This window comes from Symsagittifera roscoffensis, chromosome 3 (assembly GCF_963678635.1).
Source record: "Symsagittifera roscoffensis chromosome 3, txSymRosc1.1, whole genome shotgun sequence".
Lineage (NCBI taxonomy): Eukaryota > Metazoa > Xenacoelomorpha > Acoela > Convolutidae > Symsagittifera > Symsagittifera roscoffensis.
Genome location: NC_087064.1, coordinates 81,394,344 through 81,538,522, shown reverse-complemented (window position 1 = coordinate 81,538,522; position 144,179 = coordinate 81,394,344). Strand labels below are relative to the sequence as shown.

At 35.0% G+C, this 144,179-nt stretch overlaps 6 protein-coding genes across 9 annotated transcripts in view; 4 read left to right on the top strand and 2 right to left on the bottom strand.

Annotated features, from left to right (window-relative positions):
- Nucleotides 1-12,451, top strand: part of LOC134841280 (glucosamine-6-phosphate isomerase 2-like) — a 27,392-nt gene extending 14,941 nt beyond the window's left edge. The window contains exons 4-5 of the mRNA XM_063857161.1: nucleotides 9,975-10,104; nucleotides 12,198-12,451. Of these exons, the coding sequence (XP_063713231.1) occupies nucleotides 9,975-10,104; nucleotides 12,198-12,346 (279 nt within the window). The 3' untranslated portion in view covers nucleotides 12,347-12,451. The remainder of the gene's footprint in view (nucleotides 1-9,974; nucleotides 10,105-12,197) is intronic.
- Nucleotides 1-27,644, bottom strand: part of LOC134841170 (calcium-dependent secretion activator 1-like) — a 570,701-nt gene extending 543,057 nt beyond the window's left edge. For all 4 annotated transcript variants that reach the window (XM_063856973.1, XM_063856974.1, XM_063856975.1 and 1 more), the window contains exon 1: nucleotides 27,619-27,644. The gene's annotated coding sequence lies outside the window, so the exon portion shown is untranslated. The remainder of the gene's footprint in view (nucleotides 1-27,618) is intronic.
- Nucleotides 18,186-20,651, bottom strand: LOC134841862 (uncharacterized). The gene is made up of 2 exons (XM_063857903.1): nucleotides 20,306-20,651; nucleotides 18,186-18,895 (listed from the first exon to the last, which is right to left on the bottom strand). Exons 1-2 carry the CDS (start codon nucleotides 20,649-20,651, stop codon nucleotides 18,186-18,188), a joined length of 1,056 nt encoding a protein of 351 aa, XP_063713973.1.
- On the top strand, nucleotides 20,264-40,402 carry LOC134841172 (tubulin polymerization-promoting protein family member 2-like). Its single transcript, XM_063856979.1, has 4 exons — nucleotides 20,264-20,815; nucleotides 37,011-37,178; nucleotides 37,771-37,862; nucleotides 40,139-40,402. The coding sequence occupies exons 1-4, from the start codon at nucleotides 20,695-20,697 to the stop codon at nucleotides 40,328-40,330; spliced, it is 573 nt and encodes a 190-aa protein (XP_063713049.1). The 5' UTR covers nucleotides 20,264-20,694; the 3' UTR covers nucleotides 40,331-40,402.
- A 12,610-nt stretch (nucleotides 40,403-53,012) lies between these two features.
- Nucleotides 53,013-126,147, top strand: LOC134841130 (mitogen-activated protein kinase kinase kinase kinase 3-like). Its single transcript, XM_063856919.1, has 20 exons — nucleotides 53,013-53,343; nucleotides 73,431-73,582; nucleotides 73,848-73,915; nucleotides 76,856-76,959; nucleotides 86,816-86,931; nucleotides 87,285-87,419; nucleotides 88,492-88,817; nucleotides 92,597-92,687; nucleotides 93,237-93,562; nucleotides 93,788-94,065; nucleotides 96,760-96,844; nucleotides 97,301-97,416; nucleotides 97,795-97,984; nucleotides 98,420-98,514; nucleotides 111,320-111,423; nucleotides 112,773-112,870; nucleotides 115,230-115,298; nucleotides 116,268-116,363; nucleotides 121,843-121,913; nucleotides 125,751-126,147. The coding sequence occupies exons 1-20, from the start codon at nucleotides 53,203-53,205 to the stop codon at nucleotides 125,898-125,900; spliced, it is 2,811 nt and encodes a 936-aa protein (XP_063712989.1). The 5' UTR covers nucleotides 53,013-53,202; the 3' UTR covers nucleotides 125,901-126,147.
- A 13,873-nt stretch (nucleotides 126,148-140,020) lies between these two features.
- Nucleotides 140,021-144,179, top strand: part of LOC134841861 (choline transporter-like protein 1) — a 70,561-nt gene continuing 66,402 nt past the window's right edge. The window contains exon 1 of the mRNA XM_063857902.1: nucleotides 140,021-140,228. Coding sequence (XP_063713972.1) covers nucleotides 140,211-140,228 — 18 coding nt within the window. The 5' untranslated portion in view covers nucleotides 140,021-140,210. The remainder of the gene's footprint in view (nucleotides 140,229-144,179) is intronic.

Here is a 144,179-nt window from a genome sequence, read left to right as displayed (position 1 = left end):
GACTTTCTCATCTCTGCTTTGACGTAGGCAGCGAGGATGGTCTCGTCTATTCTTAATCTCAATTCACCATATCGTTCTGCATCATCCTCTTGTGTTTTTGCTTCGGATAAGCACTCGCTCTCTCTCTATCTCTTTCACATGAGCTGGAGGCATTCGCATCTGTCTAAATATCTTCACATAATGCCCAGTGAGTGCCCGTTTTGTCACGATTTTCCCCGGTCTAGTTTGCTCACCGTGATTCTTCCTTACATCTTGCAATGGTCTGGCATTCACAGGACCCAAGGCGTTGTCTGAGGGCAGTCCCTCAAGGTCTCAAGGTCAGCCATCCGTAATGCTGTCGTAGAGCTGAAATTGATTTCTAAACTCCTACGATCGAGTACAGTCAATTCACTGACAGTCTCGCGCCATTCAGCATTCTCTTTGCATCAGCTGCAAATCTTACTGTCTTAAGTTTCAATTTCATCAAAACTTGCTTGCAAATGTGCCAAATGGACAGTATTGGTCTTGACCACATCAGGGAACTTCTATCTGGACGTTGATCTTCCCTGCTCGCAGTCCTGGTCGTCGTCACGGATCTGAGGTTGTATCTGTCGTCTGATTGACTATCCCAATGTTCGTCGGGGATGAATGGTCCTTCTCGCTGGTGCTTCAACTAGTCCGTCTAATACGTCAGACCTTTGTTCGTACTCACTTGAGCTCTGCATTTTTTGCGGCACGGCTGGAACTGATCCCAAGCATGTCTCCAGATTAGGCGGCGCAAAGTTGAAATTGCTTGCATGCTTGTCGCTCCTTGCTTTCTCGGTGCTCCACTGTCAAATAGTTCAACCTCTAACACATTTAAACGCTCCTGGAAGACACGGCCCATCCAGGCTTGTTCTTTGATACACCTGGGCTACTGCGGAACCTCCGAATGTGGCACCTTCGTAGTGATCCATGAGGTTCTCAATTTCTGCAAAACTCTCACTCGGCTGTCGCCCAATACCAAATGGGACGTTCCAAGAAGTGTCTGCTGCATTTTCATCGCTAGACTCCAAGTTGATCTATTGAAACAAGCTTGCATGTCCGTCTCCGGGTCTCCCGTGAAGCTGTTTTTGATCTGATTCATCTTTTGTATATCTAGCACACGCAACACTTTCTTCGTCGACATCTCCCTGATCTTCCTGATGGAGGTTTTTCCTGATTTCGTCATCGCAGCAGCTCCTGTCTTCTTCACCACTTCTGAGGAGAGCTCTACTCTGCCAGTATCATAAAATTCTCCATAGGGTGCAGACACCCCGGAACCTGACCCATTCCTGTTAGCCACGAGTCGACCAGCGGCTTCCACCAGCTGCCTCTTCGTTTTCTCCACAAATGGATTGCCTAGGGTGTCGCCTGGGTCAGGGATTGTCACCTTACCGAGTCATGTTGGGGCTCGCACTTCCGTTGTTTGATTCAGTTTGCTAGTTCAGAAGCTACGTCGGCAATTGCCCACGAGGAACGCTTCTTGCAGATAACGGTCGTTCCTTTTTCGCTATTCCCAATCGTTCAGATTGCTCCTTACACTCCTGCCTCAAGTGTTCTAACTCTTGTCCCTGCTTTTTTGCAGTTATTAAACAGTCTCGTCCACATATCTCTATTTTTTTCAGTTCTAGCCAAGTTTCCTTCACTCGGTCCAACTCGTGTCTCGTCTCGTTTAGATCTTCCATGGTTTCATTCGTCTGTACTTCTTCTTCTACCGTGGTTGTCATGGCGAGCACTGCAGCTTTCAACTGTGAGGTAGAGGAGGCAGCCTCGCCTCTCGTTTCTTGATGGAAAGCTTGATGTCTTCTCCGCAAACGGGGCCTGAGCCTGGTTGGGAGAGGCATCTCTCCAGGCTGGTACATTCTCGTGATACCCACCTAGGTTTGAGCGCCTAGTCAGTTCTCGAGAGTGCTCCATTTCTCCATCTCATAACACGCAGACTTCGGCGCTGCAACACTCTTTGCTCGCCCAAAACTGCCATCAGCAAGCTTTCCGTGGAGCGGTCCTCACGGTTGTCATGCCCTAGAAAATTCACCAGAGCAGCCGTCAAACTGACTACCTCTGGGTCATCCTGTGCGTAGTTTCTTTCCAAGAGCCTACTATAGAGCTCGTCCATGAGTGGCCCCACCTGAACTTAGGCTGAATCCATGAATCCATCAGTTTCATGAAGATTGTCCAGCTCGTTTCGTTTAATGTATTTGATAAATTGATCGCGCAACAGGTTGAAGTTCAAAATTTATATTAATCAATCAAGATATAGAAACAAAGTCACGAATATCACAAATGTCATTTTTGCTCCAAAATTATATTGAAACGTATTTAAAAACAGTCAGATAAAAAGATTTCGATCTCAAGACATTTTAAAAATCAAACCACTCTAAAATCTTGGAAACTGATCAGAGAGTGGACAGTCCACATTTTGTTTCTGTTCCTAGAAAAATTGTTTGAGAATTCGTGATCACCACTCCTTCCAAACCCGAGATCCTGATTAAATAATAACATAACACATAGCACTCAACCTAAATTTAAATAAAATTTCTTATGTAGATACACCTTTTTGTTGGTATCCAAAAAAATTTCACGTATCAGCGCGTATAGCTCCCGAGGATGCAGTCGTCGTCTGTTTGGGTCATACACCGGAAGCGAGAGTTCTTTTACCCCCTCTCTAGCAAGGAGTCTCATAGTCTCGTCAGTGAAAATGTCAAACCTTCAGGGTCCACGTGCTGCTTGTCCGTCGGCCTCGTAACCAAGAAGCGTAAATACTTCCCTGGTATCTGCGAAGCCGCCGGTGGCCAAGCTGCCAGACCCCCTATTCCTGGTCTTTGCACACGTCCTATCTGTAAGTATAAAATCGCTATCTGTTAATATTATACTACTTGAGTATTCATTTAGCAAGTTAAAATATGACTGTACTACTCTCCCTATCTCTTTCATCTGTTTCTGCCTCTAAGTTACTTGTTTCTCCTCAATTTTCATTTTTTAAAGTTATTTTGTCGGTGTGGGTAAGTCCTAACCTCACTCCACGGAGTCACCGTCAATTGCATACCGGATGTTCAGTTAAAATTAGACGCAGGAATGAATAATGGGCTGCCCAGGAAGGTTCATGTTTGTAATTTTTTTTGTATTTCATGCTCTTGCGGTCCACGTCATGAATTGCAACACTGGGTTCCTTGAGTTAAGTCTGATGTCATTTCTTTCAACCACTCCAAGACGCAAACGTTTGTCAATTCTTGTTCGTAAGACTGCTGCTGTTCGTCGTCAAAATCCACTTCGGGTTTAGACTGAACGTCGATCCACTCTTTGTCTTGGTCATCGACAACGTCTACATCCTGTGAAAAGGTTATTCCTCCAGACCCACTAGGTCTTCTACTATCTTTTTCAATTTAATCGTGTCCACTGCGAACTCGTCTCCGTAAGGATTTTTTTTTGCTGGCTTGACCTGTCATTTTATCGTGTCTGAATTGAAAAGGGTAGATCCGGTTGCATGTTCTTGGGAACTTCTATCTGCTCGGGGTTTTCCCAGTTCTGTTCTGTTTTAAGGTTTTTGCATTCGCCTCAATTTTTCACTAGGATCCAGGTCCAACGGTGGACTTGTTCCTTATTCCAGTGCCTTCGCAAGCAGGGCCCATCATCAGGTAATTGTCCTCCTCCATGTCTTAAGCTATACACCAGTCTTCTGTGGATGGTTTATGTGGTTTAATATTTTCAAAGTGCGCAGCTCGGCTTGTACTCAGTCTGTAAAATTGTCCCGCCTGATGCACTTTCGTTATCATGAACGGTCCCTTCCATTTCTTTAGGAATTTCTCCGTTCCGTTCGGTAGGCTAACGTTCTGAAAAACCCACACGTAGTCTCCTATCAAAAAATCTTTTCCACCAGCTGCTTTCTCGTCATATTTTCCCCCTGCCTCGCCTGAGCTAATTGCGTATTGTGTCTACTCAAGCCGTCTAAATCCTGCTGACGTCTGATCACATCTCTAACAAAGATTTGTGGCGATGTCTTGTGGCGGTCTCTTTCCTTCATACTCCGAGTAAAAGAAATGCCTTCACATGCCCAGTCAACATCACGTGCGGACCAATTCCTGTGATGGAATGTTGCGTACCGTTGTAAGATAACAATAATTGTGGCAAATATCTGTCCCAATCTAGCAAGTATCGGGAACAATAAACCCTCAGCATCGAAACCAGAGTCCGATTTTGTCTTTCTACTAAGCCATTTTTCTGGGGGTGGTTCGTCGTAAAGTTAGCCTGCGCTACCTGAGATTTTCTCATGAGCTCCCTAGTTGGCTTCCCGGCAAAAAAAGTTCCAGTCTCTGATTGGAATGTCATCGGGCATCCGTGTCTGGCTATCCAATTATTGATCAGATGATGGCAAGTCGCCTCAGCTGAAGCAGTTTTGCAGGGCGCGGCCTCTGCATACTTTGTGATGTGGTCGATCATCACTAAGACCTGATTGTAGCCACTGTCTGTCATACATATCTTCTGGTGATCCAACTGCACCACTTGTTAAACTCGGAGGGCTCGGTTGACTGAATGGGAATCGCAATTTCCTGGGATCTTTCTCACCCACTTCTAGCATGCCTTCTTCATTCGGGGCCATGTAAAGATTTTCAAGTTCCTCTGGTATACTTTGTCGATTCCTTGATGGCCCATTTGATCATGGGACCTGAATAAAAATTGTTTGATAGATGCGGCAACACTTTTGGGTTATATTTGTATAGGACCTTGTCCTGTTCTCTCCTCTTGCAAGCATCGAAATCAACCTTATTCAGTTATAACCGTCCTTTTTTCTGCACATAGTACTGTCTCAAGATCCGGTTACTATCTTCTTCTAGAATTCCTTTGTCGGTTGCCCCATTTTCGATTCACCTTTTGTAAGCTTATTGTCATACGGTCATAATGGTTTTGTCTCTTGTTTGAATGGTTCTAGTTCAGTCCTGACTGCTTCCTTCTGTGGTAATAGGTTCATCGAACGTTTTGACACCGTTTTCATCTCCAGGCCATCTGCCGCATTATCACAGACTTTTTCACTGGAGAACAGGTGGCAATCACTATCAGTGTCTTTATGCACCTTACTGTATAAGTATCTTGCTCGAGTCTCCACCAGCAATGTGTGAATAGCCAACTCTGACAATTCAGATCCCGACCTCGAATTCCTGTCTGAGTACCTGTTAACTCCGTTTTCATTAAGTGGTCTTCTAAAGATGAGTCGAACGTAGAGCATATCTCAACTTCAGATTTTGACGTGCATGATCTACTCATCCATCTAAACCCCCGGACAAAATTTTGGTCCACCTAGTTTTGTCCATCTTCCAATCCGTTTTCTTCAGAGTTCGACTCACCGGACAGTTTTTCTTGCTCCGAGTTTTCCGACTCTGCTTTTATTAGTCCTTGATCAGGCAACTAAAAAGTGACTGCCTTCTTCTGAGTCCTGAACTCTTATTCCCTCATCTTGTACAATTTTTTCTTTAAAACGCTTTGAGGAATTGCGGAAACTAGTAGCTGAACTACTGTTCTACAGTCCCTTCAATTTCCTTGTGTTGGCGTCTTGATGGCTTTACCCACACTTTCTCGCTGACCGTCAACGATTCTATGGCTGCTGCACATTCAGGATCATCTCTAGTACTTTTTTGCCTAATAATCAAATCACCTCTGGTGCGACCTGCACCGTTTTATCTTAAATGATGCTTATGTTCATGCGAGAGTGTTCCTGTTGAACCAGGTTAGATTGTAGCAACAGATTCAAAGGCTCCAGGTCCTTCTTGGACAAGATCTGAATCTCGGCCGCTTTCTCAATTGGTAATTCACGATGTCCTGGTATAGGATACCCTGACTTGTCCAGCCACCTCATCAAGGGAAGTGCTTGATAAGTCCCACTATCTTAAAACCAAAATCGTTCCTTACTTTCCACCTGATTGGCCTGCTTCTGTTCCAACCTTTCGTAAATTTCAGTTTTGTTGCTCAGGCTGTCATCATTCTATTGCTTTCAGGCATCATGTGCTCGATTATCAAATGGAAGCCAATTAACCTGACTATCCATCAACCAATGTAACTCTGGTTCAACGAGTACGTTTAAAATACCGATAAGGCTCGGTTGTCCACTCGCAACTTAAAGGGAGCGATCCTCAATTAGGCGCGATAATTCTCCTTGAACGTGCCTACAGCAAACATTTCTGCTATTGGCGCACCGTATATCATCTCAATGTCGCTCAATTCCTTACTGCCGTATAGAATGGAACGGAGAAATGTTCACACATTCCATTCTTGCTCTTGATGCAGTATTCCGGAAATGGCTACCACTGAAGGATCAGTGTCGAGAACGCAGATTCCTTTCTCCATTGGCATGCCTTGAAATGGCGCTTCGCTCAGCTCCCGCTATGCATTCTCGAAGGATTCCTGAGATCTTTCTTTCCATTCGAAAGTCTTCCCTTCGTTGCGCATCAGTTGCTGCATCGGGTAGACTTTGTCTGCGTATCCTTTTATGAACTCTCGATAATAATTCGCAAATTCTAGAAAGCTCATCATCTGCGTGTCCGTTTTGGGTGCCTTCTATGTTAACACGGCATGCTTATCTACCATTCTTCTCAGGTAGTTTATTGAGTCCCTAAGGATCTCACATTTCGAGTGTTTGCATTTCAAGCCAGCTCGCTTCATGCAGTCAAAGACTTCATCAAGTCTGTCAATGTGGTCTATCTGGTGGGTTTCGCTATCACTACGTCATCAACATAGCACATCACGAGATTCCAATACTTCTTTGTTATGCTGGTCAAAGCCTGAGCCATCATTCTTTAAAAGGTCGCCGTCGCATTGCACAAACCGAAGGGCATCCTCTTCCACTGGTACAAGCCTAACTCAGATGCGGATCCGGTCCTTTCTCTATCCTGTTTCCGAAAGGAAACCTGCCAGTAGGCAGAACCCAGGTCCAGTGTGGTATCGCCAAGTTTCCAAGTTTCCAAGTTTCCAGAGGCTTCGCCAAGTGTGGCATCGCCAAGTTTCCAAGTTTTCAGAGGCTTTCGTCTATGCGTGCTATTGTTTAAGCGTCCCTTATGGTCACCGCGTTAAGGTAGCGAAGTTCGCAGCAGAAACTTAGCTGTCCTTCTTTCTTTTTGGCTATATGAACCCCACAAGCCCAAGGTGACTTCGAGGTTTCTATCATCTCGTATTTGAGCAGCATTTCTATTTCCGCTCAGAACGCTTCCGATTTATGAGGTGTTATGCGTCTCGCTTCCTCCCTGTGGGGAACGGCGCCTTCTTCTTGCTCGATCTCGTGCTCGACGAAATTACAGCAACCAATATCCGCTTTATGTTTTGAAAAAACGTCTGCTTTCCGGTTTAAAACCGCTCTTAGCAACTCAAACTCTTCACTATCTTTTCTCTTAATATCAGTTTCTGGCAAAATTGGTTTGTTAGACTAGGGGCATTCGGGAAAATTCGAGCAGCTCGATAAGCCGTCATTTGTTTCAGATTTCAATGAAAATACTTTGTTTGAAGATATCAATTAACAGTTTTCACTGTTTTCTTCTCGCACTATAAGTCATGCTGAAACTCCTTTGCTCGACTCGAAGATCTATCTCTAATTCAGCTAATGTTTTTTTTTAAACTATTTGTTTTAAATTTTGTTTTCGCAAACTAGTTATTTTGAAACATTTAACCACTTTCGTAAAACATCCAAAGCTTTCCTTCCTTGATCCTTGTAAGGCCTTGTCAACAAACTGATATCTTATTCAGAGAGTGTTTAAGAATGCAACAGAATCACAAATAAGAAATGTTGTTTTTCAGACATCTCTTCTCGTTCATCTATTGCAGCCTGTTTTTGTTTCGAAATTTTAGGTTTGTTTATTTTTGTTTAAGTCAAAGTTTTCTCATCGCTTCTGAAAAAAACCAATAAACAACTTATATATCTCCGAAAATAAAAGTAAATGAGCAGTCACATTCGGAGGCAGAATTTGCAACCTCTGAGAGTATCCTGACAGCCCCTAATTACAAATTGAGAGTTTTGAATTGAAGGGGGACTTTTGAAGTTTCAACCTATTTTGTAAACTACATTTGAATCCCTTCCAGTCGTTCTAGGATATGAAATATTTCAGAAATCCTCTAGTTTTTAAAGCGTGAATTTAACTCAGTAGAATGGGAGCGTTTTTTAAAATGAAAACATCAAAAAAAATGTCAAATCTAGGAAAACAGAGACATTTCAGCAATCACATATGTAAAATTTGTAAAATCTGAGACTACTTTGGCAGCACCCGACTATAAAACACCCAGCTATAATCAGCGATTGCATTGACAGCACTCAACTACAGGGTTCAAAAACAGAAATTAAATTTTCAAACTGAATTTTTCTGAACATTTAAAAATCAGAAAAAAAAAAATAAGTTAGAAACTCAAATTATTTGATCAGTCAGGGTTGGTAATTTATGTTTTTGTAAGTTTTTTTTTGGTCCTTTGAAAAAATTGAAAAGGTCACCAAAGACGTAATAACTCGAAACCTCAACACTTGTGGATGTTAGAAGTCATAAATGGCGGAAAAGAGTTCAACGCCCGAGAATACGCTGAGATCTCCCAACTACAGGGTTGGAAAATTCAAGTTGGAATTTTTTTTGATTGTTTTTTGATAGTTTTTTTAAAGATAAAAACGTCATATATAAGAATATAAAAAACTTTGAGCAGTCAATTTTGAAGGCAAGAGTGGCAACGCTTGAGATGAGCCAAAAAACGACTCACTTATGTGATTGTAATTTTACACTTTGTGGCACCTTTCAACTAAGTTATTCAAACATTTTTACAAAAACATATAAAAACATTATATCACCGAAACAAAAGCAGTTCTGCAGTCACATTTTGAGGCGAGATTTGCATTCGCTGAGAGTAACTTGACAGCACCCAAGTACACGTTTGAGAGTTTCGGAGCACAATTACCCAAACTAAATTTACTGAAACTAAAATGCAATATACGAATTAGCTTAGGCATGAAAAATATTACATCGAAAAAAAACTTTAACCTGGCGAAATAGTAAAGCATTTATTTAGACAAATGAAAGTTAGATAAGTAACAATTTCGTTCGCATTTATCACTAACTATTTTTTATTTATCTAACTTTGATTCTGAACTTAACAGTTATGGAACCGAAAACATATCAGCGAATTAGAACAGCTGAGATTCTTCTTCAGATTTCATCCTGAGTTTAAAAAAATTAGCACTAAAGAGTTCCATTATTTTTTGGGTATCAGTTTTGTAGTTTATGATTCAAAATTTCCTTTTGAAACTTCTGTTCCAGATTGAATAAATCGCATTAAATTGAACTTATCCCTCCGCAAAAGACTGGTACTAAACAGTATTTTATACAAATATAACACGTAACTTATCAGTTTGTTTCCGTTTTTTTTTCACTCTGCGTTATCTGTCTTCTTGTGCTGTGTTCACTCAGTGTCCCTTCGTGCAGCTTTTGACTCCTTTTCTTTCAAGTTATTTTTTTTTTGCGGTGAGTGCTTCCAAAGCCCTGTCGTTCCTTCAAGTTGTGTTGCCCATGTTTCCATCGCCTGATTGCCTATCTCTGCAAGTTGTGTTGCCCTGCTCCCATCTTTGACTTGTCTATCTGATCAGTGGTCTCTCTCAAGTTGTGATTTTTTTTAAAAAACCTCACATCAAATCTTAGTTTGTCTGTTTGAATAATCAATCAATCTTGACTCTTGACTTGTAACTGGTATTTGTGATTCTGGGCCCATAATCTTTTAAGATTAATAAAGCGACAAACGGTTTTCTAAAAAAGAGCTAATGCATGAGAATTTAATGGAAAATCCAGAAGTTATTTTGAGTAACTTTATGTGATAAATCACCCGCACAAAGTTGCTCGAATCAAAGACTAAAGGTCATTCTGACTGGCTAGTTTCAAAAAAAGTAGGGAAATGCTGTTTCTGATTGATTCGAATAAAAAATTCAATTTTAGTTCAGTTAAGATAAAAGTCACTAATACCTTTAGGAATCTGGAGTGGATGTTCCAAAACGTGCACTGACAGTTGGGGTGGGGACAGTAATGGATGCTTCTGAGGTGATGATTCTCATCACCGGTCACCACAAGGCACTCGCTTTACACAAAGCCATCGAACAAGGTTAGATGGAAGACCTTCCCGAGTCGATATTTTTCACCTAAATTGAAGCAAGATTTGAGCAGTTTGAGCGGTTTTTTTTAGACAATTACGCTCAAAATCTTGCTTTAAAATGAGCGGTTTGAGCGGTTTTTGAACGGTTTATCTAAGAAAACCGCTCAAAAACCGCGCAAGAATTGAACGGGTAACCAGGGGAATCATATAGTAACCATGGGTAACCATGGGCAACCATGGGTAACCAGGGGAAATATATAGCTCCTGATTTAAAGTACGTACCTGATTTCATAAACTAATGAGGAAGTCTGCCCTGGATTCATCTGTGAAGATACTTCGATTGTTGCAAAACAACAATAATTGCAGTTCAATGCAAGACATGGATGAAACGTGAGGTTAAAATTAGGACTTTTGAAGTTTCAACAGTTAAAACTTTTCCAGTCCTTTAAAAACCCTAATTTTTAAAGCTTGAGTTTCATTCAGTAGGGGCGTAAGATTTTTTTACAATTCATTACAATTTTTCAAAACTATTCAATTCGCACCACTCACTGAAAAACAGAAACCTGGCCATATTTTCAAAAAGCAATTGATGCCAACAAAAAAAGCCTATCAAATATGAGACTAAACTTACGGCCACCAAATCTAATTTTTAGTCCCATATTTGAAAGTTTTTATGCTGGCATCACAATTGATTTGAAGTTTTGGTTATCGCGTTACTTTCACGGCAACTAAATGTAACTTTTAAAGATATACGACAAACCGCAATCAAAATAATCTAAAAATCATCATTCAAGCAGAAGCGCGTAATTGCTCACAGCTGAGAGCACCCTGACAACGACTTCTAATACCAGGACCAAGCCTATGGCGTTCCCACCGCCCTTTAGTTTTCCAATAAGTTTTACTCCCCCAACAGCTCAAAAAAACTAATAAAATTCCAACCAACAAGCTTGGATCCAAGGTTTTTCAAACACTTAACTTAAACCAGAAAAAAAGCAATTCCTCTCATCTCAAAAACTGTCTTACTGTTGTGAATTGACTCTCATCCAATCTGAAATACTGCCCTCATGGTTTGAATTCTTTCTCATCTCATGTCGAATACTACCCCCGTGAATTAAAATCATTCTCAACTAACCCACCAATCCCAAATAAAGGTTACAATCGGTACTTGTATTTTCATCGGTCCCTAAATATAAAGAAGTGAAGTTTGAGAAAACTTTTCGGGTGATCGATACTAAAGGTTGACATACAACGATTTATTTTAACCAATGTTTAAATATTTGTCCGTAGACTCCGATGATAAAGATTAAGTCTTTGCTTTCAAATTCCGCGTTGGTATGAATAATTCCAAGCTCTTGCTTTTAATTGCTCAACATCGGTAAAAAACAAAACTTCGGAATTTACGTACAAATTTCGGAATCGGCTTAGAAAATTTGCGAACTTTGAGATCACCTACATTTGCGGAATCCACGTATATTTCGCGGATTTCTTTTACAGTTTTGAATGCAGAACAACTAGCTATATTCGCTTATTGCGGATTCTGCAACAAAACAAATGTGCCGACAAAGTTTACGTTACAAGTATTTGTACGCGGAACATTTTTGAACCTGTTTAAATATTTGTCTCTGGAATCCAGGAACATACAGACATAAGATTGTGCGCATATCCGGTGCACTTTGGCCTTGTAAAGGATCACGACTGAAACTTTTTCCAATTAACTAAAACTAAATTGTTTAAATGAATATATGTTAATCTGTTAATCAAAACAATCATATTGGCAATTAACAGGTAAACCAACTGAAATGCATTTTAAGTGATTTGATCCCAATCAACTTTGAAGTCACTTCGATTAGGAACGATTTTTGAACGGGAGTCAGTCGCTGGCCTTGCCTACTTGTGTACAAAAAGAAAAAACGGCGCTCATTGCTTAAACTCATTGCTTAAAATAACTATCATAAAACCGATTAAAAAAATTGCAATTGAAATTTCGCTATATTTTTCGAATTGTGGGCAACTATATCTTTCAGATGGTTTTAAAAACCTTCCTCAAAAAAAGAAAAAATAATCACTTTAAAGTTTAAATTCAGCTTCGACATATATTTCAGGGGTCAATCATATGTGGACTGTATCTGCACTTCAACAGCATCCAGGAGCCTTGTTCATATGCGATGAGAGCTCAACAGACGAGCTGAGAGTTGGAACTGCGAAATACTTTAAGGGACTGATGGAGGAACATGATAAACTCATTGAATGAGAAAATTAATTCTTCATTCAAAATGAAAAAGGTAGTCCGCCGCTGTCCAAAAGGCAGAGACTGTTCCGACTACCAAATACACAAGTTTGAGTTAGAAAGTTCAATTGATGAAGAAAGAGAAAAAAAACTGTTTACAAAACTCAATTTTTTCTTAATTTGAGGTTTTATGGTTAATTGCTAATTGTTGGCAATATCAGTGACCTTGGGCAAATTGATCGAACAGGAAGGTAGCATGTTAGGTTATCTAAATTTTGGAAACAACTTTTTTGCATGAAAATCAGTCATTAACAAAAATCCGGCAACAAAATGAGCATTTTAAAATTAACTAATTTCGATTAGAATCGCTGATCGAAAAAAATTGCCACAATTTGGCATATGTTAAAAAACGTAGCACCAAAAATTTTATGAACGCAATGCTTAAACGATTTTTATAGTGGACAAAAAAATATGTTATAGACAGTGTTTGAGCTAATTTTTAATCCAATTTCTGGGTAAATTTCATTTTTAATTTGGTCTTTTTTGTGGTCTTTTTATTTGGGTCAAGGTCAAATGTCTCGAAGTAGCTTTCCTGTAGCTTTCTTCCCTTTCCTGTTCCAAGCCTTCTGGGTTCTTTCCACGAAAGGGCAGTTCATCGTATTCCTTTCTTTCTTTGGTATAAACTTCTTCAGCTATCACTCAGCTTAGATATCCTAGACTTGTCTATACTCAACTTAATCTTTTACTAGTTGTTGCTCATTCACTTGATTTGCTTATGATAGTGTTGTTGTTCAACAACAAATTATAGTTAGACAACACAAAAATGTACTGGAGTTTAAACTAATATGTGATCGCGAATCTGATTAAATTATCACGGTACAGTGTATCTTCAATTTAAGCACAGCACTGAATCATGGATCATGTCGGATGTCAAGATATCTAAAAGATAGTGTACTCATTGTCCATTTGTTGAAATAAAAATTTATTCAGTTTCAAAAAAGAAGAGAAAAAGACTGTATGTGCGTTGCGATCGGTCTGTCGCAATATGATAGGCCAACTGGTTTTTTCCCAAAAAAGAGCTATCCTTGTTTAGTGCCGAACTAATCTGAAAAAACCTAAAGGCAGTTATCTTTCTCTAATTTGGGCGACTGTTGCACCCAGCGAGTTTTTTATTACCTGTCTGCTTTCGGATTGCCCGAGCTACACCTTTACACCGTGGCTCCGACATCTTTGGGGCTGCAGTAAATAGTTCTTGAGGTTCCTATTTCCAGTTCCCTGCTCCACTTGGGTAGCCAATTTGGACTGTACTTCGGAACAAACATTCACTAAATTCGTTACAAAAGAGGCAAAACTAGAAAAAGATTAGATTGTAAAATGGATTGTAGAATAATGGATTTTAAAAACAAACAACAAAAAAGAATTGAAAGTGATTACAACATGGTTTTTCACGGGTGGAGGTGTCGGCGGGGTGTCCGGGTAGAAGAGGAGTATCGCGTCTCAACGAGCGTTTCTCTAAAATCCCGTCCCGGGCCTTCTACTTACAAGTGTACCATTATGAGTGTGGGTACCAGCCCGTGGTGTGCAAGCTTACATGTAGTACAAGCATACATAGACTATAATTTTAGTGTTAATTCCCGGCTCCTGAATTCATCGCGTGTGTTGATCTTCGGCCTCGCCCTCCAAATATGCGACGCCTCTAGTGTCAGTAGCCTATGAGTGTTGGCTGTTTGGTGTACATCGACCCTCGCGGTTAATTGTCGGACTGTCTGGCCGACATTTAGCCACGAGGGTCGATGAACACCGCAAAAGGGACTCCCCAGTAGGACAACACTTGTTAGAATGTAATAAGGAGATGGATGGTACTGCTGAGCTGAAGTCAGAGATTATAGACCAAACAGCCAACACTCATAGGCTACTGACACTAGAGGCTTTGCATATTTGGAGGGAGAGGCCGAAGATCAACACACGCGATGAATTCAGGAGCCGGTATTAACACTAAAATTTTAGTCAACATGACTAAAAGTTAAAAACCTGACATTTCAGAATTAAAAGTATTCCCATATCGAAATTTTATAACCATGAAAGAACAAAAAACTAAAAAATCTCAGAAATTTACAGGAAAGTGTTATTCATGATTACGTAATTATATTATCTAATTACAGTTGTTCAATTTTGATTGGTTAGAAAGTTTTAGAGCCTTTTTAGACATGTTTCTCATTTTTCAGATCTTTGATCGTTTTGTAAATATTGTAAAAATTTTTAATCCTGATGATGCACAAAATGTGCGAAAACATTTGAATTAACATTTTAAATTTCTTATAAACATTATGAGTGTGCCATATCACATGAAACTATTAAATAAGTTTACCACAACAATCTTAATCTGGAATAGTTTTTTTTCCATAAAGTGTTCTCACTATACTTTTTCAGGTTTTGCAATTGTTGCCTTTTGCTTTTTACACTCTCGGTAAGCAAAGGTTATTGAATGGGATGCTCTGTTTTCTCCATATAACATCTAGTCATAGAAAGCCGTTTTTGTTACACTTGAAATAACTTTTTCTGTTTGCGGTTTGGTTTCAGTTTCAAAGAAGATTGTTTTTTTTTAACGGCTAGGAGGCGCGTTTTAAAGTTAATATTGTGCTGAAAAACCAGTGTTTGTGTTTAAATGTACAGAAAATGAATAATAATGGAAAGTCTGGTCATGGTGGAATGAGTTTATTAGCTATGAACAAGAATTTTGACATCGGTATCCTTTTTAGTTTATGACGTATAGATTTGCTTCTTTCGATGACCTCGGATTGCAATTAGGACAGTTCTTAATCTTGTGAAGGACAGCTTCTTTCTGATGTTGGTTCATGGTGTCGGCATACGAACTATCGGTCTTTTCACTCATCTTCTCGCCAAGCACAATGAAATCGCTCTGCTTTCTCACTCATCGCGGCACCTGCAGTACACTTTCTTACGGTTTTCATGGGACTTCAGAAGAGTGCTCAGTTTCCGTGTTCGGTTGCTGGGAGCATTGGGATGGGTGAAACGTTTGTCCAGAATTATCTGGAGTGGTGCCCAAAAACCGCGGCAGCCAACATCAAGCTTTGCGTTGTCTTCTAAGTTGCTCCCACTCGCCAAACCTTCATTCCCTGTCAACTGCATTAGTCCGTGCTCGATGCTCACATCTTTGCACACAGCTCGTAGAAAATCTGCTTCAACGCCGCGAACCGAGTTATGACGCAGTTTGACAGAGCCACCTAACTTGCAGGTCAATGCTTGATCAACGTTTAAAAACTATACTCTAAAAGATTATGGTTTTTAGATTACTTGATGCACTATAAAAAAGCGATTGATCTATTTTTCTCAATCTCGAATAAATTTTCAAAGGTAGAACTCATAAACTTCTCAGGTACTTTTTCGCAAAAACAAAAAGTTCTAAAAAAACTTGAACTGTCTAACGTGTTAACATAAAGATTAACATCGTCTAGTTAGTGGTATAAAAAATCTATCCTATTACGAACGACTTAAAGAACTGAATCTATCATCGCTGGAATTCAGAGGGAAAAGAGGGACAATGATAGAAATGTATAAAATCTGCTATGGTTTTTATGACAGGAATGCCACTGCAGGACTATTCGAACGGAATGATAGGGATTCTAGAGGTAACGCATAAACAAATCTAGAAAAGCGAAAAAAAGTCTTCACGATAAAAGCACTTCTCGACTGGAACAATCTGCCTCAGGAAACAGTGCAAAGCAAGACCATTGACGAATTCAAGTGGAAACTGGACAAACATTGGAAAGCGATTGGAATTGACATGTACGAATTCGAACGGAGATAGGAAAAAACATTTGAAATGACCACAAGAGGCACTGCGTAACGGTCATAAAAAACTTGAATTGACTTGACTTGACTATAAGTAGCAGAATTCCTTAATTTAACATAGCACGTTGGAGCGGGAGAGCTAAACTCCCTTCAAGAATTAATTAGCTGACGGAGAATGCTGACCTCTCTACAGCACAACAAAAAGCGAGAACCATTCAGACTAGTCCAAAGTTAAAACGACACTCAAGTAACCGACATACGTGGCATGCCCAACATATCCCGTCGAGGGCCCGGCGAGGCTACTCAACAACACCAACTTGTTAACTACGTCTTTGTTCCGAAAACAATAACTTCCTTTTCCAATAAAACGCTTAAGTGAATGCTGGTTGAAATGGGTTTTGGCTTGAAAGAAAGAAGAATATGTTTTTGAAATATCTGAAATTTTGTTTTTTTAATTCTCTCATTTTTGAATCCTAAGTTATCAGAAAAGTTCTAGAAACTACTCTTTCTTTTTACTCATAGTTTTTGAAAAAAAAATTTTTTGGATTTTTTTTCATTCTTTGTTATCAAGCAAATCCTCCTGTCCATGTGTAGAGAAATTTAGCTCAATATCTAGTTCTTAGTATTTATAGTGCCAATCAATAAAACTGATGCTAAAAGAAATCAGAAATTGATTTAAGTTCTGGAGAGGAGCGCCTTTCAGCTTCAGGGGCAAAATCATTCTCGTCTAGAAATCTAATCCAAATTGAATCTAAGGAACATAAATCTGATTATAATATTAATCAAAAGTGCTATCGGAGTTTTTAATTCTTTTTGTGATTCTATAGCAGAAATATTGCTAAAACAAAATAAATCTAGTCTGCTGAAGGTTTTATGGTTTCAAAAGTTGTTGTGAAGGTGGCAAATAAATTATTGTGTTCATTGCTTGTTTTTCGCTGTTAGTGACAACTATCACTTTTTTATTCTTGGTTATTGATTACGTAGATTGGTAGCTTATTAATGAAGCTTTTAGTAAAACTCGATTTCAGTTTCTTTCACACTTGTCAGAGCAAGTGTCTTGTCATCAGGAAATTGACTTTTTTCCCCGTAAACAACTTCTGAGAAATCTTACAGGCTTTTTGCTGAACTTCTAAAACTTGTAGGTCCGTTTCACTTGGACTAGAGGTAACGCTGCTACTTTTGTATCATTAGGTTTGGGGTTTGAGTCCCGGCCGGACCTTGTTTTTTTCAGTGTGTGGAAAAAAAATTCGGGAAAAATTGAATTGTCGGACTTTCAGTTGTTTTGTCGGCTTATTTGCTATACATCAGGGATTTATTGGGTGCTCTCAAAAATTTTCATTTTAGATGCAAGTGTTTTTGATTTACTCCGGTAATTTGTAAAAATCAATAGCCCTAGCGTTGTATATATATATATATTTTTTTAGTTTTCCTTTCTGTTTTTTGTTAAAGCTTTATTTGGCCTAAATGGTTTCTGCTTATGTTTAATCGGCTTTTTTTTATTTGGTGTAATTTCAAAGGCGAAAATGGTGGATTCTTTTTGAAATTTTCAGGTAGATAGTGTTGGAAGATTTCAAAGTTTTCAGTTTTAGTTGCTCATTTTTTTGCCGTTTTTTGTTTTCGGCTCACTGGAAGTCTACGACTTAGTTACCGCTCTGTTATAACTGAAAGCGTATTTAATACTGGTAGTTGTGTTTCTCAAGTTATTTACATTTTTCCTATTTTCAATTTAAATTTAATTTGTTTTTATGAAGTGTCCTTTTCTGAGGTTCTAAATTGCCATTGACAGGATTTTAGATTTGTAGAAATATATGAATGGCATTTTTGATTTCAATGCCAATAATAATAATACCAAGACTAACACACATTAAATAGTACTTAACTTCGATGCTACAAAAAATCCACAGAAATTTGAATTATCCGAAATTTTGCAATGGAAAAATATCAATAATTTTGCTGCTATTAGCTGAAAGTAAATCTAAAACATAAATATACATATAGTTGAAAACACTGATGGGATAGTTCAGTTGACACCGATGAGTTTTTTTGCATTTCACATGGAGTCATTGAGAGAGACTTGACAGGAGCCCAATCTGTTGATCAAAATTTTGGTTTCATTTCTGAATCTGGGGGAGGTGAATGCGTAGATGACTGGGTTTGCGGGAACGCTGAACCAGAACAGGCCCAGTAGAACTTCCACATTATGCTCCCCGATGTCTTCTAGACCCAAGTCGATGCCCCAAGCATTTAGATCCAAAAGTGCACTGGGAATATAACACACCATGAATGTGAATGTAACGAAGAAAAGAGTGAGTGCTATTTGGACCTGTTTGCGCAAGCTTCGATTGCGTTTCATCTGCATGTATTTCTCGATTTCAGCCAGTGAAGGATTAGAGTTGTCGGGACAGCGGCTAGTGCTGGGTCGGGGGTTCCTGGAAACGTTGGTTACCTCAAACGAAATTGCAGAAGCCGCGGTGTTTGTAGTTGGCGGTGACCCGCATGCTGAAGTTATTGCAACTCCCTCGCCGCAATCAACCAAGTTGGATTGAATTGAGCGATGAGTTGGCGCATTTCGTTTCGAGTTGCCAAGTGTTATGGATAGTCGGGATGTTTTGGAATTGGAGTCGCATTCCTCCATTGCGGGACGATCGGTTTTGCTGTGTGTTTTGTTCAGATGGCTGTAGCGCACGGTCGAAGATGTTGTCTCAGTGTTTTTGCTGGCCACTGCATGACAGGCAACCACGAAAACATTGGTGTAGCTCACTGAAGAAAAATAATTTACTAGCTGTTAATAAATTAACTGTCAGGGATGTCATTTCAATTTCCTATTTTACGGTGGAAGACGGAATATTAAGAGTAAGCTGCGAGCTGCTATTACAAAATGACCTAATGAATTATAGAAATGAAATGAAAAAAGAAGTAAAACATTAGCACAGAAAAACCATCTGACCCAATTTTTGTAATTGGTATGCGAAATCCTCTTAGAGAACGGGATAAGATGCATTGATTTGTTGGTTTTGATGCTTTTACAGTGCTTTTTTAATTGGAAAATGCTCCGAAGAGCAGCTGAATATAATTCCTAACCCCTGTTAAGTAATCCGATCGAAGATGGAAAAGACGGAGCAAATGGTCCCCTGAAATTAAAAAGACTGCCCAATTTAACTTTGCAAGTCATAAATGGTTACGGCTGAATTAATCTTCATTCGAACACACCATCGGATGTGTGAAATATAATCAGACGAAAGAGCAGATTACCGGAGAGGATGTGGTGTTTGTTCTTTTTCTAAACGGCCCCTTTGGCGCCAATATAAGAAGGGAAGCGCGCGCTGGAAAAATGACCTTTTGGCCAAACCTACGAAAAATTCCAAAAATTTTATGTGCAAATGGTTTTTGTTTGGAATTCCATGAGTGCTCAAAATGTTAATCTTTTTTTTTCCAAATCCGCTCGCCCATGTTAATAAGAAAGTATTTGTATTTTGTATTCGAACTGGAATAATGGCTTTGAAGACCAATATCTTAGAACCTTCAGGTTACTTTTTAAATTAAGTGCATAGAAAATCGATTTAGTTAAAAAGGAAAAAATTGGTGAAGTTCATTTCATTATCTTTTCTCGGAGGCTTTTTTTGAGCGCTCAAAAGTATTTACACCTTTAAGGCATAATTTATACCTGAATGAAATATCCTTTCTTAACAACCTAATTGGTTGCTCAAAAAGTTTAATTAAAAACTGGCCATAGTCTTGAAGTTCTGGCATTAATGAAAAGCTAACTTTTGGTTCTGAAATTACTGAGTGTTTACATCATTGAGAAATTAATTTTAAGCCTATTTTCGTTGTTTTTTGGGCATTCTGATTCTAAACTGTTTTTGATTGGGTTGCAAACGTAGACATAAACTGCTCCCATTACCATCATTACTCTTAAAATTTGCAAAAAAAAAACAATAGTTCACACATGTTCAAATCAATCGATGCTTAAACTCTGAAAGCACTTATTTTTGATTAAGTCTTAATCGCGTTTCATGTTCGATACATAATGTGAGAATGAGCGGCTGATGTTTTCTTTTTCCTTGTGTTTTTTTTAAAATCAAAAAGCCTTAAAAAGCGAATAGCATTGTTTCTTGGTTGGTTTAGTCGATAGATTTTTTTTCATTTCAGATAATTGGAGAAGGTACTAACCTATGAATAGGACAGCGAGAATGATAACAGCTGCCGAGTATGCTTTCATCAGTAGTTGGATCTGCCGAGAGTCGTCGATTGTCGTCTCGGTTAGACACGACTTGCTGATAGGAAACGAGCAGAAAGTTCCGAACAGAAAGCAGAATCCTACTAGAAACTTGGCGCGTCTTGCACTCATGATAGTTTTGTAGTCGTGAGGTTTGTTCACTGCAATGAGTCGGTCCAATACTATGCAAATAAATATGGCGAAGCTTGTAGTGACGTAGGCGAAAGATCCTCCTTTGTCAACTACACAGACGATCGCTGATTGGCTGAGAGTGAGTATTTCATATATACTCACTGGCATGTAGCACACAGAAGTAGCAAAGTCGAGACAAGCAAGGGCGAATATGAAGATATCACTGGAATTTGTGAATGTCTTGTTGCCATATACCATAATAACTAATGAGTTGCCCATGGATCCGAAAATGCAATTGAAAACGAGAATAATGACTGAACGCCACATCGAAGGTATTTCTTGCATTATAACTCCTTCTAATGTTTCGTTTGAGAAGTTTTGAGAAGAGTTGTCAAAATGCACCATTTTGAAAGATAATGTAGGTAATTTTTTCAATACTTTTTTTGAGGTTTTTTTAAGCGTTCTGGCGTCAGCTTTCAAAAATGCACTGCAAATAAATAAAAAAGAATAAATTTTTTTGTAATTTTCATATCAATTGATGTTTGTTTAGTTTTAAATATTGATCCCTTTATTTTTTCGAGCACACTAAAAGTAAGTAAACAGCTCTGCTCTTTCTTTCGATCCAACTGTCCAACATTTAATTTGTTTTTTTTTTTGAGATAAAGAAAAAATAAATCTGAATTTGAGGATCGTCGATTCATTCAGTGCTTAGCAAAAAATAAAAACCTGGTTAGCTATGCGCCTATTTTTTCATTGGCTCACTGCTTATTGGTTTTTTTTCAGTGCAACTATCAGTTTTTTATATTCTGTTCCAAATTCGGTCTTTTTGATTGGTAGTTCAATGTCGAATATTTATATTTTTCGAGGTAGACAGGAAATTATCCTGGCAAAGAAAACGAATGGACATTGTTTGAGAGGATGGTAGGTAATCAGAGTTGAGTAATCCACCATTGGAGGAAAGAAATCGAACGAAAACGCTAAAGTTCTTTCGACGATCTTTCTTTCCTTTTGGGGTTAAATGGCAAATGATCCTGTGAAGGGAACGTGAATTATTGTAACTAACTATTTGTTTGATCAATTTGTCGAAATACTTTCTGCTGACTTGCCTAAGTGTATTTTTGCCATTGAGTCTGGTTCAAATAAATTTTGCGCTTTAAACTGAACTGTTGCGCAAATTAATTGCTAAGGGAATCTGTCCTGGCCAAAAAGTAATGCCATTAGATACGAAAATTGTAGTAAAAAATAATGCAATGCAGTTAGAGAAGCTTGACCAAAGGTTAGCCGGAGAATATGCGGTGGTCTTAATTTAATATCGTTTTTAGGATTTGACAGGAAATACGTCTCCAAGTTGTATTTGAACATTAAATATTTATGCATTAAGGAAATCATGTGTATTAATGCATTTGGAGTTAGCTCAGACCAGTGACTGTGAATTTGGCTGGTGAAAGATCGTCGTCTTGTATTATTGTTCCGACCATTTGAAAAATGGGGAGGAACTTTGTATTCGGGTGTTTTAGTTTTTTTCGCTTACTTTCTGTTTTTTACGCAAAATCAGGTATCACGAATAATTATGAGAATTTGTCGAATCTTATATCATATTAAAGACCTTTCAGTCGTATTTTGGACATTAAAATTTTCCTTAAAATGTCCCAGTATCGAGAAAAGCAGTCCAAATTCGAGCGAGCAGGCTTAAAGTAGCGTATTTTTGTTTAACTTAGGCCGCGCAAACGTAGCTTTACGAAAATAAAGTTGTTGTTTTTGGATGGAGTTTTTTAAGCGCCATTTGGGAAGTAAAAACTTCATAAGTTCAAAAATTTTGGCCATTTTTTTGATATTTTTGTTTTTTTTTTGGTCATTTTTCTGCAGAAGTGTTGTCCAATTTGCCGTTTTTGCTATGAATGTCGAATATTCCTAATTTCCAGTTTTTCGCTCAGATACTTTTATCACACGGAAAAAAACGACTCTAATTTGAAAAATAAGTTTCATTTTCTTAGACTATGGTCGGAACATTCTGTGCTAGTTGAACAGTCACCGGCTATCCTTTTTTTTGTATTGCATGCTATTTGTTAATAGTTATTGAACAAAGTAAAAACATTTTTTCAGCCGTGTTTTGTCAGGAAACCAAACCAACCTTGATCACGCTTAATTTTTTTGTGGTTTGATTTTTAATTTACTTTCAAGTTTTTAGTTCAAATGGATTCCTCAAAAAAAGGCGAAACACACTATCGATTAACAAAAGTTCAATTGGCGCAAAAAACTTCAATATCTAATTTTCGAAAGTTGATTCAAGTTTTAGATTTCTCAGACGAATAAATTAATAACCCATATGTCCATATAACCCTTTATTTCGGTTAATCTTATGAAAAAACGGTCAATCATAAAATATTCATTAACTTGAAATCAGCGCTAACGTAATGTATTTTTTTTCGTTATAAAATGTTAATTAATTTTTTTTTCGGTTTCTTCGAGTTCGTTGACACCACTTTTCAAACTTTTTATTGGCTATGTTTGTCTGATAATTGTAAGAAAGAAAGAAAGAATAAATTTCTCCGGTCATTCATTACATAAATTTGGCAATTCATCGTTATAAGTAATTATTAAAATGAGACTCGGAGAGGATAGACAACGGGGCCATATGGCACACAAACGCCTACCCTAGCTATGCATGCTTCTTTCACTATCAGGAAAAGATTTTTTTTTAAATGTTTTTTTTTGAATTTGTTGAAAATTTGTAATTTCATCCATATCTCCTTAGCTACGAGCATTTGGACGGTCAAGTATTGTCATTTTAATCCGAAGCCTATATTATACCTTCGTTAGCAGGCAACCGCGGGTAAAAAGAAAAAAAAACATAATTTGGATTTTTTTTTGATTTTTTTTTGAAATCGTAAAATCGTCCATATCTCCTAAGCTACGAGCATTTGGACGGTCAAGTATTGCAAGTCTAATCAGAAGCCTATATTATACCTACGTAAGCAGGCAACCGCCGGTAAAAAAGAAAAGAAAAACAAAAATTTAAAATTAGATTTTTTTGAAATTTTTTTTTTTAAATCGTAAATCGTCCATATCTCCTAAGCTAGGAAATTCTGTTAGGTCAACTTTTAGCGTTAGAACCTCCATCTTAAGATACACAACATCAGCATGCAACTACGGGTTCAATAAATTTTCTATTTATAATTTGAATTTTTTTTTTTTTTCTTAGTTTTTGAGTATTTTTTTAAAAATCGTAAAATCGTCCATATCTCCTAAACTAAGAGTTTCTGGAAGTTCAAATTTTAGCGTTAGAACTTCAACCCTAAAATACACCCCCGTCAGCATGTAACCACGGGTTCAATAAATTTTTTCTTTTTATAATTTGAATATGTAATCGATTAACTCTTCATTTTGCACCAAAAATACAGTTTTAAATGTATGATAAAATGTTACTAATTCTGTTTTCGAATATCCTCGGGGATTAACTTTTGCGCTGTGAGAAGGTTGAAAAGCTTGGTAGCACGATTTTGAACGGAAAACCGATCGATTTTTTTCTTACATATGGGTTCAGCTAATAGTTTTGTTTTCGACAGTCTCGTGGCCCTTGTTTTCTTTTCAAAGGAGAACAGATTGTTTAAAAAATTTTGAGATAGAGACTTTGTGACAGCACGAAGCACGAACTTGAGTAGTTCGTAAACATGAATTTCAAACACCGATAAGAATTTATCCTCTAGAAAAATATCACGAGAACTATCGCTACGCTTTCGAAAATAGATGAATTTAAGAATTTTCTTTTGCAGTAGAAATAAACATTCAAGCGAACTGTAGCTACAACAACCGTATATCAAAATTCCGTATTGAATGATAGGAACCACATTACTTCTATAGTATTCAAGCAATTAGTTTCGTGGCGCATAATGTCTTAGTTTCGATAAAATCCCGCATTGTTTTCCGAGTCTCATTTTCACCGAATCGATATGACTTCGAAATGATAATTTAATGTCAATATATAAACCTAGATATGTACAAACAGGTTTATTAATCACCTCTGAGCAATTAAGTGTGAATTTTGAATTGGAAGCACTTTTTATGTTCATTTGTATTGTCTTATCATTATTTATAATTAGCTTATTTCCATGTAACCAATGGTCAAGATGACAAAGATCATCTTTAATATCTATAATCTGGCAGCCTATAGCAGTTATATTGGTGTCATCTGCAAATAAGATTACTTCTGCTGTTTTACATGTCACGGGCAAATCATTAATGTATATAAGGAAAAGCAACGGTCCTAAAATCGATCCTTGTGGGACGCCGCATTTTATTTTTTTTCCAATCTGAAGAAACACCATTTACTTCAACTCGTTGTTGACGATCGTTGAGGTAGGACCTAAACCATTTTAAGCAATTGCTTCTAATGCCATATGCATCAAGTTTCGTCAGAAGTATTTCATGATCAAGAGTATCAAAAGCTTTTTTTAAATCAAGGAAAAACTATAAGCCTCCTTAAACGAGTTTTTAAGTCCTATTTTTTCAGTTAGCTCAACAACTGCTTCTATTGTACTTTGTTTTGATCTGAACCCAAATTGCTTGCTATACAACAAAGCGAATTTTTCCATGTATGCGTAGATTCGATTATACATTGTTCTTTCGTATACCTTGCTCCATACAATAAGTAAAGAGATTGGCCGGTAATTATTTTCATCTAATCGGGAATTGTCTTTATGAACAGGAATTACTTTTGCTTTACGCAAAGCAGAAGGAAATATGCCTTTTTCAAATGAAAGGTTGACTAGAAACGACAGAAATGGGGAAGTAACGTTTTTAGATGCTTTCACTATTTGATTGCTAATATAGTCATCCCCGGATGTTGATTTGTTGTCTAATTAACAAATAATATCGTTGATTTCTGATGGCGTTGTTCTGTATAGAAACATTGACCGATTTAATTTAGGTACAGGAGGTGGAGATACATTTGGAATATCTCTTTTCAAGTTTTCACCAATGTTGATGAAAAAATCATTGAATCTATTTGCTACATCTTTTTCAGTTGGATTATCATTTAGTTTTTGGCTTGATTCAAGAATGGGCACTTTAAAACGAGATATAGATTTTCCATTTAGCTCATTAAGTAATTTATATGTTTGTCTTGAGTCACCAATACAATTCTTAAATTTAATCCAATAAAATTTTCGTTTATTCATTTTGACCGCTTGTTCGAATTTTTTTCTTAGATTAGTAAAAGTTTTCAACAAAGTACTATTTTCAGTGTTTTTTTTTTCAGTTTCTGTGGGCTTTGTTCCTCTTTGTTCTAAGATTTTTTAACGCGTTGTTGAACCATGGTGGATGTGGTTTCTTGCTAGGGTTAATTTTCTTGATTGGCGCATATCGGTTTAGCACTTTTTCGCTTCGAATGATAGTTTTAAATCTTCGAGAAAAAAACTCAGCTTTGATTTGTATTTTAGAAAATTGGTATCTCTACAAGTGTATATAGAATCTGAAGAAATTTGTTTTACTGGCCAGATGATTAGGATCGGATAATGATCAGCAATTTCTTCATACTGCATGACTTTCGTTCTAGCATCCGATAAATTCTTATAGATAAAGTGGTCGATACATGTAGATGATGTTGCTGATACGCGAGTCGGTTCTATACCAAAAATTTCAAACCCATTAGAAATGATGCTATTTATGTAGCTAGTTGAAAGCTGATTGTCCAGTAGCGTATTGATGTTAAAATCTCCACATATGAGGACCTTTTCCGATGTTGAATTATTCATTCAAGCTGATTAACGAACTGCAATTTGTTCGTTCTAGGTGGGTTGTAAACAACACCTATTTTCAACCGAAAAAAGTTTTTCTCGACCTCAGCGAAGATCGATTCTTCAAATGGTGTTTCCAGTTGCCTGAGTATCTTCACGTTTTCCTTAACTTGGATCATAACCCCTCCTCCCCTTACATTAGTGCGGTTTTTTACTGAAAAATCATAATATCCATTAACAAGATATCCTTTAGAATTAACATTATCATTAAGCCAAGTTTCACTTAAGCAAATTATATCTGGTGGTGACTCAAGACTTAGTATAAGTGCTTCCAATTTTTCAAAGTGCGGTTTTAGTGACATGGTATTCAAATGCAGAACTGAGAAATCATTATTAGCATCAGATAAATTAGATGACACAGAATTATGGTTAGGTACCAGTTGACTGTTCGACGCGAAAAGCACCTTCTGACATTGTGCCTGGTGTTGGCAAAACATTGTAATTAAGGGCTGGGGTAGTTGGCTTTAAAGCTGCAAGGATATGAGGAACAATTGCATTTATAATTTCACTTGCAATCGATTGAGTTTCTTCCTTCTCAAGGGGAGAAAGATTTATCTTTCGCTTTTTTACGGATCGTCGCATAGGATTGTTCGCTTTTGCTTCGTCATTGGAAGTAGACAGTTTTGGTGTTTCTATAACTGCATGCAATTCGGCTTTGGTTTTCACTTTTACGGGGTTAGGATGTGGATTGTTAGGGTTATTGGCATACACATCTTGTTTGTGAGTATAATCTGGGATACGATTGGCTATCGCTTCTGATCGAATTGCTCTGTCGCGAGGGGATAAGCATTCTTCGATAAACACTGGTTGTCCTTTATTGTTCCGGAAATTTTTCAACCATGATCTGCGCCTCCAAACAACGTCACGATCCGCATGATATATGAATTTCACAATTACAGGCGCATTTGTTCCAGGTTTCAAAGGATGACAGGCGGCAATATTATGTCTGGGAATATTAATCGACATGATGTTACTCATAATTTGCAGGATATCGCCCATTGTGTCTGCTGTGATATCAATGTTGGAGAAAGTCAGGCATAACTTACGAGAGTACTTCTCAAGATCTACTACTCTTTCGGATACATCGTAAATTTCGTTCTGATTTTGTATGATCCTTTTCTCAAATTCCGATTGATCCGCCTTCAAGTTTTTGATCTCTTTGTTTTGCTTGACTACTATATTGACTAACTGTGTAATTACTTCAAGCAATTTTGGATCTTCCGATAGTCCTTGTATTTTCCCCAATAATTCATTTGTTTCGTCTCGTTCGCAAAGGTCAACTTGGTCAAAAATAAGATCATCATCGAAGATAGATTGATTATCATTCATTATCTCAAACTATTTAATAAGTTTATCACAACAATTAGGCTATGTGATGATAAAAAGTTCAAATTTCATTTTTGTTCGCAAATGTGATAAAACCTTGATTAACAAATAATTTTTTACAAGGTATTCTTAAGACAATGTCTGTGCAAGCTTTGAAAATTTATGTTGTTTTTATATTGATTTTTAGTTCGATTGAATTTCATGCACTGCATTGTATCTTAATTTTAGATTAAAGGTATTGAAACGTTTTTTTTTGTTTACGCAGTATAGTTCGTGGCGTATTTTTAATCAAAATTCAGGTTTTGCAAATAAAACTAAGTCAGGTTCGAGCAATATAAAATTGAATTCTAATAGTTGTAATTTCAATTGCAAAAAAAGACCCGCACAGAAATAAAGGGTTTAAATTATAAAAGTTAGGGCTATTTGCAATCGTTAACAAATTGAATTAAGAACTTTTTTTCACGTAAACAATTATTTTAACAAAATCATTTGAAACCTGAGTTTATATCTAACCAAAATTAAGGCAGTATTCTGCACATGCGGTGAAGATGTGATGCAAATGCCTGCAAGAATGCCACGGTAAGTTGTTCGAATCCTGCCAGGACTTAGTTTTTCTAAACGGAATTTTTTGCCGCGTAGCAAAAGTTGTCGTCGGGCTTTTGTTTACCTGCTTATATTTTCTCGTATTAGTTGCCATTGCATGGAATTTGTTTTATATTTGAGCATTTTTTGCTTTTATTGAAACTATTTTCCTTGTGTTCCGTTTGTTTGCAAGTAATTGTGTGACAAGATATTTTGTAATTTTTTTTGAATTTTTGAAACTTTCAATTTTTATTCAAAATTCTCATTTTTTTGTCTTTGCTTTCTTCTTTTATTCAGAAAAAAATAATAAATAGTGGCTTATCAAAAGTAGACTAGATCTTGTATACTTTTGTAACATTTTGATTTTTTTGAAATCACTTTTTCGCTTCAGCTCCGCTTCACCTCAGTGTTAAAAAGTTTTGTCCTCTTTTTAAAAATTTTTGATAGGTTTTGTGCGTAATCATTGCAAATTACAAGGCACAAATGGTGTGGAGAAAACATATCGGACTTATGCGACCTATTAACTTGGCAAATCAGACGAATTTTTCAGCAGTTTTTTTTGTCGCAATTGTTGTGTCACCTCTGTGTAAAGCTTGTTCCTGCCGGGTTTTTACTTGTTTTTGTGAAGTGCGATGAAGTGCAGCTTCGCCTCTTTTTTTACTCAAGTGGTACGAAGCATGACTTCATTCTGTATCAAGTATTAGTCATCATGAAATTAAACCGGAGGGATAGAATCAAACCTTCGCTACTGTATCCTGATGTCTGAAATTCGTGAAATTTAGTGTACAAATGACATATTGTGGTTAATGTGAGCTTGATATTGCTTGTTTTTGCGAAATGGAAATCTCTCAACCTGCTTGCTATTTAAATCATCTACCATACAAACCAGCCCAAAATACTGGCTAGTTTCATAATAACTATTTTAGTGTCAATTAATGGAGTGTAGAGACTTTTATAACTTGTGATGATTTTCGTTTTTTTCAGGAAATGGTCTTAAATTTCGTTCACGCTCAAATTTAATTTTTCGAGGTTTAACATAAAAGAAGGCAAACTCTACTATTGATCAGCAAGAGTGAAAAGTGCGCAAAAAACGTGAACTACCTAAGCTCCGAAAGTGGATCTTAATTCTTAGAATTCCCAGCTGAATAAATTTAACTATTGACCCTGTTTTTTATCAAAAAAATGTCAATCATGAATTGTTTTTGAAATTCGAGAGTTTTACGGGCTTATGTTTTGTGAAATTTGGTAGTCAGTATTTTTTACGTTTCCTTGTGCCCATTGACTTTTTTCTATTGAAAATTAAGCAAATTTCATCGAACCTCTACGGATTCATAAAATCGCTCTTTTTCTTTTCGTTTATACTTCGGCTCGTTTATTCACCCGCTTGCAAATGTGAGTTGATTTTAAGACAAGCAAAATATTGTTGCGACAAAATGTGTTCATTTTGATCAATAACCAGCTATTAAGTACATCCAATGCTAAGGATATTAACACAGACTATTCTGTTTTAAAAACCACTTTAGCTTCAAGGTATCATGGATCTGTAGCGAAGATGTAGGGAAAGCGACCAGCAACAAAATAAGAGGGTTCGAACCTTGGCAGGGTCGGATGCTTTTAATGAATTTTTTCGTATACTAGTTAAAATGCGTCCGCTCTATAAATTGAGGCATGTTAGTTGGTATTTTTTTTCAAACTGGCTGCTGATGCGTCAAAATTGGCTTGCGTCACTTAACAATTATATAGACTCATAATTCTCGTGCATCATCTAAGAAATTTTGTAGACTCAAAGTTTTATTCAATTAGTTTTTCCCAGGCGTTATCGGTCATATTTTTGCTCGTGTATGCGAAGTGCAACTTCGCCTCTGTATAAATACTTGGCTCATGCCAAAGATTGATTTATACTCTGGCTCAGCTAGCTCATTTATGATCAAATAAAACTATGATAATTCAACTAGTATGTCTCGGCATTAGCTCTTTTGTCACTTTACTTAGATAAATTAAAAAATACTCCAATTTATGAAGTGCAGATCTCTTTCGTACATATAACGAATTTTTCGGCTTCGAGGCATGCAATTAAGTTTTGTCGAAAATCTACTTATTAATTGCCCCCCCTTTTTGAAAGTAGATCCTTGCTTTTAATTAAATTCTTTATTTATTGTTTTATGAGATTTTGTCAGCCTAAGATTGTCAAAATTTAATGAAATTACTTTTCATGTTTTTAACTTTCTTGGATTTTTCAAATTACATTTAAAATTGTGTTTTTGATTGCATTGTTTCATTAAGTTTCATTTTTAAACCTGACCCACGATTTTTTTTCAGATAATTCGTACCCCCTTACTGATTTTTAGCGCAAGATACTTTCAATTAGTTTGACCGAAACCTCAAGAAAGCTTCTGCATAATAGTTTCTAGGCTTTTAATTGCTTAGGATTCCGATATTAATAACAAGCCGATGAACGTAGTTCAGTCTTTTATATAGGTCGCTATGATTTTTTTGTTGTTTTCTTTTCAGGAAAAGTTTTAAAATTTGTTCAGGCTCAAGTTTACTTTTTTGCTATGGGACATTTGATTTATTTTTAGTTCATTTCTTTTCCTTTGTTAAAAGGAAGGAAAAGTTCCTTATCGTACCACAAAAATCTGAAGGACACGAAAAAGTGATCGAATTCTAGTTATATATGATTCCCAGCGAAAAGAAAAAAAAACCTATTGATCGAGTTTTCTCAAATTGAGTTAGCTTTATCAAAAAAGTGTCACTAATAAATTGTTCCAGAGTTTCAAGCAGCTTTAAAGCCGTCCTTTTTTTCTTTGAAGTTCGAAAGTCAGTGCTTTTCTGTTTATTTGCGTTCATTGACTCCCCCAACTGTCTGTTGGCTATGTTTTTCTTGCCAGTGAAAGATCCTCGAAATTTGGGTAGCTTCAAAATTTCAAATTTTATCACTGGAATAGAAACTTGTTCTTGTCCTGATTTCTACAGTTGGGTTAAATTAGTCAAGAAGTGTCTATCATGAGTTTTTTCAAGTTCAATTAGGTTTCATGCGAATGAAGTTGTTGTTTTGAGATCGATTTTGCCGTATCGACTCCTGTCTTCATCAAAGCCCCCGTTGATGCGTTTGTTCAACAGCTAAAATTAAATTTAAAATGATTGCTGACGACATTGATTAGGAAGACTCTTTCCGTCGACCACTGACTCTAATTAGACTGCTGATAAGAGACAAACCAGAGTAACCCTTCCTGTCTGGAATTGTAGATGAACAATTACTGATGACAGTATCCTGGCTTAGCTTTAGATACGTCTCTTGATAAACGGCCTTCTTTTTGGTGTGACGCCAAGTTGTCGAAGGCCGTAAAATATATAGGCTTCCCTCTTTGTTTTCAACTATCGCTATTCAATTGAGCCATTTCGCAAGCCTTCAATTTTTGCAAAACTGATCTGCTTTGTTACAAAAATTCGTATATCAAATTTGGCTTAATGAAATTTCATGGCAGAATTCGCGTTATTGGTAAAGTTTTGATTTTTGGTTGCAAAAGCAATAGTTGCGGACGTGCGGGAAAATTGCTGTTTTTGGTCGAAAACTTTAAAAAAAAAAGTGCGCATTAACAGTGTTTTTGCCCTATATTTTCTTAAGCTCGCTTCCAAAATGTTCATTGCATTATGACCATCCTAAATTAGTTTTTTAGCGTTGTGAATTTTAAATGTGGGATGGGGGAGTGGAAATGTGAAGAGCTCGGATTTGTTTTGAAAAACTGCCCCTCCCTCGAACAAGTCCTAGATCTGCGCGTCCATTGATGTCCAGTTAACAATGTTCAACCGATTTTTTTAAACATCAATGAATTATTATTTTTTAAACCAAGTTGGTTAACCAAGTTTGCTTTAAAACAATGATAACAAAAAGTTTTAAAAAACCTCCCATATTTATTGCAAAAGACGCTAGCTTAAGGGCAAAGAACTTAAGGGCAATGTTTTTTTTGGACTTAAACAAAGTGTATTAAATGACCTAAATTGTCGCATATTGTTATTATTGATGTTTACTCGACTCAAAAATTCATTCTCTTAAAAAGCTATTGAATGAGACAAGACTAATTTTTCAAGTAAGGTTGTTTTGTAACGCAATCGGTCAAACCATTTGATTATTAGTTAAGTAGTTATATCAGACCCCCCCCCCCTTTTTAAACCAATTGTTTGAGTCAATTGTTAAACGAATGGTCATATTGGACATTTATTGCGCTTTTGACCTATATTTTCAGTCAGGGATTTTTGGCCTCAATTAAATTGTTGCTCATGTGAAGGTGGTGAATGGGCCAAAGAAAGTTAAGTTTCTAAATCAAATCGATGATTTACTCAGAAACATAGTTAGTAATTAAATTAAAGCAATAACTATCATTTTTGAACCAATAACAACAAATATTGAACCAATAACTAAAAGTATGGCCCATACAATTCTGAAGTAATTTTTTGACATCAGTATTTGTCGTATCAATACCAATTTTTCCTCAGGCACTTCTTGCGTGTCAAAACCTTCTTAAAAAGCCAAAAATGGATTTTTTGAAGCATTGTCTGAGCAGCGGATCTTCTGAAGTTTTCCCGCACCTGAAGTTAACATTAACTTTACAATGTATCCAGTGTGTTCACAAGATAACGCAACGTATGAAGACAATATTGTTTGAAATTAACTGCTAATAATTGCCAATTTTTTTTTTTAATATTGAAATGCTTGATTGAAATTTTTGTAGAGTGGAAGCGGGAGCGAACAATAAGTGAGGCTTTAAAAAGGTCTTTAGTTGCAGAAAGTTTAGTCTAGATCAATTTTTGCGCTCTTTTGCAACTTTCCCGCGACTAGATGCAGTCTAAATGTGTTTGTATGTCAAATTTCGAAAAGATTGGATGATGTATACGCAAGGTTCATTTGGTAAAACCTCAAAGGATGGTACGGTCCTCTTCTACCGTTTGCCCGCCCACCTGCATGTCTCATGTTCTCAATTTTTGTTCACAAGTTTTTTTTGTCATGAAAATTAGCGGCACTTCTACCGTCCCACACTGGCGTTCTTTAAAAAGGTTTAAACTTTATTCACCCGGTCCAATTGTATTATTTGACATAGAAGTTAATTGCACTATTACATTACAATTTGTCCTATGTTCAACTCTTCAAATCAATATTTACACCGTGATTTTATTGTTTATATCTGGTGGGGGAGGGGAAGTGGAAGGGGGCGGGGGCGGGAACGGTAAAAGAGCCAAATTGGCATACGATTTAATTATCCAATTCCACTTGTAATTTGGCTTTTTTCCGTTTCCCACCCCTTCGTATGATTACAAGCTGTTGAAAAATTGTTCATTTTTTTATTTCACTGGGAAATCTGATGATTAAATTCCATTTTCGAAATTAGAATTCGATCATCTTTTTCGCTACCTTTATAAGATTCTGAACTCTTGGCAACTCATCGACTCGTAAAAACTCCTTCAACAAGTTTTTATTTTTATATCCCGTCGGCCTGATATCCGGCATCTCTTTGAATTGTTTCATGCGCTCTTTGAGAATTTTCTTAGTTTTGGTACTTTATATTTGATAATGTCAAACTTTTTGATTTCCAATATTTTCTTTGCCGAAAAATATTCGATACCAATAATTGGGCATTCGGAACATTGAGGGCGTTGCCCTGATATACGAGCAGTCTTGTTGCTTTTCAGAATAACAAAAAAACAATTTAAACGGACGTTTTTATTCAAGTTTCAAACAAGAAATGCAGGAGGGATTTGGAAAAGGGCCCATGTTTTGTCCTCAACGTCGCTAAACCAATAATTACTTATGTAGACACAGCTCTTTTTCACCCACTTTTACCCTCTTTTGATTTTTCTAAAATTCGTTTTGTAGTCTCTTGAATTACTTTTGATGTCCTTGACTTTTGATGGCTTTTTTCTTCTTTCCTCCGTTCTTTGAATTTCAGTTGTGAAATGTTATTTCACGGGTTTTTTTTCCCATTATAGACCCTCCAGTAAAATATCGCCCCTCCAGTAAATAACTCAGACGAAACACCTAAACATGCACAGTGAAATAGAATGTGCTCCTTGAATAATTTTTGCCTTACTAATAACGCTATGCAGCGCTAAATTCAGTACCAGCAAAACATGGATACCATTTTGTATGAATGCCTTAACGAATGAAAGCGCAACAACTGTTTTGAAATCAGTTAAATATTGAAAAACTGGAGGGCTATGATCTTCAACTTCCAAGTTAGAGGGAATACATATAATAATAAGACTGCTCGTATCAGGGCGAAGCCCTGAATGTTCCGTCAGCCTTTTAAGGTTTATGGAGCAGTAATAACATTAAAAAATGAATGTAATAAAACAAAATGAAAAAAAAAAAAAAAATTCTGAAATTTGAACAAAAGTACAAAAGAATAGATTTCGCTGCTTGTAACAATCAATTATGGCGAATAAGCTTATTTCAACCAATTTAGAACGATTTCTAGAACGGATTAAATCTCCGCTTACGCGTTAAAAGCGCGAAATATATCGCGCGTTAATTGTCCCAAATTGGCCAAAATGCCTATCTTTAAACCCCCATAACTTTACGAAAAAGATCACAGGTGAAATATCTTTTCAAATTTAAGCTCAGGACAACAATAGCTTTCGAATGATATAAAAAAGTTCTGTCAAAAATGGCTAGTTAAAAAGTCGAAATTTGTCTGAAGAAAAAAAAACCCACCCCGAGCACAAATATTCCGTTACTTTCGTATCGAAAGTCGGAACAATAAAGACGCTATTTTAGTGTTGTCATAATGCAGGGAGATTCTGCATGTCGGAAAAACGGCTCTTCGAGTTTCCCTCCACATTTGAATGAATACAATACGACAAGTTCGAAAAACTATTTTTAACGTTAACGTCATTGCGATAAAGATTTGCAGTGTGAACAAACCAACTGTGAACAAATTTATTCTTCACACTTTACATCGTAATATTGCGCATTTAGCCATAATAACATTGTAAAAGAACTATAAAAAAAAATAAAGTTTGAAATGTGAGGGGAAAGTGGGATCAAAGTGGGCTAATTTATGCTCTTTTAAAATTTTTATCTTTGATGCTTTACCCAAATTTTTTAATAACAATAATGTGGCATCCGAACATTCACGGCTTTGCCCTGATATGCGAGCACTCAGTCCTGTTGCAGTTGAGACGTATTATAAACATTTTAAACATGCTTTCGTTAATCGAATTTCAGAAAAAATATAGAGATTTTGAAAAGAGCTCATATTTTGTCCTCGTGTACAAAGCCGCTAAATCAAAAACCAGGGTAACCGGTTGCTGTGGAAGTAGCACAAACTGTTCCGACAATTTAAAAAAAACTAACAAAGTTTTCTCAAATTGCGTCGTTTTTGTTTTTGGTGTGATGATAGAAACTGAATGAAAGCCTAAAACTTGGATAGAAAAGTAAATTAGGTACTTTTGTCAATAATTTCCCATTGAAAGTTATCTAAGTTGAAAAATCAAGAAAATTTAAGAATTTTGTCGATAAAGGTTTTTTAATTTTTTGCAGAAAATTTTTTTTTTTTCGTTCTGAAAATTTTATTACCACGAAAACGCTAAAATAGTTTTCAATAACTAATTTCAAATGAGTAAAAAATTAAGTTATACTTATTATAGCTTATAATAACTAACAATAATAAGCCTATTACAAATTAGACGAAAAATATTTATACGCTCGAAATTAGACTTAAATCAAAAACTTCAAAAACTGGTTTTTCTCGTTTCGGGAATTTTTTCAGACGACACATTTTCGAGAATCGACCCATTTTTTGATATTTTTAATGTCCATCGAATCAGGACTGAAAGGGCTTTTACATAATATTTCACGCAGCCCAGTCTGATTTTTTATGATACCTATTTAACGTGAAAAATTAAAGAAATAAAACACACCCGAATGCTATGGTGCTCCCCGTTTTCAATGATCGGAACAATTACATATCAAAACATAGCTCGTTTTTTATTGTAAAAAAATGCTTTTTTTCTACGTATAAATACAAATTTAGACAACTTGGTATTTTAATTTAGCTCTTCTATCGCTGTCTGTCTCACCTTCCCCCATTTCCGAATTTCTATAAGTAACCTCTCCGGAAGAAAAAAGATCCTGTAAAGTTACGAAAGTTAATACTTCATTAACTCCTTTGTTAAAATTCAACAGTCCCCCCACCCCGCACACACACATTGATTTTCACAGAGTCAAAAGAAGCCCAATTCAGATATTCATGAAGAAAATTGGGGCTCTTTTCCCTCCCCCCCCCCCCCCCCCCTCAACCTCGCACGAGCTTCAATATATTAGTGTAACAGGTGGTTTTACGAGGTTGAGTATGAAAACCAAATATGTTTGTCGTGGCCTTATTAGTCTGTATGTAAATTTTCATAACAATCGGACAATGTGGACAACAAATTTACATGTAAAAAGTTGCAGGTGGGGGGAAAAGGAAAAAGAGCCAAAATTGGCATCGGTTTCATGGACAATTAAGAGTTTGTTTCTTGGTAAAGCTAAATGGTAGGGATTGGGCAGTGATCAAATCTATTTAGTTTTTGGAACTTGTATATGTCTGTGTGGCTATTTATCTTGACACTGGAGTTATGACTTTTGACTTCTTGTGAAAACTGGCGGTATTTTTTTAACTTCTCCTTTCATTTTTGCGGTAACGAAGCCAGGAATCATTGTCTAAAAGTCAAAAAATAGCAAAATAAAACCCAACATTTCAAGTGCTGAAAAAAAGACTGTGAAAGAAAGCAAAAATGTCTGAGGCTGAATTGAAGCAGGCTTTCAACGTGTACTGTAACTTTGGTGCAGGTAGTGTGAACAAGAAGACGGAGCTGGAGTCGAGGAACTTCAAGAAGATGGTGGAGACTGCCGGTTTGTTCAAAAAGGGACGATTGGATGGGGCTGAGATGGATATGATCTACACTAGGTGTAAAGGACCATCCAGAAACATCCCGTGGCCAAATTTTCAGCAGAAAGGTTAATAACGCATTGATCTACAAAAAATCGTAAGACCAATTTGAAGAAAATTTTTTGATCCGTTTCTACAATTTATTTAATCGACTAAAGCATTTATTGGCTCTTTTTTCTCTCTCACGCTCACAAGCGATATTTTAATTGTGTAACCTTTGTTGGCTCTTTTCCAGTTTCCCCCTTTCAAATTCAATTTTGAAAAGCTTATTTAACGTTGTCATAATGCAATGAAATTTGGCGTGGTGAACAAAGCAACAATTCTGAACAGATTTGTTCTTCATACTTTACAGCGTAACATCACGCATTTAGCTGTAATAACACGTAAAACAAACATAAAACTCGGTATTTTGAAAGGGGGGAACTGGAAAAGAGCCCCTTTGTTCACTATGATTGTAACGAAATTAGACAATTGGACCAATCATCATAACAGAATATCCAACCTCGCAAAAGCATTGATTACAGCATTAAAATGAGGGTTACGTTAGGTGACAAGAAAAAAAGAGCCAAGTTATCAAAGTTTTAGAATCGAGAGTTCTAAGTTGAAGTTTTCTATGCTCATTCTTGAAGCGACCGAATTGTTTTCACTTTGTTCTTTTAGCTGTTCCTCAACTAGCTCAGGCTTGTTTCGGGAGCGCCAGCGAGGAGAACCAGAAGAAAGTTGTCACGGCCATTGTCACTAAAGCTCCAGGGGTAAGCTGAATGCACGAGAGTTTGACTCAGTCCTTTAATAGCCCTCCAGCATATTATGGCCTCCCTTAATATTTCAAAATCATAGTGGGCGATACGTTTGGGCTCTTTAAGGGAGGCTATGAAATTTTTAAACCAGATTTGAGTTTTCGGCTCTTTTCCAGTTCCCCCCCCCCTTTCAAATTCAATTTTGAAAAGTCTATTTAACGTTGTCATAATGCAATGAAATTTGGCGTGGTGAACAAATCGACAATTCTGAACAAATTTGTTCTTCATACTTTACAGCGTAACATCACGCATTTAGCCGTAATAACTCGTAAAACAAACAAAAAACTCGGTATTTTGAAAGGGGGGAACTGGAAAAGAGCCGAGTTTTCAAAAATCGGCCGTTTCCAGTCCCCTCTTGGTTTCTTCTGAAATACAATAATGAAAATCTATTTAAAATGATTTTCTTTTATAAAACAACGGGGTGGGAAATTGGAAAAGAGTCCAAAAATTGGCTCTTTTCCAGTTTCCCACACCCCTAGTCAAAATAAAGCTGTTTACACAAGCAATGCTTGTGTTATAGTATGAACTATAGCAAATATTGTTGCGACGCAAATATTGTTGCGATGAAATGTGTTGATTTTGAAAGTGTTCATTTTGATCAATAATCAGCTATTAAGTACAACCAATGCTAAAGATTTTAACACAGACTATTAGTGTTCCGACTTTCCTAAGGAAAATAACGGATTATTTGTGCTCGGGGTGTTTTTTTTTTCAAACAAATTTTGGTCAATTTGGGACCAATTAACGCGTAGTATATTTCGCGCTATTAACGAGTAAGACGAGATTTAATCCGTCATAGAAATCGTTCTAAATTGGTTGAAGGAAGCTTATTTGCCATAATTTGTTTGATACTAGGAGAGAAATTTATCACTTTGTACTTAGCGATATATATGGCGTAGCTCTTTTTCCTTCCCCCCAACCTATAAGCGTCATTTTTATGGTGTAACGATGAGTTTTACAAGGATAATCATGAAGAGCAAATATGTTTGTCATTCCTAATTAGTTCGCATGCCAATTTTCATAACATTCGGATAACGTGAACAAAATTTCACTATATAATTTTGCAGGGGGGGAGGAGGAAAAAGAGCCTATGGCGTATGGGGTAATGATTTTTACAAAAAAATCTCAAATTAAAAAAAACTTCATTTTATTTTTATTACATTCAATTTTTTCATCTTATTACTGCTCCATAGACTGCTCTATAAATTGAGGCAGGTTAGTTGGTAAATTTCAAAGTTTTTTTTTTCAAATTGACTGGTATATCTAGATTTATAACCACTGTATGCATCATCATAAATCTTCGATTTCAAGGTTTTCGACTTAAGTTCAGTTCAGTTCATTCTGACCATATAGGCGATTTTTTGTCCCTTTCGATCAGCTCGTGCTGTATTCCCTTTCAATTCTTCGTTTCGAATTTATTGATTCCAGTTTTTCTCCAAAAATTGTGTCCAGTTTATTTTTGAAATCGTTCGTTGTTTTAGAGTTTATGACTTCACTTGGCAATGCGTTCCAGTCTCTTGCTGCTCGAATTGTAGTAATGTTTCCGTACTTCTAGACTGATTTTCTTCAATAAAACTTTACTGTCGTTTGTCCAGGTGTCTCGTTTGTTTAGGTCAAACATTTCTTTCGTCGCTTTCGGGTCATAGCTCTAAGATCTTTTCCACCCCCGCCCCCACACACACATTTGAGTTTGTTTTGAAAAACAAACTTTACGTTGTCATAATGCAATGAAATTTTGCATTGTGGACAAACTAAACTATTGTGAACACGTTCTTTCTTCATACCTTACTTCTTATCATCACGCGTTCAGCAATAATATCACGTAAGACAATTGAAAAAATGAGAAATTTGAAATGTGGGGGAGTGTAAAAGAGCCAAGCTCTGTCATATACTTATTATAACAATAATACCAGCTTGCATATACTTCGTAGAGTTAACGCCGATACCCAATAAGATTATTGGGTATTAACTTTGACTGCTTATTTACCTCAAAAACTTTCCTGAAAAACACCGGTGTTTTTTTAGGTCGATAAATTTGGCCACTTTTACTCTTTTGCACGTTTACCCTTTTGCGGCCGTGGTTGTTTTTCAACCCACCTTGCAGTTTTTATAAATAAAATTACTGTTCACATAGTCTAAATGTAGAAAAGGACGATTGAATAATTAGACGCTCATGTTCACTGATATTTTAAGCCGTTTGCCATTTAATATTTATTTTTTTATCTTTGCAGCTAAACACCAACTTAAACATGTCCAAGGATGACGTAGTGAATCGCTTGACAGACACTAGGGGCTACACAGGAGCTCACAAAGAGAGATTCGACGAATCAGGGAAGGGGAAGGGAATGGATGGTCGAGTGGACAGGGGCCCAAACACTGGTTACGTCCAGGGATACAAAAACCAGAACACTTACCAGAAATGAACCCAACAATGGACACTCTGGCAATTTAGTACGTTCAAGCGGAGCTATGTAATTTAACTACTTACGTAGAATTTTTGGCCAATCAGTTTGTTAATTAATGATTTGATTCATTTTATTATAATAGATTATCTCAACGGCTCTCATAAATTTAGTTTCGTGCCTGGAAGCAGATTAGCTTAAATAAAGGAAGTTTCGATTTCAAAAGGTTTGACTAGGTTGAGCACCGTTAAATGTTTGTATCAGATTTGCCTCCGATGACCTCTCATTTGGTTCGAGCATAATCTGTGCCTGTTAATTTTCAGGCTAGTCGAGGTTTGTTTTACCGCCTTTAGTTGAGTGTCATTCGTAGGAGCTGCGCAGATTTTGTTTCATTTCCAGCTCTAATTTGTTATCTTTGTCAGTAGATTCCGGTATTTGTGAATTGAGATTGTAGTGGTTAATTTTTCGTAGTCTCCTCAGTTAAGCTGGAATTGAATCTCTACCAGGGTTTGCAGAAACGAAAAATCCGTGTAATCCGTGTTTTAGCACTTCTGTTTGCAGGAACTGCTCATATTTTGCTCAGTACACAATAGGAGCTTTGTCATAGTACTTGTTCACTGTTTTCCGATCCAAGTAGATTATTGTTTGAAAGAGGAAACTTTTGCGTGCTCAGTGTGATGTCTTTCTTCAGACATTTAAACTAGTTGACATTTCGACTTTTTAATTAGCCAATTTTGTCGTACCCGGTTTACTGTTTTCTGATTAGCTTGCTAAAAGTCTAAAAGTCTGTTCAAAAAAAGTCTTAAAGTCTGCAGGAAAAGTTTGTTCAACCTCAAATTTGCTTTTTCGCGGCTGAACTTTAAATTTCTTAAGCTCAGCTTATTTCCTTTGATAAAAGAAAGGCAAACTCCACTATCCAACGACAAAAATCAAAAGATAGCGAAAACGTGATCGAACACTAATTCCGAAAATGGAATTTAGCTTGGCTCTTCCTTTTCTCCCACCTGCAAATTTTTGTAAGTAAAATTACTGTTCCCACCAACCGATTGATATGAAAATTGCCATGCAAGCTAATTAGGCCATGAAAAACATATTCGGTCTTCATAAATTACCTTGTAAAAACGCGTATTACACCATAAAATTGATCCTGATGTGAGGTGGGGGGTAGGGGAAGAGAAAGCCTTAAGTTTTCAGTTTTCCCAGCGAACTTTACTCTTTTCTCAAATTGTCAAATTGTGTTATCTATATCAAAAAAGTGCCAAAAATAAATGGTTCCAGAATCTCAAAAAGATTTAAGAGCATTCATTTTTTTTAGAAATTCGGAAAATCACATTTTTCAAAATATGAAGTCAGTATTTTTTCTGTTGCGTTCATTGACTCTTTCCAAATGTCGGTTCGCTGTGATTGCTGTTAAAGGAATTTTCGTCTGATATTTATTAATGTGCAATGTCCTAGGGCCAATTACAAGGAACATTGTTATTTCAGGGATGACTTGAAACTTTTTTTGGCTCAACTGGTGTCGCTCAAAGACTGTCGGCTTTGTTTCCGCTTCGTAAGTTTTTTTCCGTTGCTAGTTTGAAATTCATATGTCTTGATTAGGATGCTTGCATAGAAATCCTCTTTGATAAAAATACGTTTTATAAAGTTGTATGGAATTGGGTTTTTGTTTTGAGACGCTTTAGAATTTTTTTAATTTATTTTCTGCATAAATTTCTACCAATTTGTAAAAACTAGTTTCAATAGAAAGACCGCCTACTCACATGTGTGCCTGCATACTCACCTATTCTATTTTTACCCCTCTCTACAGCCTTCGAAAAAGACTGATGGGGGAATATTTGATCAATATCTTTGATTTTGCTTCGTTTTCTCACAATACCCCAAATCTGAGATTTTGGGTCGAATGAATTGAACGGATTTGAAAAGCTCCACTGCATAAGCGGCTATGACCATTTTTTTCTACACAAACTAACTCGGAAACTAACCTATTAATCTGAGATTGTGGGTTCAATAGAGATAATGGGTAGTGGAAAGATCCCCTTTATGAGCGCACTTAGCTATTTTTTTGCAAGCGACCATGCCCAAGTTTTTTTTGACTTAAATCGGTTTTAATCTTTTGACAGAAAAGATTAGTTTTTGATTTGTTGGTCGGTTTTTTGGAAACTTTTTTGGTAAGTATCCAGCCAAATTTGGTATGAAGGTTTAAATTGAAAATAGGTTGTTGAAAGCATACTTTTACAACTAGTTTTCCCCAACTTTTTTTGTTAAAAATCGGTAGTTCCCGCCAAAAATGGCAAAGTTTTGATTTCTGTTTGGAAACTTTTTGGCTTTTCTCGAAAACTACCTTGCCAATTCTCAGATTAAGTAGTCAATCGAGGAACACGGTGTTGGGAAGTCATCTCTGCCGATGCGGCCTCGACATTTTGCAGAAAAAGTTATGGATTTCGGAAAGAAGAAGTTTTTGAACTTTTGGCCGTTTTTTAGAATTAAAAACAACCCTATTTAAAAACGACCCTATCAAATCTGAGATCAACGTTTCAAACGAAACAACTGTTTTGCTTACAAAAGAAGTGGCGAGTTCTTCTTTTAGGAGAGAAATGTTGTCTTGGAAAAATTTCCAATATTCCAAATATTGGAATTCCAATTTTGTTTTATTCGTCTCGGTTATTTAAGTCGAGAAACAAAGGTTTTGGGCATAGTCATACTTTTTTTATATTGCATCAGTATACGAAATTACAAAAAGTATCAAATAAGTATCAAGCTTTAGCTGGGCTCCTTAGTCAATGTTTATATCGACCTTTTTCATTTTTTTGTTTCCTGTTAGTGTTGTTTCCCTTTTTTTGTTTCCTGTTTTTAAATGTTAGTGTTTATCGCAAGTGGTGCAAAGCTCCGTTTGGTCTCGGTATAAAGCAATGTTTTTAATTATGAACTTCATGACATTTTGAAGAAAATCATGCTTAAATAACATTTTTTCAGCTGGAATTTGTCTACTAATTTGCAAATACCCAGTATATTGCGTCAGTCGAACCTTACAGGCTCTATTTTTTGTTTAATGAGCTTTATCTCCTTTTGATTGAGGGGATGCAACTTTTAAATATCATTTTGATTGAAAATATGGTATCAGTAACTTGTTATGCCTAGCTAGCATCTTTGATATATCTCGGCTTGGGATGATTTTGACTAATTTTTGGAAAACAATGAATGAGATGATTTTGTCTACAATTTTCTAAGCTTTTTGAATGTTTTTTATCTGAATTGATTTTGTCTGGGATGATATTGGCAGGACACAGAAAATTGCCAATTAGGGATAATAATACTTGCGCTCGAACTTTCCATTTTTTTCTCGCGCAGCGTAAGCGGTGAAATAATTCGGCTTAGAAACTGAAATTGAAATGCGGCGTTTTCTTTGTTTCAACATTGCGTGTGGGGGAAAGTTTTTTTTTAATGAAAAATGATTGCCAATTACATCCGACCTCTTAAAAGGCACTCCGGAAATTTCAGAGCTTTGCCTTGCTTGATATGAGTGAGCAGTCTTGTTTTGTTAGTCTCGATTTAATGTTTTTTTTTCCAGCAAAGTCTAGCTCGTGTAATTCAAAGAGCAATTTTTGCTACCCTACGTTTGTTGTAGAAGTATGTGTGCTTACATGCACTCTTTCTTGTTAAGAAAAAGCCGCAACCAATAAAAGCTTAAGGCAGATGGCAATAATATGAGTTCTAGAAATTGTATCATCTCACCCAATCAGTGAAGTATTTTTTGGATAAACCATACAATCCCCCAATCATTTTAGGGGGTTAAATTATGGTTCGTCAGAAAATAACTTCGGGGGCAAAATGAATTGATCTAACTAATAATAAAAAACGATAAATATAAATAATCTTTTGGGTAATGAAACGCATGAAATAGCGATTCCATATTAAAAATGGCAGTATGTTCAAGCAGTATTTTCTGCGCGCGTGCTTGAATAGCTTAGCAGATAACTTCTCGGTAAGGCTCTTGCTTCGTTTTTTCTTAATAAAAAATATTGGAAAATGTTGAATTTATCTTTATAATGGTAGCACTCATTCTTTGTGTGGACTCAGCCGATGTGATTTTCTTCAATATACAATAAGGATATACGAAATATTCAAATATATTGCTTAACTTGAACTCTTCAACTATAGATGCAGAAAGATTCTACTTTGAAGTATATTACATAATTACGCTTGCGATTAGCAAGCAGTCTCAAATCGGAATATAATTTTTTGGGGTTAACAACTTAATTAACAGAATCACTTGGTATCTTGGCTCATAATGAGTTCAAATATCCAAGCGTGTCCGGCACACGTAGTCTAGAGGTAACGACTACGCCTGGGGCGGCAAAGGTCCTGGGTTCGAATCTGACCAGAACCTTTTTTTTCAAACGGGAGATGTTCCGTTTCAAAAAAATTGTCGTTTTATTATTTGCCTGCTTATGCTTTGTCGGCTTAACTGCAACGTGGAACTGCACCGTGGAATTTTTTTGCTGTATACAGTTTTTTTGTAGTTGCTTTTTATTTTTTCATGTTTACTCCTGCAACTTGTAATTCTACTAACCTTGGCTTGAAATTTTTTTTGGCTTTTTTATCGGCTCACTAATCTAATTTTGGGTAGCTAGAGGGAAGACTAATTTGTATGCTTTCTTCCGGATTGTACAAAACGTCAAAAATCTCAAAATAGATTATATAGTTCAATTTTTTCATGACAGCAATTTGTTCTCGCTCGAAAACTGTTTTTGAACTTTCATTAAACGCCGTCGAGTGTGTTTCTGGACGTGTTTTCCGCAAATAGAACATCATTCTGAACATTATTTTTAAAATTTTTTTAAGTTTTTTTTTCTCGAAATTTTCTCCGTTTTCTTTGGACCTAGTTGCTACCTTTCTTATCTGTTAGCTTGCAATGCTATTTTTGTGATATCGCAAGTGATGCAAAGCTCCGCTTCGCTTTTTGGTATGAACTATTCAACTATAGATATAGAACTTTTCTTAGTGATAATGTCAATGACATTACAATGCCTAATTTATACAGAATCAATTTTCGAAAGTAATACGTATGCAGGGGAAGTTTTTTTCAATATCAGCGACCCTCCGTGAACCTCGCTTTCTTTCAGTATAATCCATAGCTTGGTCAAAATTTTTTAAATCTTCGTGGGAAATTTTTTTTAAGTAATTTATTTCTACCCTTGAGGTTTCAGTCCAACTTTAAAGTAGGTGTGAAGTGTGCGTTTGAAGAAACCAAGGTCGACTCGATTAAGAAAGATTGAGAAGATCTATTCAAGATTGCTAGAAGGTGTCGAGTTTTCTCTAACTTGCGGCTGCTAACTTCATTTATTGAGCGCAGTTGAAAGTTATATTGGTCTTCATATAAACTACTTCCATAAAAAACAATGTTTCCATTTAATTAGGCTGGGCTTGAAATTATTCCAAAGTTTTGCAACATGGTTCTTATTCATTTTTATTTAAATCATCCTTGTTTTTTTATAACCAATATTGTTATGACTATATATACGATTTAGAAAACAAGTGAAGTAAGCAGGAGATATTCTTCTTAATCCTGGTCCCTTGATATACTATGAAAACATCACTCGCAAATTGGATAGTTATAGGGATATTGAAGTCCTTCATCTAAACTTTAGAAGCTCAAAAAGTAAGCGAACGAATTTCAAAGAGTTCGTTAAAAAAATCGGTGATAAAACCAATTTTAGTTTTTCTGAAACTTGGTTCAATGACTGAAATTACGAAAAACTATGGACACGAGACAGTTCAAAATTTGTCTGTTTCGACCTGATAGAGCCTCCGAAATCAGCAAAATTTAAAAGAAGGCGGTGTAATATTTCTTGTACCATATAATCTGATTCCAAAGCTACCTCAAGACGTAAATATGCTAAATAAAAAATATGGTAGCATTTGGATAGAAATAAAAAACTCACCAAACAAAATTGAAAAATCAATATTTTTGAATATACCGTACAACCCGAATAAAAGCAATAAGGTTGAAATTGTTGAAGAACTGGCTATATCCAGAGATTATGCACAATAATTCAATTCTAACCTAATTTTATGAGGAGACCACAACCTAAATTGCCTAAAAGCAGATAAGAGCTTTCCTTGACACAATTTTTATATCGTTTAATCTTAATGTTGCTGACAAAACCATACCAACCCATTCAAAAACCCTAATAGACTACATAATCACAGATTTCAATTTAAAGGACTAATTAAACAGGTCATTCATCTTCCCTCCTCGAAGTAAATTGGACTACCTAGTCACATTATTCATAACTGAGGCCAAGTTACGTAATGGGGTTATACCAATCAAACGCACGGTATCGTAAAAAAAGAATGAGCGCCGAAAATAACACATCATGAATTACACAATAAATTTAAGAAAAAACAGCAAGCAGCTTTTCTCTACTGAAAAACTCTCTCGGAGAATCAATAATATATCATACCAAAATAGCAAACCTAAATTTTCCAACGCTAGGCTATTTCTTTGAGAAAAAAAATCCAAATTCTATTTAGATAATGACGCATCTCATTCAGAAAAAAATGAGTAAGTTCTCGTTCCGGTTCGTCTCAACCGCTGAATGCAAAAAATTACAAAACCTTAATGCGAAAAAAGTTCTGGGACCATCTGATTTTCCAACATGGGCTCTCAAGATGGATGCAATGAATTTCACACGCACCTAACATTCCTTCTAAGTGAAATTTTGAAAAAAAAATATGTATCCGGAGCTGCTGGAAAAAGCTTTTGTTTCGCCAGTTTATAAAAAAAGGCGACCCAGAGAACCTAAAAATCTACAGACCAATTTCCATAACCGGAGCATTCAAAAAAATTTTGTGTAAACAAATAAATGAGTATCTACAGTCCAACAAGCCAAGCAGCACTCATTGTGGGTTTTGAACGCCTTATTTAACAATTGACACTTTCTTATAATGTACAGAATCCTTTAGAAAACTAATTGATCTATCAAAGGCATTCTATTTTTATTTATAATAAATTTCTACAAAAAAAATTGAATAAGCTAGGTTTTTACAGAAAGAGCGATTACAATGTTAAATTTTTCTCACGCAACCGACAGTAAAAACAATTGTAAGTAATATCGAATCTAATTGGATCTCACTGCATTCGGGGGGTCCCACAGGGTACTGTTCTAGGACCTCTAATATTTAATCTATGTATAAATTATCTCAATAAAAAAGTTGCCCAATTCGTGTAAAATGGTGCAATACGCCGACAACACGCTAATCTTTTGTAAACATCTTAATGCGAAATTTGCACTGCAACAATTGGAAGAAAATTACAAAATCATATCGGATTATTTCAAATCCCACTTTCTTTAACTCAATGCAAAAAAGGCTGAACTGAAAAAGGCTGAAAAAATAAAAAATATTAATCAATTACGCTAAGAGACGTTTCAATAGAAAAAAAGCTAATGTTTAGTATCTTGGAGTTGTTTTAGCATTCCAATTTTTAACGTTCCAAGGAGAAATCAAAATGATTTTAAAAAAATTGCCGTGCGGAATAAAAACACTTCAATCTATCAAAATACAATATCTAATTAAAACAAGAATCCTGCTCAAGATTGCGCTTTTCATAAGTCATCTGCACTACCCAGCCATTCGTATAAGTCAAATTTCAACACATCTAACATTATTACTCGAGAATTGGGCTATAAAGATTGAAAAGTTGAACTCACACAAGTATGTTGGGCTAAAAAATTTCGTTGCAAACGCGCAAAATATGACTCATCCTCCGATTTGAAATCAAAACATAATATTATTTTAGTTACAATGTTTCTTGACTGGAATTTGGTTTGCCACTTCAATCAAATGAAAATCAAACGACTACCAGCTTTTGAAAAAATCAAATATGAAATTTATTAAATCGAAAAAAAACCCACAAAGAAAAAAACTTAACTTGGTTGAAAGATATAACCGTAAATATAAAGAAAATTGTTTTTTCAAAAGATCAGTAACAATATGGAACAACCTTCATCAAATTTTTCCTCAGATGACGTACAGACTTATCGAAAAATTAAAGTTAGATTGAAGAATTTTTATATATCTCTATTTAAGGAAGATTATACCGTGAAAACCTGTGATAAACTGTCATGAAAAGACTTCATTTTTATTTGAGCACTTCTCTGATTGCCTTGTCAAAACTTAAGTAGTGCTATTTATAATTATATGTAATGTGAAATTATTTAAAATAAAAATAAAATGTGACCTACACTTGCTTCTTGAAAGTTATGCTTTTAAAGTGTTCTTTTTTCATATTTCCTGTTCATATGGGCGTATTCATTGTATTTGCTGTGCATATATGGTATAGAGGTCATAGAGACTTGAAATTAGTTGGATTCCAAGGCAGACATTGTTGAAAGTTTCCTCTTTTGATGAAAGAAACAAAGAAGGAATTCAGTTCTCCAAAATCATGTTTTTACAACATCTAATGTTTATAAACGAAACACAATGACTAAGGAAAAGATGAACAAAGGGCAAGTTAAATAGCAACTGAGAGTGTACACTTGAAAGTAAAGATTTTAAATATTGATTGATTATAAATGTATTTTTAAAAATATTTTTTTTTAGATATTAGAATTGTTGAATTATTAAAGAAGTTTTCCAAATTTATCAATGTCAAGGCTTGCTTCTCTGTCAAGACAATCGAATTATCTCGCTATCCAAATGGTTTAGTTGAAAACATTCAAAAATAAAACATTTGTTTAAAAAGTGGTTATGAGGAATCTTACCTTACAATCTCGCTATTTTGATACAGCGACGTTAACGAGAAGGAGAAAAAATTACTTATAATTTTTTAAATTAAGTTTCCCATTTTTTTAATTGTTCGAAATTTACGGTTTCTCTAAAACTAAGACTTAGTAAGCCATTTTCAGGATGCATTGGCAGCCTCAAATCAATTTCTGATAACATTTAACCAAACGTGGTTCTTTTTTTTCTCAGGAAATTTTTTTGATATATGCAATGTACTAGATGACCATTGCCAAGTATGTAATCTATTATATATTTAAATGCGGGCTTCACTATCTCGCCATGTTTAAGCTTTTTCAACGTATTATTTTTACATGTTTAAGTTATATCATATATTGCAATGGTTAAGAATTTTTTTTCGATTTTCCAATTTGATTTTAGTGGTAATTTTACCGAGTTTAAATTAAGCTGCACAATATCGAATTAGTGGTGGCGAATTTGGCCTCCAATTTTGAATGCCCGATCATTTTAGTTAACGAGATAAGACGATTTTTGAGATTTTTTCAAAATTTTTCAGAAATTTCAAATAAAATAATTTACAAAACTTGAAGTTCCCAACCCTGTAGTTGGGTGCTGTCAGAATACTCTAAGGAGTTACAAATCTTGCCACCAAATATGATTGTTTAAATCTTTGTAATTTTCGAGATATGACGTTTTTTTGTGATTTTTCAAAAAAAATTTCAGAAACCAATATTAATTTTTTTTCGTAAAGTCTGAAATTCCTAACCCTGTAGTTGGGTCCTCAAAGATTGCGAATCTTGCCTCCAAATATGATTGCTCAGTTCTTTGTAGTTTTCGAGATATGATGTTTTTTTGTGATTTTTTCAAAAATTTTCAGAAAACTTAAATTATTATTTGTTTTTCAAAATTTGAAATTTCCAACGCTATAGTTCGGTGTTGTCAGGGTACTCTAAAGAGTTGCAAATGTTGCGACATGCGACTGCTAAATGCGACTGCTCAAATGCTTATAGTTTCCGCGATGTGACGTTTTTTGATTTTTTCAAAATTTCTCGAAGAACTTATCTACAAAGAAATTCAAAAAATTTGAAAATACTAGCTTGATGAAAATACAACCTTATTGTCAGCTTACACCCAGGCGTCTCAAATCTTGCCTCTTAATATGAATGCTCAAATCCTTTTAGTTTCCGAGATAAGACGTTTTTTTTTCCGGTAAATTTAAGTTTAAAAAAATTCACAAAATTTTGGATTCCTAACCCTATAGTAGGGTGCCCTCAGGGACTCTCAGTGGTTGCAAATCTGGCCGCCAAATTTCTCCAGGGGCCCATTAAGTTTTCGAGATGACGCTTTTAAAATGGGAATTAAAAAAATTTAAAAGTTCGAAATTAGCAACCCTGTAATTGGGTGCAGTAAGAGTACACTAAAAGTTTGCAGATGTTGTTTCCAATATATGCGGTTTTTCATGAGCTTTCGAAAAATTTCGAAGCACCGAAGGTGCGTTAAACGCTAGTTATTCTTAAATTTACGATCAATTATAAAAAAAAAAATTCATTTTTGGAAATCAACCCGATTTTTTCAGGATGTAGATTGTTGACATTCATTACGTTGTTTAATAACTTGTAACCTCTATATGTCAAGGAACCTCATATGACAATTTATTCCTATCGGTTCGTTGTTTTTTGGCATCTTGTTGATTCGCCTTGTTTCTAAGATGAGTGTGTCTATGTTCGCCTGCTAGAATTCTTAGCTAGGTTTCTGAGAGTTTAATGCAGTATTGACAAAAAAATTTGATACTAATTTTTTGTTCTTATTGTTTTCGTATAAATTAGGTCGGCTAAGTTTGAACTTTGCTTTTTCAATTGCTCATTATCGGTTTATTTGAGTGCGTGATAGTAGATATTTGACATGATTTTTTGTTGATAATTTTTTAGAGTTATTGAAATGATTTTATTGATAGTTTTTTGAATTTTTGATCTTGAGTTTTTGTTTTTTGTTCGCTAATTTCTGTCGAAGTTCAGTCTCATAAGTTTTTGGTCTATTTTAAGTTTGTTCATTTAGTCATACTGATAGAAAATCAAAATTATTTCGTAATTTTTTAGATCTTATTTTAAAAAGTTAATGTGGGCTGGTTGTGATTTCATTTGAACCCATTAAACAAAAATTTAAGTTTTGTCGAAATAAGTTTGGTTAGCGGTTAACTTGTAATCGCGAATCAAAGTTCGCTAGTTTTGATTCGCGGTTTAGTTCAACCAATTTACGATAAAATCATTGTTTTTTTCTTTTTGAAATGGTTTAATAATAGAGATAAGTGATTCGCGCCTATGGCTCAAGCTAGGAACCATCTCTCTGTAAATTTTTGTTTTCGAACATGCTAAAGGTAAATTTTCACTGTTTTGGGGAAGTATGCTTTTATCAGATTGTTTCTCTTTTTCATTTCGCGTTCATTGACTGTTTTCCAACTGTCTGTTGGCTGTGTTTTAGTCTTAAGCGCTTTTCTGCCAATCAAGTTAGATGGATAGAAAATTGTATACCGAAAAAAACTTTTACCAGAGTCTGAAACAGTTTTTCGAAACTAAAATTAAACCGTTTTGTCGAATATGCAATGTGTTAAGGATATCATTTCAGAAAAAGATTATTGAAAGTCTCAAAAGCATCACTTCCAGTTGCCAACTAAATATTATTCCCTATTTTTATGTACAAACGGTTGTCGTCTTTCAAAGTTAGATTGTTGAAAATAGAATTGCAAATAATAGCTCTACTTTGTGCAGTTTCAATTGTTTGAATGGTTATATGAACAATTTTGGATCCCATGAAAACTTGATTTCATTTCGTTACCCTTGCGATCAGTAAGCGTATTGCAACCGGGAACTAGATTTTTTCCGCAAATACTTTGTTCACAGAATGGTCAATTTAAGGGAATAGTAAACACGCTCAATTTAACCAAAACTAACATCTATGTTAGAGATCAAAAGGGTGTAGCTCGTTTCTGGTTGTAACTTATTTTTGAGTTATTTTTCTTACAAAATTGATGAATATCGGATTCGTGGTTTTCGTCTTAGTTTCTTTTGGTTCATTTTAATTATTCAGTTTTTTTGGCTTTCTTTCCTATGCATAGGTCCTATTTCGATTTAAACAGTTTTCACTTTTATCGAAAGTTCTATAATATTAAAATTTATAGTCTGATTTTGAATATTAAGGCTTGCGATTAGCTAGCGTACAGCAGCGGTGGCCGAGTTGGTTTCGCACACGTGTCTCAAGACGAGGGTCATGCGTTCGAAACCTATTTTAGCCACAGTTGGAGTGGTCCCAGTGTCTTCCGCCTTCTCAAGGTGGGACAGGCTGCGGCGAAATGGATGACATTGGTCCTGCACTGTTGGTCCAGCACTGAGCAGGCCGGGGGCTAATAAAAAAAAATGGATGACATCTCCCTCCCCCTTTGAGCAGGACCGGGGACTAGTTTTATGAAATATGCTTTTTGCGTCCTTTTAACCATTTGCCGGCTGGAAACATGGCTGAATCAACGCCGAAAATCACAGTATTGTGTTTTCAGGGTGGAAAAAAAACATCTAACATTTCACATCCTAATGTTGGATGTTTTAAACGGCTGAGGGTTTGAATGACTGAGGGATTTCTTAGCAGGGAATTGAACCGCACGTAATAACCGGATACCCGACAACAAAATAGTCGACAGCTATCGAAGATGATTTATGTTTTATCTGTGATTCGGCCTCGCAATTCAAGTATTATTGGATACAGATGAATCAGCGAATTAAACCAGGGTGACCTAGGTTGAGTTTTTTTCCACAAAATCATGTACCCGAAAAATGTTGAACGTTGAGATAAGCTTTTCACGCTAACTCGGTTTTCTTCCTCTGTGAGTATGGCGTGTACCTTGACCTATCTCCGCCCAGTCCCTGGCTTTTCTTCTGTATAATTTTAAATAAAGTTTTCTTTCAGATTGCGAATGCTTAGAACAAGTAGAAATCAAAGATGCTAAATGTTTTCAAATGGAGCTGCGCAATATTTGTAGATCAGAAGCTGTAGATTTATGTCACCACGCCTTTGACTTCGAACAACCTGAAAAACACAGAAACTCATTCAAAGCAGTGGGGTCAACTGTCGTATTGCAGGTAGTTATCTAGAGAAGAAGTATGGCAGCCGGTGGTCATCCCAGAGGCCGTGGTCTGATGGAGGCCCCTAGATTAGACAGTCATATAAGGAGGGAGAATCCACAGAGGTTGTACAATATTGTCGAGCTGATAGGTTCAGGCAGCTATGGACAGGTGTACACGGTAAATATAACTCAATTTATGTTCATCCTGTTCTTGTTTCTTTCAGTTCGAGTTTTTTTTCTTAAGTATATTTATTCATCTTTTTCTTGAATAGTTTCTTCGTGTTTTTTTTTTCATTTAGTACTGAATGAGTAGAACATAAAAAACATGCAGATTTATAATTTGACGAAGCCAATTTTATACCATTTATTCGCAATTTTCGACGCGAATTGCATTTTCTCTGGGGTGGGAAATGTTAGCCCTCCCTGAAGAAACAAGCTTGAATTCTGCTGATCACGCAACCCTGATTTTCGATTGGAAGGTTTAGCTTATTGCCTTTTGGCCAATAATCACCCACAGGGCTTGTTTCATTAGAAGGAAACATTATAAAAACAGAATTGTCGTTTGCTCAACTAGTAGCACAGTTATTTTTGAAATGGATGAGATTTTTTCGGGGTTAGATGATGAGAGTTTTTCGGGGTTAGATTAGGAGTGAGGACTTCAAGTTTTCCTAGAACTTTAACTACGCTTGCGTTTAGCTAGCGTTATCAAACCGGAATGTAGAATTTTTTCGGGTTAACAACTTAGATAACAGAATCACTTGAATTACTTGTATCTTGATTCATAATAAATTCAAATTTGTAAGCGTTACCGGTCAACTTTACCTGGAAATAACGAATATTCCTAGGACGGCAAAGGTCCTGGTTTCGAATCTGACCAGGACCTTTTTTTTTCAAACGGGAAATATTCTGTTGTAAATAAAGTTGTCGGCCAATTATTTGTCTGCTTATCTGTTCTCGGCTTAGTTGTCACATCTTGGAATCGGCTTCTTTGCCGTGCACGTTTTTCTTAAATGTTGTTTTTATAATTTTACTTACCTTGACTTCGTATTTCCTTTTTTTTTGCTGAAAAAAATTCCTCTGCCCAAATTGGTTTGGCTTATTTTTAATCGGCTTAATGACCTAGTTTCGGATCGTTTTAAGGGAAACATTTTAAACGCTCTCTCCGCACTTTTCGAGTTAGTTTAATGCAGAGATGTTGTTAAAATAGTTAAACCATTGTTTTAACCATTAACCAATTAAATAATTTTCGGATAATCAAATCGGTTTAACCAATACTGGTTTTAAACAGTGATAAAAAATTTCCTTGTGTGAATCCATTCCGCATAAGCGGCTGCGCCTTCTTTTTCACACAAAAAACTATGATTCTCGGAAATATCAATTTTTTTGTTTATGGACTTTTTAGTTCTTGGACTTTTCTCTCTTATTATCCTGCCAAATCTGATATCATAGGTTTAATCTAAACAACAGATTGGCGAGTGCCTACCTTTATAACTGGCTACCCAGTTTGTTTTAGAAAAAATTGATGGCCCTCAAATATGTCAGAGTTTTGAAGCTTTGACAGTTTTTTTGGATACTTTTTTATTTTTGCAAAAACTACGGTGCCAATTCTCAGGTTGAATTCAATTGGGAAACCCGGTTTTGGGAACTTTCTCTGCTTAAGCGGCCACAACCTGCTTGTTGTGGAAATGAGGTGTGTAATTTGGAAATTCGGTTGACCGTTTTTTAGAACTTTTCACTGTTTTCTAGAAACTTATTGAATTTTTATTGTTCTTAAAGTTTACACAATAAAATCTGATTAAAAGTTAGATCGAAAGAACCGGTTTCAATAATTGTTCCCGCAGAAGCGACTACCCTTAATTTTTTATAAGAGAAATATTATTTTCTTGAGAAAATTGATAGTCTTAAAATTTTTTACTCTTCTCATTTATTTTAGTTGAGAAACACCTAAGGTTTTGGGCAAAGTCAAAACTTTTCAAATCACATGTTTCGTGCCGCATCTTTATAGCTAATTCATTCAATATCAAACGGTTACCTCCACTTTTAGCTGACCCCTAGATTTGTTCATTTAGAAATACGACAAATTTGGTTCACCTAGTTTTTTCTCAACGTTAAAAAAAATTTTGACTCGTTTTTTTTTGTTTGTTTTGTATCGCAAGTGCACGTTCTTTAATATGAATTACAGTTTATACGCTTCCGATTTTCGAAATTTCTTTTGATATATTTTTTGGGTTTAATGGCCGTGTACCCAAATAGTGGAGGCTTAGAGCTTTGTGAAATTTTTTTCAAAGCTGATTTAACAGTGGCAATTTGAGATAAACGTATGAAATTTTTGGCTGATACTTTTTTTTCAAACCATTTTTTGACCTAAAGGAATTAGTCTCTATATCTTCGTCTAGCTTGCCATACTTTTTTATTGATGAATAGCAGCTGATGCATAGCTCCGATTTGTCCGTGTTTAATTATTCAGAGCTAATGAACGAAATATTTATTACCGTGTTGATTTCTTGTGGCTGAAGTCTGGGCGTCATTTTTAAAGCTATTTTTGCTAGGATTTTTGACGAAAGTAACGAAGCATTTTTGTGAGCTGTGGTTTTGTGTCTCTTTATCTAAAACACGATAATTGCAAGTCCGCGTTTTTTTACGGCATTTGCGTATAATTTCCTTTTACGCAAATGCATATGCGTATAACGAATCAAGCCTGAAAAAATGAACCTCCAAATTCTTCTAGTTTTCGAGATCGCATTTTTTCAAAATTTTATCATCTCATTCTAAGCACATATTTTTTGCAGATGATTATTAATGAATATTTGCTCATCTAACCACAATTTTTATCCTCTAGTTCTATTTATTTTCAACTTTAGAATATTCGCATTTTTGAAAAAGAAAAAACTCGATTTTAGTAGGTATTTTTTGCGTTTTGTTTTTCCATTAATTTTTGAGGTTATTGAAACATCGTATAGCATTATCGATAGTAATCGATAGTGCATGCTACTAATTTGTACTCACGTCAAAAAGACATTAATAACCGCTTCAAAAAAATCTTATTTATTTTTTTCTTGTTTTAACAAAAAAAATTTAATTTGTATGTAGATTAGCGCCTTTAGTCTATCTTTTCCAATGTAGTGTAATGATTTGAATGTTTTGATATCAATTTTTTTGACCCAAAGGAATTAGTCTCTATATCTTCGTCTAGTTTGCCATACTATTTTATTGATGACTAGCAAATGATGCATAGCTCCGATTTGTCCGTGTTTAATTATTCAGAGCTAATGAACGAAATATTTATTACCGTGTTGATTTCTTGTGGCTGAAGTCTGGGCGTCATTTTTAAAGCTATGTTTGCTAAGATTTTTGACGAAAGTAACGAAGCTTTTTTGAGAGCTGTGGTTTTTTGTCTCTTTATCTAAAACACAATAATTGCAAGTCCGCGTTTTTTTTACGGCATTTGCGTATAATTTCCTTTTTTTATCAAACGAAAAAAAGGGAAATTTAGCTTTTCCTTATTGTTCCGACTTTCAGAGAAAACGGAAACTTATGCTTGGGTTGACTTTTTTATATTCAGTCAATTTTCGGCAATCGAAATAATATTTTTTAACAGACGTTTTTATACCCCATTGAAGATATCAACTCCTTGAAATCAAATGTAAAAATATATCTTACCTCCGATGTTTTTTTGCAACGTTATGGGAGCTTGAAAATTGCCACTGTGGCCCTGATCTGGACTAATTTATGCTCTTTGAAGATTTTTTTCCTAATACTGAAAGTGTAGCACAAATTGTGCATGCGTGCCGATTGATTCCGCACGATAAAATTGTTCGAAATTGTATTAAGGCTCATTTTAATCAAATAATCGGTAGTTTTAATATCGTGCGACTTAAACTTTCACAATTAATCTTTGACCTTGTCCAAAATTAAAGTTTTTTCATTATTTGTTCTTAAAAAAGATTTGAGGTGGACTATGGGGGCAGTCGAAACTTTCAGGGCTTTGCCCTGTATACGAGCAGTCTCGTTCTCATTCAAACGTTTTTCTTTTTGCAGGCGATACAAATTTATTGTGTGATTCCTCAAATTTTGTGGATTTTAATTAGATTTGACAAATGTTTCATCCTGCTTTGCTTAAATAAGTTAACTTGAACTTCAGATGAAACTATTCTACTAAGTGTGAAAAAAATAGGAGTGCTTGTAATCTTTGTGTCTTTCTTGATAATAACTATAAAGCTGAACCCTGTTGTAAGTTTCTTGGTGTCAATGTAGATGCTAACTTGAAATTTTGACAACAAATGAGTATTATAAATTCTAAACCAAGGCGGCTTTGCGGTATAGTTTTGACAATGAGATGCTATGTACCAACTTCGATTTTGCTCAAATACTATCAGTCAAATATAAAGCCAATAATACCATATGGTTTGCTCGTCTATGGTGGCACGAATTTTGCTTTTTTGAGTCAAGTCTTCCCCCCATTCTGTAAAAATGAAAGAGAAACGTGATCGTGAGCAAACAGAGGAGCAACATTACTGAACATTTTGAGTGACAATGGTCTGTTGCTGGAGAATATTGGAAAATATAAAGTAATCGAAGAAATTATTTTCGTTCATAAATGCTAAAAGAATTTTCGGAAATTTGAACTGGTACAGCACGTATTTCAATAGGTATTTATTTTTTTGAAAAGCTTTCCCAATATTTAGACCTTATCAAATTTAGGGGTCAATTCAGGGTGACGAATCTAGCCTGAAAAAATGAACCTCCAAATTCTTCTAGTTTTCGAGATCGCATTTTTTTCAAAATTTTATCATCTCATTCTAAGCGCATATTTTTTGCAGATGATTATTAATGAATATGTGCTCATCTGACCACAAATTTTATCCTCTAGTTCTATTTATTTTCAACTTTAGAATATTCGCATTTTTGAAAAAGAAAAAACTCGATTTTAGTAGGTATTTTTTGCGTTTTGTTTTTCCATTAATTTTTGAGGTTATTGAAACATCGTATAGCATTATCGATAGTAATCGATAGTGCATGCTACTAATTTGTACTCACGTCAAAAAGCCATTAATAACCGCTTCAAAAAAATCTTATTTATTTTTTTTCTTGTTTTAACAAAAAAAATTTAATTTGTGTGTAGATTAGCGCCTTTAGTCTATCTTTTCCAATGTAGTGTAATGATTTGAATGTTTTGATATCAATTTTTTTGACCCAAAGGAATTAGTCTCTATATCTTCGTCTAGTTTGCCATACTATTTTATTGATGACTAGCAAATGATGCATAGCTCCGATTTGTCCGTGTTTAATTATTCAGAGCTAATGAACGAAATATTTATTACCGTGTTGATTTCTTGTGGCTGAAGTCTGGGCGTCATTTTTAAAGCTATGTTTGCTAAGATTTTTGACGAAAGTAACGAAGCTTTTTTGAGAGCTGTGGTTTTTTGTCTCTTTATCGAAAACACAATAATTGCAAGTCCGCGTTTTTTTTACGGCATTTGCGTATAATTTCCTTTTTTTATCAAACGAAAAAAAGGGAAATTTAGCTTTTCCTTATTGTTCCGACTTTCAGAGAAAACGGAAACTTATGCTTGGGTTGACTTTTTTATATTCAGTCAATTTTCGGCAATCGAAATAATATTTTTTAACAGACGTTTTTATACCCCATTGAAGATATCAACTCCTTGAAATCAAATGTAAAAATATATCTTACCTCCGATCTTTTTTTGCAACGTTATGGGAGCTTGAAAATTGCCACTGTGGCCCTGCTCTGGACTAATTAATGCTCTTTGCAGATTTTTTCCTAATACTGAAAGTGTAGCACAAATTGTGCATGCGTGCCGAATGATTCCGCACGATAAAATTGTTCGAAATTGTATTAAGGCTCATTTTAATCAAATAATCGGTAGTTTTAATATCGTGCGACTTAAATTTTCACAATTAATCTTTGACCTTGTCCAAAATTAAAGTTTTTTCATTATTTGTTCTTAAAAAAGATTTGAGGTGGACTATGGGGGCAGTCGAAACTTTCAGGGCTTTGCCCTGTATACGAGCAGTCTCGTTCTCATTCAAACGTTTTTCTTTTTGCAGGCGATACAAATTTATTGTGTGATTCCTCAAATTTTGTGGATTTTAATTAGATTTGACAAATGTTTCATCCTGCTTTGCTTAAATAAGTTAACTTGAACTTCAGATGAAACTATTCTACTAAGTGTGAAAAAAATAGGAGTGCTTGTAATCTTTGTGTCTTTCTTGATAATAACTATAAAGCTGAACCCTGTTGTAAGTTTCTTGGTGTCAATGTAGATGCTAACTTGAAATTTTGACAACAAATGAGTATTATAAATTCTAAACCAAGGCGGCTTTGCGGTATAGTTTTGACAATGAGATGCTATGTACCAACTTCGATTTTGCTCAAATACTATCAGTCAAATATAAAGCCAATAATACCATATGGTTTGCTCGTCTATGGTGGCACGAATTTTGCTTTTTTGAGTCAAGTCTTCCCCCCATTCTGTAAAAATGAAAGAGAAACGTGATCGTGAGCAAACAGAGGAGCAACATTACTGAACATTTTGAGTGACAATGGTCTGTTGCTGGAGAATATTGGAAAATATAAAGTAATCGAAGAAATTATTTTCGTTCATAAATGCTAAAAGAATTTTCGGAATTTTGAACTGGTACAGCACGTATTTCAATAGGTATTTATTTTTTTGAAAAGCTTTCCCAATATTTAGACGTTATCAAATTTAGGGGTCAATTCAGGGTGACGAATCTAGCCTGAAAAAATGAACCTCCAAATTCTTCTAGTTTTCGAGATCGCATTTTTTTCAAAATTTTATCATCTCATTCTAAGCGCATATTTTTTGCAGATGATTATTAATGAATATGTGCTCATCTGACCACAAATTTTTTCCTCTAGTTCTATTTATTTTCAACTTTAGAATATTCGCATTTTTGAAAAAGAAAAAACTCGATTTTAGTAGGTATTTTTTGCGTTTTGTTTTTCCATTTATTATTGAGGTTATTGAAACATCGTATAGCATTATCGATAGTAATCGATAGTGCATGCTACTTATTTGTGCTCACGTCAAAAAGACATCAATAACCGCTTCAAAAAAATTTTATTTATTTTTTTTTTCTTATTTTAACAAAAAATTTTTAACTTGTGTAGATTAGCGCCTTTAGTCTATCTTTTCCAATTTAGTGTAATGATTTGAATGTTTTGATATCAATTTTTTAAACTAGTTGAAAAAAAAAGATGATTGTAGTTTGTTTCAACATGTTTCTGGATTAATAAGTTCTTCTACTTCTTTATTAGTATTGCAATGTAATTAGCTTTACACCGATGTGAAATAATTAGCATAATATTCAATTGGCATACACGACCTTTTTTATCATGAAGGTGCTGTTTAGCGTAATTTATTATAGTCTGAGAAAATTTAAATTGGTGTTTAGACCAATATTAATAAAACTCACTGTTTTTCAGTTTTTGACCATTTTCAGGTTTTCTATAAAAGTATCATTTACCAATATTATCTGAAACAATTTTAAAGCTTCAAGATGAATATTGTATGTGGAGTGTTCTAAGCTACAAAACAGAAAAGTATTTAAAAAATTTTAGAAAATAAAACAGTATTGAGTATGGTAAGCGGGTGTCATTGGTATGCTTAGCTGAATGCGCGTAGGCGTTATTTTATCATTTGCTCGTATATGAGTTTGAGATACCCTGAAACTGCCCATCTTCATTCAAATGTAACGCCGTCATCCAAACACTAATTCAAAGGAGACAGAAAACCTAGGATTCAATTAATTTTAACGCTCCTAAACTATTCGTCGAATTCCCAAGGTACTTAACTTGTTAATTGACAATTGCCTGTGCAAATATTATTTCCAGTTAAATGGAGATGAAATCAGATGGTACCACATAATAGCATTCGCTTAACATTGAATGGAAATCCTGATTCCGCCTTAAGTGCCACTTCGTTTCTGGTTAATTGAGTTCGACGATGTTTCTTGGGACAATTAGTTTGCCTCAATTCAATTTCGAAGAATTTCTCAGCGGGAATAATTCACCGCCTGCGCTTAAAAAACAAAAGGAAGCCCAAATGTAAATCAGCCGATTTAAATGCCAGGTATCATAAAAAAAGACAGATTAGTATGTTCTTTTGTCCTAAACGGCCAAAAAAAACAAGAACAATTGAACTATTTCGCTTTGCAAAAACTCAACATTGACGGTCGTATTTTGTGTAACTTTAGACAATCTACAAAATGAAACTTGAAATAACATTTTGTTCAAGTGTCAATAAACGTAGTGAAAACAATCATATGGGTTGAGTTGATTTTTTTCCAGGAAACATCAAATTTTGCGGTTTCACTTATGATATTTTTCATATGCGAAAAGAAAGTAAAATTACGCTCTCGAGTAGAATACGCAAAAATTGAGCAACAAAACGTGAATTAAATCTGGTTTAGTGAACAAAAAACCTCTAATAGCTACAGAAATGCATTCATATAAATTAATGCATTTATTTATGAATGCCTTTAAGTTTATATGAACTTTTTGAGTGCAATTCAAATTTGTTTGCTGAAAATTGGTAAATTGCGCTTTACGCTTGAGTAAAGAAATAGCGCTAAAAACTTGAACAAATTTAACTTTCAGCGGAATAAACAAACCCATTGATCCAGTTTTCGTAAAGTGGGATAATTCTATCAAAAATTTGTCAACCATAATTTGTTATTGAAATTCAAAGAGCTTTAGGGCAATCTATTTGATTCTTTGAAAGTTCGAAAATTGTTATTTTTGAGAAAGTTTGTTTTTGGTTTTCTTGCATGATTAAGAATCGATGAGCGTTGCTTAGACTGTTTTTTGCTGTTTGGTTTTTGATTTCTTTTCTATTTCAGTTTCTTTTGTTTACATCGGTGGCACTTTTGGTATATTTCATTTTAATCATATTTAAGCGTAGGCAATTTAATAGCATATGATACGGTTTTATTGTTGGCTAGCTTAAGGTCCTATTGAAAACAACAGGTAATTTGAAAATGTACAGAATTTGATGTTCTTTGATGTTTTTTTTTTGCGACGCTCTGGAAAGTTATTGCACTTTTCGCAGAAATTTCATTTTGTCTCAAAAACAACTGAACCGGTTTTCAAAACAATGGTACCCATGGACAAGCTGGCGGCTCTTTTATGTGCCTGCATATTTTACTAGTCCCTATTTATTTTACCCCACGTTCTACGACCTTCGAAAGTATCGGAAGGGGATTTTTGACCTTTTTGTTTTCGATTTTTTTTCATTGTCTCAAATATTAAATGCGCAAATCTGAGATGAACTTTTCAATCAAAAGAAAAAATCATGGAGATCCCCCTTCTTAGGCGGCTATTACCTTAATTCGATAGAATAAAGTTATGGCCTCAAAGAAGTCACAAAAATTTGAAATACTGTTTCAAAGCCAAGTTGACTCGAGGCCCAAAAAATCACGGACCTTCAAAGTGTGAAAGCATTTTGTCCTTAGCCTGCTGTGATGTTCGAATTTTTATCCGTTGAGTGAAATAGGCTTGACTGACTTCATAATTTTATAGCAACAAAACAACAAAATCTGCATTCGTAAAAACTTGCAGCTCTAAAAACTGTTTTAATGACCGGGTTCCTATTTACGTCAAATTTGATTCAACTTCACGCGTATAATACAAAGTTTTTGCAAATTTAACAACTAAATTTGTTATTTTTTTTTGTAGAAACGTACTCCCATGGTCTAAAAATAGCTGGTAGCTCAAAACGCCACCGTAAGGGTAACATATCAAACATGGTTCTTCAAATGTTGTTTGTTATTTCTTTCCACAAAAGAAAAGTAATTCTTTGCGTCATGAAAGATAATGAAACAAACTAAAACACACCTAAAATGTCCGTTTTTTGCAGTCCTTCTATGAAAACTTGTGAAGGTTCGAATTCGAAAATAAACGATCCATTATGGTTGTGGGATGGATTTTTCGTCTGCTTGAAAGATTTGAAGTTAGCGTCATTGTACTGCTTCGCTTCCAGCGTCCGCGTCGTAATTTTTTGCTCCATTTTCTGGAACTTCCAGTTGGTCTCAGGCGTTTCACGTTGACTAGCAAAAACGCTACTTTCGAATTAATATCACTCGCAGCGTATTTATTATTGGAATGTATCTTGAAGGTTCAAAGCCGTCTGAATTTGATATTAATTTTGTACTAGGTTTTTCCAGATTTATACGCTGGGTCTTTCTGTCTCCGCAAAGTATTTTGGATATTAGTCTGCAGAAAGTCGAGTTTATTTGTAAGCCAATCCAATGATTGAGGACTCCTGTCAATGGCCCCATTTCAGTGGCCGCATTTTTTGAAATTTTTATTCTTTTTTAAACCTTTAACTTTTCTCAAAAACTACCCTGCCAAATCAGAGATTAAGGGTTGAACCGAAAGAAAAAAAAACAATTATGCGAATCTCTATTGTGTAAGCGGCCATGCCTTGTGTTTTGAAAAAATATGGCCTTAGCAAATGTCCAATTTTTGAAATTTTGCCAGTTTTCTTGGAAACTTAATCTTTTTTTTCTTCAAAAATTAGCCCGCTGATTCTGATGTTATTGCTTCACTCAAACTAACATGGTGCTTAGATTTTCCCTGTTTAATAAGTTTCACTTTTTTAGAAAAGTCGGTAAGGTTATCGCAAAAATCCATTTTTGAAATTTTAACCGTTATTGTAAATATTTCCAATTTTTTTAACGAAAATCACTAGCTAAATTTACTTTTTGAAAATTACGTGTCAGTACAATCAAAGATTAAAATATTTAAAAAGATTAAATATATAATCATTAGGATGGAGATTCAAATCTGGATCATTGAAATAGTTTTTATGGTCGAATTTTTGCTGCATAGCCTTGGCAATTTGATAAGAAATTGCAGCTGCTTTATTGGTGGCTAGTGTAAGTAAAATTACTAGTGGTCGTGGAGCAGATATGAAAACGCGTTACTCGTCATCTCAGCAAAAAATTTCCCAATGTGATTTCCTGATTTTATTTTGTTTTGCCTGTTCAGAGCTCTTTTTGGCATTTTTCTCGCTTGTGTTTGCGAAGCAAAGTTTTTTTTCGAAATTCGAAGAGCTTTAAGGCCATCTATTTTGTTCTCTGAAATTTGAGATTTTTCCAAAAGCCAAATCAGCATTTTTTCTGTTTTCTTGCGTCATTGACTCTGTTCCAACTGTCTGTTGGCTATGTTTTTCCCTTACCAGGAATAAAAAAAATAGGCTATCCGGAAATTTAGAAGTTTCGGTTATACTGGAGCAAAAATTTTTATCAGCTGTCCAAGCAATGACAAAAAATACCTTGATAAGTAATTTGAGAGGGAAGAGGGTAGACCCAGCAAAAAAACATTTTGAATTGAATCGTATCAACATTTTTTCTGGCTTTGAGGAACAGATTTTTTTGGTACTAACTGGGAACGAATTGCTTTTCCGGTTATATGGAGATTTACTTTTTATAAAGCTCAGCGCTCATCGTAGACTGTAGCATTTTCCTGTCATTTACGATTCTGGATCAAGTTAACCTCTTACATCCCAAAGTTGTAAGTATTGAGGACTTTAACTTAGTTCAGAATCAACTTATTTGTTATCAGGGCTAAGTAATTTGAATGTTTTTTTAATTGAAACGGTCTTGCCTATCTCACCGTGCTTAAGCTCTTCCAACGTATCATTTTAGGATGTGTAAATGTATAACTTTTCTTGTTTTTAAAACCCCAAGGCTTTGAATTGAGACTGAATACTCGAGATTCCCATTTTTTTTAAGCTTCGAGATATGCTTATTTAATGGGAGAATTTACTTTTCCGGCAGCATAATCTACTGCTTCTAGAACACTGTTTAAGTCTTCGGTAAAAAAATACGCGACTGCCAGATGAAGTTTTTGGGAAATGAATGATGCGTTAATGAAGTTCCGAGATTGCTCATATTGCGTAAACTTGACGTTATATTTTTTTTATTATTTCCTCTCAATTGCAAAAGAAGCTACAGATTTAACTCGGTCATAATTTATTCCGTTTAACATCCTCAAGTAGTTTGAAATCATAATTTTATCTGATTGCAACTTAACAAGCTAGCTGGTTGCTGTGCAAGTAGCACAGAATGTTCTGACCACACCCTGACCTCAGGAAAAAAATTCATTTGTTTTCCAATTTAGTTTCTTTTCTTGTGCGTCGTAAGGTGATACAACTAAGCGCAACCGTAGAAATTTTGTGAATTATGCATAAACGGCTATAAGTGTCTCCAAAAAATATATAAATAAAAAAATGAAGTGCCAAATGAAGTTTCAAAACAAGTTCTCCTTTTTTTATAGTATAATCAGTATTTTTATCGTCAATTGCTAATTTTGGTCTATAATGAATGTTACTCGATTGCTTTACTAGCTCAAAATTTGACTAATTTATTTTTAAACCAGTCTTTCTCTACATAAGGACAATTTCTTGTTTCTTTAAAGTTTTTATATAATCAAATCACGACTGAAAGGGCTCTAATATCTAATATGCTATATTACTCACCGAGTCCGAGAATTATTCGTCAAAAGTGCTATGTAAAAGTGCTAGAAAATTTTAACCCCCCTGCTTTTCTATCTGCTTTCTGCTAAGTTTCCTGATGCATTTGTTGAAGTTTTGGGTGTTTTCATCAAAATACAAAAACTAGTGAAATAACTTAGTCTGTTTTTTGTTCGAGAATGAAAAACGTTTATTTTTTGTCTAGCTAATTTGATTGGTTTTTGGGCGTTGATCCGTTTTCAATTGATGTTCTTTGTAGGTTCAGGGCGATGGACTTGAAAATTTATTGGCCTAGTTGCCACAACACAGTTTTTCTTTTCTTGCAGACGTTTTCTTTCTTTTTATTTTCAGCTTTCACATCCTTGAAGTTGTAAGTGTAAGTATTGTTTAATCTAGTCTCACGTGGTTTTTTTTTATGAAATCATATTTTTTCGGTATAACTTATGTCTGCTCAAAGATTACCGGCTTTGTTTCTTCTTCCTAAATTTTGTACCGTTGCTAATTTATTACTACAAATTTTGGCATGTTAACCTAGAATGAATTTCTATCGAGACATACGAAAAATTAATTTTCTGGTAGATCTAGCTTTTTCAACGTTTTCCATCACTTATCTTTTTAATTTTGTGTTCAATCGCAAGTGGTGGGAAACTCAGCTTCATCTGTGTAATATCTTATAGACACTTCAGTACAGTGTGCTAATCTTAATTGTGAAGATTTCGGGCTACGACAAGGTTGAATTGGATGTTACGTCTCAGGATGTTGAAATTGCTCATCCGAAATTACTTGTGAGCCCATCCGAGGAATGATCCATCGAAATGATTATGGTCCAGTATTTCTCTGTTGGTTTTGAAAATTTTTTCCAAATCCAGAGCTTGTCACTGCTTTCAAGATTATTGGTGCTTCCGAGGTAGTTTGCGTATCTTCGTGTTTCATTTTGAAAGTCTAGCATTTGAACAAGCTCAGTCATCGCGTCCACTCCTCAATGAACTGAAAAAACGCCAGTTGCGGGTTCCAGCTTCCACAACTATAATGCAAAAACTGCTGGGTTATTGTTTATCAATTACGGTTGTACTCCAGCAGCCAGGATTATTTTTCACTGTTTCCACCTCCAACGCAGACTCCAAGTCAAAGTAAACCGTGAATGGGCTATAGCGTTTGGCACCTATGTTTTTAAGTGGTACCCTATGTTTTTGAGTCGTACACGCTCGTTGGCATCTTGCAAAGAAGAAATTTTTAATCCATTCTGCATGCAGGCTAATTGGTGGCGCTCAAGTCGTTCCATATTTGAACATCGGTAGAAGCAGTTTTGGTGGCAGAGCGGGTTTCTCAATCTGTGTTTTCGTTTTGCAGTTTGCTGACTAATTTGTTCAGGTCTTTTATCACCACGTAGTGATGTATACCCTTATCGTATATCAGCAGCAAATCCACATCGGACTGGTATTTCGAAACTCTCAAGGGTAAAAGATTTTTTTCGTTGTACTGAAAAACTGATTGATATTGTTTATACGAATCATAATAATTTTTTCTTAGAATGTGCAGCTAAAACTTTGACTTGATATGCTTAGATAAAATATAGGCTCTTATCAATGAAAAAAAAAATAAAAAAAAGGCAGCAATTTTATTTGTTAACTAACCTGAAGACTTCATTAAAACAGATAAAAACATTGGTGAAATTTGAAATTGTTGTGCATCGTGTTAAAAACTTTTTTTTGTTTAGTGGCACAAAGGAATAACAAAATTTGTTATCCAGCTACTGATTAACGTCCAGAAATGCCTAAATAAAGTTGACAATTACCCTAAGCGTGGTGTGTAAAATGTAAATATGTTTTTAGGGCTGAAGCAATTCAAAGTAGAAAACTGGGGGCTTTGAAGATCTATACCTTCAAGAAACCACATGGCGCCTTTTTATGATATTCTCATGCCAAAGTGACGAAGGTTTACAAGTCATAAAGATAATGCAACCAGGGAAAGTTAGGCAAGGTTTGTGGCCTATTACGGGCTTACCAGATAGAAATGACACGTGTAACTGAAACTCATTTAAATGTTACCGCATTACTAATTAATTGTCTCCACTGAAGCTTAAGGCCTACCTAAAAGTTAAATCAGCCGAGTTAAGCTATCCGCTAGCTAAATCTTTCAGAAGTAGTCTTTTGATTGAAACAGTTAAATAAAATCACCGCTACCGAACTATGTACACGTTTGAAAGTGATAACGGGTTTTATGATAATTTTCGTGATATTTTCTCAGGAGAAAAACGTATAGTCAGAGTTGGAACGAAAACATTTGAAAAAACAGATAATTATGTAACAGTAAAATTGTGTTTGAAGAAGAGTGTATTCGCCAATTTCTGGACAGTTTTTTCAATCATTCGAGTTCTTCAGCCGCTGCTATGAGACGCATACTGATGAACAGTAGAAAGTCTTTGGTCAACGCGATCATAGAATTGATCCTGGGTCCATCCTTGAACATCCACAGCAGGCATTTCACATTTGGTGAAGACGGTTATTACTTCTTCTGTGCCATCTGTTTTTTCGTTTTCAAGGGCTAGCTCTACCGACAACTGTACTTTTTGAGGCTCGTACATTGTATTTTGATGTATCAATTCTTCGGCATCTTCTCTCTTAGTCACAAATAGCGTTATCAAGTTCAATTTTTTTCCGTATGCCATATTTCGTATTCCCTCACTGCGCCAACAAACGCTGTCACAAGCTTGATAGAAGTGAGAATTTATTGCTTCACATCCCATGCTGGCATACCGTGTCCGTTTCGCATATCCTCAGCATACGCGCGATAATTTTTGTACGCATTCAATTTTTCGTTGTTCCGACTTACCACTTGTTTTGTGACAATTTTTTTATTCGACTCGAAATGACTTATCCTCTAGCTGACAATGCCCACAGATGTCGTCTGTTTTGACAGGATCGACTTTGTGAACAGATATTGGCAAGTTTTTTGAGGCTTCTTCGGTCGCTCAGTTTCTTTTGGCTGAAATTACCAGAATCAAGTTTTGTAGAACTCGCGAAATTTCGAAAAGCAAGGTTTGTAGTTCAAAAGCAGAAACTGTTGTACAAGACAGGCAGGAGAGTTTTAGTCATTTTTTCTTTTACCACGGCGATTAATTTTGCTTAGAGTTTCACACTTTGTTGATATTTTGTTCAATTTCCAAACTAGGAGTGGCTTCGAAAGGTAAAGCTCAGGCTGATAAAGTCAAGAGGATGCTCTTAAAACTTGAGCTGATGCTATAAGTAAACAGCAAATAAATTCATCAGCAATTACTTCAATGAGACCTCGCCTGAGCTCATAAACCCAGTAGAGTGAACTTAAACTCTTGCACCGAATGTGATTAATCAGCAACTGGGCTGTAAGTTTAATTTAGACCAGGAACGAAAGGAGCATCACCATGTTCGATTACAGGGTTTTTGTTAATCGATAGGGGTTACTATAATTGATAGGATTTTTGCCGAAGGTTAAGAAAAGATCAAACTCTATGGTAAAATCTTTGATTACGTTCGAATTTATTGCGTATCTTTTTTAAAGTGGTAAAGTTTGATATTTTTGGGTTTATTGGCACAATCTAATTTAAAAAGTTGTCTAGCTACTGATGAACGTCACAAAAAAGCCAGTTAAAAGTTTTCAATTTTTGAAAAGCTGATTTTTTTATGTAAAACTTTTAAAAATCGTTCAACCTTTTTGTTTGTTTTTCAAAGCAATATCGTAGTTAGTTTCATGAGCTGTAGAATAGAGAACAAGCAGCGAGAAAATAATTTCTTCGACCAGTGTTTTCAGGCTAAGATTCATGGATAATTTTCATGGAGTTATCTCCAAGTCTGTTGTAACCATCGGTTTTTGAAATCGTACCATTTGACTGAAGCAATTTTCCAAACTGATTTTCAGATCACTTCTTTATAATAACTCGAATCAGACTTCGAAACACTCTCCTGCATTGCTAAGAATTTACGGGAAAAACTCTTACGTTCTCCCAATCTGTCCCAACAATTTTCAAATGTTTCAATTTTCCTTCATTTTTCTTCAAATAGGTTTTTACACCGAATATTCACGAGGAAACACTGGTTTCTTTGATTTAGATATACCACTAGGCAACTAAACAGTTAGAAAGCGCAATTTAAATCTCGCTCCAAAATATACATAACACTTGGTATTTCCCTACCGACTTATCTTCTGTATCAGCTAATAATGTATTCATTTCATAGGACCAAGAATACATTTGTTTTTAGCCCAAAACCCTCCTAAAGCATTATTCAAAATTTTACCCCTGTTAAAAATCACAGGGGCTGGTACTTGGACCCACAATACTTTTTCCCACGGTATCCAGGGTTGGCATGTTATTTAACATTGTTATTTAACATTGAATTTAACTTACAGTGTTATTTATAATTTCTAACAGTGATGTTAGCTATTTCTTAGAAATATGAGTAATTCTTAGAAAAACACAACGCAACTATACTGCATGCTTGTTCCGAAACGATTGTAGCGAATCCCGAACGGATGAATTTTTTTTTTTCAAACCAATTGCAGTTTCACTTGACAAACTACAGAGCGATAAATCTCACCTGACGTATGGGAAGCTTCGTGCTCAACTCGGCGTTGAGAAAGCCGGAAAGTTGGCGTTTCTGTTCAAGAAACTCAACTCTTGTTGATATGTTTTTTTAATTAACAATTTAACAAAAATAACATGTTTTTTTTTGATAAATAACAGTTAGTTTGTTATTTTTGTTTTTAACTTACATTTTGCCAACCCTGACGGTATCTCAATGTGTGGGTTTGGTTTTCCCACGGTACCGACAACTGCTGCAGTAACCCCCTCCTCCTCTTGGTGAAATGGCGGATTACTGTACTACTACTTTACGGTTCTCGGAATATGACATAAATTCTACATCCAACGTTAATACTAAACAGTTGTGGTCTGGTTATAAAATATAACCACCTGATCCAACTCAAATTTTTTGCAAATTCAGAACTGCTCGATCGATGAATCGCTAATGTTAGAACTGCGATGTTTATCTCTGAACAGAGGTACTGTGTAGAGTTTGAGGAGTTTTCGGTATTTTAGTGTTTTATTACTGAAAATGTACTGATTTGAACAGCAAGACCAATCCGGCTTTTTCTTTTCAAATACGTGTCAAATATTGTAACCCAATGGAGTTTGTTCAATTAATGGTTTTAACAACCGTCTTTTCTCAATAAGGCAGCCTAAAACGGTAGTTGATGTGAGTTGTTGGTCAGTAGATCTAAAAATTGGTATCTTGTTAACTATTTCCGCCCCTCTGGTACCTTGTAACGAATCCCCCTCTATAAAGAAAGAATTGAACAGTTAAGCGCATGCAGTAATTTTGTGTCTTGTTAACTATTTCACCCCTATTCCCTATTTCCCCCCTATCGTTATTTTTAAGATGTGTTTGTGAATAGCAATTTCCAATTATATCTTATTCTAAACAAGGATTACCAGCTGCTGCTGTAGTAGCACTGAATGTTGTAAGCATACATAATTTTACATTGAAGTTTTAATAAATTTAGAATATAACATAACAATCGGGTACTCTTTTCGCGTGAAAAACTTTGTTTTTAGGACGCATCTCTTTCCATGTGACTTATTTTTTGAGGTCTCCGTTGAAATTTAAATGCATCAGACCTATTATGAGCATGATAGGCTTCTAAATACTCGTTCTTTTTGAAATTTGTTTCTTACGCGGGTTGCACTATTACCAACTCAATTTTTGTAAAGAGTCCCCTAATCAATTTTTCTTTTCAAAGACTTATTCGGCTGAAAAGGTTTTGTCGGAAGTTATATTGGCTTAATAGCCTGTTATTGTGTAATTTATGGCGTCATTTTTCTCCCAGCGTAACTTTGAAAGATAAAAGTTGCAGTTTTGTAAGTCAGTTTTCTCACGCCTCATCAGGCATAGATTTTTTTTTATCGCAACTAGAGCGAAGTTCCGCTTCGCCTTCGTGCTGATTTCCTACATTTCAGTTTTTAGCTATCGAGATAATGAGAGGGGACTGATTTCGTTTCTAGAAATCATTAGATTGGAAATGCAGTCAGAAGTAACTATAGCACTTTTTTTTATCACGGCTCAAAAAGCTTTAATTTTTACATTTATATTTGAACTATTTAGTGACTTTAATAAGTCAAAAATGGGGGGACACAAGCTAGTCCTTAGTTGCGTCCTTTCACTTATAGCCTCTACTGATGCAAATTTTCAGCTAAGATGAAAAGGCTGTGAGCAAAAACTCTTCATCTTTACAAACAATCTTTTCCTTATTATGTCCATCCTTGAAAGTTGGTTCTTAATGAAATATCAAAGGATTGAAAGAGAAAGACTAAAGGATAAGACAGATAAGCTTTCGAGGAGACCACAATAATTAGTTCGAAAATTCCACTTGATTATTTTCTAAATCGTATGAAAATAATTTTCATGCTATTGAGTAGCAGACCGATATACTTGAAGATTGGTCTGGAAATTGTTTTTTAGTTTTGATTCTTATTAGTTGAAATAAATCTTGAAATGATATTTCAAATAGTTTTTAAGATTAAAATGGCCAGAATTTACTTCTTTGAAATCAATTTATTTTCCCGTTGTATCCCAGAAAATCTTAGTACTGTCAAATTATGTTCCCCTGTATGATTCTTTCTACCCATAATATTTGTTTCCGAAAGTTAGAGATAGAAAAGTCATTGAAATTAAAAATCATTGGCATCATTGCCATTTTTTGAATGCAATCGTTGCCGATGATGCCTAATTCACCAACGTTATAGCAAACGTTATTAAATCAAGCCAACTTGTTCCATTTTAAAAATTAGGACTTAGGGTAAGACTCAAGGTTGAGACAGATAAGCTTTCGAGGACACCATAATAATCAGTTCAAAAAGTCCTCTTACTTTTTTCTTAATCGTATGAAAATAGTGTTCATGCTATTAAGTAGCAGACCGATATACTTGAAGATTGGTCTGGAAATTGTTTGCAAGGTTCGAGTTATTAGTTGAAATCAATCTTGAAGGTGATATTTCAAATAGTTTTTAGGATAGGATTAAAATGGCCTGAATTTACTTCTTTGAAATCAATTTATTTTTCACTGTTAATACCAGAAAAGCTTAGTACTGTCAAATTATGTCCCCCTGTATGATTCTTTCTACCCATGACATTTGGTTCCAAAAATTAGAGATAGAAAAATCATTGACATTAAAAAATGGTTGGTAGGCCAACAAACCGAAAATAAGATAACCATTCCAACAAGCCAGAAATTATTATTGTTATGCAACATAACAACAGATTGTCATGGTTGTTATGAAATTAATACATAATTCTGATGTAATTTACATTATTTTGATGCAAATTCGGCTTCAAGATATGTCGGTTTGTTGATTAGAAAACGATATAAGAGGTCATTATTTAGTCAAGTTAAAGGTTGAACCAATTTGAGACGTTTCTTCTTATCGCAAATAAGGATGGAAAAAATTCTATTTTGGGTCGGCCAAATTAATTTCAAGTCTAATCGCATTAGAGGAACTTCCCCTAGGCTTGATATTTAATAATTTCTATCTCTAGATCTATAGAATATCTAGATGAGTTAACGCTATCAATGCTATTTTTTGAGTGATAAAATTGAACGAATGAAGGGGTTTCAAATGTTTTGATACTTTCCGTAGAAAACAGGCTTTTTGTGGGCAATTACAAAAACTTTGGTGGATAAACTTTTGTTGATTATGGAGGTGATTTGTTCCTTTTAGGGACACAGTAAACAAGATACCTCGACCGAGGTTGCACTGAAGCGGATGATGGTGAAGGATGCGAATGAACTAGCTCATCTGCAAATGGAGATCACTCTTCTGTACCAGCTGGACCACCCAAACATTGTCAGATACTATGACTCATTCTACCAGTTAGTAGTAGTCTTGTAAAGTAATAATTCAAATGACATAATCTAAGAAAACTAGGAAGCTGTCCAATAATCGCAGATTGTTTCGTGACATAGAATTATATCAGAGTTGACACTTTCTTGGTTCTACGTGTCAGAAATGTTGATTTCTTTTGTCAATCCACTCTGCGACGAAGTACATAACAGATTGATGAAAAACTACAAATTGGCAAAATGGCCATTTGATCACTTTCGCTGAATATGCTTATTATGAGTGCTGTGTTTTTAGCAACCGGTGTTTGTGGTTGATCATGGAGCTGTGCAGCTACGACTCCCTCCAGGATATCTACAACCAAAGTAAGTACTCTGACTGTTGTAGTCGATCATGTGCAATATCTCTACCTGCTAGCGTGTTTGCCTTCAGGAATTCAATGACCGGTTGCGTGTTACATCATTTTATGGTTTTATCATGTAACCTTATATTTCGGTTGTATTCTGCTCGATGTCACTCTACCTTACGCAGTTATACCTTCGCTCCGAGATGTACCTTGAATTTATTCGACCCCATTGGTCGATCGGTACGGTATTCACTATTTTAAAACGTTTCAAATAGAATCACTCCATGCTGAATCATGGTCGTTGTTGTTGTGTTTGCCTCGTCGAGGGGCAGCGCATGATCTTCCGTCTTCGTGGTCTGATTTTGTTTTGAATGGCTTGATCTTTTTTTCTGGAATGATTGAGACGTTTCAGTACTTCCTGTTGAAGGATGATAGTTTCTTCGCATCGTTCAAATCGCACTTTGTGGCCCCGCCATGGTGCCTGTTGGTAGAAGGGGCCCCGAGTACTTTGTTGAAATGCAATTTGGCTCCCTTCTCGATGTAATTGTTAGGGTCGAACAAGTCAGTCAAAGGGCCCGACTTGTGGCTTTTGAGAGACCGTTTTATTTGTCTGCGGGGGTCAGACGTTTTGAGGTTTTCTTCCTTGGTGTTTGTACAGGCGGATGTTTTACTCTCCATTCATCTAATGTCTTACGATAAGGTATGTTGTCATTGAGCGATCAATCAATTCATCCATCTTTGTAGCCATTCATCTATCCAACCAGCCAGCTAGCTATCCATTCATCTAGCCATCTTGTATGGAATCATCCATCCATTTAATTATCCATCCTTGCATTAAACTATCCAGCTATCGATGTTTCCAGCCAGCTATTCATTCATCAAGGAATCCATCTAGTTAGTTAACCAGCCAGTCGTCCATTAAGCCATTAATCCGCCCAATCATATGTCTAACAATCTATCAATCTACTCATCCCTGTCAATCCCTTCAGCGTGGTAATCATCCCGTTATCGATATATCCACACACCCATTTGTTTATCCAGCCATCCACCCATCGATCAAGTCATTCATCCTTTTATCTAGCCATCTATCCAGCCAATCATCAAAACATCTAACGAACCGATCATCCATCTAAGCAGCAATCTATCCCTCCATCCAATAATCCACTAAATTCAGTCAGTCATCAATAATCCAGCAGTTGATCTTTGCGTTAAGCCTGTCGTTCGTCCAGCTAATCATCATGGATCTAGCTATCCAACCATTTAGATACCCATCTGTCTTCCATCAAGTAATTCATCCATCCTTGCATCCCACATTTCATACAGCAAACCATCAATCTATCTAGCTTTCCAACCAGCCATCTATCCGGTCATCGAGCCATTCAACCAACCAGTTTTTCATCCATCTAGCCATCTATCTATGCTCATGAATTCAGCCATCCTTGCAACCAGTCATCCATCTAGCCAACCATACATCCAACCAGTCATGCTTCGATTCATACCTTCATCAAACCAGCCATCTAGCCACCCACCTAGAGAGCCATCCTTGCTTCCATCTAGCTATCTATCCTGCCTTCAACCCATCTATTCAATAATCCAGCGATCTCGAAAACCAGCTAATTATCCATCCATCCTATCTATTTCTCTGTTAAACATTATCGTTTGCGTTTTTCAGGAGCAGCTATAGTGTTAGTGAGCCTGCTAGTTGGAATCAAGCAAGCCAGTTGGTCTTTTCAGTTCATTACTAAAAACATATATCAGGTGTTTTCGTTCAATCTAAAGCGCTTATCTCTTTGATTTTATTTTTTTTCTGCGACATGCAATTTACCGTTGTAAAGTTTTCATCATGCTCACTTTGATAATTTTGCTCATTGAAATTTGGCTTTGTTTGAACTTCACTTCGAAATCGTCTGCTAAGTCTAGGGAAAAGTGCGCGTTTCAATGTAAGTGTGCAAGTTACGGTAATAAGAGCTTCGCGGATACGATAATCGATCAGATGCTCGTAATATTTGCACAACAGTTACTTTTTCAGCTGACGATTATATATTAACTGCCTCGGTTTTGTTTCCGCCGAGCTTTGACTTAATTATTTCATTGGGTTATCAGTGGAAAACAATTCAAAATTTTTCGAAGTTGGAACTGTATTTGCTAGCTAGTTTATTAAAAAAGTATAAGTAGAAAGTTACGAAGTTTTATACTAATTTAATGAATTACTCTCAGTTTTGCTTTTTCGATATCTGATTAATTTTTTTTAAAATTGAATTCATTTGCCAAAAGGAAGGAAATTGACGCTCTCTAAAAATGAAATTGCAAATGAGAACTCGAGTTTCCTGAGAAGTTTTCACGCACAAAAATGCTTTTTTAAATCTGCTTGTTTCATGTCTTTTTGCTAAAGTGAAATTTTTTTTGTCGTTTTAAGACCCGTTGAAGAAAACACGGCATTTAGCTTTTTTCTGGAATTGATGCACTTCACACGTTTTCTTCAATAATTAGGTGCCTCGAATTTTAGAAAGCAACTCGTTGATTTTGTTTTTACTTAGTTCTTACGATGACTCTCTGATAATTAATTTTTTGTTTTAATCTTTCTACGTTCTCTATGAGAATTGGAAGCGACGTTTGGTCTGGCTTAGGACCATTAGGGAACTGAACAGACTCCTTTGATGATTGATTTTTATAGTTGGTATATTTTTCAAAAGAGAGAAAATTGTGAATCGTCAAAGAGCGCACTAACTAATTGAAAATGTGTTTTAATGAGTTTTTAACAATAAGAAGTGAAAGTTAGAATTAGAAATGTCGGATTGTTGCAAGTTGAACTAAGTCGAAGTGATGAAATAATTTCTGGAAATGTACATGTAGAGGCGTTTTTTAGGCATCCCATTTAAAAATCAAGTAACGCAAGATGTAAAACTGATATCAGAAACAAATGAGTTTTATGAGTAATAACAGTTTTTTTATGTTGCAGAGAAGAATGCGTTCAATGAAGAGCAAATTGCATTTGTAATGCGTGAAATGTTCGAGGCTGTCAACTACATACACAGGCAACATGTCATGCACAGAGACATCAAAGTAAGTCCAAGAAGCCACCCAGCAGGCTAAGCTGAAGTTGTGTGCAGTAGGTTCATCGGAAGCCAAGTGGGCGCTGGGCTATGAAAATGCATCTCAAATTACATACCTTAATTCCCAAATGGCGTGAAAATTTTAATTTCAAATAAGACTTCAAAATATATGAGATGACATGTGCTGTCTATTTTTCTAAAGGTGCAATGCATAATAAGTAACTGGAATATAAAAAATTCACATGGCTCTAAGTCGGTTTACAATTCTGGTATCTTGTTGTATGCGCGCTGTGTCATAATCTCATGATATTTTTTCTAGCATTTTCGATATTTTCCTGTCGGTTGTTTTGAACGAGACACCTTAGTAAAAATAATTGTGGATCCTCAAATTACTCGACCATAAAGTATGCATGACAATGAGTAAAAGTTGTTAAAATTATAACTTACGTATAAGTATTCAAGTATAGATTATTTTCGTCAAAGAATTAACGAAATGTTTAAGTATGAATTACAATTATAGTTGTGGAATAAAAGGGTATTATGTTTGAAGTTAGTTTTGAGCTACAGTCAATTTAGTTAACAAAAATATTGACAGCAGTTCCTGTCTAAGTGGAACTGATGGCCTTATTTGATTTTTTTTTGTTCTTTTTGTTTCACGATCAAGTTTAATTTATCGCGGTTCGACTCATTAATTTTTTTTTTCAAAGTCATTTGCTGACAGGAAAAATAATTATGCTCTCCAAAATAAAAGTGCAATTGACGCAAGGTTTTATAAATTGAAAGAAGTTAAAGGTGATAAGTTTTTCGAAATTTAAAATTATTTATTTTGCCTTAAATTTTAGTTGAAAAATCAGCTGCTGTTTTTAGTTTCCTAGTTTTTCTGAACTCATTCCCAACTGTCTGTTAAATATGAGTCGATTCAAGATTTTGTTGAAACTTATATATAAAATTCGAAAATTTATGGTGGCTAATAAACAATTTGGAATCATGGTCAGCCATGAAATAATGCGCCACAATATTAGTTTTTTTCATACTACAGAAGCGATGTTTTCCCTAGCATTCATTATAGACTTATAAACTTGCGGTTTGTTCAAAATTCGTATTTTTTTGAAGCCCCCCAGCTGTTTTGATGTTGTTGTTGTTGTAGACAGACTAATTTCGTTCCGAATTTCTGATTGAATCAGAGAGATTGATTCTGTTTGAGATAGAGAGAGAGAGTGAGAATTTTCGTTGGTAATCACTACAGTTTCCCCAGGGTCTCTTGCGGCAAAACTGACTCTTATATAGGTCGCGATGTTTTGTTTTCAGGAGAAGTCTTCAGGCTCAACTTAACTTTTTCGCGAATTCTATTTGAGATCTTTTCAAGCTCATTTCCTTTGTTAAAAGAAAGGCAATTCCATTATCGAATATTGAAAGTGTATAGGTCCTGAAAAAAGTGGTTGACTTCCGTTTTCGAAAGCGAAATCTGATTTTCAGATTTCCCCGCGAAAAAAAAACTTTTACTTATTGATCCAGTTCTCAAATTGTGTTACTGTTATCAAAAAAGTGCCAATCACAAATGTTCTAGAATTTCAAAGAGCTATAAGGCGATTGACTCTCTTTCTTTGAAATTCGAATGTTGAAGTTTTGTCAATTAAAAATACTCGACAATAAAGTATACGTGACAATGAGTATAAGTTGGTAAAAGTATAACTTACGTGTAAGTATTCAAGTATAGATTATTTTCGTCAAAGTATAAATTAAGTTTTTAAATATGAATTACAAATTATAGTTATGGAATAAAAGTGTATTATGTTTGAAGTTAGTCTTGAGCTACGGTCAATTTCAGTAACCAAAAATGTAGACAGCAGTTTTTGTTTAAGAGTCAATGAAGGAAATGATGGCCTTATTTAGGTCGAGTGTTGTTTTTGCTTCACGCTCAAATTCATTTTATCGCTGTTTGACTCATGTTTTCTTTTTGATTTTTTCTCACAGTTTTTTTGCTGATAGGAAAAAGAATTAGGCTCTCCGAAACAAGTGTAATTGAAGCAAGGTTTTGGAAATTGGAAGAAAGTAAAGGTGATAAATTTTAGTTATCAATTTTAGTTGAAAAATCAGCTCTTGTTTTTAGTTTCATTGGTTATTGACTCATTCTCAAAACGTCTGTTAACTATACGTCGATTCAAGATTTCGTTGAAATTTTTATTCAAAATTAAAAAAACTTATGGCGGCTGTTAATCAATTTGGAATCATAGTGAGCAATGACATAAATTTCTATAACAAAATCAATTTCTTGCTTGCTACAGAAGCGATTTTTCCCCGGCATTCACTATTATATACTGATCTCAGGAGGATGTTTGACTTGTGCTTCAGATCATTTGGTCAAAACTTGGTGCTTTTTTTGAAGCGCCGCAGCTGTTTTGATGTTGTTGTTTTAGCTACACTGATTTCGTTCCGAACTTTTGATTGAATTAGAGAGATCGATTTTTAGGAATTTTCGTTGTTCGTCATGTGTAATCATCTACCACTGCAGTTCCCCCAGGGTCTCTAGCGGAAAAACTGACTCTTATATAGGTCGCGATGCTTTGTTTTCAGGCTCATATTTAATTTTTAGAGAATTCACCTTCGAGATCTTTTCATTTCCTTTGTTCAGTGAAAGGCAAATCGAACAGTGAAAGTGTAAAGGCCACAAAAAACGTGATCGGTTTCCATTTTCGAAAGCGGAATCTGATGTTCAGATTTCCCAGAGAATAGATTTTTTACTTATTGATCCAGTTATCAAATTGGGTTACTTTTATCAAAAAAGTGCCGATGATAATTTATTCTAGAATTTCATAGAGCTGTAAGGCGATTTGTACTGTCTTTGAAATTTGAGTGTTGAAGTATGATTGAAATAGCTTTCAAAACTACTTTCGAGTTGAACAGATTTGCGGGCCAAGCGGATTTGGTATATTTTTTTCTGATTAACTACAATCTGAACTTTCTCAACCCTGGGCAACTTGGAGAATACCAAAATACAGATTGGTGGGGGGAGGGATATTAAAAGACAGAGCCGAATCACCTTCTGATTGGTCTGTCTGTTTTGATTTGGTTTGTTTTGGGAATAGCAGCTAGTGAAATGGAACTTAATTCCAGGCTGATTCGGCAATGATTAAACTTGCTTAATTGAAATTTCATCTTCATTGACTTCACCCTTCCCATTCTACACTTTCGTTCTTAAAGTGTATGATTCTTTTTGTCTTAATGTGACATCACGAGTTAATTGAAAAATTACGATACCAATGCATTATTGTTAAAACTTATCTTGAGACTCAATTTCTTTAATTATCATACAGGACAGACATTAAGGGAAGGAAAAGTACGACTGGGAATGTAAAAGTAGCCGCGAGAATAGCACATGGTACCGCTCTGTTAATCATGCAAACGCAGACATCGTTGCTAAATCCTTGTTTCAAGGCAAAGCGTCTGTATTAGATTAAGAAAAGGTATTTACTGATCTAGAAAAGTATGATGCTGCTCCAAAATGTTGAATTTTTAACAAAAAGCAGAAAAATTATCGGATTACATCGCATGAAGTTGCAATACCAATGCTTTCATATTTGAGGCGATGATAATTTTATCGTCAAAATCTAATACTTTTTCAAAAACCACTTAATTTAGCACTTCGATTATGTCACAGTCCTAAATTTGACATCTAGTTAAACAAGTAGTAATTAACTGCATGAATCGAAGAGTCGATTCACTTAAGGCAATTAGATGTGTTTATTTGACTCAAATTCAAATAGCCCTTTTAGGGGTTGGATGGTGAGCGAAAAGATCCTGGGTTCCGATTCCTTTCCCCATTGCTTATTGAATTGCTTATTGCTAATTGCTGTTCAAAATGGGCCATCTATTCATGTGTAGCCTTTTTGTCTGCTTTTGTTCAACCGATGTTTAATAACTTCACCTCCCTTCATGGCAGTTGTTGTCAATACAATGGGGCTTAAAAGGTTATTTTGAAATAAGATTGTACTTTACTTGCCCCTTTAGGCTGAGAGCAAAAGGAAGTTAAGTCGACTCGCAGAACTACAATTATTGTTCCGACTTTCGATACGAAAGTGACGGAATATTTGTACTCGGGGTGGGTTTTTTTCTTCAGACAAATTTCGAATTTTTAACTAGCCATTTTTGACGGATTTTTTAAATATCATTCGAAAGGTATTGTTGTCCTGAGCTCAAATTTGAAAAGATATTTTACCTGTGATCATTTTTCGTAAAGTTACGGGGGTTTAAAGATTGCCATTTTGGCCAAATTGGGACAAATAACGCGCGATATGTTTCGCGCTATTAACGCGTAAGCGGAGAGTTAATCCGCCTTAGAAATTGTTCCCAATTGGTTAAAAGAAGCTTATGTGCCATAATTGGTTTGTTACAAGGAGCGAAATCTATCCTTTTGTACTTTGTATGGCGTGTGGGGGGATGATTTTCATTAGAAAATTTTAGAATTTTTTTTTTAATTCATTGAATTTTTTGATGTTATTACTGCTCCATAATACTTAAATGGCAGTCGGAACATTCAGGGTTTCGCCCTGATACGAGCAGTCTTGTTAGAAATTAAACAAAATTGAACAGTTATTGGATGTGAAATTGTTCAGACTACAATAACTTTAGTTTGGTTACGAAGCAGTATTTAGACAACCACGTATTCAGACTCGTCAGTAATTAGACAAATACTGTGTTAACTAATCAGAATCGAGACAAGGAAGAAATAATAATTATTTATTTCGTAAGTTGTTTACTTACTTTCTCATTTCGATTCTGATTGGTTAATATGGTAATTGCCTGCTTACTGATGGTATGAGTACGAGGTTGTCTAAATACAGACCACACTCCCTTTAGTTTACAGCTTTGCTGAACTCAACTCAATTTACTACATGTCACAGCTGTATAATTTATGCATTCGAAATTTTTTTATACTATGTGGATTTATAACTGGGTTTTTTTTACTTATTCCGCCCAAATTTCTGAATTTTATGCTTTGTAACTTTCAATGTATAAATAGAGAGAACAAAACATTGATTTCATTGATCGATTTGGTTCAAACAAATGCGGTCCGTTTATTTTTTACCAGATTTCTATCAAAGACGAAGGTACTGCTATGATAGGGGGCGTTCAACAGTGCCGAAGTACAACAGTGCCGAAAAAGGCGGAAAAATTTAAACGCATTTTGTAAAGCGGAAAATTACTGACGCAACTTATTAAAGAAAATGGGGGATATTCTCATGGGCGAAGGACCGAATGAGCGAAAAAACTCGTGAGCAAAAAACCGAAAAAAAATTAGCCGAGAGTCAATTTTTAAAAAGAAGCAATTGCCATTCAATTAAAATGAATTGAAAAAAGCTATTTTTTGCTTCTTTCATAACGAAAACCTTGAAATGTAAAATTTGTTCCAATTCGGCGGCGGTCAGTGACAATTTGAAACTTATGCATATTTCTGCCGTTTTCATATTTGGCCAAAATCAATGTTCAGTCCCTGGAAATGTTTACTTTCTTTCCAAATTATAGATAACTGAAATCTGATTGGCTGATTTTTATTTTTGTGCATTCGGTCCTTCGCGTATGAGGGATTCTACCGAAGAAAATTACTCCAATTTCGGCGCCAAAATGTCTGCAACTGCAAATTAAACAATTATTTTGGCGCCAAGACGTCTTAATTGCAAGTTTTCTTGCTCAAAATCTTCAAGTGTCACTTAAGATTGCAAACGATCGCCGTTTAATTTTCGATTGCCGCACTTAATAAGTTGAAATTTCGGCATTGTTGAACAAAGTTTTCATTTTCGGCACTGTCGAACTAATTTTTTTTATTCGGCACTGTTGTATTGCCCCCTATGATAGGGTGGTCCCATGAAAATAACCAGGTCCCTTGAGAATTAGACACCTAGAGCTCTCAAATCGTTTAACATTATGATTTTGCCATTCAGAAAAATGTCGCAGTATTTTTTCATACAAATTTTATGTTTTGTTACTTCGTAAAAAGCTCCCTCACCATTTTAAGGTGAAAACTTAAAAAAAAATGCCAAAATTGTGTTTTGATGACAAATAAGTTAACCCAATTATGGTTGTTAAACCGTAAAATAAGTTGAAGCTAGCAGATTTCATGATATACACAATGTATAGGTTACAGTTTTTAATCTGAAAATTTTCTCGCGAGAGTTTTGAAATGAATATTTTATGCACCAATTAGTTGTCAAAATTATAACATGCGAAATGCATGCGGGACCCGTCTATCATAGTTGCTATTTTGTGGGACCACTCGATCATAGTAGTACCAAGCCGCCTTTTGAGCAATGAAGGTGGCCATTTTTGCCTGGAGCTGTGTTCTATTTTTTTTCTGGGCTGGGTAAAACCCTGCGGCATATTTGAAAGTATTTTGAATAGTTAACCAAATATTCTATTTTTCGGCGAGTTCGGCTTTTTTATTAATTGACATAAAATTGTGAACAAAACATTTTGAGATGGTGCTGAATTTTGATTGCCGAAAATAATTTCTGTTGGAGATGTTGAAATATTGTTTTTTTTTGTGTATAATAAGTAAAAAGACCCTCCATACTCTACAATCAATTGAGAATTTTAACTTTGATCTGGTTTATGTTTTTTTTTTCTTTTTTTGTATTAGTGTGACTTAATCATAATTATAAACATCAGTTTTGTGCCAAAAAGTTATCGTCTTAATTCCGTTTTTTTTACTTCGTCTAACTTGCTTGTCTAAGTTTCTACTACCCTTTATATGAATCAACTCAGTAGTAGCCGTAATAGTAAAACATCGAAGCGCGCGCTGAATGTTCCGAATGCCCATAAGCATGTCTGTGGAAGTGGTATTTCGCGTTTTGTAACATATCTTTTTGACGCAATCAGCTTGCCTCAATCAACATAGCATGCCGCCTAAGCTATTGGTTGAAAATATTTGAAACGGTGTAAGCAAACCCATATACTCTGTTGATTTAAGTTATCCGGAAAAAATTTATTAAACTTATTACTTATTAAACTTATTAAATTTTTAAACAAGTATTTATCAAATTGAGTTGACTTTAGGTGAAAAAGAAAACATGCGTAGAAGCTCAGCAGAAATGGCTGTTTTTTGTAGCGCCGGAAGTATTTGCGCTTTTCAATGTTTACACAGCCTAAACTTTAATCTGAAGCGTTTTTTTTTCTACTTATGCTACCTTTTGAGTTTATTGAACCTTTTCTTCGTAGAATAAAAACCAGAGTTGGAACCGGGCCTGGATTTGAGGCCCGGGTCCGTTTTTAGTGAAAAGAATAAATTTGAAGCAAAAAGTAAATCCCGTTTTAAGTGAAAAGAATAATTTCCAAACAAAAAGTAAATTGAAATTTAAATAATCAAAATTTAATCTATCTATCTATATCTATATACTATATTTAAATGCGAGTGACAGCTATCTCCCATGTTTAAGCATAATAATTTTGCATGTTTAACGAAAGAATTTTTTCATGTTTAACGAAAGAATTTTTTCAGTTTTTCAATTAGTTTTCCGCAAGTTCATTAATTTTTCCGTATTTTTTTCGAGGCCAAATTAAGTCTGTCTGTATACCTGCTTTTTAAATTAATTTGATTATGTCTGTCTAACCGTCGCCTAATTTTTTAACTTTCATCTATTATGTATTTAAATGCGGGCTTCACTATTTCGCCATGTTTAAGCGTTTTCAACGTATTATTTTTACATGTTTAACAAAAGAATTTTTTCACGCTTAAGCTATATCGTTTGAAATTAGCAGCCCAATAGTAGGATATTGTCAGAGTTTTCCCAGGTTTTGCGATTCTGGCCTCCATATAGAATAACCAAATCCTTTTAGTTACGAGATAGGCCATTATCGAGATTTTTCAAAAATATATAGAAAATTCAATTTAATAAAATTTCTCAATTTTTGAATTTCTCACCCTGTATTGGGTGATGTCAGGGTACTCTCAGGGGTTGCGAATCTTGCCTCCAATTCTCACTTCTCAAATCCTTCTAGTTTTCGAGATACGATGTTTTTTATGATTTTTTTTGGAAAAATTTTTTCAAAAACTTTGATTTTAAAAATTCCAAAACGTTGAAGATCTCAATCGTGTTGTTGTATATTGTGAGGGTACTCTCAGGGATTCCGAATCTTGCTTCTGATTATGGCTGCTCAAATCAATGTAGTTTTCCAGATATGACGTTTTTATGATTTTCTCCGAAATTTTCAAAAAAACTTAAATGTTAAAAAATTCCAAAACTTTGATGAGCTCAATCATGTTATTGGAATCTGTGAGGGTACTCTCAGGGGGTTGCGAATCTTGCCTCTGGAGATGACTACTCAAATTCTTGTAGTTTTTGAGATATGACGTGTTTTTAGGATTTTTCAGAAAACTTAGGTAAAAAAAATTTCACAAAACTTGAAATTACCATCACTGTAGTGAGGCTCTGTCAGGGTACTCTCAGGAGTTGCGAATTTTGCCTCCAAATAGGAATGCTCAAAATCTTGCAGTTTTCCAGATGTGGCGTTTTTTGTGATTTTTCTAAACATTTTCAGAAAAGTTAATTTTGAAATTCCTAACCTGTACTTGGGGGGCTGTCAGAGTAATCTCAGGGATTGCAAATTCGGCTTCCAATTAAGAATGCCCAAATCATTTTTGTTCAAGAGATACGACGATTTTGTGATTTTTTTTGGAAATTTTCAGAAAACTCAAATTACAAAATAATTAGTTAAAGTGAAATTTCCAACCCTGTGGTTGTGTACTTTCAAAGATTGCGAATATTGCCATCAAAAAAGACTGCTCAATTTGTGATAGTTTTCGAGATAAGAATTTTTTTCGGGTTTTCAAAAAAAAACTTTTTTTTAGAAAACTTAAATGTGGAATTTCTCAATTTGAATTTCCCAACGTTGTAGTTGGGTACCGTAAGAGTACTCTCAGGAGTTGCAAATCTTGCGTCCAAATGCGACTGCTCAATTTTCAGTTTCCCCAGATGTGACGTTTCTTAGTTCATTTTCAATTTTTCGAAGAACTTATATAAAATTTCACAAATTTTCATGGTGCTTGAAATTTGTATAAAAACTTGAATAAAAAACTTAATTTATTAATAAATTTTTAATTACGAACCCTGTAATTGGGTGCTGTCAGAGTACACTCAAAGAATAGTTTTTTTGAGTTGTTGAAAATTCGAAGCACCGGAGGTGCGTTTCACGCTTGTATTGTGTGAAAGGTATGAACTCTATTGAAAGTTAGGCCCAGCCCGTAAAAAGCCCGGAGATGGTTCCAACTCTGATAAAAATACGTTAATTATTTAATCAGAAGCAGCTTTAGCTAAAATGGGGTCCCTAGTGTTCATTTAAGTTTCATTGCAAACACCAAAGTTTGTGAAAGAGGTTTTAATGCATGCTCCGATCGAGTTAGGATGTGTTGCGTTACCAAAATCGGATACCACAATGAATTACTGTACTATATCGGGTTTTTTTTTTAAATTGTTTACAAAATATGGTTGAATCGTAAAATGAAACATCTTCAATTTTGCGAAATGTCAATTAAATTTTTTTTTTCAATTACCGAAGGCCAATTTTATTTTTAAAACATTCTATTTCAGCTTAAGCACAGGAAAATGATTTTGAATGCTGTTAAGAGAGTATATAAGCCAGCCGAAAAGTTACATCATATGAATGAATTTGCTTAACTTTCGTAACTATTAGATAATTGTTACATAACTATTATAAAAACGCTTACGTATTTTCGGCTGGTTGATACTTCGGCTGGTTTGTATGCAACCGTTTTAACCAAGATAATTATAGTCGGAAACTTCTGAGCTGCTAGCACAGCAACCGGCTACTGTTGATTGATTAGGAAAAGTTAATTGATTTTTCCATACTTTCAGGGTGCGAACATTCTGCTGACTCAGAAAGGAGACGTGAAGCTGGCTGACTTCGGAGTGTCCGTGCAGACTTCTTCCACTTTGGACAGAACAAAGACTCTCATAGGCACACCTTATTGGTAAGAGTCATCGAAAATAGTTTTATCACAACTTTAACTGACCATCTGTTCTATTTTCCGAAATTCACCATCATCGTCATCATTTTTGATTTTTCTTGTAACCCTTTTTGCAACTCAGCGATATCTGATTAGTTTGTTTGAACGAGGCTGCATCAGTTGCTGATGAGTATCCTCTCCTCATCCGCAAATATGCCTCATTTTGACCTACTTATATACTTAAGGACTTGGATCCTACTTTCTGTTAATAGTCTGTGTATAGTCAGTCTATAGAAGCTCCAATGATCCTCGCTGTGTCAAATTGAAGCGATCCAATCCACGAAATCTACATTTGTTATTGTTGGTTGCTATTTCAGGATGGCCCCGGAGATGGCATCAGCCGACAATAGAAACTACACGTACTCGAACAAATGTGACATATGGGCTCTGGGCATTGTAGCTCTGGAGCTGGCTCATGGACAACCTCCTAACTACAACTACGAACCCAAACAGTCGGTATTTTTTCATTGTCAAAATTTAAAATCGGAAACTTTTTCAGTATGGTAAAATGAATGCCTAAAGTAAGCCCAATTTGCAACTCATTGCATGTAGTTTTGGTGCTTTTTAGCAAGAGGCAAATTTTTGGACCAATTAAGCAATCTGCTATGGATCAATCTGGAATTTGCTTTAAGATTTTTTTTGCGAATTTTTGTTTGCGTGACCATTGCCTCGAGGAACGCAATTTACCGGGGCTGGTGTAAAAACTCTGCGTCTAAATAACAGAAAAAATATATCTGCAGCACCTTCATAATGCTCGCAATAGCGCTTTTTTACTTACGGCTTAAATGCATCAATTCTAGTAATTGTTTTCACTCTGAAAGTTTGTAATCAGTTTTGGTATTCTGAATGTTCGTCTTCCATATTGTTGGAGAATCTGGCTCATGATTCTTAAGTTCAGTTCATTTCCTTGTTGAAAGGAAGGCAAACTTCACTATCGAACAGCAAAAGTGTTAAGGTTACGAAAAAGGTGATCGACTTCGTTTCGAAAGTGGAATTTAATTTAATCCCAGCGGAATAAAAATTAACATATTGATCCAGTTTTCTCAAATTAAACTGATTTTAGCGAATCATAACTATTTCTAAAATTTGAAAGAGGCTTAAGGCCATATAAGATTTAACTTTGAAATCGAAAATTGAATCTTTTCAAAAATTAAATCAGTTTTTTTTTCTGTTCCTTGCGTTCATGACTCTTTTCCAACTGTCTGTTGGCTATGTTGAAGTGGTAATAATTATTTCTCAAATTCGTAATGAGCTATCCCTCCCCTCACCGCCCAAAAGTAAAATGATAACACGGCAATTCTTGGGCCCTAGAGTGGCCAAAATTTTGATCCGCTCATCACCTCACCTCGTCCATGACCCAATTGGATGTAATAGCCAAAAGTCAAGTATAAACTAAGATTTCTTGGTTACGCAAGAAATGCGATGTTCTAACAACAGATGATTTTTTTAATCATTGAAGACGTAATCGACTGAAGTTGTATCCTTAGCAACCAGTTTTTAGTAGAACGTTGAATTGAACCTTAGGTACTTGAACGTTCTAAAAGGACGCCGCTTCAAAGCACCAAAATTGAGCAGTCAGCGAACTTGGAGCGGAGATTTCTACCACTTCATCAGCTGGACCCTAACCCAGAACGCCTCGAAACGACCCACTGCCGAAGAAGTGCTCCGGGAATCAGACTTCCTGCGCAAAGAGGGTCTGGGTCCGTCTCTCATGCGCATTTTTCTACGGAAGCCAACTGATAGTCAAGGCGGGGATGCAGAAGGTGATGAGTTGAACACGTCGACGCAGAGGCTCCAGCCCGATGAAGACGAAAAGGTCATTAAATCGAAGAGCAAGGCTGATACTTCAGGCAAGTTGTGAAGTGATAGTCTTTATTATCATTTTTTTTTTGTAATAGCAAGGGTATTACAACATGATACTAGACTGTTTTATCCCATTAAATCTATGTCCACATACTTCGCTTGTTTACAATTATTGATTTTAAGTGTAGATATGGCGTAGAGACTTTCATAGGTATATAGTTTGAGTCGGGTCGTACCTTTTAGGCAATTTGTTGCTCAATTTTCGGCTTCATTTTAAAGTTATTCTTTTAAAGCGACTTTTATTTTTTGAGAGTCGATATAAGAAGTTCAGACTCTTATATAAGTCGCTATAAAAGTTTTTTTTTGGTTTTTTTCAGGAATTTTCTTATAAATTGCTCAGGCTTAAAAATATTTTTTCTCTGTTTGACTTTATTTCTTTTGAAGTTCAATTCATTTCCTTCTTCAGAAGGAAGTCAAACTCCACTAACGAAAAGCGAAAGTGTAGATGTCTCGAAAAACGTCAAAAGGTTCTTTAACTCTTTGCCATCCGTCTGTTGGCTATATTTTGTAATTGAGTTTTTTCCCAGAAATTAGTCTGCTAATTTTTGTGTTGTTTTTTTCTCAAGTTTCTCTGTTTTATCTGGTTTGAAAGATTATTCGCAAAATTTGCTTTTGCGGAGGAAAGGTAGCTGAATTTATGTTTGCTTCAGTTTTTCGGAATATCGATTTTTCATGCGTTGTTTGTAGCTGCAAACAAGGGGCGCCGCGCTGACAGTACTGAGTTAAACAGTTACTCAAAACTAGGGACAGTTTTTGGCATGGAGAACCGAGAACAACTCTTAAAGAATCTAATGTCCCCCGTTATCTTGTGACTTCATCGTGGTTGCCCACGGGTCGTCTTAGAGAAGTTAGCTTTGATGGGACAGTTAAAGAGGTGATGTATGTCATGCGAACTAGCGTTACAGCTTAGGATATTGTTTTGTGCAACCTCGACGAGTAGCTGTTTAATTGCGTGCTATATCGATGTCGGAGTTGAACTAAGTTCACCGTGAACTTCACGGAAGACTGTTTCCTTCCAAAGCTATTTCTGGGGTTTGCGAGCCCATCTGTTTGTTTTGATCTGATGCAATGCTATCATTTTCATCAAGAAACTTTTGATGTTGCCCTAGCATTGTTCGGATGTGATGTTTTGTATTCTCTAGATTGGGTTGTGCTGGGTAGTTTGGTGATCACTTCTTTCTTGTTGATCGCAACCATTCAGAAATTGTTTGTAAACATCTCATTCTGTTCCTTGGCTGGCATCATTTGAGTTTCACCATAAAGGTGTGCAATTGGAATTGTTTTGTGCTGCCAGATCCGGTGTTTTAAATGCTGTGTTTTAACGAGCTTGAAGATCTCTCCGAGTTTTTTTCACTGAAGGTGTACAAACAGTAGCTGCTTAATTTGAAATATCTAGAACATAGTTTCCTCGCGTCACGTTCAGCTTGTCTGAGTGTTTTTTTCAGTAATTTTATCTTCCTTTTGGCTTGTGTTTGGTGAGCGTAAAGAGGTTTATAAGTTGATTGCTTAATTTGAAGGTCATTGCTAAATTTTCGCTTTTTTCATAAGGGGTCCCCCTCTTATAGTACTGAGCAAAACAGTTACTCAGAACTGGGGTCAGTTTTTGGTGCGGAGAATCGAGCATAATTCCCGTGCCTGTTTCAAGCGGTCAGTTTTTACTTAATGCATGGAGCCGAGAAAAACTCCTAAAGAACCCTATGTGACCCGTCAAAGCCGTAGTTTATGTCATGCTAACTAGTGTTACAGTTTGGGATCTTTTTTGTGCATACTCGACAGATAGCTATTCAATAACGTAAGGCTATATCGAAGGCGGAGTGGAGCAAGAGGTATGCTGTCTATTTCACGGAAGGCTGTTTTCTTCAAAAGCTTTTTCTTGGGTTTGAAAGCCCAGCTGTTTGTATTGATCTGATATAATGCTGAAATTTTTATCAAAATATTTTTTTTGCCATTCGGAAGTGGTTTTGTCAGTCACATAGTTGCTTGATAGTTTGGTGGTCACGTCGTTCTTGTTGATGGCAACCAGTAAGAAATTGCTCGCAAACATCTCAATGTGTTCCTCTGCTGGCAGCATTTGATTTTTACAATAAAGGTGTGCAATTGTTTTTTTTTGCAGCCTGTTAAAACTCAAATGCTGTGTTTTAACGACCTTGAAGATGTCTCCAACGAGATTCCTTTACTGAAGGTGTACAGACAGGAGCTGCTTAATTCATAAAACTATGCGCATTGATCTTTCATCTAATACTTAGTTTCTTTGCTGCAGGCCGAGCTTATGTCTGAGAGTTTTTCCAGCCAGTTTTGGCTTGTGTTCAGTTAGGGTAAAGAGGTTTATGAAAGGTGATTGTTAAAGTTTAAGGTTTTTGGATGGTAGTTGTTTTTTGATAATCACTTTTCTTTGGTTTGAAATTTCGTTGTTCTTGGTTCGAATAGACACTGAAGATCTGTCTGCGGATTGTTTCAAATTGCGTTTTTGAAGCCCATTTTGAAGAATACTTAGACAGGGGTTGTACCTCTAGTTCAATTTCAGTGTTGTTAGGACCAGGGGTGGTGATAGCCATGGCATCTGCCTTTGTTCTATTTTTTTGTTTTTGACAGATGGAAGGGGCATTGATGACAGGGCATTGATAATAGATTGATTAGAATGGGCGACGAGACACCTTAAAATTTACCTGTTTTCTTTCGTCGCATTTTGATTTTTTATTCTTAAGTTCAAAATAATAAGTTCATAATAAGTTGCCCTGACTTTAGCTGTGACGTTATCTATATTTTTGCGTTGTTTAAGAGACTACGTTTTAAGATCATTCATCAAAATACCGTGATCCACTGCGTCAAAAGCTGCAGTAGGATCTACGGCAACTAAAAGTGCCCTGTGTGGAAGTTGTGGTTGATTAAGTCCGTTTCTTATGAGAGTTGCTATGCAGTGTAAGTTAGTGTTTGTTGAGCTGTGTTTTTCAAAACTTGCTTGTGATCTGCTTGTGGGATGCAATTGAAATGATCCAGCAAGGCTATTCAATCAATTTCGCTACTGGAGATAAGAGGGTTGTGTTTCGGTAGCTTTTTGCTTCATTCATATGGTCCGATTTCAGTAAGTAGAGTAAAGATTTGCTTAAGTTTCTAATTTTGCAGAATGATTGGTGTTAAGAGATAGTGATGTAAGGTTGGTAAGAAGATTGAAATATGTTTCTCCGAGGTGGTGGAGTTGAATGGGGCGATGTTCGATGTTGTGGGGCCCTAAAGCTGTGTTTTCTTGGTCAATTTAATTTTGTTTATGATAACCTGTGCAACAATTTTAGTGGATTCATGAGATATTTCTTTTAATTTGCAGAGGGTGCTGCGTTTCTCTTTGTTTGGGGCGGGCAGGTGGGGTATGCATTGCTGATTAAAAAGGTTGTCACACTTTCTCAAATCATAAACAGGATTATGTTGAAGTTTATGCGTTGACTTGAAGTTTATGTGTTGTCAGATGATTTGTACGCTGAGAGGTCACAATTTTCCATAATTTGTGACTTAACTTCTCTGAGAGGCTCGTTTTTCCCTTGTTTCAAGTTTGTTTCGGTCTCAAGTTTGATCATCTTATCTTAGGTTTTTTAAAGTCCATTGCTCAATATAGGCTGATATGCAGTTTTTTTGGAACTCTTTGCATAACCGATAGATCTTAGAGGCTATCATTTGTCTAAGTTTTTGTTCTGGATATAGAAGAGTACTTTTTACTGTCTGAATATAGAAGATATTTGACATTGAAGTGAGTTGTCATGTTATTTGATTGCAGGTCACGCAATCCACGCACCCAGTCAGGAGTTCAGCCACCTGTCTCAAGTATGGCCCAACTCCAGCTCAGAGTCCATACCCGAGGAGCCAGAGTAAGCAGATCACAGTATAATTTATATTATTCTCAATTGAAACAAGATAAACAAGTTGCTGCGAAGGCGGCACAGAAAGTTCTGATCACAAATATCATCGCAAAAAAACAAGTTTTTAATTTCGTTTTAATGGATTTAATCGGAAGTTTCCTCCGATGTATGGGTAATGAAGGTAGGGGAGTGAAGTTTCAAAACTTACTTAATGATAGGTTAAATTAGGTGTTAGAAACATAAAAATTAGATTAAGAAACAACTCCCTTCTCATAACTCGTGGGGTCTCCCATGTTATCAAGTGTAAAAACGAAACCCACCCTAAGTCATAGTGCCTTCCCATTTCAAACGTGATATTTTTTTCTGAGGTATTTTCAAAAGCTCAAAAAAATATCGGGTTTTTTCGAACTCATTAATACTTGACTTTTCTGACTTCCTGTTGGCTTGTTTTTTATTTTTTTATTTAGCGCTTTTTAAGCATAACTGATCTTGATTGTTTTCTATTGTCAAATATGATTTGGGTTAGAGTGATAAAATAGGTTAATGAAAACATTTCAGCAAACAAGGTGTAAGCAACCACGACGAAAAGAAGCAAAGACCCTCGGTGCCTCCTCCCGATGGTCCAGCTCCATTGGCGCCCTCAGACTCGATGTACGTCAATGTCTCTGGTACTGCCCCTTTTCTCGGTGGATCGGAAGTCAAACAAGGGCCAGCTCCGATCGCCAGAGGAGATACCAATACCGCCGACTACGAGAACGTGTCACCTACCATACGCAGTGATCCAAACGCAAACCCGAATGGGCAAACAAAGCCAGCTGCAGAAGGAGACAAGAATAATGAAGCAAAATCAATTTTAGAATACGACCGTACACTTAGACCCTTAGGTAAGCTCGATAATTGGTTGGTTCTTCGGATGACTGGTTACTTTAAATTGAATGTTTTGATGTGATATAAATTCAGAAATTCTGCATTTGATTGGCTGAGAGAAATTTCACAACGCAGAAATTTGATTGGCTGGGAAAATATTGTGGCTTTTGGTTCAAACATCGGAATAGTGTATCTCAACTATTTTTGTACGTTTTCATTGTAAACTTGTTGTGTTCATTTAGATGCACAGTCACGGTCACGTGAAAACATCCAAGAAAGCGAATCGAGAGAAACTCCGAAGAAGCCAGCCCCGAAGTCGCCCCAAGTAGCCCCATTCTCCCGGTCAAATGATTCCCCCAATGCTCCGTCAACACCAGCGTCTCCACAACACTATTCACATGGATTAGCCGCTGAGGCAGCATCTTCACCCAATAATGAAATAGCGCGACGAGAAGATGGAGTCTCGCCAGAAAAAGCAAAGCAGCAACTTTCAGGAAAACCGGTTGTTCCCGAAGTTTTAGTAAGTAGGGAAATTGCGCAGCTAAAACTATCAACTAATACATCTTTACAAGAGCTAGCTTGCGAACATAGTACTATTACGGCCAAGCTTTTTTTTCCATGAATGTTTCACATCTAAGTGCAAAGTTTTGTGCAATTTTTTGTGTTAATGGTACGGCGTACAGTGCTGATTTAAATTATCCGGAGGAAATCAATAAACTTGAAATATATCGAAAATTTTTAGGTCGACCGAATTTATTTTCCGAGCTCCCCCAAAGCGCTAAAAAGACCCTGTTTTGGCAGGCAACATTTTGAAAAAACCAGCGAAAAGGCGTTTTAAATTAGTATATCTTGGCGCCAAAAGCGCCTTGAAAATAATTTTAGGGTCCCTCAGCCAAAATAATACAAAGGAGGCCCTTTGGGTTGTCAGGGGGTCGAATCCATGAGGGGCGGGGGCGTCCGCCCCTGCTGCTGCCTTGTTTTTATTGGTTAAGCATGTGTGAAAGTTTGAGTAAATAAGTGCCAGCGAGCTATTGCTGAAATTGGGCTCAAATTTGGAGGCGTTTGGTTCGAATCCTGCAAGTTTCGTTCTTTTCAAGGCTAATTTTTGCAATTTCTTGAATTTCGATAGCTACTTTTGGCTTGATAATTTGCTTGTGTGTGCAAATGGCTACTTCGCCTCTGTGTACAAGGCGTAGAACGTTTTTTCCTGTGTCAACTAAAACCAGTTCAAAATACTTGTGGGAGTAAATAGCGATCTGCTTAATAGCGCTCTAAGGTAGGTTAGACGTTAAAGTTTGAAATCGAGGGTTTAGTTTTCAGGAGTCTTAATAGTTTAATAGTCTAATTATTTTTTTAACCGCTGGAATGCTTGCAATTGAAAATGCTAATTGATGCATAATGAAGGCCCAATAATGAGAATAATGTCATCATAGGATGCTCAAAATAATAATGATATTCATCTGATGCGATTTTCGTTGAAGATCTGGGTCCCTGATTTTTTTTAATCATTGTTTTCAGCTAAATTTCATAATGTGTTCATTCTCGGGGGATTCTCTTGGCCTCAATAAAAAGTGAAAGCCCGTTGCTTAGTAATTTGTAATTGTCACAATGCAGATCTAAAAGATATTTATAAACCCTTCAGCCAACTTTGATAAATGGTTGTTGGTTTCTTGCGCGCTCAGTTCCGATTTTAGCTTTGTTGTTTTGGACCTAAAAATAGATTGGGATGCTTAGCATGATCCATTAGATGAGATATTTTCAAGTGATAAATGTTGCTAACATGATGCAGGTGGATTTTTCAGTGTTTTTCAACCTGGTGAACTCTTTTTGTTTATATTTTATGTACCAAAAGAATGCCGTGCAAATTTTATTTCATTTATGTCGGTGTAGGTCATGGAAATTAACTAAGCGTTGCAATAAGTTTTAACTTTGATTCAATATATTTTATGACAATATCTTTGCGTCAGTGTCTATGAACAAATTAAAGACACTAATGTTGCATGTTTTGCAGAGTCATGAACGTAGAATACTCTTATATAGGTCCTAAGACTTTTTTCTCAAGAAAAAGTCATGTTCACGCTGAAATTTTTTTTTTTTTTGCGGTTTGACTTTTGGTTTCTTTTCAACTTCATTTCTTTTGTTAAAAGGAAGGCAAGCTCCACTATCGAACAGCGGACGTTAAAATGTCACAAAAAAGTGATCGACTTCTAATTTCGAAAATGGTTTTGTGTTTCGAAAGTGGTTTGATCACTAATGCATTTCTTTTTTTGAACATTTTAACCTAAAACAACTTTTCAGACAACTCGAAGGACATTCACATTATTCTGGGCTGTGCACTCATACAAGCGGTCTTAAATGAAAATTTATTTTCAACGATGAATGTAGTTCAGATTCTTATACAGCTCGTAATGATTTTTCTCGATTTCTAACAGGAAATGCCTTAAGTTAGTTCAGGCTGAAATTTATTTTTTCGCCGTTTGAAATTTGATTTTTTTTCTGCTCATTTCCTGTCTTAAAATGAAAACAAAAGCCGCTCTCGAACAGCAAAAGCGTAGAGGTCACAAAAAATGTGATCGACTTCTAGTTTTGAAAGTGGTTTGCAATATCAGGTTGAATTGGTTTTGTTTTACCAAAAAAGATTTAGTGGAAATAAAAAAAATGAAATTGAAAAACTTTTGGAAATTTATTGAGACTTATGTTTTTTTTTGCTGAAACTCGAACTTGAAAAGTTTCCAGGAAAAAGGAATCATTTTTCCAGGGGCGGATCTAGAATTTTTTCGAGGGGGAGGGGGTGGCGGATTTTCAAAAACCAAATTGAGTTTCGGACGGACCGTATAATTTCCTCCCCAAATCGATTAAGGGAGATAAATTACCGGTTTTTTATAAATTGACTTTAAGGGCAAAATTGATATTTTAGTTGGTCTAGAAATCAATTGATACCATAATGATTAATATTTTTCGCTATTAACAGGATAAAATCTGTTCGGTATCAGAAATGTTCTCTGGCAGTATATTCAATGCGCTTGCTTGCCCTCTGGTTGTTGAGGAGGTCAAATTCCTGAGGCGGAAGCGTCTACCCCACCCCCAAATCTGCCCTTGATTTTCTAGGTTCCTTGCCATTTTTTAACTGTCTATTGGCTATGTTAGTAATTTAAGTACGAGCCTTATTTGTTCGTATGAACTATTTAATAATGTGCTGTTTTATGTTGTGTAGATGGGTGCTATGTTCTCCAAAGTGTTCGATAGTGTGTCCTTCTCCAGTTACTGTGCAGTCACATGGGTGAACCCAGAGACCAAATGTAAGTGAATTAATGGTACGTTTGTTTCGACAAAAAATGCAACAAGAATCATGTTGATCAACCGATTGGCAGTCTGGTAGCAACAAAGAATAAAGCAGTTGAAATTGCTCATAGTTGTTTGAGGATGCAGACGGGTGTGAAGGTGATTGCGACATTTTTGTGAACTATACGTTTTGACCATTAAGAGCACCTAGGTACATAGTGACTATTTGTTTCAGTTAAATACAATTATTGTAATTTTAATAGACTATCTTTCATTAAACATACGGTTTTGCGTTACTCACGCCGAGCCGAATGTTTCGATAGCCGAAAAATGAAGCTGACATTCATTGAAGCGAACACTTTATCACTCGTGACGAATATAAGCTTTCGCTACTGGTAATGCCGGCAATATACCGTATGCTAGTTGATATATCTTTCTCGGATATGTTAAGATATCAATTTTTGCGTGTTTAGCTGAGTACATTTTGATTGCTTCTGACAATGGGGTCTACAGTCTGGATGTGGAACAAGTCTACATTGCGGAGCCAGAACTCAGGCAAATCTACTCGTCACGTACCACTTGGATGCAAGTTAGTTCATTTTTACCTATCTCTAATAGTATATATGGACTTTTTTATCGTTTAAGAAAGACGTCATAACGAATGAGCCTTGTGGTGGATTCGACACCCTCGCCCTTCAAAGGCCATCCATTTGAGGCAGATCCTTAAATTTGTCTAAAAGCGCTTTGGTGAAAGTTTTTTTGAACGAAGAGCGTGCGACGATAAACGCGAATTTTTCAGTTAAATTCTCTAAGTAGTTAAATTCACCAATAGCAGCATTTTCTACACTTTTTCAAAATCGCCTCATTTGTCATGTTCTAAAAAGTGAACATGATCAAAATCCAACTTGATTGTTGAGTTCTTTTCCCTTGAATGGCTCTTAATTAATCTGCAAAACACTTGTTTCAGGTGCATGAGAACCAGCTCATCTCCATTTCGGGCACGAGGAAGACCTATGTGTGTCAACACGACTTGGCCGCCCTCTATACCACCAACAGGACCCTGATGCGAGGAGTGTCCAGTATGATTGCATCGCGCATAGGACTGGCCAAGACTCAGAAGATACATGCTACCAGAGGCTGCCTTAAATGCTGCCTCAGTATGTACTACACTCTTACTACATAGTTTTTGCTCTACTGACCATAGCCTGAACATTCTATGCAACTTGCACAGCCAATTGTTACCATTGTTACTTTTTGACCTTGAAAATTATCGGTCAGTCTAGAAAGAGTAGATGCTGTAGAATAGTATTCAAAGATTAGCCCTTTTACTCATATCCGTAATGCGTTTCGGCTAATTCCGAATAAACAGGTCGAGAAAATGATTAAGTTATCGTCGCTCGCCACTTTGCTATTTCAGTCTCTTTCTTTTTGTGCAAAGTTTCCATGGGAACGTCAACAGGAGCCGTTAAGCTCAATTTGCTGCTCTGTTGACGATGTTTTATTATTTAGATCCAAGTCTTCTGTATTCAATCATCAGTTAACTGAATTCAAAACTCAACTTCAAATTGATTACATTTGGTTTGCAATTTCAGCGAAGACCTTTAACGATACCTACTTCATGTGCACACAACAAGTGGACAGATTCATCCTGTTTCAGTGGTATGAGAACAAGTTCAAAGAGCTACATGTGAGTAGTCCCAATGGAAGTCCTAATTTGCTCCGTAAATTCTGACTCAACACTTATGAAGTCAGCAACAGATTCGATAAAAAATCCTGATTCAACACTTGTGAAGTCAGCAACAGATTCGATAAAAACTGATTAAAGTTTGTTAATGGAACGTTCAATTTTTTCCTGCCTTTTATCAGAAAAAAGTCTTAAAAAGGGTTCACTTTCAATTTTGATTTGAGTTTTGACTTCTTTGGGCTTTATTTAATTTTATTTTCAATAAAGAAGACAAAATACTCTCTCCTATAACAAAAAGGGGAATGGTGCGGAAAAAACATGAATGACCTTAAAAATAAGTAGTTTTTTTTGGTTTTCTTGAATTTGTTTATAGCACTTAGAACTTTTTCTATAAAATAGAATTGCAGTCGTGTTGTATAAGTGTCACATGTTTTTTAAGAGTAATGAATGTAGTGAGTACTCTTAAATAGGCCTTGGTGATTTATTTTTCAGGAATTTGTTGACTCTCAATTTTGATTGTTTTGAGGTTTGACTTTTTATTTCTTTACCCTTCTCTTTTTCTTTCTCAGTTTTTTTTTCGGAATCCTGGTTTTCGTCCTAATTTCTGTCGATTCGATTTCCGTTTTTTATCTGGTGGGATTTTTAGTGGTTTTTTTAAAACATGAGTTTTGTTCCAATTTAAATAGTTTTTGCTATAACTGAAACTTAACAAATTTGTAAATTTACCATGTTTGTTTTTTAGTTTTTTCTTTTAGTTTTTTTGTTTTTAAGTTTTTTTTTTTTAGTTTTTTAGTTTTTCAAAAGTTTCAGTTTATGTCATATCGACTTAATCAACTTATTTTGCGTAACTTAAAGGGCAACATTCATACGTTTGGGTTTTTGTGTTTCAGTTTGGATGGATCGTAAGAACTTAAATTTAGTGAAATTTTTTAATACAACAGTTTTTTTTTCGGCTCAACAGGTTTCGACCCAAAGCTTGTCGCCTTTGTTGCCGCCAGGTAAATGATTTCTATTTTTAAAGGCTGTTTATGAACTGCTTCTGATACAAATATGATGTTTTTTAGCTGTAATTTTTCAACTTTTGTAATTTTTTTTTTTCAAAATAATTTTTCAGAATTTTTTTTACTTCTGTCTTTTTTTTCATTCACTATTTTGTGGCGCATTGTGCTTTTTTTTCTACATCGCAAGTGTTGCGAAGCTCCGCTTTGCCACTGTGTTTCTTTCCTTTGATATTTTCTCCTTTCCTTTGTTAAAAGGAGGGCAAACTCAATTATCTATCGAACAGCGAAAATCTAAAGGTAACGAAGAAAACCTGATCGACTTCTAATTTCAAAAATGGAAACTAATTATCAGATTTCTCAGCGAAATAAAGACCTTACCTATTGATCTGGTTTTCTCACCTTGAGTTATTTTTACCAAATAAAAAGCATCCATCATAAATTGTTCGTAAAATTGAAAGTGCTCTAAGGGCATATACTTTTCAAAATTCGAAGTTTTTTCAAAAAAAAGTCAGTTTATTCTGTTTTTTTTGCGTTCATAACTCTTTTGCGACTGTCATTTGGCTATGCTTGTGTTTTGCGCTGTCAGAGTTTTCTGTGATGCATGCAAACAACCATGTTTATGTTAAATTGGTATCAACTTCTGAATCAGTTTTTGTTCAGTTTCCATGGAGGTTACTTTCTTATATACCCTCCTTAAGCTTCAATTTTTTCCGGCTGTTGGTCCTATATTTCTCGATCTACGCTGACTGGTCTATTAGTTAAAAACGCGGGGTATTCGAAACGCTAAACTTAAACGTGGGGGGAAAAATAGTCCTTTTGCGTTTTATTTCAGTTCATCAACAGTTGACTGTTTGCCGTGTTTTTCTGCTGTTGGCGATAATAACTGTTGACTGTTCGTTTGCCACAATTTTTTCTCGACTACCCAGATTTTCTCTCGGATTTTTGTCAAAAAGTCAATTAATGTTAAAAGGACAAATTTAGAACTAGCTGTATAGTCATTTTAGGCCGTTACATAAATTGTAAATCAATTTACACATCTTAATTATAAGCATCTATTCAAATTCTTAGAGTCTTAAGATGAAACTGGAAATTAGTCTACTGTTGTCAATGATTTTTTGATTGGTACGTGATCAAATCTTTCGGATGGTTTCTTGTTGCACAATGGCAGATTTTCAGCTAAACTAAAGGCAAAATTATGTTCAGAGTTTCATGTTTCACTGTCGGAAACGATTGACTGTTTAAGAAGAAATGGCACTCTTCCATTTTGAGTGCAAAAAAACATCAAGACTTCTTTAAGAGTCTTCACTACGTTCATCGACTCCTAAAATATAAAGACCAATTTTGCACTTTTCCACCCCTCGTGAAATCAGAAATTGAAATTGCTGAGAAAATGTTCATACTGCAGTTGCATGTAAAAAATGTAACTCTCTGTTCAGTTTTTCAAGCTGACACTTTTTTTTTATCTCAGTTTAATTAATCAAAATTCATTTCAATTAGACATTTTTTAATGAGTTTCGGAAAGAAAGCAAAGAGCGCAGCCGAAAAATTAGAACAAAAAAATAATTAGGAAAAGTTTTTAAATTCGATCATTTATTTCAATTTCCCAAGTTTCCGAAAGTTTTGGGGAACTTTCATTGGAGGCCTTAATTGAATTGGAAATCAAACATGTTAATCGAAAAATGCGCGCGCTCAATTTTAAACATCTAATAATAAAGAAGTGCAAAACAAACTTTGAAGTTTCCTAGCTCCATTTTAGCACCCATTTTTTTGCCCTTTTTAAAGGAAGTCGGGCAAAAATTGAACACTCAAATAGCATTTTTTTCATTTGTTTTCTTAAAAAGAAGGCAAACTCCAAATCGAACAGAAAAATTGATAATGGCAAAAGTGATTAGGATGACATGTAGTTTCAAAATTGGTCTTTATATTTTAGGAGTCGATGAACGTAGTGAAGACTCTTAAAGAAGTCTTGATGTTTTTTTTGCACTCAAATTGATTTTCGCGGCCTGACTTTTGAGTTTTTTCTATCTTCATTTCATTTCCCTTCTTACAAGTAAGGTAAACTCCATTGAACATTAAACGTGTTAAGGTCCCGAAAAAACGCGATTGATTGCTAATTCCGAAAAAGGATTTTAGATTTCTAGTAGAATAAATACTTCACCTAATAATTCAGTTTTTCAACTTAGTTTAATTTTATCAAAAAGTGTCAATCATATAGTAACATGAACTTCAAGGCCAGATGTTTTTTCACTTTGAAATTCGAAAGTTTTTTGAAAACTAGCTATTTTTTTTCGGTGTTTCCTTGTGTACATTGACTCTTTTTCCAGCTGTCTGCTGGCTATTTTTTTGTATCGCCATCTTGGCTTAAAAAATATCCTGACTAGAAGCTACTTCTCAATTATAAGAAGGTTATTTCTTTTAACTGAACTGAACGATAAATGATTACTTCTCAAACTGAACTATAAGAGTGATAAATGGCCTGCTTTTAAAAAATTTTGCATAATTTATTCCAGATTATAAGGCGAAATTAATCGACTGTGATGGACTCTGTAATGTTGAAGTTCAATTGAAATTGAGGGGGAGGGGAGGGAGGTTGGGAATGAGTTTGATAAATTTACAAATCACTCATCCACTTGAGAAGGGCGGAACATAGACCTGTATTGAGAAGCGAGGTTGTTCGACGTGTTCGCACCTGTTCAGAGAAACATTGCAGTAATTTAGATTAACATCTACAAACTTTTCTTTGGCTGTAATACCTTTTCAATATTAACGAGTGGATTTATTTCTCATTAAGGCTGCAGTTTTCCTGCAGAAGTCGAAATGAGCGTAAATACTTTCATATGTTGATTCATTTTGTGATATATAACTTGAAGCCCGCTTCCAACTTTTTTTCAAGCCGAAGACTCATTGAGCTCTTCGCGAAAGTGGAGCAAACATTATCGGTTTACTTCAAATTTCAAATGATGAATTAAATCATAGACTTTCTACCGGAACATTAAGGGTAATTTATCAAAAAGGGTCATTCATAAGAATTTTGTTGCTTAGCTCAGTGTTCGTACGTTGGAGGCAATGAACAATGCCCTGTAACTAGGAAAAGTCCTTATTTTTTTTAAGAAAAAGTCAAAATTAGGTTAAGCTCGAATTTATTTTGCGCAATTTTTACCCGAAATTTTTGTTTTTCGCGACTAGCAAGCGTTATCAAACCGGAGTAAAGACTTTTTTCGGGTTAAAAACTTGTTTAACAGATTCACTTGAATCAGGTATCTTGGTTCACAATGCATTCAAATGTGTAAGCGTCTCCGGCACAATTCGTACAGAGGTAACGAATACGCCACAGGTCCTGGGTTCGAATCTGACAGGACCTGTGTTTTTTTCAAATCGGAAATATTCCGTTTCAAAAAAACTGTCGGCTTATTATTGTCTGCTTATACTTTGTTGGGTAAGTTGCCATATTGTAGATTTGTTTTTTTTTGTTGTAATTTTTTATATTATAGTTGATTGTGTTGTTCTGATTTACCTTTGCTGCTTGTAGTTTTCGTGTGTTGCCTTTTTTGTGTTTTGTTTTCTTTTTCGTTTTAAAACTTTAAATAATTTCGGCCTATTTTTTATCGGCTTAGTGACCTAATTCCGAGTCGGTTGAATGAAAACATATTTTATGATCAGCTCTATATTGCACAAAACGACAAAAATTTTAATAGTTCAAGTTGTAGTTCAAGTTTTTCATGATAACAATTTTTTCCGGCTTTTTTGTTTTCTTTTTTTATGGTCTTAATTAGTTTCGGCCTATATTATATCGGATTAGTGGGCTAATATATTTTCATTTGGCGAGCATATAAAGTTTTTTGAGTGTTTGTGTGTTTTGAGGGCGAGGAGCACTTATTAAGTTTTCAGAAGTCTGAAGTCTTGTTGATTTTTTTTCGGCCTAAAGGGTCACTGGTTGGGTATTTTCGGCTTTGTTACCGCTGGGTACATTATCATCCGATGCTTATGTCGTGTTCAATTTTTTTTTGTATTACATCTTTTTGTTTCAAAACTAGCTTTATTCTTTTTGATACATCTACTTTTTTCAACCTATTTAAGCTATCTCAAGGGTATTGCAATCGGGTACTAGACTTTTTGTCCCGTAAACAACTTTGTCCGCAGGACTCATTAGACTCCTGGTGGTACCTTGATTCATAATGAATTCAAATTTTGGGCTCTTTTTCCTTTTCCCCCACCTCACTTAAACATGAATTTTATGGTCTAACGAGTGGTTTTACAATTATGAAGACAAAATATGTTTGTCATGGCCTAATAAGTCTGCCGTCAATTTTCATAACAATTGAACAAAGTGAACAGTAACTTCAAATATAAAATTTTGCAGGTGGGGGGAAAAGAAAAAAGAGCCAAATTTTGTAGTGTCTCTTTCACACTTAGCCTGGTCGTAACGAATACGTCTGGGATGGCAAAGGTTATTGGTTTGAATCTGACCAGAAAAATGTTCCGGTTCAAAAAGTTTCGGCCTATTATTTTTCTGCTTATGTTTTGTCAGCTTAGTTGCCACATATAAGAATCATTTATTTTAGTTGTAACAAGTTTTCACTGCAGTTGTTTTTAGAATTTAAATTATCCGGCCAAATCGAAACTTGTTTTTCACGTTGGTTCTTATTGTACCAGCTCAATTGAATAAAATTTCACTTCGTTTTTTTTCTTTTTTTTCCTTTTTTATCGGCTTAATATTTTTTGGTTGAATTAATACCGATTTAGTGTCCTCTTAGTGCGTCGGTACGTCCGAAAAAGTTTTTGTGCGCGTTAATGTGCTCTAAGGGGAAAAAAGATTTAAAAGTTGAGAATTTTTTGAATTTCTTATCGGCATGAAGGGTTTCTGCTCTGGTATTTCGGCTTTGTTACCGCTTGGTAGTTATAAATTCACGTCCAATCAACCATCCGGCCTATTTGGCGTAGAGATTAAGCAACTACCTGAGACGGCAAAAATTTGCGGTTCGAATCCGATCGCGCCTTTTTTTGCAAACTGGAGTTTTTTTGCTTTCTCGGATTATCGTCCGTTTGTTTATTTTTGTCGGCTTAGTACCGAAGCTGAATGGCTCAGCTTTATTTCAGTTTGCTGTAACCCCCGTGTTTGAGACCACATAGCCTGGGAGTTTGATTCCAGTTGAGTCCTGTTGGTCTTGCAAATAGAAAATACATTATTGTCTGTCTGCTTAGTTTGTCTGCTTAGCTCCGCAAAAACGACTTTTTGAAAATTTGGATTCTGTGTAATAGCATTCCTGGAGCTCTTTGTAGAGTTTGTAATGGTGCAAGCAGTTTTGATCCGGATATTCTGGGCTTTTGTTGCTGTTTTTTATTGACAAACAATTTTTTTTTTTTTGGTTTGAATTTCATAGTCATTCACATTTGTATCGCAAGTGGTGCGAAATTCAGCTTCGCCTCTTTGTTGAATTTTTTCAATTTTTTCTTTTTTTTGTATCGCTATTGGCGCGAATCTTCGCTTCGCCTCTGTGTTAACTTTTGATTATCAAGTTCGGTTCATTTTCTTTGTTTAAAGGAAGGCAAACTCCTGTAAGCGAAATTGTAATGGTCCCGAAACACGTGATCGACTTCTAGTTTTGCAAGTGGAACTCAATTTTCGATTTTCTTAGCGAAGTAAAAATTTTTCATATTGTTCCTCAAAAAAGTGTCAATCATACATTGTTCTAGAAATTCAAAAAATTTCAAGGCCAACTATGTTTGAAGTTATTTTTTTTTCAAAAATTAAGTCCGTATGTTTTTTCAGTTCACTGGCGTTCATTGACTCTTTTGTTCTTGTATGTTAGCTATGTTTTTTTGTACATTAGCTTAGGCTTAAGTGTAAATTAACAAAGACTTCAGATTCATTTTTTATTTTTCAGAAAAGTTCATGCTCTTTTCCGCAACTGTGCGAACTAAGGAAAACCATAAAAATTTTATTGATCTTAACTCGTTTCACTCGAAAGCTTACTCGTTGAGCCATATATTTGATGCTCGCGTGAGAGGTGGGAAAGGGAGACAAAGTTTTTAAACTTCAGGCTCAAAATATTTTTCCGAGACTTGGCTTCTAACTCTGTAAATTAACTTCAATTTCAATGGCCGAATAAAAGGCTAATTAAATTCTCCAATAACAAAAATGAATGCAAACCATCAAGGAATTTCAATTTTTGTTTGAAATTTCTGTTATGATATTCAAGTAGGACGGCCAATAGCCACCAGTAGTCATTTAACCTCTCAAAAAAATTCCTCGAGGCTTTCTCCATCTATAGTTTTTTACGCTAACGAACGAAGTTCATATTTGGAAGAACACTTTTTTCAATATAAGTCGCAACTTAAGGGGTCTTTTGGTGGCATTTTTGTGAACTCAAGCGGTACAACATTATTTTTTCTGGTGTCTATTGCTGGCCTATTTTCAATCGATCCTCGCCTAGAGGCGAAAGGCATCCTAATATACAGATTGGCTTATTTAACTTTACGTTTACAGCTACCTTTTGCTGTTTTCCAGCATGTTTGCAAACTGAAGCTTCCCGAGTTCATAGTTTTCTCACTATGGCTCATGATGCGGTTTCAACAGTATCGTTCAATAAGTATGCCGTAACTTCTTTTGACAACTGTCGAATTCGAATCGTCCCTTAGAAACCGCATAGAATTATTATCATGAACATTGATGAACATTCATAAAATAAGGTGCTTGAAATATACTTCTTTAATGCAATTTTACAATCTAGAGGAAACCCCTGGGTACATAAACTTTTACTATCATTGAACAAGAAAGTTTCTTGGTAGAACTTCAAAGCTACCATGTTAAGATCCAACTGAACCATTCCAATAACTGGACCAGACTTGAACGCTGCGAACTTTTTTTTGCATTAAATGTCATCACGGAAAGACAGATTCATACAAAAGAACGAGAAATGAGGTTAAAACACAGTTTGATTAAAGAAATGTTTAACTTCTCCGAACCAGGCTTCTTGAACGTCCAGAAGATCCCCGTTCAAGAATGCTCTAAGCAAGACTGGAAGACGCTCATCTGCTTTATATCTAAATGCATCTGTCACATATCTCGCAATGGTTAAGCTATCTCAACGTTTAACAAATGGCTTAAGAATTCTTTCGATTTTTCAGCTCATGAACGCAAGGCAGGTAAGTGCAAGGCAATGCGGGGAAGCGCAAGGCATAGCTGCACAAGGAGGGGTAGGGCAGCGCAAGATAAGTCAAAGTAGCTGAGCGAGCCAGTGCAGAGCTGGATGGATGGTTTGACGGCTAGATGGATGAATGGCTAGGTAGATGGATGGCTAGATGGATGGATGGCTAGATAGATGGATGGATATATGGCTAGATAGATGGATGGTTATATGTCTAGATGGATGAATGGCTAGGTAGATGGATGGCTAGATGGATGGATGGCTAGATAGATGGATGGATATATGGCTAGATAGGTGGATGCATATATGGCTAGATGGATGAATGGCTAGGTAGATGGATGAATGGCTAGGTAGGTGGATGGATGGATGGCTAGATGGATGAATGGCTAGGTAGGTGGATGCATATATGGCTAGATGGATGAATGGCTAGGTAGATGGATGGATGGATGGCTAGATAGATGAATGGATATATGGCTAGATAGATGGATGGTTATATGGCTAGATGGATGAATGGCTAGGTAGATGGATGGCTAGATAGATGGATGGATATATGGCTAGATAGGTGGATGCATATATGGCTAGATGGATGAATGGCTAGGTAGGTGGATGGCTAGATGGATGGATGGCTAGATCTATGGATGGCTATATGGCTAGATGGTTGAATCGCTAGGTAGATGGATGGATGGCTGGCTAGATGGATGGATGGCTAGATAGATTATAGATAGATGGCTAGATAGATGATAGATGGATGGCTAGATAGATGATAGATGGATGGCTAGATAGATGATAGATGGATGGCTAGATAGATGGATGGCTTGATGGATAGATGTATAATGGATGGATGAACGGATAGATGGGTGGATTAAAGGATAGATGGATGGATGGATGTTTGGTTGGGTTGAATAAATGACTTGACGGATCGATGGCTGTTGAGATTAGGAGATGGATGAGAAATGATTAGATGGATGGTAAGCTGGTTGAATTGCTAGTTGGTTGGATGGATAGTTGCATAGAAGATCGATAGAAGACCGCCTTGCCTAGAATACCACCTGGCGAAGCTGTTCATTACCCTGCTTTGCTCCGCCCTGTATCTATTCGCGTACCCTGCCTTGTCCTGGCATGCCCTGCCTCGCTTTGCGCAGCTTTGCATTGTCTTGCGCTGCTCTGCACCTCCTTGCTCTTACCTGCCATGCCATTGGCCTTGCTTTCATGAGCTGAAAAATCGAAAGGCTTCCTAAGTCCTTTCTTAAACGTTGAGATAGCTTAATCATTTCGAGATACGTGACATGCATTTAGATAAATAGAAAACGAATGTCTTCCAAGCTTGCATAAAGAGTTTTTTGAGGGGGATTTTCTGGCCGTTCAAGAAGTGTGGTTGGGAGAAGTTAAGCTTAGCATTCAACAAATTATGTTTAAACTGCATTTTTCGTTCTTTTGTATGGAATCACCGTCTTTCCGCGTTGACATTTATTGCAGAAATAGTCCGCAGCGTTCAAATCTTATCTGGTGTAGCTTTGAAGTTCGGTTAAAAGCTTTTAAGTTATACCAGAAACTGCAGGAGAAAAATTATGTACGCGCGTTTCATCTGGATTGTAAAACTGCATTTGTGAATTGGTTTTTAAGAACTTTGTTGCTTCATCAATGTTCATGATGATCAATTCTACGCGGTTTCTGAATGCGATTCGAACTCCACAGTTTTCAAAAGGAGCTACGGCAAATTTTTGAGCTGTTGAAACCGTATCATGAGCCGTATTGAAAAAACTATGAATTCGGGAAGCTGCAATTTGCAACCAAGCTGGAACACAGGAAAAGTTAGCTCTAAAAATAAAGTTAATTAAGCTGAACTGTAAATTCGGATGTCTTTGGCCTCTGTGCGAAAATCGATTGAAAATAGGCCAGAGTTTGCCGCCAAATAAGGTTTTAATGCTTAAATTCGCAAAAATGCCACCAAAAGATCCTTTAAGTTTCGTATTTCGTTAGAGAAAGTGTTCTTCCTGATATGAATTACGCTACGTTTGCTTGCGTAAATAAGTATAGATCAAAAAAGCCTCGGAGAATTTGTGTGAGAGGTTAAATGACTACTGGTGGCCATTGGCCGTCTTACTTTAATATCAAAACGCAAATTTCAAACATAAACTGAAATTGCCGGATCCATTGCATTCATTTTTGATATCAGAGAACGTAGTTTGCCTTTTATGAGGCCATTTGAAATTGAAATTAATTTAAAGAGGAATCAGAAGTCAAGATGCGAAAACAAATGCTTTGAGCCTGAAATTCAAAAATTTGGTTCCCTTTCCCTTCATTCACAAAACGAAAGAAAATAAAAAAATCATTACGACGTACATGAGTCTTAACTACGTTCATCGTTTCTGTAAAATATCCTTATAATTATTTTTTTACTTAAAATCGCTTGTTTTAGTGTACAGGCCTGGTTATCTTGAGTGCGCTTTGAGTTGTCTGAAGTTGTTTCGGGTTAAAATGTCAAAAAAAATAAACGCATTAGTTATAGCAATAACTTCCCTCAATTTGGTTTAAAATAGTTTCTGAGCCCTTGAAAAACATTTTTTCGCCCTCAATTATCTTGATGAAGCAATTTTCAATTGCCATGATTTTTCAAAAAAAATGATTGGTGCAATAATTTTTTAATTTACGATCAAGGTACCAGCAATTCTGGTCAATTTTGTCATAAGCCACAGGTATACAATAACGCACAAATTTTTTATCGCTCTGTTCTAAATACATAAAGAAAATTGAAAGGCATATAGGAATCAAAAGTCACGCTGCAAAAACAAATGCTTTGAGCCTGAAATTCAAAAATTTGGATCCCTTTCCCTTCATTCACAAAACGAAAAAAAAAACAACGAAAATAAAAAAATCATTACGACGTACATGAGTCTTAACTACGTTCATCGTTTCTGTAAAATATCCTTATAATTATTTTTTAGTTAAAATCGCTTGTTTTAGTGTACAGGCCTGATTATTTTGAGTGCGCTTTGAGTTGTCTGAAAATGTTTCGGGTTAAAATGTCAAAAAAAATAGACGCATTAGTTATAGCAATAACTTCCCTCAATTTGGTTTAAAATAGTTTCTGAGCCCTTGAAAAACAATTTTTCGCCCTCAATTATCTTGATGAAGCAATTTTCAATTGCCATGATTTTTCAAAAAAAATGATTGGTGCAATAATTTTTTAATTTACGATCAAGGTACCAGCAATTCTGGTCAATTTTGTCATAAGCCACAGGTATACAATAACGCACAAATTTTTTTATCGCTCTGTTCTAAATACGTAAAGAAAATTGAAAGGCATATTCAGCTAAGAAGGAACTCCCTTCTTTTGTATCTCAAGTACTCTTTAAAAAATAATTAAATTTCGAAAAAAAAATAATAATTGAAAACTGTTAATCGATTTTTAATATTTCAGAAGACGTAACCTTTAGTTTGAAATGTTAAAGTCATCATCTTTTAAAGAAACATTTGACTGATTGAACCGCTTCGGCCCACGCATTGCAAAAGTAGAAAACGCACATAAATTATCCTGAATCGGCAATTTTCAAAACAATTAGCTTAACGAAATCTTTTTGATGGACAATTATTTTTTTATTAAGTCATTCAGAAAAGATAAAACAATCAAAATTTCTTCAGGTGAAACAATGACTTGCATCTAGCCGGGGAAAATGGGAACAATTAGATATGAAATGAAAGTGAAACGTTTTGAAGCGGGGATTAGTTCGCCCTCTATCTACACTACCCGTTGGGAAACCGGATACTTTGCTTGAATTAATTATCCCAAATTGTCAACTTTCAAAGCTCCGTAGCATTACAAAATTTGACGCTCATGGCATCAAGAACTGTTCGATAAAGCATCAAAGCTCGTCTGGAGCGAAAACTACACTGGCACAATAGTTCCAACAGCAGGAATCATATACCTGTTTTGTTGTGAAGATAAAGTTTTGAATCGTCCAGAAGGCAAAATTTTGAGCAATTTTTCGGGCCCATCTTCGATAATTGTTTTTTTTTCCTGGGACCCTAATGTCATGCTTTTGCCCCGGTTGCAGCTAAGATACGTTTAAAATTTTTCAAAGATTTATTGCTACTCGAGCCGATTGATTAATGGGGAAGTGCTTCCTAGTGTTAACTCATTTAAGTGATCAGTTAGTGTGTGGGCAAATTTTGTCCAGTGGCGTCTTTCATTTCGCTAAAAACATATAAAGATTTTATATCACCCAATGCAGAAGAAATGAAAGCTAAGCTACATGAATATTTTAACTGAGTTACTCTGAAGCATAAATAATTGACTGTTTACTAATTCAAAAGTTGTTCTATGCTGGGCTCTTCTTTTCTCCTTGGTTTTCCACGTTCCGAAAGTAATCGCAGTTCATTACTGGCCAATCTTTTTTCGTCGTATTTTTTTTTTCATGAAATTGTGACGCTCGTATGAAATTCCTGTATACTGATGTGCCTGTCGTTGTCAATTTAAAAGCTACTTCATAAATATTTCACGGTCATGGATTAGTTCTGCTAATTTCAGTCACAAACATGCGGGTTACACTCATGACAAAGCGGTCATTGATAGCTATCTAAAAATAATTTTTGTAGTCGACTACAGTTAATTTGAAGAAAAAAACCGTAATTGAATTAATGATTAATTGTTTTGTTTAGAGCATCCGGTTGGAAGACGCGTTCGATCGACCACTGTCAGTTATGACACTTCTTATCACAGACAAAACAGACTACCCCTACTTGTGTTACGACGTTGAAGAAAAGTAATGACTTGAATCTTCATTTTAGCGTAACATAATTTCCTATGCAGAATGTTTTTGTTTGGGTTTTTGCCAAAGTTGCTCGTAATTAAACTACCATTAAATCTGGGCTCAACATAGGTTTCTATGCAAGATGTTTTATTTGGGTTTTGGCCAAAGTTGTTCGTAATTAAACTACCATTACATCGGGGAAGTGTTAGTTTGTGAAATTACAAATTCAGATTGTTTTCACTCAATGGACAACGACAGGTGCCAATTTAAGCTTCGGCGGACAGTCATAATCAGTTATAATCTTTAACCGTCGGTGATAAGCTCAGCGCTCACATCAACTCTATACTCTTAAATTTTCAAAATAATATCTGACTAGGGGTAACTATACGGTGGTCATTTAGGGGAAGGGAGGAAAATTGTACGGTCGATCCGAGCTCTCATTGGTTTTGGCTGCCTTTTGCATCAAATAATTTGACTTTTTTCTGTTCGTTTTTAATGAGACGGTAGAGACCCCAGGCTAAGGATATGCAATTCAATTATTGATTCCGAATGAATTTTAATTTCATGCAGTTCGTTGAATTGACTGCGGTTTTTTCTTAAAATGTTTGTTCAAATAAATACTTGAGGAGGTTAATGCAATAAGGTAAAGAGTCGACTTTTCCTCTTCATCATTACCATTTTTTATGTGCCTGAAAAATAAACCAAAATTGGTGAGCATAGTATCAATTTTAGCTCGAATATTCCCAAGCCGAATAAGAAACGTCTATTGATTGATCAAGTTTGCTCTGGTTGGGTTAAAAATATCGTCAAATGTCAATCCATCAAATTTCCTGAAATTGAATTAGTTTTTAAGTGAAATGCGTTTGGAATAATTGAATCAGCTTACGATCAGCAAAGGTATTGCAATAGTCTACTCGGTTTGGAAATGTGAAGGCGATAGCGTATTTGTTAAAAAGAGTCAAAAGGAATTAACCTCCTGATTTTTGAAAAAACAGCCTCAGACAAAAATTTTGATAAAAAATCTATACCACTTAAAAGAAGTGTAGATCCGCATTTGGGCACTAGGGGTGAATTTGAGGGTGCGTACGCGGCCAAGCCATACCCTCCCCCTTTTCGGCCGATCAACCCTAAATTTTTTCAAAAGGTGCGTTTGACGCCAATATATACTAATTTCGAAGGGTAGCACACTCCAAAATATTCTGTCAAAAAAGGGTTTTTATAGTGTTCTGGGGGTGCTCAGAAAATCAGTTTGGTCGATCTAAAAGGAATTTTTGACGAAATTCTATGAATCTTTGTCCCGCAATCGAGAAAATTCGAGAGCCGCCCCTGGTCTATTGGCTAAGTTTGAAAGTGTGTTTCAGCCCCGATAATCCGAACCATTATGACGTGAAAGTGCTGAATTTGGACAACATTACGCAGACCTTAGGATCCACGCATAGGCTTGAAATCAATGCTAGAAGTATGTATTTGAAGTATAATTAATGGGAGTAACCATGGAGGAAGTTACGCATCATCCGAAAAAAAAAATTGTTCCGATCACTTGAAAAATGGTGAGGAACTTTGTATTCGGGTGTGTTTTAATTTTTTTCTTTTCTTTCCACGCAAAATCAAGTACAACAAAAAATTATTGGAATGGGTCGAGTGATACATCATATCAGTGCCCTTCAGTCGTAATTCGAACGATATTTAAAAGTATTGAAAATTTTGTCACAGTGTTGGCAAAAGCGGTTTGAAATTTTTGGTCTAATTTCAAGCTAATAAGGTGACCGTGTAGGCTTACAGTAGCTTAATCAAGCTTAATTTAAGCAGTGAAAGTTTAGTTGTACTCAAGTAAAGGAGTAAAGGTAGTTTTTGAAGTTCAAAAAATTCCCGCAAAAAATGTTTGATATTTTTTAATTTCTTCTTCGTTTTTCTAGTTATTTTTTCTAAAAACTGTTTTCCAATCGCCCTTTTTTACTATGATTCTCAAATATGCCTAAGTTCTTTTTTTCGATCGGATTTTTTTTTATCACAACATGCAGAAAAAAACGACACCAATTTAAAAATCTTTTTTAAATATCTTTTGAGGTCGGAAAATTTTCGAAAAGTTGTCCCAGTGTCGCGAGAAACCGGTCTGAAGTTTTTGAGTTTTCGTATAATTTCGAGCCATTAAAGCAAGCGAGCAGGCTTATTATAGAAGGATACGCCATGAAACTTAAGAAAAATTATTTTTTGATGTTCTTAGCGCCATTTTTGGAATAAGAAAGAAATTCAAAACGATTTCTGCTCAAAAGTATGAAAAATTGAAGGTTCTTTCTTTTTAGTTATTTTCTACAAAAACGGTTGCCCAATTTGCTTATTTACAGTGACTCTTGAATATACCTAAATTTCAGGTTTTCTTCAGATCTTTTTATCACATTCATTTGTTTTTTTGAAAGAGTATGGTTGGAACATTCTTAAACAGCAACCGGCTAAACAGCATCCTTAAACAGCATCTTTGAGCAGCAACGGGCTAGCCTTGTTTTTTTGTTCGTTTTCAGGGGGAACGTGGAAGGTTAAAATAAAAGTCGGAGGTTGATATCGAGTTTTCATTAAGTTAGGTGTTCAAATGATGCAAAGCTAACTAAAGCATGTAAAAAAAATGTTTTTTTTTCTGTCTTGCTGTGATCTCTAATCGAGATTATTTCGAGACAAGAAAATCAAATTGATCATTTCAGGACAAGTAGATTTTTAACGTCAAGACAAGTGAACTCCAGAAAAAATTGATAGTTTTTGTATTTTTTTCCTGAATCTTTTTGGAATATCTCACTAAAGTGATATACAGTGCTGATTTAAATATCCGGTCAAAGCGAACAAAATTTGATGCATCGAATGCTTTTTTCAAATTGGGTTAATATAAGACAAAAAGTAAAGAGAACAAAAGTTGCTTATAGTTTCATTAGAATTATTATGGTGCAATTTATTTTTTCGAAATTCGCAAACAAAATTTTACCTCAAAAATGAGTAATTTTGGCTTTTTTAAAATAATCAAGAAATACGTTGAAACTACCACACTAATTGATGAGAACTTTATATCAAAAGAAGCCTTTTACACAGCGCAACGAAGTTCTAGAACGGTAAAATCTCCGAACAGATTGACCTCATAGTAAAATTGACCTTTTTTGCTATCAAGGAAAAATATATTCAATTATACAGATTTTATCCTGCTGAAAATTTCTTGGGCTGCGTAAGAGGCTTCTTTTGATATAACTTTCTAATCAATTAATGTAGTTTCAGCGTAATTCTTGATTAACTAAAAAAACAAAAGGACCCATTTTTGAGGGAAATTTGTAGTTGCGAGTTTCGAAAAATGAATTAAACCATGTTAATTTTGGTGAAGTTCTAAGCAAATATTGTTCTCTTCAATTTTTGTCTAATCTTACCCCAATTTGAGAAAATTGAGTTTAAATTTTCCAATGTTGTTCGTTTTGTCCTGTTAATGTAAATTAAGCTTTATACTGTTTGTCCACGTATATTGATCTTGTTGGGTTGCATACCAGAAAGTAATTGGACGTGTGTTGTAGTATCTGATTTTGCGTGAAAAAAATATCGAGGTCGGATGGGAACAAAAACACCACGGCTTGATTTCCAAGTTTCCTCTCCTGAATTTAAACTATACCTTAGTATTCATAAAAGTATCTAAAACATGTTATTTAAAATGATAGGCAAATTAGGTTATAAATTTTAGGGACAGTGGAGTGAATTCTTATACACTAATTGAACTAAAATATAATTTAAAGAATGTTCTCGTCACTGTTTTTCATGCCATCAAATCGTTACGGTATGACTTTATTTTTTAGGACCTGCTACCAAGTGTGTGGTGAAAGTGCGACAGCTAGAAAAGGACACTTTACTTATCTGTTTTCCTGGTTAGTCGAATTCCTTTGAAGTACTTATTCATCTTCTTCAAGTTTCCAACTTCAAAGACTCACTTGATATTGGGTAGGAAAATACAATACGTCATGATTGCGTAGTTCAATTTGATGTGCCATCTGGGAATCGCTTTTCGTCATGGGTTTCAAATCTCGCACTAGACAGTGACTGATGCTAATAAGGTCGTGTAAAAAAATGCGTCAGTGCTATGTGACATGGAATTGTTTCCTGGGCGAAAATGTATTTTTTAACCCTGTGATCTTAAAAGCGGTCGCCAGAATTCGTCCGCTTTGGGATTTTGAAAGGAATTACTTCATTTTTTATTAGGTTTCATGCTCAAAACGAGTAAAAGACAGCGGAAATACGAATCAGCTATTTAGGTTGTATTTTTTTAGGTTAAAATCTTAAAATTCGCTTATGCAGTTTTGCTCGTTAAAGATTTGCTCATGCAAGTTTATAAAAGTTAAAGAGCCGTGGACAGTAAAAGAGCCAAATTTCTTACTTAAAACGTTTTTTAAAATTAAAATTTTTCGGGACCTCGTGTGTCTCGATTTCTTAACGCTTTCGCACAGTATATTAGCTGTTTCTACAGAATAAAGTTAGCATCGTCTCACTTAGTCAATAATTATGAAAGCAGAGCTTTAAAGAGACTCAGCGATAACCATAGAAAATGGTAGAAAACATACATTTTTAATTTGGCTTTCGTTTTTTTTTTGGAAGTTTCGAAATAATTATTTATTGGTCAATTTTAGTATCAAGTTATTTTCATTTAATATCAAAAAAGATAAGAATTTGAGAATCTACTATAAAGTGATTTACTTTGTTCTAAAATTGTTCCAAGCTATATTTTGTGTATAAAGAATATGCATGCTTTTGGAAGTCCTAATTTTGATACTAATCAATTGCTAAAAATGTGCAAAAGTTATAAACAAGACACAATTGATGTTATACTGAGTAAATTTTAGACTACGTGCGAATCACCAATCTGGAAGGGAAGCTGAAGTCTACGAGGAAGAGGGCCGTCAAGCTTAACTTCGAGGGCATTCGCATTAAAGACATAGGTAGGTATGCTACCACCCCGGTTGTCACATAATAATGACAGCAGCTTAAGAGTACATCAAAAAGAGGCAAAGACGTATTCAGATCTTTCAAAATGTTGCATGAGTCAATGATCGAGGTATACGTGTTAGTGTGATTTCTGGAAACACTAGTTGATATTTTATGGTTGATAATTACATCTTTTCCGATCAGAGATATTGATTAAAACGTGTTCTGTATAAAATCACTAGTTATTAATTTGGAAATTAATTTTCTTATTAACTTTTGAGCTCTTGGGCAACTTAACTTAGCAAAGACCTAATTCGCCTCTGTATATGTGTTCCCACCTTAAATGTAAATAATGTGACGCAGTACTAACCTATAATTTGGAATAATGGCAACTTAAAACCACTACAGTTCGGCGCTTTTTACACATGCGCGGCGTAGTGTGGTAGTACTAAATTACAATGTGTTTTGACATCTGACTTGTCTGGTTCATTTGTAGCTAGTATTCGCGGGTTGTTTAGCGTCAGTGGCTGAGAGGTTAGTGCGCGAGATTCTTAATCTCTAGGTCGCAATTTCTATTCGGTCGCCTGGCAGAATTTTTTAAAACTAAATCCTGGCCTATTTCTACTTTTTTAGTTTCACTCGCTAGTGTTTGCGAAGCGCAGCTTCGCATCTGTGTTACGCATGCGAGTATTATGCTCCTTATAAACAGGTGTTATCAAATTTTTTTTAAATAATTTTATCATAACAATAAGTTGTCTAACAGAATCACTGTTTCTTTTTTACTCAAGCGGAGCGTAGTGTCCTAATACGAAGTCCAACCCAAGTCGCAAATAATGGTGCACCTTTTGGTGGCACCATTATTTTCACAAAACTGGTTAAAAGGCCGATGTAATGACCGTCTACTCTCCTGTGCGCCGTTTATTTTGCTAGTCTCTTCTTACCGAATCACACGGCACTCGAAGCATGCAGTCGGTGAAATTTTTGACGCATTTTTTTATGTTTCTTTTCTCGAAAATTACCCCTTCAAAGCTGAAATCATTCAAAACTTCAAAATAAATAAAATAGTAAAATTTTTTATTGAAGTCTCACCTGTATAAGCTTCTACGCCTTGTTTCAGTAGAAATGATAATGGCCTTAGAGTGAAACCGAGGAACAAGTGTAAGGACAACGCTAGCTAGCATAAACGAATTTTCTTAGATTTGACAAGCAATCAGCAATGGAATAAAGACGTAAAATATTTGAAAATTCGACAAATTTTTGAATATATGGCCAAAGAAAATGTGAAAATTTTGAGGTTTTTCTCGTTTTTTGGAAACTTTGAGGTTGTTCCTAAGAATTAAACTGCTGAGTTTCGGAGTTCCATTAAAGAAACATGAAGTTTATGAAATTTTGCTGATTAAGCGACAATGCACCATTTTTTTAGAAAAGCAATTTGGTACCAAAATTTTTTTTCCGAATTATTGACAGTTAGGCCGATTCTACCAATTCTGACAGGCAATCTGCTATGGACCTGGTAAACATCTAATAAATAACATTTTGACCAATTTAGTGGACTTCTCTCAATTTATCCAAAATGCCAGTTTTGAGGTTAAGAAATCAATCAAAACGAGATGTTTTACTGATTTCCGTCGCTAAAACTTTTCTCAGTACTTTTTGACATTTTGAGAACTACGCATAACGTTTCGCATCAGTTCATTTAAATTATCAAATAGGTACTGGAAGAAAAAAGACTGGGCTCCTAGTCTGTTTTTTTTGTGCCATAAAATCATATCTTGTTTATTTTGGTAATTAATTTACCTATTGATCATATTTTCTCAAATTGGGTTAATTTTATCGAAAAAATGCCAACCATACATTGTTCTAGTAATTTTAAGATCCTTGAGGACATCTGTTTTTTCTTTAAAATTCAAAGTTTTTTTCTGTATAATTGCGGTCATTGGCTCTTTCCCAGCTGTCTGTTGGCTACGTTTTTCTTTTTCTCTTTTGTTTCTTCAGCTTTATTGTTTTTTGGTTTGCCTCATTTTGGCTTAGGGCCTCACATTGACGTCTTAACAATTTGTTGAAAAAATGTCACTCACCTTCTTAAATGGAGCTCATACCGACTTCTAGTAGCCATTCATTTGCTCATCTTTTTTCTAATTGTTGACCCTAGAACTTAATACTCATATGATTTGCCAGCACTTAGGCTCATCCTACTGTCCCGTCATCAGGGCAATTGTTGAGGGATTGTATTGCTGAATAAAGCTATATTGCGCTTAGTTTATTCTTCAGGATTCTGCGAGGAGTCATTTTTTCAAAAGGCTCTCGAGTTTTTTTTAAATAATTTTGGTGATTGCAAGAAAATAAATAAGGTTTTGTCCTTATATGTTGTCATAATGTTTCACGATTTATGGGATAGTTTATGTTTCTTGTGAATGGGCGAACACTTAAAACTTAATTATTTGAATTGACTATTTGGAGGCTAGGCTGTTAGTTACCTTCCACTTTCTGGGTTCTTAGTCATTGGTATACGCATCTTAGTTAGATCAGTTTGGGGCTTTAAAAATTGCGGTCGAAAGGCTTTTAAAAAAAGCTTTTTTACCTTTAAAACTTCTTTCTGCTAACGAGAAAGATTATTTTCCAAAAGTTTTCCTTCTGCTAACGAGACAGATTATTTTCGAAAAATTTCGGGGCTACCACAAATCATAATTTTTTCGTGATCTTGGTTGTTTTGCTATCGGAAAAAAAATGAAATTTTGAAAGCTTCTCGGCGTTTCAAAACTACGGGCTGCTGGCCAGTTTATACTAATGTATTTAAGGGCTTGCAGTGTCTCTGTTTCGCTTAATTCTTTTAAGTCTTTCGAGACCTTTCTTGTATCGGATTGTCCGGCTGAAATATAATAAAATTGCTGACCACGCGTTTCAAACAGGTCATTTTTTCTGTTCCCACTGATGCTCGTTTCTAATGTTTGATATCTTGCGCAGAATCAGGTATCTGTAAATTTGTTTTTGAGAGTAATGAACGTAGTGAAGACTCTTATATAGGTCTTGCTGTTTTTATTTGTTCCCTAATAACTACAGATGTGCATTCATACATGTTAATGCATTTATGAATGCACTGATGTTTATATGCACTTTTTGAGTTCAATTGAAGCTCATCTGCCGAAAGTGACGTAAATAGCACTCTCCAAATACAAACGTGGAAATGGCGCAAATAAACGTGAACGATTTCTAGTTTCGAAAGTGGAATTTAATTTTTAGATATCGAGCGGAATTTAAAAAACTTTAACAATTGATCCAATTTTCTCTAGTTGGATTCATGTTTTCAAAAATTGCCTACAATAATTTGTTCTAGAAATTAAAAGAGCTTTAAGGGTATCTATTTTTTTCTTTGAAATTCGAAAGTTGAGATTTTTTCAACGAAGTCAGTGTTTTTTTTATGTTTAATTGCGTTCATTGCTCTTTTGCAATCTTCGATTGGCTATGTTCTTTGGCTTTAATCAACACTCGTGACCAAACGTAGTTAAAAATGAGTTTTTTTATGATACTCTGAAATGATTAGATGACTCAATCATAATTTTTATCTCAAAATGGACAATACATGTGATGTAGTAGTGGTTTGTAATGACGCTGAAATGAACATATTTTGGATATAATTTCATGCCGCTTGCTATAGATTAAGATATGTAGTCTCAATATTGTGTTTTGCCTTGAAAGTTTGTTTTCATGGTAATGTTTTCATACTATTCAATTCAAAAAAACCAATTGCCAAGATTTTAATGAACTCTTTTGTTAACTATGGAGCCTCTAGTTTAGGTTTTTCCGGCTCAAGTTGCCTTTGAATACTCAGAGAAGACTAATTAGGTGGATTAGATGCCTGTACTATCCTGAACTTTGACTGGTTTCTATTTTGAGGACTAAATTTGGTAGTCAGTGCAAAAGGAGTTCAATAGTCATGGAAAGGAACTGCCTAGCTGAATAACATGTCACATTATAGTTAGTTAAATTGTAAATTGTAGGAAATGGTGGAGATCTTTCACAAGTGAATTTAATAGTCCTGATCTATAAATTTATAGTGCGTTCGTGTTTTCAAATCAACCGTTAGCACTCTCCCCTCCCCCCGCCATATCGTACCCCCCATCTATCGTACCCCCCACATATCGTAGAATGTCCTACCCAAGCATGTATTAATTCTGAAATATAATTACGCATAAAATATGAATTTCAAACAAGCGCTCAGAATATACGACTCGAGAAAAATTTTTACGGAACAGCTATTTTATACTGTTTATAACCTAAAATATTAATAATAATAATAATAACAAAAGATTTAGGAAAATAATCCAAGGGTTCGCATAAAACCCAGTCATTGCGTTGTTCAAAGTTTAGTAATCATAATTTTGTATCGATTACCTTTTTTAATGAATAATAAGATCAATTTGTTTTGCCCTCAAAGTTAATTTCTAAAAAACCGGTATTTATCCCCCTAAATCAATTGGGGGGACGGTTGACCCGTTTTTTCGATGGCTCTTTGAAATCAAATATAAATGTTTATTTTTTTAGAACTAGTTTTGTGCTATCTTTGAGCCATTGATTGAAACAAAAAGACAAACTCTGCTAAGCTTTGAGGTTTTTTGCAACGTGCCCTCTTTTTTATCTTCAATTGCTAGTTGCTTTCGAGCTTCAAAATCTTTAAGATTATCAAAAATAGTTAAAGAGTTTGTAACTATTGCGATAATATCAGTTTGATATGAAAATAGTTTGTTTCAAAGGTTACGATCGAACGTGAACTGTTTGCAACTGGGTCTGCTCTGACGTATATTCTAAGGTCGATTGAAGTGTCTTATCATTTTAATGTCATGATTAGCGTATTTCAATTGAATTAAGATGCCCAGACAAAAAGTGTTCTTTGCCATTTTTCTTTGCCTTCAGCAGTTTAATGAAATAATACTTATACGGTCAGTAATCTGTAAAGGCGTTTCGTATTCAAAGCCTGAATCCTATCAGGAATACAGTCTGGCGTCTTGGCTCATAAAAGGTTGGGGACGGGTTTGTCTGTGTTATTCTTTGAACATGAAAAATTACGGTTCCTGCTAGTAAAAAACGTCACAACTTATCATTTTTTTGGCTAAATCAATTTGTTTTGAAAGGTGAAGATCAGACACGAACTGTTTTGAACTGCTCTGAACGTTACAACTTCTATTTATGCTGTAGATTGTTTCAATGCGATTATTTCCCACTGATTTAAGATGGAAAATGATATGCCTTTTTATGAAAAATGATATGTAGTAATTTTGTATGTGTCATGGCATGAGTTCGTATGTGATATAATTTATGTGTTTTACATTTTTAGTTTGCCCTAGAAGTTTGGACGAGTTTGTTAGAGTATGGGTGAAAACAAGTTTTTATTGTAATGAATTAACTGAAAATGGTGCTATGTTGTACGCTAGCGCAAGTATCCATTCTCATTAATTTGAGTCATCGACAATTTTCAGTAATTTTTGTTATTTTCAGTTGTGCTCGACAGCTCTGTCCTCGCATTTCACGATCACGGAATGATTGGCAAAAGCTTCGAGACGTCACAGGTAACGTGTAATTTTACTACTCGTGCGATTGCTTCTTTACACTTGCGAAGCAATGTGTTATAGTACGAACTTTATTTTTTTCCAACCTAAGTCGCAAATATTGTTGCCATTTAAAGCAACAATATTTGCTACATCGAATTGGCAACAAAATGATTGGAAATTTGTTGCACTTTTACTGCTAATTGATAACATGTGCTTTGACATTCGAATAGTGATAAGTTTCCACAGTTGATGCATTTTTAATTCAGCAAGTGAACCGAAAAAAGTTATTTGTTTCAAACAACAACAATAATAAAATATCGGTTTCAGAAATTTTTTGACTCAAAATATCTCACAGTTTTTTGAAATGCTTAATTTATGCATAATGTGGCTTTATGATTTGCGATTTTTTACATGCAAATTTGTATCTTTTTGGATTTGGTGCTACTTTTGCTGCATCGAATTGGCAATTTATTAGCATATGTAGATGCGTTATTGGTGGCTAATTTTTAGGGATTTTAAGGATCCGTGGCTGAATGGTTAGTGCGTGAGACTCAAATTTGCGAGGTCGCAGATTTTTGCTAATTGGAGTTTTTGCAAAGTGGAGGTTTATTTCTACTTTTTCTTATGTCACTTGATAGAGCTGCGTTTTGGTCGTGTTCTCGCAAGTCTTTGCAAAGCACAGCTTCGCCTCTGTGTTTAAATTATACGATTAGCACGATTTGTCAAATCGGAACAGTCAAACAGTACTGCAACAAAGGCAACGATGAATTAATTGTCTTGACATGTTTTGAAGTGAGAACAAATTTAAGACTTATTCTGCTTAAGTTTTCAGACGTAACATGTGTGACTGAATGGCTCAAAGTTTAGCGTCCTGATAGAGTCTGTAATTTATTGCGGAAGTTTTTGCTGCTTTTTAAACAGATAGTTTTTGAATTATAGTGTGTCTGTCTGTTTGTTGTCGGTCTATATACGAGAGCGCGCGTTTATGAAATAAAACTTGTATCAATTACACAATTTGTTAAGAGTGATTACCGCTGTAAATACTCTCATGTAGGTTATGGTTATTTTGTTTTGTTTCAGGAAAAAGTCCTCAAATTTGTTCAGGCTTAAATTTTTTTTGCGGACTTTTGATTTCTTTTTCAGTCCATTTCATTGCTTTTGTTAAAAGGAAGGCAAGTTCAACAATTGAACAGCAAGTGTGTAAAGGTCATGAAAAACGGGATTGACATGTAGTTTCAAAATGCTATTTAATTTAATTTATAGATTTCCCAGCGGCATGAAATAATTACTTATTGATCGATTTTCTTACTAGTATTATTTATCAAAAAAGTGTCAAGCATAAATTGCTCTTGAAATTCAAAGAAATTTGAGGCCATATATTTTTTCTTTGAAATTCGAAATTTGAAGTTGATGTTTTTTATTTATTAACGTTTTTCTTATGTGCCAATGAACCTAGGGATTGTTGGTTTTTATAGGTCATGTTGGTTTTTTATTCAAGAAGGAGGTGTGTTTTTTTTTGTTGTGTAAGAGAGCGAAGTGGTTTTTTTACTTATATAGGTTATGATGCTTTTTTAGGAAAAAGTAATGAAATTTGTTCACGCTCAAATTTGATTTTTAGCGGTTTGACTTTATTTCTTTCACGAACAGTAAAAATAAAAAGGTTTGATATTAGAATGAAATCTAGTTTCAAAAACGGTCTTTCGTTTTCTGACTTTCCGGCTGAGTAAAAAATTATTATGATCTATTTTTTTTATTATGATCTATTTATGAACATAGAAATTGTCCAGTTGGGAAGTTCTGAACGTTTTTGTTAACTTTTTAACTTTTCTCAAAAATTAGTCAGCGAAATCTGTGATAAAAAGCTTAGCTGAAACAAAAAAAGTTTTGTCAATTACTCTGCAAAAATGGTGTCGATTTTATTTTGATGAAAAAAGTTATCGCTCTAGAAAATAAACAGTTTTTGAAAAATTTGCCCGTTTTTTGGAAACTTATTGAGTTATCTCTTAAGCTATAGTACAAAAGCTAAGATTAATGGTTCAATCGAAAGCCCATGCGGTATGAACTTTCTCTTCCCAGAGGCTGCGCTCCAATTGTTGTAGAAAAGCATTGTTGGGAAACAATGTCTCGAAAACTTTGGAATTTACCTTTCGCATCAGTACATTTTTAAAATGTTATCAAACTGGTACCTCCATCTTTAACTCCCCTCAGTGTTTAATTTTTGTCAAATGGTAATGATGTAAATTCTAGGGCGCGTGACGTTGAATCTCGATGTCGATGGTTCGATTCCGTATCAGAATTTTAATTTAAATAATAATACCATCTTATATAATAGAAGTAGTTGCGAAAATTGTAACTTAACTATTTTCAATGTATTTTTTTTCTTAGCGCTTATCATTTTAAAATTCAATGTACATAGTGAAGACATTTATATAGCTCATGGTGTTTTTTAATTTAATTATTTGCGATTTGATTTTTTGCTATTTGACATCATTTCTTGTTGAAAGGTTGGCAAATTGCGCGCACTGTCCATGGCGGAAATGGCGCGGAAAACTGCGAGCGACTTCTAGTTTCAAAAACGGATTTAAGGGCATTTTTTCTTTAAAAATTGTACGTCAAGTTTTCAGAATTTATATGTCACGGTCTTTTTGCGGTTTCCTTGCGTTCATTGGCACTTTTACAATGTCTGTTGGCTATGTTTTGATTTAAGAGTTTATCATTTCACTGTCGATATCTTAGGAAACGATCAAGTTGAGCTCTCGAATAACAAACGCAGAAAGGCTTCTCCTTTTTTAGCGCTACTTATTAATTCCGGGTGATACAGTGCTGATTTAAATTATCCGGACAAAACGAACAAAACTTGAAATTTCAAACGCGTTTTTCTCAAATTGGGTTAAGATTAGACAAAAAGTGAACAGAACAAAAGTTGCTTAGAATTTCATCAGAATTAATATGGTGCAGTTTTTGCTTCGAAATTCTCAACCAAAATTTTACCCCAAAATTGGATAATTTTGGCTTTTTTCAATTAATCAAGAATTACGCTGAAACTACTTTGTTAATTGATAAGAATATTATATCATTAGAAGCCTCTTACGCAGCCCAACAAACTTTATGAAGCGTTAATTCTCCAAAAAATTGCGCAAATTTGTAAAATTTGTTTTTAAGCAAAGATTCTGGGTTTTATATAGTAAAAATCACATTTATTGATTATCAAGTGAAAATTTTTTCTCTTATACTGGTTTTTGGAGATATATCTTTTCTTAAAGTTTGTTGGGCTGCGTAAGAGGCTTCTAATGATATAATATTCTTATCAATTAACAAAGTAGTTTCAGCGTAATTCTTGATTAATTGAAAAAAGCCAAAATTATCCATTGTTGGGGTAAAATTTTGGTTGAGAATTTCGAAGCAAAAACTGCACCATATTAATTCTGATGAAATTCTAAGCAACTTTTGTTCTGTTCACTTTTTGTCTAATTTTAACCCAATTTGAGAAAAACGCGTTTGAAAATTCAAGTTTTGTTCGTTTTGTCCGGATAATTTAAATCAGCACTGTATATGGAGATAGATAAAAACTTTTATGCGCAATTACTAAGTTTCAAGAGAAAATAAGTTGATCTGATTAAATGTCATACTGGACATAATGTTTTTTTAATCCTTGAGTACATGAACAGAATGTTTACCAATCAGCCCTTGAATGCGTTTGTTTTGGTGAAAGAGTGTTTATCGAGTATATCTTAATCGCATTACTTGCTTTAAGTTTTCGATGATTGACTTGATCTTTCGCAAGTTTGCGGTGTTCGTAGCCATCGGGTTGGGGTTAGAGTAATTTGAGTGCTTATATACTGGTTTTTTTTTCAGACTACCCAGAATATTTGCGACTACAGTCAGACATATAGACTGCTCGACAGCTCCGGTCTGATAGTTGTCGAAAGTCTAACAGGAAATATTGGAGACCACGACCGAAAAAGACACATACACGTTGTGGCGGGGCATAAAAACTCCCTCTGACAAATAGAGGCAAAACTGAATTGTATTTTTTGACTCTGGCAGAAATCAAAGCTCATTCATTTTCGACTCATTTATCAACTTCAGTCACCTCCACGTCTTAATGCAACGCAAATTTTTTGAGCAAATTTATTTTCTATTCCAGAATTGAGTAAGTTTCTACCGCTAGTTTTCAAAGCAGACAGTTTATGCTATTATTATTCTGATGGAGCTTTTGGATGCTTTGAATTTAATTTAATTTTGAACTAAATCTTTTTGACAAAATGTTCAAATGACACCAGAGGAAGACGTTAATTCGGACTTTGCGAAGACGTGTGTCTTAAAAGAGGTTGTTGGGAGCTGAATGAAAATTGAACTCAACTAAACTGCACTTTAAGGCCAATTAAAACGTTTTTAGGTTGAATAATTGACGAAATAATCAATTTTTTTTCCCATTTTCACCCCTCTCGTTTTAAAAGGACGGAATAGCGGATCTCAATTCAATTTGGAACGCATTAATTTGCCACTTACGCGTGTTATAAGAACTCATTTTTTGCAGGTTAATTATCCCAAATTAGCAATTTTCAAACCATCGCGGGTAATATATTTTTTAAATTTGATCTTAGGACAACAGTATCTTTCAGATGTACGAAATCCGTCAAAAACGCTTAGTTAAGAACCCGGAAATTGGCTGAAAAAAAAACACTCTAAGCAAAAGTACTCCGCACTTTCTTCGATAGTCGGAACAATAACAATAATAGGCTTATTGCGCTGGCCTTAACACGAAAAAGCTTGGAATAAACTGCTTATGCAATGCGCTGTTACAATTTTGTCAATCATCCTCCTCTATTGGATTTTGTTAATTATCCCCCCCCCCCTTATTCATGTATTATTTGTGACAACCAGGCAACCATTTCTGTATAAATCATGCATTTCATAAATTTCAACATTTAATTGGGTTTGGGTGTCTGTTGTATAATTAAGTGATTGAAAGATACCTGAGTTCAGAAATTAAACTAAAATTATTCTCTAAACATTGCTTAAAATTTTTCAGAATGTGGCAATTAATAATGAGTTTCTCAAAATTGAAATATGCAACAGTTTCAATTTTCAGAGTCAGGTTCTAAAATGACACAGTTTGAATTTCCAGAGTCAGGTTCTAAAATGACCATAACTTTTTTCCCTTGCGATCGCAACTATATTGTAATCGGGTTCAATACTTTCTACCCGTTAATATATCGTAATCGGGTATAACTCTTTCTTCCCGTTACTATCTTTTTTACCGGGTACAATATTTTTCCTGTTAAGAAGGCCGCATCTCATCAAGCTTGGTGTCCAAACAGACCTCTTCAATTACAAACATATATGGAGATGTTCTTTTGAAAATGATTTTCCTTCGATACAAAATCGTGAAAATTTTGTTAAATGTTAGTGTTAAAACGAAGTAGTTTTCGCTTAAATAGGTGCTGATGATTACACAAGCAGATCTTACAGTGATAAATGAAGACTTTTTTTTTACCGAAACAGAGTCGCAGACTTTAATGCTACTTTTGTTTGATGGCAATATTAGTGCTATGGTCACAGCACTTAGCATTGGCAATTTAATAGCCTGTGCTTTGACATTAAATAACTAACAACTTAACACAGTTTAGTTCATCAATTGAGCCAAAAAAAGCTATTTACTCTATTAAACAAAACAAAAAAACTCGATACTAAAAAATTTCCAACTCCATTTATGTCGCAAAGTGTTGTAAATTCAAAATATATTCTCAAATGGGCGTTAAAATTTTTAAATTATTACATGCAGATTTTTTCTAGTTTTTTGACATGTCAATGGTAGTGTGTTTGTATTTTAGTTTATGTTTGGTAGCATTTTTGCGGCAGAGCATTGACAATTTATTGGCATCTGTAGCTGCTTAATTGGTAACTAATGTTTGAAATTTTTAAAAGGACCGAGGCTCTCAAAATTGGAGGCTCGACTGTAAAACATAAAGCAATTTAACTATTCCAGGCTTATTTTTATTTTTTATTAATTTCACTTTGAGAGATTTTTTTCATCGTTTGTTTAGACTTGTAGTTGCAAATTGCAGCTTCGCCACTGTGTTACCTTTTCTTTTTAGGGAAAAAATATAAATTATTCTAATACTTACACATGTGTTTTCAAAAAATATAGCGCATTTTAGAAAAAATGCCTTTTTTTAGACAACCAATCCAGAGTTCTAACCCTGAAGTTATTAGATATTCTGACAAGAGCGCATATAACCAGTGCTTGTGAAGCTATGACTTACTTGCAGGGCAAGTGCGATTTGAATCAACAATCGTTTGATTGTGGGCACCCCCGCCTTTTGAGCGCTACAATATCAGTATTTACGCTTGCGAGCAGCTAGTGTTTTAGTACGAGCCTTTTTTTCTAACCTAACTCGCATAGAAATGTGTTCATTAAAAGAGTGTTCACTTATGTGCCTTTTTGCTATAACCACGATCTGTAGCATTGAAAAGTTAATATCATCTGTTCTCGGCTTTATTTGAGGCTAATGTTTCTGATAATCTAAGCGTCCGTGGCTGCGTGATTAGTGCGTGAGACTTATAATTTTTAGGTTACAGTAGGTTTTAGGTTAAAGCCCGAGACGTCGGCGAACTATTACTAATTTGCAACTTACTTTTTTTCCCTGCCCCACCACACATAAGCATAGTTTTCATGATGTAACTAGTGGTTTCACGAGGTTGGGTATGACGACCAAATATGTTTGTCATGGCTTAATTAGTCCGTAAGCCAAAATTTATCCTAATCTGATAATGTGAACAGAAAAATTACTTCAAAAAATTTACAGGTGATGGAACGAAAAAGAGCCAATTTTAGTTTTTCTTAATCTTTTTTTTCTAGATCTTTAGAGCTGCTTCTTTTTGTGTTCCAGCTCGTGTTTGAGAAGCACAGTTTCGCCTCTGTGTTGAAATGTTGAGTTCAGTTTCACTTTATTTGATAAAAATTAGGTCAAACGTGCTCTACAATTACGAAAACGAAAATGCCGCGGAAAAAAGTGATCAAATTCTAGTTTCTTAAAAACACTTAAACTTTTACATTTCCCTGCGGAAAAAAATTGATCACTGATCCAGTTTTATTGAACTGGAATAATTTTGTCAAAACCTAAGCTGAAAATTATTGAAACATTTTCAATGAGTTTTTTTTCGGTTTCTTGTTCTTGTACACTTTCAAATACAGCTTGTTATAATTGTTTTCAATACTAGTACTTTGTGAACTCGCCCCATTTTCAGTCGGCTCGCTTGCAATGCTATGAAAAGTCATGCCAAACTTGACTTTGCCTCTGAGTTGATTATTGAGAAGCGACAGCTAGCTTTAGCACCGACGACTTCTCAATTCGACTGATAGCAGTTGATTTTGGAGATTGCACAACACTAAACGCGAATGCATCGTCGTCTAATTAAACTCTTAGTACCAATGCTGTATCGAAAGATTTTTTGAAGGACTGGCAGAGCAGCGCAATAAAAAAAACAAAAGCTGGTTTTCGTCCAGCTGCTGAGGCGTTTTCACACAAATTCGGCGCCAAAATTAGCTCTTATGGAATTTGCATTTAAGGCTCAAAATGTTAGAAACATCGCTTGTTTTAGTTGAGAAGTTTTTAAGTTGTATTGGCTTGAGCCAAAATGAAGAATTTTTGAAGAAGTTCTAAGAATCTCTGCGTTGTTCTCAAATTAGTTTGACATTGGACGAAAAACTATGACGAAAAAACTTGCTCAGAATTTTAGCAGAACTATAATGATGCAATTTTTTTTGCGGAACTCCGGCGTAAAAATTAACACCAATAAATTGATCCTGATTAGCTTTTTTCAGCCAATCAAAATTTCCGGTTCAATTCACCGCTTTAAATCAATGGTTCAATTGTAACAAAACTCTATCAAAGTGAGCCTCGCATGTAGCTCGACAACATTTAAAAGGGGTTTGGTTTTTCAAACATTTGAAAAAAAAAATTATTTGATAGGCAAAAAGTGTAATTTCAACTAAGAAAAACAAACACTAAATCTTTTTTAAAAACAACTTTTAAATGTTTTGCGCAAATTTTTAAAAGTTAAACTCTTGAATTGAGTTGCACAAAAAGCTTTTTGATATAGTTTTCCCAAATGTTTACACGGTAGTTTTTGCTGGTTTTTTAATGGATTAGAAAGGCTTGAAAAGAGTCATATTTTGGTAAAGTTTCGCAAAAAATTGCACTGATTCACAGTAAGTTTTGCTTTTGCACTTTTTTTCCTAACGTCGACCCAGGTTTTTTTTACAAAGAGTATTGTGCACTAACATCTATGCTATGTGAGGTTACAAATTCAGCAATTAATATTTTAAAATGGCTAGTTTGTCTTGAAAATTGCGTTGAAATTTTCGGTTGTCCCTTCGTTTATGCATACTTCAAACTCTGTTTCATTTAGCACATTTTATAGTGATTTCGTTATTCGTTTCAAGCTTAACTGTTCAGCGAAATCATCGTTCTTTTTTATGCCGACACTATGATTTATGAGGATATTGAAGAATTTGGGGCAATTTTTAATTAGTTATTAGTTGTTATCTGGGACAAGATGGAATAGGACAAGTTGTCTTGTTGGTCAAATTGGAGTAGGACAAGATGGGCTGGGACAAGTTGATCAAGTTGACCTGGGGCAAAATAACATGTAACCCTTTTTTCAGTTATACTCTTCTGCAAATTGTTTTAAGCCCACTTGTGATAAATGCAGCTGAATTTGAGCAAAATTTTGAAATTAGACTCCGTGAAATTGGAATTTGGTGAGATATATAATTTTGCGAAGGAAGAATTCAAAAAAGTTTCACCGTTATCATCTGTAGGATAAATTGCTTGCGTTGTAACTAAAATTTTCAGAAAGGACCTGGGAGTTATAGGTTTACTGCTTCTAAAATTATGAAATAGATCCATGGTTTCAATATTGAGAAAATTTACTTTTTAAATTTAAATCATCTGCTCCTGGTACCTCCACAATAGCCTCTGGAACCTACACAAGGGCCTCTATTGCCTCCAATATATGGGCTCTCTATAGCCACTTAACAGAGCCCATAGTTTGGAGGTGATAGAGGCCAATACTGCAGAAGATTTGCTCTTTCCTCCACAATACCCCTCCATAGTGTGTAGCCATTATGAGGGGTTTTGGAGTGAGGAATTACTCGAATTTTATCCTCTTCATGGTAACACAATAAAAATTTTGACTTCTTTGAGATTTGAACTCTTGAATTTTTTTTTAATAAGAGTGTTATGCACTAACATCTATGCTATGTGAGGTCACAAATTCAGCAATATATTTTTGGATATGACTAGTTTGTCTTAAAAATTGCGTTGAAATTTGCGGTTTTCACTTTGTTTATGCATACTTCGAACTCTGTTTCATTTAGCACACTTTATAGTTATTTCATTATTTGTTTCAAGCTTAACTTTTTTATGCCGACACTATGATCTATGAGGATAACAAAGAATCTGGGACAATTTTTCATTAATTGTTAGTTGTTATCTGGGACAAGATGGAATAAGACAAGTTGCCTTGTTGGTCAAGTTGGAGTAGGACAAGATGGGCTGGGACAAGTTGATCAAGTTGACCTGGGGCAAAATAACATGTAACCCTTTTTTCAGTTATACTCTTCTGCAAATTGTTTTGAGCCCACTTGTGATAAATGCAGCTGAATTTGAGCAAACTTTTGATATAATACTCCGTGAAATTGGAATTTAGTGAGATATATAATTTTGCGAAGGGAGCCTTCAAAAAAACTTCACCGTTATCTTCAGGATAAATTGCTTGCGTTGTCAAGGACGTTTAGGGGCATTTTTTGAAAAATATTTTCAATGTTTTTTCCCTTTAATTTGCAAATTTGTCTTTGTTTTCTGCATGTAGAGAAAAAATCAAAATTGGCTTCTAACAATTTATCAATTGTTTATTTAACATAACATTATGAAGCACTAACGCTAGTATTGATTTAATATGAAGAGTGACTATTTTTCTAACTTGGACCTGAAACGAAAAAAAAAAACTTTTCTCGTCGCGTAGACAACTTTTAAACATCAAGCAAAATTTTCAAAACAAAATTTTTGATTTGATAGTTGTACCAATCTAATCTGATGATGAATTCAGATACCCACTTTTGCGTGAAAAAATAACACAAAGCGCAAACATATACTAATGCAAAGTATCAACACCTGCAAATTATGCTTTTAAAAGTGCTGAAAATTATCAAAGTCTACAAAAGTGACAAATATAGCCGTTTAATGTGCAAGAGGCGCAGAATGTTCCGACCCTAGTCTTAAAATATAAAAAAAGTTTCATTTTCAAGCTAGTGTCGTTTGTGCGTGGTGTGGTAAAATTATTTTAAAAAAAAACAACAATCAGGCTCATTCAACAGTCAAAGTAAAAAAGCAAATCAGACAACTATAGAAATACAAAACAAATCAAACAAAAACTCAATAAAAAATTCAAAGTTTTTTTTCAATTTTACAGAAACTTTCAGATGTTTTGAAGTTTTGATTCATAAAATGGCGTTGAAAGTTCCAAAAACTATTTTTATCCAGGTAGAATTTTACTCTGCGGCTTAAACTAAGCATCATTAAGTTATTGATAAGCCTTCTCGTTTGCCTTGTTCGATCCAGTAATGACTAGGAATCAAAAAAACTGTATGCCAGCTTTTCTCGATAACGGGACAACTGAGGCGCATTCAACACTCATGGTAAAAAAAGAAAATCGGACAACTCTTTATAAAGAAAAATCTATAGAAATACAAAACAATTCAAACCAAAACTCGTTAAAATTTCAAAATTTTTTTCTAATTTTTTGCAGAAACTTTCAGAAGTTTTGAAGTTTTGATTCAAAAAATGGCGTTGAAAACTTCAAAATCTAATTCTACCTAGGTAGAACTCCACTTTGCGGCTTAAGCTAAGCATCAGTAAGCGATTGGTAAGCCTGTTCGTTTGCCTTGTTTGATCGAGTAATGACTAAGAATCAAAAAAATGTATAACAGTTTTTCTCGATACCGGGACACTATCTTGAATATTGTTTTTACGTCGTTAAAGTTACGGCTTAAAAAACGTTGGTTTAAATTATAGTTCAATCTCATCCCATGATTATTTCTATGACTTAATTTTGCGTAGTAAAAAAACTAAAACACACCTGAACACAAAGTTCTTCCCCATTTTCAATGGTCGGAACAAAAACATCGTTCTCTTGATTATGTCTATTTTTTTTCTGAAAAAATAAAATGGTTAAAATCTTGGTTGTGGTTAGGCATTTTGATAATCTCGCTTCTTAACTCAAAGTGTTTTGCTTTGCGTTTTGCTTTGTTATAAAAGCGAAATTTGCCATATACGATATAGGATACAAGACTGCTCTTATCAGGGCTGAGCCGTGAATATTTGGAATGCCCTTTAATTGGTCTCCAATAGTTTTTGATTATGTAAATATTTGCAAAACTATGAACTTAAGACATTTAGCTGTTATCAAAAAGTAAGTGTTGGAATTTGAATCGGGTATGAAATTAATAAAAACAAATTAGCTGAATTAGTTTCAATAAAATTTGAAACTATTTTGTAGAGCAAGATTATAAAACAAGCATCTTCATGTTATGTTACTATAAATGTGTGCACTCTCAGCGGGCGGCTTGTAGATTGGGTATGACAACCAAATATGTTTGTCATGGCTTAATTGGTCCGCAAGCCAAAATTTATCCTAATCTGATAATGTGAACAGAAAAAGTACTTCAAAAAGTTTACAGGTGATGGAACGAAAAAGAGCCAATTTTAGTTTGTCTTAATCTTTTTTCTAGATCTTTAGAACTGCTTCTTTTTGTGTTCCAGCTCGTGTTTGCGAAGCACAGATTCGCCTCTGTGTTGAAATGTTGAGTTCAGTTTCACTTTATTTGCTAAAAATTAGGTCAAACGTGCTCTACAATTACGAAAGCGAAAGTGCCGCGGAAAAAAGTGATCAAATTCTAGTTTCTTAAGTACACTTAAACTTTTATATTTCCCTGCGGAAAAAAATTGATCACTGATCCAGTTTTATTGAACTGGAATAATTTTGTCAAAACCTAAGCTGAAAATTATTGAAACATTTTCAATAAGTTTTTTTTCGGTTTCTTGTTCTTGTACACTTTCAAATAAAGCTTGCTATAATTGTTTTCAATACTATTACTTTGTGAACTCGCCCCATTTTTAGTCGGCTCGCTTGCAATGCTATGAAAAGTCATGCCAAACTTGACTTTGCCTCTGAGTTGATTATTGAGAAGCGACAGCTAGCTTTGGCACCGACGACTTCTCAATTCGACTGATAGCAGTTGATTTTAGAGATTGCACATTACTAAACGCGAATGCATCGTCGTCTAATTAAACTATTAGTACCTATGCTGTATCGAAAATGTTTTTGAAGGACTGGCAGAGCAGCGCATTAAAAAAAAACAAAAACCGATTTTCGTCGGGCTGCTGAGGCGTTTTTAGACAAATCCGGCGCCAAAATTAGCTTGTATGGAATTTTCATTTAAGGCTTAAAATATTAGAAACATTGCTTGTTTTAGTTTAGTTAAGAAGTTCTCACGTTGTATTGGCTTGAGCCAAAATGAAGAATTTTTACAGAAGTTCTAAACATTTCTGCGTTGCTCTCAAATTGGGTTGACATTGGACGAAAAAAACTATGACGAAAAAATTGCTCAGAATTTAAGCAGGAATATAGTGATGCAATTTGTTTTGCGGAACTCCTGCGTAAAATTTAGTACCAAAAAACTGATCCTGATTAGCTTTTTTCAGTCAATTAAAAATTACTAGCTCAATTCACTGCTTTAAATCAATGGTTCAATTGTAACAAAACTCTATCAAAGTGGAGCCTCGCATGTAGCTCGACAACATTTAAAAGGAGTGTGGTTTTTCAAACTTATGAAAAATAAGCAAATTTTATTTGATAGGCGAAAAATGTATTTTCAACTAAGTGAAAAAAAAACACTTATCTTTTTTTAGAAACAATTTTTGAACGCTTTGCGCAAACATTATAAAATTTAAACTCTTCTTGAATTGAGTTGCACAAAAAACTTTTGGATATAGTTTTCCCAAAAGTTTAAACGGTAGTTTTTGCTGGTTTTTTGATGGATTAAAAGGGCTGAAAAAGAGTCATTTTTTGGTAAATTTTGCAAAAAAAAATGCACTGATTCACATTAAGTTTTGCTTTCACCATTTGTGACTAACGTCGACCCAGGTTGCAAAATTTGCTTTTTGAATTTTCATTCTTTTAGTTCAGATAATTTAAATCTGCATTTTGTGTTTAAACAAAATAAAACCAAAGGAAGAGAGCCGGTTTCTGAGAAATTAGCACAGAATTTTCCGACCACAGTCTTAAAAAAAATTTAAAAAGTTTTTATTTAAACTGGTATAACGTTTTTTCTGCATGTTGTGATAAAAAAATATAAGATCTGCACGAAACAATAGAATTTAGGCATATTTGAGATTCATATTAAAATAGGTCAATTGGAAAACAGTTTAAAACAAAAATGACTAGAAAAACGAAAAAACCATTTTAAAAAATTTGAAAAAGTTTCAAAAATTTCAATTTTTTTTGCCTCACTTTTTTGATCTTTCAAGTTTTTGATTCCCAGAATTGCGCTAAAAAGCTCCAAGAACTACCTTTACTCCTTTATTTGAGTAAAACTAAGTTTTTACTGCTTAACTTATCTTAAATAAGCTATTGTAAGCCTGCACGGTCACCATATTAGCTCGATATGAGACCAAAAATCAAAAATTTCAAACTGGTTTTTCTGAACACTTTTTTAAAAATTTCAAAATTTTTGATGTCGTTCGAACCACGACTGAGAGGGCTTCTATATGATATATTACTCGATGGTCGGAACAAAAAATTTCAAGAAGTTGAAACTGCTTTAAACTAAATATTAGAATCAGTGTAATCAACCCAACTTTCTGTGGAAATTTTGTAAAGGTATTTGAGCGGCTCAATTAATTTGAATTGGCTAATTAAAGTTGGTAACACAAAGTTCTCGGATATTATTCTAATTTGCATGGAGACACGCTAATTGCTCCAAATACTGAAGATGCAAATTTGTTGGACTTGCACTCATGATAGCAGATAATTTTGTAATGGTCAAGGCAACGATATATGTCAGGGGGCTCAAAAAAGCGGAAAAAATTCTAATAAAAAAGTAGTTCAAGCATAACTATTCTTTTTTTCCTTTGAAACAATTTCTGCCTTGGCTGCCTTAAACAGTTAAACTACAGAAAGGCATGGACTAGAAAGATTAGCAAGCCGTCAAAAAACAGTTCAAAATAAACAAATTGTGCAAAATTTTTGAGGGCAGAGTTCTACCTTTTCTCGTTGGGTATTTGTTTTCATTGCTAGAAGTTATCATTTTCGGATGTGTCAAACTCATTTAGAAGTCTCATTTACTTTCAAGCAAGCTAAGGTTTAGTCAAAAACTATGTATCGACACACTTTTGGCAGATCATGACGAGACCACAGCAAAAAAAAATATTCATTTCAAAAACAGATTTGATTATAATAATTATAAGTGAACCCTTTTTTCTCTGCTCTAAAGAAATCTTAAGATGTTTCTGAAGGTTGTTTTAAAGTTTCGGAAAAAATTTCATAATTTTAGAAGCAGTAAACCTGGGAGTTATAGGTTTACTGCTTCTAAAATTATGAAATAGATCCATGGTTTCAATATTGAGAAAATTTACTTTTTAAATTTAAATCATCTGCTCCTGGTACCTCCACAATAGCCTCTGGAACCTACACAAGGGCCTCTATTGCCTCCAATATATGGGCTCTCTATAGCCACTTAACAGAGCCCATAGTTTGGAGGTGATAGAGGCCAATACTGCAGAAGATTTGCTCTTTCCTCCACAATACCCCTCCATAGTGTGTAGCCATTATGAGGGGTTTTGGAGTGAGGAATTACTCGAATTTTATCCTCTTCATGGTAACACAATAAAAATTTTGACTTCTTTGAGATTTGAACTCTTGAATTTTTTTTTAATAAGAGTGTTATGCACTAACATCTATGCTATGTGAGGTCACAAATTCAGCAATATATTTTTGGATATGACTAGTTTGTCTTAAAAATTGCGTTGAAATTTGCGGTTTTCACTTTGTTTATGCATACTTCGAACTCTGTTTCATTTAGCACACTTTATAGTTATTTCATTATTTGTTTCAAGCTTAACTTTTTTATGCCGACACTATGATCTATGAGGATAACAAAGAATCTGGGACAATTTTTCATTAATTGTTAGTTGTTATCTGGGACAAGATGGAATAAGACAAGTTGCCTTGTTGGTCAAGTTGGAGTAGGACAAGATGGGCTGGGACAAGTTGATCAAGTTGACCTGGGGCAAAATAACATGTAACCCTTTTTTCAGTTATACTCTTCTGCAAATTGTTTTAAGCCCACTTGTGATAAATGCAGCTGAATTTGAGCAAAATTTTGAAATTAGACTCCGTGAAATTGGAATTTGGTGAGATATATAATTTTGCGAAGGAAGAATTCAAAAAAGTTTCACCGTTATCATCTGTAGGATAAATTGCTTGCGTTGTAACTAAAATTTTCAGAAAGGACGTTTAGGGGCATTTTTTGGACGATATTTTTCAATGTTTGTTTCTTTTAATTCGCACATTTGTCTTTTTTTTGCATGTGGAGAAAAAATCAAAATTGGCTTCTAACAACTTATCAATTTTTAATTTTTTCATAACATTATGAAGCACTAACGCTAGTATTGATTTAATACGAAGAGTGACTTTTTTCTAACTAGGACATAAAAGGAAAAAGAAAACAATTTTCTTTTTTTTCTTGTAAACATCAAACAAAATTTTCGAAAAGTTTTAATGTGATAAATATACCAATATAATCTAATGATGACTTGAGGTACCCACTTTTGAGCGAAAAAAATAAAACAAAGAGCAAACATATACGAATGCAAATTATCATCACCTGCAATTTATGCTTTTAAAAGTGCTGAAAATTATCAAAATCTACAAAAGTGACAAAGATAGCCAATAACTGTGCACGAGGCGCAGAATGTTCCGACCCTAGTCTTAAAATAAACAAAATTTTCATTTTCAAGCAAGTGTCGTTTCTGCGTGGTGTGATAAATTTATTCAAAGAAAAAACTAAAACTGAGGCGCATTTAACAGTCATAGTAAAAAAAAGCAAATCGTCAACTCTTTATAAAGACAAATCTATAGAAATACAAAACAAATCAAAACAAAAATCAATAAAAAATTCAAATTTTTTTTCAATTTTTTTTGCAGAAAGTTTCAGAAGTTTGGAAGTTTTGATTCATAAAATGGCAATGAAAATTCCAAAAAGTAATTCTACCTAAATCGAACTCCACTTTGCGGCTGAAGCTAAGCATCAATAAGCTATTGGTAAGCCTGCTCGTTTGCCTTGTTCGATCGAGTAATGACTAAGAATCAAAAAAATGTATACCAGTTTTTCTGGATACTTGGACACTATTTTGAAATTTATATTTATGTTTATAAATTTACGGCCTAAAAAGCTTTGATTTGATATATAGTTCAATCTCATCCCACGATTAGTTCTGTAACCTGATTTTGCGTAGAAAAAAAAGAAAAAATTAAAACCCACCTGAATACAATTTTTTCCGCAATTTCAATGGTCGGAACAAAAACATCGTTTTCTTGATTGTGTCAATTTCTGAAAAACTGAAACGGTTAAAATCATGTTGTTGTTAGAGTGTTATTATAGTGGTGTGCTCACTCGGCTAGCGCCATGCAGATCAGGAGGGAGCAGAGTGTAGTAAAAGTAGGTATGAGTAAAAAAAAACACCCCGTTTATTTTCCTTATTTTCTTCGAAAGTCGAAACAAAAAGGCAGAAGAACAAAATTAATGACAAATTATACGAAAAAGATAATTCGCCACCCTTTATTGTGAGACAAACCTCTTTTCGATGAGCACAGCAAAATTTATTGATATTAGGCGCGGTTCAAATCCATTAAAGTATTTTTGAAAGCAACCAGAGGTTTTCCGGAAAAAATTTAATCGCAGCAAAAAATCTAAATTCCTTGAGTTATTTTAATTTACTTAAGAAGTTGAACGATTTTACGTTTTTTTCTCCGAAAGCCAAAATCTACGATACTCGGATTATACGATTATATGCTGTAAGATTTTTTCATTATAGGTCAAAACACTGTCGTAGCCCCATGTTTCGTTTCTCCAGCCTGTGTTAATACAATTTTTCGAAAATTCCCGCTCACATATTTTTAGATGCTTTGGTAGCTCACTAAGAAACTTTTTCTAAACTGCGCAAAAAACTTGAATTATCTCAAAATAAAATCAGTTATTACGCAGAACGCGGTCACATGGAAAAAATCGGATCAAAATTTGCTCGACGCAAATGAAAACGAGCAGTCATGTTTGATTGAATGATAAAGAACCAGACATGCTGGCGTCAGTGGCGGATTTAGAGAGGTCCGGTGGACGCATCACATAAGGGATTCGACTCCCTCATCATCCAAAGAGTCCCTCATAGATTCGTCCATCTCGCCACCCAAAGGATATTATTTTAGGACATATACGTTTCTATAAACGACCCAAAAAATTTTCCAAAACAATTGACGCTAATATATACCAACTTTGAGAGGGAGCGATTTTTTGGTCAAATTTTTTAAATAAAAAAAGTGGCCAAAAAGTTTTTGTTGACAGGGTCGTTCTAAAATGTGGTCAAAAATTGCCAACCATTTTTTTCAAATGGTCATTTTGGAGAGCTTGGGAAATCAATTTGTTCGACGTAACAAAGTTTAGAAAGGCGGTGACGTGCATCGAGCCGTTTTCCTGGCATTTTTAGTTATTGGACTAAAACTATATAACAATAAATACTTTAGAGGTCTAGTTTTAATTTATTTGGGTCAACTGCTACAGAAGAGCCATTCTATTCACATTTCATGTCAACACCAGTGTTATATTTCCATATAAGACATCAAAACTTTATTCAGAAGTCTTGATTATTTTTTTTTTCTGTTGAAATTGGTCTAAATCAATGTGAACAAAAGTGGTTTCCAATATCGCACTAGTAAAAAGTATGTAGGATCCAGATGTTACCACATCTCAAAAACACTACTTAACGTTTCAGTATTACCAACTCAATATATTTTTATATGCACTGTATATTTGATAAACTGGATATTGGACAGCTCTGATATTTGAACTTCATTTTGTAAATCTTTCCATCTTCTTGTCAAGTCTGACGCTGTTTCCCTACAAATTTATTATTTAATTTTTTCAGCTAATTTGAAGACTAGTGCAAACAACTTATAGCAATAAGACGTGTAATGGGCGGTGATGAAAAGGTTAGTCACAATCGAAGCAGGAATATCATAATATCAACCAGACTGCTCGTGTTAAACAACCGTGAATGTTCTGAATGTACTTTAGGTTATCCGAAATAAATTTTGGTTTAAAATTTTGATACATTTGCAAAAAAAAAACTTTTTTAAATCTCAATTTAAAAAAAAAACTCATCCAGACCAAATGTAAACTTCAAATGATATGTCATGTCTACTCACACATTTTTGGCATCAATTAGTGGACCTCAATTTAATCTGGATTGATTTCTGTCGGATGTTTTCGCCGGCTGTTTTGAAGCCATTTTTGAAAACATTTGAAGCCGGATGTTTTCGCCGTATTTGCTTATCTTTTACAGAAAACTCGAAGTTTTGGGCATTTACCATCCCTGATCAGCACTTTTCCAAATCCAACTTTACAAAAAAATAATCAAAAGTGAAATACATTTTTGATTTTGAGCTCAGAACATCAACACTTTTGAACCTTTGCCAGAAATTAAATAATTAAATAAAAAGTCGATTTTGATCTGAATATAAAACCACCCCAAGCATAAATATTGTTCCGTCATTTAGTTCGAAAGATTTCCATATCAAAAATTGATTCAATAATCATTCAGACCAGGCTAGTCGTCCTTTGTTACCACAGCTCTATGCTAATTTATTTGAATATACTTTTCAACTTGAAATCATCACGCTTAGTGAGTTTAATCAAAACGTTACACTTAAGTTTCGTAGAACTGAACATCCTTAATAAAGCTTAGATGATTACGGCAATGATAATTGCCTTAAGAAATGAATAAAGCACACTTATCACAATTGGAATCACATATTAATACCTCGTTTGTGAACCTGCTTGGGTTACTTAAGCTACCCTAGCGACTAAACACCCAGGTAATTCTGCGACAATTTATCCTCACTAAAGCTGAAATATTTAAATTGGATCAACGAGCTGAAAAAGATTTTGCAAACAGAGGTTATTTCAATTCCCTTATAAACTGCAAAGTATCTGCACTAAATTTTGAGTTCATAGTTGCAGTCCCATATTCATGCTCAAATGTTATTGCTATAAAAGTTTCTTCTAATTTTAATTGCAAATTTAATTGCAATTTGAGGATCAACTTCTTCCTAGACCCGGAAACACTCCATAAAGCCTAATAAAAGAAAAACAATGCTTCACCGTGCCAAATGTTACAAAAAAAAATAGTCTCGGTTGCTGTGCAAATAGCAAAAAATTGTAAAAATGGAACAAATTTTTTTTTGCAAAACACAAGCAAAACACTAAAATTTTGCCATTTTTGGATGCGAGGGCAGCCCCAAGCGTTGAATTTAGCTTCCTGAAAAATATTCATAGCTCATATATATAACCTGATTGTTCATAACACAGTTATAGAAGTAATTAGGAAAGAATTTTGGATCTTCCGTCCGCCACGCTTTGACAAAACTAAGATTGCAATTGGTTAGAATTCATTTTCAAACAAAACTTCTAATAGTAAAAAAAAACGATCGTATTCAGCCCAATTAGACACTAACATTGATAATGTAGGACAAAAGTGCCCAAGTTGACAAAAATTTCTATCATACAGTTTCATGCTATGAAAAAATGCTTATCATACTATTTCATAGACCAGAAAAATGTATGAAAATAGCTTTTTTTCCATAGTATGAAATTTTATAATGAGCAATTTTGCCAAGCTCTGGATTAAATAACAAGTTTTTTGCCATACTTTTTATCACAAAAATTTTATGAGAATAGCAAAAGCAATTTTTTGTACTATGAATTTGTATAATAAACGTTTGCCATAAAAGTATATTCGAGCGCAGAAGCAAGTTTGCAAAAAGGGATAAAAATCTTACCTCAAACTTGTTATATTTTATGGAAAAATGCATATAAAAATTTCATATATAAAAATGTTCAAAATTTTATTTTTTTAAAAGTTGCTCTAAAAAGTTCAAAAATATTCAAAAGTTGCTCTCATTTAATCAAAACTTGTACCAAGTTGTTTAATTTTAGTTTTAAACCAATTTGAGATAGTTTTTGAAAGAGAACTTTCGATTGAAAAAACGCTTGTCATACAATTTTTCTATAAGATAAAAATTTTTTCTATAGACGCCATATATGAAATTGTATGATAGGCATTTTCCTTGTATGGACGTCAAGTTGGTTCAACTTTCTTGCATATTATTAGTTTTTATAGTTTGGTATCAGATCAAAATTGAAACAAAAAGTCCAGTGAAACGCGTAAGTTATAGTTTTTTTCAATTTACCCCTTTTATTTGAAGATCAATAAAATCAGAATAAAGTTTGTAAGTCCTATTTTAATAAAAAATTGGTAATTTGATGTTAAAATAGGAATTCAATTTGAATGAAAAAAATTCTGGGGTATATTTAACTAGCCATATTGACTTTTTAACTAGCCATATTTTGTGAAAATGTTTTTTATATCAGTCAGAAAGTATTGTTGTTTTGAGCTCAAATTTAGAAAAATATTTTACCTCTGAACATTTTTGTAAAGATTTAAAGATTGCCAATTTGGGATAATTAGTGCGATTTTTGTGCTCTTAACGTGTAAGCGGAAATTTAATCCGTTTTAGAAAAAGTTCCAATTTTGATTGAGGCATGCTATTTAATCTATTCAGTTTGCTAAATGTATTAATTTGTTCCTTACATAGCGTTTGGGGTGATCATTTTTGCAAAAACTTTTAAAAAACTTAAAACTTAGAAAAAATTTTTTTTTGAAATCTTCATTATTTTTTTCTGAAAGTGAGCTCTACTCCATAGGTTTTAAAGGGCAGTCGGAACATTCAGGGGACCACCTCGATACATGCATATTTTTCCTGCGGTCATCGATTGCATTTTTAGTTTCACTAATCGCCTCCATCAAAAATCTAGAAAATATTTCAACTATAGGGCGGAAACTCTACGGTACATCAAATAGAGGGTTGGCAAAAGAGCGAAAATAATTTGAATAATATTTTGCGACACAAGAAAAAAAAGTTCAAATTTTTTTTAACCAGCTTGATTTACGACCAGGTGGGAGACAAATGGGATCTCTTTCACTATTCTCCCTCCTTTTGCAAGGGGGGAATGCGTTACTAGGTACAAATTCGCGTATGTACAACCATTGAAATATTTCAGTATAGGGGTGGCAATTCTTTGCTAGGAACCTAAGGGATGAGTTTTCGAAAGATCCGGCAAATGATTTATTTATCAACCACATCTGATATTCAGTTTTTGGTAGTACATAGTAAATCGGCGTGAAAAAAAAACGTTCCAATCTAAAAACTTTTTCCATTACAACGTGAATATTAATTGCGCTGCATTTTTTTATTCGTAAATATAAGAAAAACGTAGTACGAAATGAACAATATTAGGAAAAAATGGTCGTTGTCTAAGACTGGCATCTCAGTATTCAAGCAGAATTCAAGGGCTGCTCATTCTCTTATAATATGTTTTACTTCTTTTGACACAAATATTACACATATAGTGTTGTCTTAACAAACAACTATTGCATTATGAGGAAAAATGCAATTAAAAATTGGCAATTATTTTTGCCCTTGAATTAGTTGAGAAAAACTGCAAATCAATTAAAATAACTAACTGATTCAAATAAAAGGTAACTTGATTGACTCAATCGATGTAGTTTTTCTAACCCCTGATTGCAAAATCGAACCATTGAAATTTAACACGTTCGCATACAATACCTTTGCAACACTAATAACCTGTTTTGCAGGGTGATTGAAACTAAATGAGCCAAAAAAAAACAAAGACTGATCTGTTTACTGATATTTTAAGAAGATTTCTAAAGGATACGTTGCCTGCCATTACTGCTGTACTCGACGTCTCAATTTTCTTTGCTATAAGTATTTTTTATTTAATTCAGTTGCTATTTAATGTTTTTCCTGAAGATGAAGAAGTTTTGTTCCATGCTCTCATTTTTTGAAAATAATCAAATCGCT

What these genes read in the sequence shown, in the direction of transcription:
- LOC134841862 (XM_063857903.1), bottom strand. Translation starts at nt 20,651, where the DNA reads ATGCCAGTGAGTATATATGAAATACTCACTCTCAGCCAATCAGCGATC. An exon ending in TCTCGCTGTCCTATTCATAG is followed by an intron (nt 18,896 to 20,305) that starts GTTAGTACCTTC and finishes ATTTTTCTTCAG; the next exon opens with TGAGCTACACCAATGTTTTC.
- LOC134841172 (XM_063856979.1), top strand. Translation starts at nt 20,695, where the DNA reads ATGAAGATATCACTGGAATTTGTGAATGTCTTGTTGCCATATACCATA. An exon ending in GACTGAACGCCACATCGAAG is followed by an intron (nt 20,816 to 37,010) that starts GTATTTCTTGCA and finishes ACTTTGGTGCAG; the next exon opens with GTAGTGTGAACAAGAAGACG. An exon ending in GCCAAATTTTCAGCAGAAAG is followed by an intron (nt 37,179 to 37,770) that starts GTTAATAACGCA and finishes TTGTTCTTTTAG; the next exon opens with CTGTTCCTCAACTAGCTCAG.
- LOC134841130 (XM_063856919.1), top strand. Translation starts at nt 53,203, where the DNA reads ATGGCAGCCGGTGGTCATCCCAGAGGCCGTGGTCTGATGGAGGCCCCT. An exon ending in CCAGGATATCTACAACCAAA is followed by an intron (nt 73,916 to 76,855) that starts GTAAGTACTCTG and finishes TTTATGTTGCAG; the next exon opens with AGAAGAATGCGTTCAATGAA. An exon ending in CTGCCTTAAATGCTGCCTCA is followed by an intron (nt 97,985 to 98,419) that starts GTATGTACTACA and finishes TTGCAATTTCAG; the next exon opens with CGAAGACCTTTAACGATACC.